The sequence below is a fragment of the Danio rerio genome, chromosome 7 (assembly GCF_052040795.2).
Source record: "Danio rerio strain M-AB ecotype USA chromosome 7, GRCz13ab, whole genome shotgun sequence".
Taxonomy (NCBI): domain Eukaryota; kingdom Metazoa; phylum Chordata; class Actinopteri; order Cypriniformes; family Danionidae; genus Danio; species Danio rerio.
In genome coordinates, this window is record NC_141027.1 from 38,241,077 (window position 1) to 38,366,376 (window position 125,300).

At 37.6% G+C, this 125,300-nt stretch overlaps 2 protein-coding genes and 3 long non-coding RNA genes across 8 annotated transcripts; 2 read left to right on the top strand and 3 right to left on the bottom strand.

Moving 5' to 3' along the window:
- Positions 1–334: 334 nt before the first annotated feature.
- On the bottom strand, positions 335–87,200 carry LOC141375405 (uncharacterized). 2 transcript variants are annotated; one of them, XR_015495972.1, is made up of 4 exons: positions 86,936–87,200; positions 86,680–86,764; positions 2,011–2,161; positions 335–1,935 (listed from the first exon to the last, which is right to left on the bottom strand). It is a non-coding gene; the product is annotated as an uncharacterized LOC141375405 (long non-coding RNA). The 2 variants fall into 2 exon arrangements; XR_015495973.1 differs by lacking the exons at positions 335–1,935; positions 2,011–2,161 and adding an exon at positions 67,614–68,872.
- On the bottom strand, positions 21,790–25,006 carry LOC137496184 (uncharacterized). 2 transcript variants are annotated; one of them, XR_015495970.1, is made up of 7 exons: positions 24,902–25,006; positions 24,672–24,752; positions 23,903–23,986; positions 23,728–23,782; positions 23,561–23,636; positions 23,310–23,486; positions 21,790–22,973 (listed from the first exon to the last, which is right to left on the bottom strand). It is a non-coding gene; the product is annotated as an uncharacterized LOC137496184 (long non-coding RNA). The 2 variants fall into 2 exon arrangements; XR_015495969.1 differs by lacking the exon at positions 24,902–25,006 and having other exon boundaries at positions 24,672–24,828.
- Positions 70,900–73,779, bottom strand: cebpa (CCAAT enhancer binding protein alpha). Its single transcript, NM_131885.2, is given in 1 exon segment — positions 70,900–73,779. A coding segment is annotated over 1 exon segment (867 nt). The 5' UTR covers positions 73,566–73,779; the 3' UTR covers positions 70,900–72,698.
- On the top strand, positions 75,572–81,099 carry cebpg (CCAAT enhancer binding protein gamma). 2 transcript variants are annotated; one of them, XM_087258687.1, is made up of 3 exons: positions 75,572–76,598; positions 76,706–76,939; positions 79,166–81,099. In XM_087258687.1, exons 2-3 carry the CDS (start codon positions 76,823–76,825, stop codon positions 79,538–79,540), a joined length of 492 nt encoding a protein of 163 aa, XP_087114813.1. In that variant the 5' UTR covers positions 75,572–76,598; positions 76,706–76,822; the 3' UTR covers positions 79,541–81,099. The 2 variants fall into 2 exon arrangements, with proteins under 2 accessions (XP_087114813.1, NP_571961.1); NM_131886.2 differs by having other exon boundaries at positions 75,574–75,707.
- LOC137496185 (uncharacterized) lies at positions 87,159–95,460 on the top strand. Its single transcript, XR_015495971.1, has 3 exons — positions 87,159–87,319; positions 90,578–90,695; positions 94,953–95,460. It is a non-coding gene; the product is annotated as an uncharacterized LOC137496185 (long non-coding RNA).
- The last annotated feature ends 29,840 nt before the right edge of the window (positions 95,461–125,300 follow it).

A 125,300-nucleotide genomic window follows, 5' to 3' on the forward strand; every position in this document is an offset into this window, starting at 1 on the left:
CCGGTTGGCATTTCTGTGAGGAGTTTGCATGTTCTCCACGTGTGCTCGTGGGTTTCCTCGGGGTGCTCCGGTTTCCCATACAGTCTAAAGACATGCAGTACAGGTGAACTGGATACATAAAATTGACCGTAGTGTATGGGTGTGTGTGTGTGTGTGTGTGTGAATGTGAGATTGTATGGATGTTTCCTAGTACTGGGTTGCGGCTGGTAGGGCATCTGCTGCATTAAACATTTGCTGGAATAATTGATGGTTCATTCCACTGTGGTGACCCCTGATAAATAAGGAACTAAGCCGAAGGAAAATAAATAAGTGAATGAATGAATATATGAAGTTTAAAATGTTGCCAATAAAGCTGTATTTTTGACTAGTGATAGATAATAGTCCCTTTCACAAAGTGATACCTGTACCAGAAATTTTCTGGAATGACTTTACCGGTAAACTCAACAAAGCTTTGTTCACACAGGCAGGCACGTTCCGGAATTTTTCCAGAACAGGCCATTCACACATTAACGGTAAATTCTGACACCAATAACCAAAATTGACCTCTAAACGATGGTGATTGTAATTGTAAACATAAAAGGGGTTGGGTTTTTGTTGATGGCTTCACTTTTATTTAAAGCTTTAGCATTTATGCACCTGCTTTTGTCCCATCCAAAGGCAAAAACGCGAACCACAGCTAAATGTTTACACATTTGACTACATAACAAATTCTGTGGGTGGATAAGTATTGTGAACAACTTGGATTAAATCATAAAGGAGCACTCTTGCATGCCGAGACGTTGATAATGTGTGTGTGCTGGCGCTCGCCGAACACAGGTAAACAAACAGCTGTGTATCATAAGCATGTTAGCGAAAAAAATATTCAAAGGCTTTTATTTTTGTAAAGCGCAAATGTGAATGCATCTGAATGTTCTGAATTGGCTGGAGTAGATGTCTAACATCAGTGCATTCTAATCGTAAATGCTCCCTTTCCGGCAATGTTCCTTTTGCGTTCACACAGAGCAGCATTCCGGTAAATTACCAGTAATGTTACAACTTCTCTTTTTAAAAAACGGAAACGTATTTACCGGTATTTTCAAAACGGGCCTGTTTACACATGATCCCTTTCCAGGAAAATTGCCGGTATTTTTCCGGATAAGTCTGTATGTGTGAAAGGGGCTAATGACATACAATAAAAAACCTAATATAACGAAAACGACAAAACGAAAAAACAAACAATAATATTTGACACAATCTAAAATTAATCTAATATGTTTTTCCTCCTTAATGTCATAAATTCTATTTAATGTAGTATATGCAGAAAAAAAACAACTTAACATTTATAGGAATATTAATCCAGTTCTTTCACATTTAAAATAAAAATGTTGCCATTTAGAGCATCTTGAATCAAACGACAATTGGTCAAAATAACAAAAAAGATTTAGTTTTTTTAGACATGTTAATAAATCAATGTTCAGAAACAACAAATTACTTTTTTTTTTTATAAATTGACATTTTTTGCCAAAAAAGTTCAAATTTAAAACATGCTCTAATTAATATTTTCATTTGAAACTTATGTTGTCGAAATGTTATCAGACATTTTTAGAAAAAAACAGATATGATCCAAAGGTTAACACTTCACAGCAACCCATACCTAGACAATCAAGTGAAACTAAATTATACAAATTATCCTAAAACAAACTAAAGTAAAAGAAACAGTAACAATTAAATAAAAAGGGGGGAAAGCCTGATGTTGACAGACAGAAAGAAGGGTGGGGACACGTGTCTATAATGTCTCTGTTAAGGACAATAATAGCATAACACACCTCACACATAGCTGGCATTGTTCCTGACACAGAGGACAAAGGAACATTATATTCAGCTGTCTTCTAATTAGAAGTGTAGCTTTCTCTCTCCCTCTCTCCTTTTGACATGTGTTACGTGGCCAGTTAGAGTCTGTAAATCAAATAAAGAATTCAAACCACACAAACACACTAAGAGAGACATTATTTCATATAGGACTGTGCTAACCTTAAGCAGCCAGTGGATGTGTGTCTGTGGGTGTTCAAAATGAATGTTTTGATGTGTCAGTGTTTGAAGACACACAGCGCATTTTGATGGTCTCGCCACACCTGGTTGAAGTGTATATGCTCGTCTGCTGCTCTCAGACGGCTGCAGGTGCCTGTAAGTCACAGAGGGTTTTTCTCAAGTACTGCTGTCTGTCTGTCTGTGTCAGAGGCAGAAGCACCTCGGCTCTCTCTCTCACACATAGATGAGGAGATAAACTCACAATGACGAGCACAACAGCCACACACTCCAGATAAGAAAGCGGTGGAGTCATGCCTCGGTGTTTTTATAGGGTGGGGGGACTGTATGTGTTTACTGCCTGCAGTTATGAACATGCGCCTTTGCACAGATACAGTGTACAATAGGATGTGTGGTTATCTCAGTTCTCAGATTACCCTTCTGCAGAATTACAGATGAGGTGTAACCTAAAAGTCATGACCCCTCGTCATGGATGACTAGTCACCACTGGACTACTGGAAACAGACGAGTAGGAGGCAGCAGAAACACAACAAATCATCAACTTTTGGTCATGATGTCCACATCTCCCAGAATGACTCAAGTGTTAAAAGTGTTAAAAGGATAATTTGCTCAAAAACGAAGTTTCCTCAAATCTTGCCCTGGAGGACCAATGAACTGCAGACTTTAGCTCAAACCTCCCAGTGATTTTCTAATGATTTTGAAGACACTGATTAGCATGCTCTGGTGTGTTTGATAAGAGTTAGAGCTAAACTCTACATCAAAGTTGATCTTGTGGGCCAGGTTTGAGGTTCCCTGCCTTAAGCCGTGCCACCATTTTAGTCACCTGAGACAATTTTAGAAAGGAAAATGTAACCCTTGGTTAAAATGTGTGGTCTTTGATTGTTGTTTTGACAAGTTCACCAACATCTGTTTAATGCCCATTGCAAATTTTCACAATTTTCCATTTATCATATTTGAAGGCGACTTCAGCTACATCCTTATTTTCTTCTTTGTGTTTTATGGAGAGTGGCATCCAACATTAAGGTGCATTACTGCCACAAATGATGAGCATAAAACCAAAAACCAATAGAAGTGCTAAATCTGATGACGCAATCAGTGCGACAACTCGGGTAAATGTCAAAAAGCTTCTTTTTCTGTTTTTTATTATTAAGGCATTACAATGAATGCTACAGAGTGGGGGATGTTGAATGTGTCACAGATGAATGATGTCAAACTACGGATGAGTTTTCTTACATCTCATCTACTTTTTAATCTTTATTAGACCCCCTAGTTTTTCACAATTTTATAATGATTTTTTGCAGTAAAATTTGAGAAGAATTTTGCTATTAAAAATATATATAAATATAAAAAAATTATATTTAAATTATATTTTTAAATGCTTAACGTAATACACCTAAAACAGGGAAGTGTTTTCTCTCATCAATGGCAAAGAAAGAGTTGAGCGAAATCATTTATCGATTTGACGCTCATCATAATAGGCTAGCAGCCATACACGTGAAGCAAAAATAATGTTCTTCAATTCGGTCATGGTTAGAGACCGTCATCCTTGAACCAATCTCCATCATTGTAAGCTGCTTGCTTTTTAGCTTTTTCCACTGCTCCGTTTGTTAGATGTTTGTGCCCACTTTCTTTTGCAGTCTGAAGCATGTCAAATGCACAAAACTCTCAATTCACGATGTTGTATTCATTTAATTTGCGCAACAGGATGCCTAATCTCATCTTTGTATTGACTTTACATGTGAATCCATGTCTGCTTACTTCACAGGCTGCAAAACAATTTTCCCCCACTTTCATGTAATGTAATGATTGTGAGGGCACAGGAGAGATATCATTTTTCGAGAGACACTCAAATACATCACATCTGCAGCGAATGCAACGTCTATGAGTCATGTAATACAATTAATTGCAAACTAAAATAATTGTAATTTTATTATTTGGTTTAGAACTGGATGTTTGATTATGTTATTATTTAAATTTTTTGCAATAATTTTGCATTTAAATTAAGAATTTTGTAGAATCGCAAAAAAACTGTGACTCTTTGTTGAATTTGTGTTAGATTCAGTGATCGCAAAATCGTAAAAAACTAGGGCATCTGCTTTATGCCTGTCAGACAAATGTGTTGTGATATTTTAGGACAACAATTTCAGCAATTTCTGTCTAAGAAATTATTCTTTCTCATAAAAATGCTTCAATCGGTTATTATTATTATTTTTTTGTTTAAACGTGTGCTTTATGTTCTGCTAAATAATCATACTTTACATAATAATAAATACAATTAGTTTTTATTTAAGTGGAAGGTAAATAGGCTTTTAACCTTTGAACGGTATTTGTGTAACTGATCATATTAATGTGAATAGTCGGTCACAGTCCCAACACAAATCGATTAAGTTAACTTAATCATTTTTACTAGTTTAAGTAGATTGAACATAAAACCATTAAATTGTCCCAAGAAAACTTAAGAATTTTGTCATTTCAACTCATTTTATAAAAATCGTTTGAACAAGCAGCAAAAGTCTTTTTTTTTTTGAGTGTAGCAACTGTTGTGCTTGTTGACTTATCCAAATTGTGCATAGTGACAAAATTTATTTGAAATTGTTTAAGATTTAGTTATAGTAATTGAAGTTTTAGGCAAACTTATCCTCTAAAAGCTGCAGAGTAAAATATGGAAAATTAAATCACACAATTAAAAAAAATAGTATTTTTTAAAGGGCACCTGATTTATCCCTTTTTTAAGATTTAATACTAAAATTATGGTTCTTCTGGGAGTGCCAGTTTAGGTTCAGTTTAAAACAGTTCAGATTTTTTTATTATAATGTGTTAAAAAGTGGGGTCATTTTGGGGGCGTGTACACAGCGCGCTGCTTTAGAGGTTTGTTGCTTCACATAAAAATTAGTTTCAACTTAGACGTGCACATTCGGTTATTTAAAATGAAAGTATTCGGATGGTGCTCTGTGGCGCGGCAGGAATATGAACAGTGTCCTGAGTCGTTGCTGGGCACCGCGGACAGCCGCTGGCTTTCGGTACCGTTTTGTGTACCCTCATAGAAACCTATGTTTAGAATTCTAAAATGCATGGAGCTAAGCGGCGCTTCTGGTTTGGGACCTGCTTAAGGCAAATTCATTATTTATAATGGAGAGACGCGCATGTGAGCCAACGCGCTCGCACTTTCCAACTGCACCAAGTTAAGATCACAGGGAGCTTTTGTGACTGCGGGAAATGCAAACAGCTGAAGTTTAAGGAAGACGCAATGAAAAGTACACATGTTTGCAAACCCACCTAAAGTTACAAACAATGGCGCCAATGAGAGCGATCATGTGGTGAATGTTGATCTTATGTTGAGTCCAGTGAGCCTTACATCTATAAATCTATGAGCAAGGGTGTTCCTTTAGTGATATCGCTTTGACTCACACGCTGAAAATGGTGGACGTGAAACAACAAACTGAGAATATGGTGATGTGCCTGTCAATCAATTCAGTAGGCGAGGGGTTCACACTCCTACATCAAGTTGCGGTCGATCTCAAAACTGCTCCAATTGGTCCACCGATTTGATGTTATTAAATTTTTTAAAAAAGGACTGGGTGTGTTTATATCACCTCAATATGACGGCCTATACACTTTACCTACACACGTCTGTCCAAACAGCTTAAAAAAAGTAGTCAAAGTAGTTAAAGTGTGTAGCTTAAATGCTTTTGACCTCTTTGCCCTTCCATAAATTTTACTTACTAATGAGGTTGTATACTAATCAGCTCTCATTTGCTGGCCTCTGTTATGCTATTACATAACAGGAGGTGGGCGCACAATCAAGGGTGCTAAAGACCACAGCCTCTAGTCTAGTGTATGTCATCAGCGCACTTCTTCAGAATTGGGGAAAAAGGTTTACCTGAGGCAGATGATACACTGAGACGGAACACTAGCAGACGTTATTGCAACACATTCTACAAAACCCAGACATCTAATTGGTCAGTGGTTTCCTGATCAATTTAAAAAAAGTTTGCATGCAAGTGTCGTCAAGTCTCACCACAGGCTGCATTTTACTCCTAAATTAAAAAAAAAAAAAACAATTATTAAAAAAACTCAGAAATAATAATTTTACAACTCCCCTAGGGTTAAACAATAAAGCCATCCATTTAATTTTTGGCCAAAGCACTTTTAGCTTAGCTCAGCATAAATCATTGAATCCGATTAGACCATTAGCATCACTTAAAAAGGTCCAAGCAGTTTAATAGTTAATAATTAATAAAGAATAATTTACCTATTTAAAATGATTTCTTCTGTTTTCACATTGTGCACTAAGGCAGATGGAAAAAAGTTGCTATTTTCAGGCACTGCATATTATTATTTTGCTTGTTGCAGCAATGGTACTTTCCTTTAAACCCCATAAGGCAATCCTGATGAAACAAGACTAGACTTTGAGTTAAGACTTTACAACTGCATAAAACTTCATCATGATTTAACATATTAATTCAATTAGAACAAACCTGAATGTACCTGTAGTGTACATTAAATAACTGTTATTCAAAAGTTAACCTTAAATAACCTTAAGTTAACTTTTTACAGTAGAGGACTCAATAAGTTCCAGCAGCCCAAAGCATCCTCAGGGATGCAGCCAACATTATATCTATAGAGACACACATCTCTATGTCTGCTTTAAACCCAGAGCTTATTGCACCCCTCAACATAATCTTACATATTTGCCTGTCTAAACTAAACTACTTACACCGTTGACATATGACCAAATTGGAAAAGTGTTGTATGACAAGAAAGTGGTTTTTGGCAGGCACCGACTGACCTGACAGAAAAGATAGAATGGAGAAGAGAGGAGCCAGAGAAATGGCATACTTGCAAGAAAGAGGAAGAGCAAAAAAGGAGGGATCAAATTCAGTCGTGGGAAAGCCCATCTAAAAAACCTCATCGCTAACTCTGCAAATGCAAAAAAAAAAGCAAAAGTCTCTTTCAGTTTCTCTCATGGTTCTTGCCTAAAAATCACTTACATTTTTTTGGACACAGATACAAATCCTGGAGCTTTTATCGTCTCAGAGCAACCTATTTACAACAGAGAGGAGAAGAGCAGCATCACAGCATTCAGTAATTGCCATCTCCTGCTGAAAGCAGGAGAAGCTAGAGTTTCTTTTCTTTGGACGTTTAATGCACACCTTCCATCCAAACTGCTCTCTTTCGCCGCCTTTCTTCCTTTCTTTTAGCTATCTGCAGTAATTGCTCTCATAGTTTAGTGGACACAAGTTACAGTGTGTAGATGTGTGTGTGTGTGTGTGTGTGTGTGTGTGTGTGTGTGTGTGTGTGTGCGTGTGCGTGTGTGTGTGTGTGTGATGTTTTCGAAAGGGGAGGACAGAGGACGGGTTCTTGTGCAGCTCTGAATCATGTGTGTCTGTGGGGGAGCAGTGTTGTGGGATTTGGTTGACTCTGGCCGATTATGGTTGCTTTGTTTTGGCTGAATAGCAGCATTTTTGGAGGTTAACATGTGATTCCCCACGATAGAAGATTTGCTAGATGCCAGCTATAGAATCTCCATTAGCCATTATAGAAACATCTAAAACACAAACTACTCTAGATTTAAAGGTTAACAGCATCAGCCACACTCACCCATGCTGTATACACACACTCTCTGGGGTGCAGTAAATGGACTAAAAACAGAGCGAATGATGACAGAAGCGTATTCCACATAAACAATGAGAATGATAGCACATGTCAGATTCATGTATTTACATACAATGATGCACACATACACACACATATTTGTGTTACTGGTTTTTTACACATGATATTTCCTGAAGGTTGGAAGATAAATGTTCTAAATGGAGGAGTAATATGACGGTCTAGTGGTGTATTAATACAGCAGTCGTTCATCATGCAGACGGCCTGGTCCTGTCTTGGCTCCATGGGCCTTCACTAACTCATGCTGTTAACAACAGACCTCAAGAGCTCAGTGCACTTAAAGCACACACACACACACGCACACACGCACACACACACACAAACACACACACACACATACACACACACACACACACACACACACACACACACACACACAGGTTAACTAGAACATTGCATCGGTAAATTATAGTTCAAATTTAAAAAAGCATTTAATATTATTGATTCTATAAATATTATATAAAATTGACCTCTTATCTTGTTTAGTATATATTATTTCAATTTGCTATATCCAGTATTTTTTGCAAGCTTTTATCAAGGTAAATACAGACATCTTTACAAGTTTTCTTTACATGTACTTTGTTTTGACTTTTTCAAAGCATTTATTTACTAACAAACAGCAAAATGGAAATTATGGGGTTAGAATATAAATTTCTGCCTATCAAAGATACAATATGGTGATTTTGTTCAATCTAATAATAAAAAAAAATAATAATAATAATAATAAATAAATAAATAATAATAATATTAATTACAACAGTTTTTCGGTTTTAACCAATGGTCCAATGGTAATTTACCTTAATTATGTCTTAAAGAGAGCTCAGGGTGTCTAATGCACCCCCGGATCACCCTTTGTACTCTGTTTCTGCTGCCATCAGGACGTCGTTTTAGAGTTACTATTTGCGGGAGAAATAGAATTTAAAATTCCAGCGCCTGATCCAGCTGAGAGGAAGATCTAAAACATGATGTATTGTATGCTTTGAGTAATATTTTGGTAATGTGTACATGGGACTTGTGTACATGGCCTGTGTTATGGCACTTTTTTCACTTTTTTGCTATAGTAATTGACAGTAAGCAAGAGAACACAAAAAATAAAAGACACACAAGCAGACATTAAAGCAAGTGTTAACTGTGTAATGAAGGTACATTGTACTGTGTAATGAAGGTACATTGTACTCTGTTCTTGGGACAAAGGTTTTTTTTCTGTCATGCCAAGCCAAGTAGTCAGATATTTTTTGGTTTAATTTATTTTTAAAGTATGATATCATGTCACAGTTTCACTGTTTTACCGTATTTTTGGTCCAATAATATAAGCAACATTGTAACTGATAGTTACCTCATACTACCTCCTTGTTTGTTATTGAGACACTGTCACTTTATAATATTTACAAGTTTTTTGCACTCCATACTGTGTTTTACATTATACTGTACTTTTTGCATGAGAAGTTTATTTATAAACTAATTTCGAGAGGATTGCTTGCAGCTGGTCCCGCATTATTCAATTTATGATTCAACAATCAGATGATTCCTGAGCCACTATATATACCCTAAGTTCAAAATAACAGCAATCTTTGTTTTGAAGAATCCCCCCTTCCACCCCTACTCCTCCTCCTTTACTAGATGGGTGGCACGGTGGCCCAGTTGTTACCACTGTTGCCTCAAGTTTCTGCCTTTCACGTTCTCCCCGTGCTTACTTGGGTTTCCCCCGGGGTTCCCTGGTTTCCTTCCACCATCCAAAAACATGCAACCTAAATTTAATTGACTGATCCAAATCGGCACCATAGACATGCTCCTAGTAAGTAGTAATCTCTTTAGTGCAATCACTATCTGTTCATTAACTACTACAGCAGGGGAGTTCTCGAGATCTACCTGAGCTCAAACTCCTCTCTCGCCTTGCGAATGATAGGGAGCCCCGAGCTCGAGGAACTTGTGAGTTCAGGGCTCGCTCCCAGGACAACATGCCAAACAAGCTTTATAATCAATCATCAGCTAAGTGTGAACTCTTGAAGTACTGTTTTGCATCTGCACAACTCTGGTTTGCATTCCTTGCCATGTGCCCTTAAGTGGCACTCACCCATTCAGCGGCGGGAACTGGTGGACGAAACAACATTAATCATAAGGTAAACACAAAACAAAAGTCTCTATCTGGAGCTCCTTCATGAGACTCGACACTTGTAAACACTGACTTCTTCGGGCTCTTGGCTCTCAGTACCACCCACACTCATCATCGATACCAAGCCGACAAATCACAGAACTTGCGCTACACATCATTGCGAAGTGTAGTTAAATTTTTAAGAGGTGCGCATCAGCGTAGGCGTCAGCCATCGCGGTCGCTATGCGACCTCGCGAAGGCTGTGCCTGACCATATGCATGCAATTGACGCAGAAGTATAAATCAGACATTTCGATTCTCAGTATGTCCTGTACATGTGGTTGAATTGACAACAAAAGTTGACTTTGATTTTTTTGACTTTGATAAGCATTGAAAACTTTTTTTAAATCAAACGGAACACAAATTTTTGAACAATAGTATATTTTCTTAATTCAATTGTTTCACACTTTTTGGTAAAACCACGAGGCTTTTTAATGGCATGTTCAATTATGACAAATCATCCCAGGTAGAGTGACATCACCAACAACACTCACCTAAATTAACAAACAATGTCCTTGGCAAAGTGTCCACAACCTTTTATAATAGCTAATATGTTTCCTGCAATTATAATTTCCAATTTCCTGTAAACAAGGAAGAGGACATAATAAAAGGTTTGAATAGCTATCATTTAGCATAAATTAAAGAAACTACAAACAATGGAGATCACCTTTACCACAGTTGGAGGTAACCCTAAAAACATGTCCGTATTGCAGATTGTGGCATGTTTTAGTGGTCGAGTGCCATGGTGTGAGGGCTGAACATCATAGCCGATCACAGTGTTTGTGTGTGTGCAAGCAGGAATGTGAGGGATTTGAGGGGGTGGAGTGTTTAAGAGGAGTGGCATGAGACCCACACACCCTGAGATGAGCCAGCCAACACAGGGTTAGTTGAGGAGAACCAACCAAACTATCAATCACACTTACACGGGCACCAGCAACACCACTGTCACTGAGAAAATACTATGGAAAACCTAGAATACGAGAGGGAACGAGTGTAAGAGAGATGTTCTTTAACATGTGTTTGTGTTTGCTGTGTGTTTGTGGTATTATGAAGGATGGAGGATTATAAGAGTTTTCCTTCTCAACCATCATAAATCAGAAAGAATAAGACATGGCACCACAATGCCAACCAAAAACCTAACCCATAATCTCACACATGCACGCACATAAACACAGACACAAATATACCCATGAGTGCTAACCGATGGAGTGATCAGCCTCACACACGTGAACATTCAAACAGCCACAAACACTCCCACCCATATCCTATTTGTCCCCAAATACACAAACATCCAAGACGTGATCTCACAGCGGTAACCGACTAGCTTCAGAAGGTCTGAGCCTTTTGTCTTCATAATCCTCTAAATCTGCCATGCAGCAGCCAGTCAGACTTGATCTCGGTGTCGGGACTGATTCCAGTTTCAGACATTAACTGGAAACTCTTATGAATCAGCAATATTACCTCAATGAGCAGTCATCGACACAGGAGGACCTGATTGGATGAAGAGCAGGTTGACAACTCTTTGTGTGTTGATGTGTTGTGTGACAACAGTAATAGTTGCTGGGAATTAAGGGTGTGCAGAAAAGTCATCTACTTTATTTGGAAACACCCGGATGTGGACAGGGCTTAAACCAAAAGTGCGTTGGGATTTTTCGTCTCTACTCCTACAGTTTTCAAAATTATTCATAAGCTGTAAAAACAGTGAGATGTTTACAAACCCAACCACTAAAATGAATTAAAAATTAGCATTTATATAATGATACAACAAACAAGTCATTAGTCAATCCAGCCTTCTATACAGCATATACCTACATTCATTTGTAACAAATATGCATAATGCCAGTCTATGGTCTTCAATGGCTGTTCGTGTACAACCCTGTTTTGACCCTCAAAAAATCCACTTCCAGTGGATGGGGTTTAGGCTTTAATTGAGATAGCTGTATAGCTAGACCTGGGAACCTGGGAAGTCTGGGAACTTTGGGCTTTTTAAATGGTCGCCCACTATGTTATTTGTCTGACAGGTTAACCAACCAATCACCTTTCAGTTTGTGGCACGTCATCTTTATGGGCAGAGAAATGTCCTCGAAATAATGACCTGTTAACAAGCGAAATTGGTGCATCAATTATTCACGAATGTCTTGGAAAATTAGCAACAATGGTGTATTAATATTATATAAAACATAGGAAATCATTCATTCTTACATTTCTTTTTCTTCAGTTTAGTCTCTATTTTACCACAATAGAATGAACCACCAACTATTCCAGCATATGTTTTACGCACTGGATCCGCAGTGACCAGCAACCTTCTTACTGTGAGCCACTGTGCTGCCCAAAGTGGATCAGTAGGGCATATATTTTGTTCTGAGATTAATTCCTTATTTTGGTGATGATTAAAAGATCATCATATGTAAGATGACTGAGTTAAAGTTTTCTTTGTTCTTTAAAAGCAAGATTTTGCTGTATTTGTGAGTATCCACAACACACAGTTACTATTTTGAACGATGTATTTCTCTTACCTGTATGACCAAAATGGCAGAATATGTGAAGGTTTTGAGTGCTATTACAAAAAAGAGAGAGCATAAGCATACCTGTGCGTTTGTCAACATCACAGGTTAAATCGTGAGTAATGCGTACTTTTAATAATCTGCCGTTTAAGTCAAAACGAAAAATGCTCATCCTCACAAACCTATCCTCACAATGACAGAGGCGAGTATAGCCAGGCAGCCAGTAAATCACTGATTCATGATTGTTTTAAAAAGTTATCTTCTTATTAATTAGCACTGTTGTCAATATAAACATTGCAGCTTTATTTATCCATTAAAACTTGATTCCAGGTGAGCTGATAAAGATTGCTTCACACTCAGCTCCCGGAAATCCTGTATTTGAAACCCATCAAAGGATGACTGTGGATCTGCTAAAGTGTTTCCAGAAAAGTTTGTCCTATACATCATACATTTTGCCAATGATTAGTGGTTTGTGCCTGGCGGGATGTCCGAGGCTGAAATTATAGTAAATCCAATGCCATCTATAGAGCTGAAATTGTCATTGAATTAGGCCTCTGGTTTCTGACACACACTTTCAGTGTAAGACCAATAAGGTAAATGCCGAGCTAGTGTTTTTCCCATACTGATAAACTTTCGGTGACCTGTCATTGTGAGTTTTTTTTCAATGTATAGGGTTCCTTTTACAGCATTGATGTTGTAATGTAATTAAAATACAATCAGTTAAATAAACTTTGGGATTCATTTAGTTGCTCAAGCGCAAAATGAGGCAAAAACTGTTTACTCGCACGCGCTCATCAGAATCGGCAGGATAGTGCAGAAGCTCCATTGAATATACTAGGGCAAAATAAATGTTCATATTATAAAGACATGGCGGGGAAAATTAAATGTAATGCAGTGCTTCTTGTACAATCTGAGACCCACTTTATTTCGGATATCACTCAGCCAGTGGAGATCGCTGATTTTTAAAGAAAACAGACCTTAAATGCGCCAATTATTATTATTTTTTTGGCATACAGTTGACTGGAAGCGCTTAACCCAGGTTACTGGCAAATTCAAATTCCTATTAGCATGCTTCGGCATTTACCCTATCACAACAACAGACTGGGCCATCTGACCAATCAGAGCAGGCTCTTGGAATGAAAGTTAGTATTATGAGAAAATGACTTGCAAAACACTTTAAAAACAAACTTCACTTTTAAAATAGAATAACTGGAGCACTTCAATGTTACTCTCAGATTTCTGAGACACGCACAATTTGAAATTGAAATTGCATTATGGACATTTTCATTCATAGTTTACACTTAGTTTATTGGCTTTGCAAATTTACCACTGTGCAATATTTTAGAGAGGTTTATTCATTCATTCATTTTCTTTTGCTTAGTCCCTTTGTCCCACAGTGAAATGAACTGCTAACTATTTTGGCTCATATTTTTTGCAGTAGATGCCCTTTCAGCCACAACCCAGTACTGGGAAACAACCATACACCCTCACATTCACACATACATACACTACAGCAAATTTAGCCTACCCAATTCAACTATACTGCATGTCTTTGGACTGTGAGGGAAACAGTATGGGAGTATCCCGGAGGAAAAACAACCTGAACACGAGGAGTACATGCAAACTCCACACAGAAATATCCAGCGGGACTCAAATAGCAATCTTCTTGCTAAGAGGCAACGGTGCTAACCACTAAGCCGGTGTGCCGCTTTAGAATAATAAAATAATAAATTCTACAAAATACTAGTTATTTCTTTTAAAAATCTAGTACTCAAGGGAATTTTTTTTGTCATTTTAAAGCAATTATTCATGCCTTTCCAATAAGTTGTTCGTCTTCAGGCACATCCCTACAGTACATAGTTTTCTATGTGCAAGTGTTTATATGTGTGTGTGTGTGTGTGTTTGTGTGAGTGCGTTTACCGCTGAAAATTCTTCTCATGTCATGTCACTCGTATGACAGACTGGCTGTGAGCCTAGATTGCCCTTTTGAAGAATTATGGTCTATTGCCTGTCTTTTATTTCCATTAACCACCCCCAAAAGCCACGACTGTTTCTTTCTCTTTCTGTCTCTTTGTTTCTGCTCTGGTTTCCGCTTTGGTCTCAGCTGGTTGGTGGTGATAGCATCTCCCAGGCTCTGGACTTCCTCCTAACGCACTCAGAGAGTCTCTGTCTGGACGGTTAGTGGCTGGTGACCAGAGCCTCATCTCAGAACTCCAGACATGCATTCATGAAGTAGGGAAAAAGGATCAACAAGAGGAGGAATGCTGTTAATGTGCTAAAATTCTAAATGCATTATTGAGTAAATCAAATGATTTGTGTGAGTAATGTATTTGATTGGGTGAATATGTTTGTTTTAATAGCTGGGGCAAGGGTGATATGGTCAGCTGCCTCAGATGTTTTCCCTCTCCTCCACTTACAGTACATCTCTTTCAGTTTATCTGTCCACAAGTTTCAGTGTAAGCTCTGTGGCCTTTTACAGAAGCAAGACTGTAAGTCTGGCTTTAGTGGTATGTCAGATTCTGATTCAACAAGTTTCAATCTGATTTATAGACAATTTCGGTTTCCTCTGAGTTAAATAAAGCATACAGTATATGCACTGGAAATTTACATTAAACAGAGTGAATCTTCAATAAGAGTAATAATTCACAATTCTTTTTTTATACTTTAGGTTTGTTATATTAGTTAACTGTATTTAGACTAAAATGGTATGTAATGTTATTTGTTGTTATAAAAACATTTTATATAAAATGTTTAACAAACCAATTTTAATGCAAAATGATACCAACATGACATCTATAACTCTTTTTTGTAGTTAATACAAAACAAACAAACAAACAAACAAAAAAGCACAAAACAGAACTTCACAGAAAGCAAAAAAAAAAGCAAATAAATAAAAAAATAAACAAAGATTGTCAGTACTTTAATTGATAGTAATATTAGTGCATGTGGGTATCTGTATTTGACAGTTAAATAAACATCTTTATTTATTAAAAAAACTATCTAAATGAAAATGGCTAAAACTACAAAAAAATTATTAAAATAAATAAAAAATTGCTTGTAATTTATTTTTTTAAAAATAATACATTTGCCTATGGATATATAAAAAAATTGTGATGTTCTTGTTCTTTTAGCATAAAAAATATGCAACCGCAAGGGAACTAGGAACCACACCAGATTTTAATTTTAAAGTGTTGAGTTTAGTGCAGTGTCACGGTGGCTCTGGTTCTGGTTCAATCACTGGTTCGAGTCCTGACTGGGTCAGCTGGCATTTCGGTGTATAGTATGCATGTTCTTAGTTTCCTCCGGGTGCTCCGGTTTCCACAGTCCAAAGACATGTTCTATAAGTGAACTTAATTGTCTAAATTAATTGACTAAATTGTCCGTAGTGTATGAGGCTAATTGAGTGTGTATGGGCGTTTCCCAATACTGTGTGGCAGCTGCATTTGCTGCATAAAACATATTCTGGAATAGCTGGCGATTCAGTTTGCTGCGGTGAACCTCTGAATTAGAGACTAAGCCGAAGGAAAATGAATGAATGAATAAATGAGTTGCGTGTGCATGTGCATGTACAGTACATACATGTGATTGTGTGTAATAGTTTTGTTGATTTACAAAGACAGAAATTACCTAGTTGTACTCTATTAAGGTGGTTTACGCGGACATGCCTTGTGTCCTCATACTTACAAAAAACTTAAAATCATACTTAACAGGGAACTTTTCACATTCAGATTTTGCCACATTTTCCTGTGAGGGTTTGATTTTGGGGTAAAGCCATGTAATAAGACAATTTAACTGTATAAAATACATTACGCCTAAGGAGTGTCCCCGTAAACCACTAATACCAACATGTGTGTGCACGTGTGTATGTGTGTCCTATTGTACTAGAATGCAGCAGAATTCCTCCGCTTTCTTTCCATGCTTGCTGAGTGGACATTGACCACGACTGCTAAGGATAAACTCCCACTCGACAGCAGAAGGACAAACACATTCTATTTTTCTTGGTTAGATTCAAACACTATGTATTATGCTTCTTGTGTTAATGATTGAAAACATGAGCTCTCTTGGTCCTCTCTGAGGTTGACAAGTTTGTAAAGTGCACACAAAAAGTCACACTTCTATAGGCATGTTCTCCTATAGTCATTCACACATGCATACAGTCCAACAACATATACTGAGCAGATTTGCCTTCAGTAGATAAAACCAAAAACTCCCTCATGTGCATGAGCAAAGATGATGAAATCTACAGCTAAAGAATAAACATTTCTTTATTGCATGTAAATACACATATACGGCATATATGTTGAATATTTAAAACACTTTGGCAGTCATTGCTGTTTTCATATTTTTTTAAATAACTTTTTAGTCAGTCAAACACTTTGACTAAAATATTGACTTATTCACCATGAGATTTAATAACTATTTAATCTAAACTTTAAAATAATAAAAAACAATTTTAATAAATAACTATTTAATATTTTTTTTAATTACTCAAGTTTAGGAGACCTTATGAATAATAATGAATGCACTACATTCTGTTGTGAAAACAACAATAATCTCATTTACAACAATAATCCCATTTAAATTCATGATATTGACAGTCAAAAGTAATGCAAATATAACGACCCAAATAAAATTGTAATTTAAAAAGAGTAAGAATACATCACCCGAACCAGTAAATGTTATTGATTATACAGAGAACAAATTTAATTATGTTTTTTCATTTTTTTTGTGTGAGTGATTATGTAACATACATGTGTGTTAAAACTGAAGATTGTTAGATTGATGTTTTCATGCTTAACACATTTATAAATTGATCAATAAGTGATCTTAACAAATGTATTTCTGTTTCCACAAAATTAATCTGCAAAAAATAGAAACAATTATATAATTATTATTATTATCATCATCATCACCATCATTATTATTATTATCATTATTATTGTTATTATTATTATTATTATTATCATCATTACTATTATTATTATTATAATTATTAATACTATTATTATTATCATCATCATCATCATTATTATTATGATTAATATTATCATCATCATCATTATTATCATCATTATTATTATTATTATTATCATCAGTACTATTATTATTATTGTTATATTCAATAATAATTGACCACTAAAAGATTCTCATTAAATCAGATATCTCATTTAATAATATTAATATTGAAAATTGTTCTTTTAATTTGTATTTCCCAATGTTAACTATATTATATTAACTAAATGACTATATTAATCAATAACTATATTGATTAACTAAATGATGCCTTTCTATATCATCAAAAAATAAGAATTATTCCAAAGGTTGGATTTTATATAATCCTTATTTTTAAGATACAAAAAATTATAGCATCTTAGCTGTGATGGCAGTGACAAAGTAGAGCGTTACTCTGAAAGCTAACCAGGCTCCATGTGAAATCACATTGAAAAATGGACTGCCTCACGAGAGAGTCTCATATTCTGGCCTTTTTATTTAGTTGTGTTCATTCCGGCTCCGCTGAGGGCCTCGCCTGGCTCGCGTCTACAACCTGAGCTGTGCGAAAGTCTACTTGGAGCATAATCGCTATGAGAACAGAGGACTATAAGCCTTAGCCAGCACTGATCAAGCAACTTGGCCGTAGGAGAATTGTCCTCGCAAACAAAGGTTTTAAAGTCTGTTTTGATATTTGCAACTCGGGATTAATGTTTGGACTTTGGACCTCGTTGTTTCAAGCCCCCTTTTTTGGGCTGCTTCTATTGTTATATAAACTAAGTTTGAAACACACAGAAATAAGCAGTGTGTTCTTGGACTGAATAGCGTCTTTATGCACTTATGTAATGACTGGACAGCTTGAACAGGAAAAAGAGGAATCATGGGTTGGGGCTGAATGGTTGAGGAGTCTGATAGCAGTTCAGCTAAAGATGACCTTGTGTGCAGGTGAGGTCAATATGACCCTTAAGGCACACACTGCCTTATCTGTGAACTTTGCACTGCACAGCGTAGCAGCATTTACGGAAAGGAGAAGGAGCAGAAGAAAAGACAAAAACATTGCGAGAACATGCATGAGAGAGTAAGAACGTGATATGAATAATAGTTGCATGCGAAAAGTATTGTCTGCACTAAGCATTGTGATCTTCAGAGTGGCAGCCAATGGTTTGGGTGGTCATAGGAACTTATGTTGAGTTTGTTCATCATTAGCGGTGTTTGCTCTGAAGGCGGTCCAGTATTGGGTATTAAAAGTTTGTTTGAAAGATCCTGGAGCAGTAAGAAAGTGTCTATATGCTGGGTTGAACTCACACAATGGACACTGTGACTCCGGCTCACCTTCACCCAAACACCTGCATGAAAGCATGCCAGCACATCCTAGAGACAGGTAAACACTGAACATGGCCTGCACTGCTAAAAGTGGGGGTTGTCCAGGAAAAAATATCAATGAAAAAAAATAATAAAATTACTTTATAAAATAAAGTTTTAGAAAGAGACATTTTGAAAGAGACATTTTTGAACATTTTAAAATTTTCGTCCAATGACAAATTGTTTCACAAAAATAATTAGAAATCTGAAAAAAAAAAAAAAAAAAAATATATATATATATATATATACAGTATATATGTATATATATATGTATGTATGTATATTCACTATTTCCATAACCATTGTCAAGACTGCTAATAAAAAAATGTTTCTTGAGGAGCAAATCAACATGTAAGAATGATTTCTGATAGATCATGTGACACTGATTCCACCTTTGCCATCACAGAGATTAATTATATTCTAAATCATTTAATAGTAGAAGGGTAACCTTGTAAAATTGTATTTTAATCAAATTGATGGAAATATTATACTTTAAGTATATATACTTTATACATTTATAAAGTAATATATTTTAAACATATATACTTAATACATTTATAAATGATAAATACATTATACTTTATACATATACACTTTATAAATTTATACTGATCTTAAATTTCTGTTTACTTCTAGATACACGCTGCCAGTCATTTTGGCACCACTTTGTCACTAATATAGCACTGTGTATGTGTGTGCTTAATTAAAAATTGTTGTTTTTTTTTTTTAAAAAAAGCCCTCTTAAATGTGGTATATGTACATAGACTTTTAATTTCAGTTAGCCAACTCATAAGTTTCAGGCGAACTGTCATACCATTACAAAACATACACAGAGTTTAAGATCCTGATTTCTTTAAAGATCAGTGATCTTCACTGCCTGACTGAGATACTATATAAAGTGGGTTGCACACCAGACAAAAAGCACTTGTTCTGCACCATGTCTTTGAAATATGGACATTTATTTTACCACAGTAATTTCAATTTTGTAATTTCTGCCCTCGCCTGCTGCTCCTGATGGCGCTTAAATTTTAACAGTCATTCATCTCATTTTATGCTTAAACAACTAAATAAATGATTAAGTCTATTTAACTGATTATATTTTATTTACATTACAACATTGATGCTGTAAGAGGAACCTTATGAAATTGAAAATAGTTTATCAGTGCCATTAGCTGTGCAAATACCAGTTCCTGGTCTAAGAATGTGTCTTGTATAAATGTCCCAGAAACACATCTGTCGGGCACAAGGTGAGACTGAAACTCCTTAATTACACAGGGATTTATTAAGACTGATTAATCAACTAGCCAACTTCATCCCTAGAGTAAAATCACATCCATACATCTAATGGATATCTTTTAAGATTCTGTATGTATGTAACAAATGATCTTAGACATGCTTCCTCAAACTTATTATGTAAAGCGTGTAAGATTACACAAGATTTGTGAAGATTTTCAAGCAATGTATCTCAGAAGAATTACCTCTAATGTCTCAAAAGAGCAGGAAATTCTTAATTAAAATAAAGTTGTTGTTTTTTTCACAGAGATGTGCATAGAAGAACTTTTTACTCAAAATGATTCATAATGCACAGACAAACATGGACAATCACTAGATTATAGCATGTCACTTTTCAGACATTCTACGACCCGACAAATACAGATTTAGCATGTTTAGTCCTCAAAAACAAGCTCCAACAGAAACCAACAGGCGTAACCCACTAATCCAGCAAAGTGTTAGCTTTTAGAGTGGAGATGATTTCAAAAGCATTTTCCGCCATTTTAAAGAACTTTGCAATTGGAGGCTTCCATGACTGTTCTTAAAAGGATAGTTCACCCAAAAAATGTAAATCTCACCCTCAAGTGGTTCCAAATCTTTACCAGTTTCCTTTTTCTGTTGAACAAATAAGATTATTTAAAAAAATGTTAGAAAACTGTAACCAAATAAAACAAATACTATGGACGTAAATGGTTATAATAAATTATTTAGTGTTTAACAGAAGAAAGCAATTCAAGTGAACTATACCTTTAATGAAATTATACATTGGTATACACAAATGTATCCCTTAAATTATTTAAATTGCCTTATGGGAGTTCTGCTCCATTGACTTTTGATGGTAAAAATGCAGTGCTACAGTTTAACAAAGTGACATTTATTGACATTTCATGAGTCTGAAAGAATATATCCTATAATTAATAATATAGACATAGAAATAACTTCATAAAACAACAGAAATAGTACTGGCAGATCATTACCTGTTAATTTTCATGACCAATTTATTGTTTCACTCTGAATAAAATGTCAATAAAACACTTCAAACATTTCAACGTCAAAAATGTATTCTAGTTACTAGTAATCACTTTAATCAATTCTTGTTATAAGCAAGAGCTAGATTTACACCTTTGAAAACAGTTAATATTTACTAAAGACATGCAATTACGATTTTTAAAAGAGTTTCAAGAGTTCACACTTGGATATTGCTTGATATTAATAGCAGATTTGGCAGGCTGTCACAGAAAAAAAAACCTGAGCTTAGGCTCCCGCCTGGTCAATGAGCATGTAAGGGGGTACAAGACAAGGTAGTTCTCGAGAGCTCCCCCTGGTAAAGGAGGAAAAGGGGGAGATGAGGTGGATGGGGGAATTCTTCAAAAAAACAAAGATAAGAGAGTAAGGCTAGACGGGCTATTTACAGTGAGTTTGGAATAATCTGATTGGTTTACTGATGATTACAGATGATGGACCAGCCGCAATCAATCATATCACATGCTCCTCTTAAAATTAGTTTGTGAAATTTCATTTACTTAAATCAATAGTCCTGATTTACTAAGGTCTGCTATATTCATTTTGTTGGTATTTGTAACATTATTAAACATCCAAAAACCATGACATGCAGAAATATTTGATGCAAAAAAGGGCACGCTACAGAAAACAGAGTATGTTAGGAGGAGCAAAAATGATCCACTGGTGTTCACATTTATTTGTAATGCCAGCAGACATTATCCAGACTGATGCAATATCAAACCAAATCATGTTTTTATTTGTGCTGCTCCTGGTATTTTGTGTTGATTATTATGAAAATGAACTGCTGTGTCTGTCTGCACTCTCAGAAAAAAAGGTACAAAATTGTACCTTTTAGGGTACAAATGGCCCGTCACTGGGGTGGTACCCTTAAGGGTACAAATTTGTACCTCTATTTAAAGGTACAAAATTGTACCTTCTACATTTGTACCCTTTAAGGGACAATTTTGTACCCCCACCGAAGGTACAAAAATGTACCTTTTTATATTATATAGCATTTTCAGGGTACTGACCCAGGCATTTTGATCCTTTGGTGACTGCATGCACAAATAAATAAATAAAATATTTTGGTTCGCAGATGTCCATTTTTATTTATTAATATAGAAATATTTCATTACAACTCACAACTGAATGTGTCAAGAAATAAAATTACACAGTAAATATAAAGCAGACATGTAAAACAGTAAAAAGAACAATTTAGAAAACAAATAAAAATTGTTCACTCACTGTACAGTATATAATCTACCCTTAATACAAAGACCACAAGAATACTGTTTAAGATTTATAAACACATTACACAGGCTACATCAAGTACTTCACTTTATAAAGTCCAAAGTATTTGTCTTTAGTCAGAACAATCGGTCATAATAAATAATTTGTCATCAAAATTTTCTCTGAATTTCAGAATGAAGGCAATGTTTCTCTATAAATTGCTTCAACAGTGCAGAAAACCAAATACATCAGTAGCCTCTTCCTCAACACCAGTAGATTACTCCTCATCATCCTAAAGTGGAGTTGTAATTTGTTGTAACACAATATGTGTTTATGCTTTTGATAAACATGACATGTAAAGCACTCATATCTGGAAAATGTTGTTTGATAGTCATTAGGACCACAAGTTATTTAAAAATTTGCTTTATGCATGAATGATAGCAGTGTCTGTGCTGGATTAACTTGATTGTGATTATACCAAGATCATGTAGAGAAACAAAAAACAAGGTTGATCACTCTGGTAACTGGAGTAGATCGAGGCTTGTCACCGTCCACCGTTCATTCAAAACATTCCACTGCAGAAACATCAAGGTGATCTTCTAATAAGATGGATATGTCAAAAATGTATATTCGTCCACATCATTAGGCCGGCCAATCGCAATCCCATCAACTCTGAAGACTGCTGTGACTCGTCTTGTTAACACAGTTGTCCAGTCGGTGGCCTCCTCCTGTACTTGAACTGTTGGATGTGGTGAAGATGGTTCACTGTAAATGACAAAGCAATAATTACATTAATATCAGTCACTCTATCACTGATGAAGAGAAAATCAACATGCATAGAAAGTAAAATAATTAATATTCACTGATTTAAGAAAAAAAAGTATCACAGATTAAAAGACTAATATAAATTTCATTCATTCATTCAATTTCTTTTCGGCTAAGTCCCTTTATTAATCTGGGGTCGCCACAGTGGAATGAACCACCAACTTATCCAGCATGTTTTATGCAGCAGATGCCCTTCCAGCTGCAACCCAGTATTAAGAAACATTCAGACACACTTATTCACACACACATTTATACACTACAGACAAATAAGCTTACCAAATTCAGCTATAGCGCATGTCTTTGGACTTGTGGGGAAACCGGAGCACTTGGAGGAAACCTTCACGAACACTGGAAGAATATGCAAACTCCTCACACAAATGCCAACTGATCCAGCCGAGGCTCGAACCAGCGACCTTCTTGCTGTAAGGTGACAGCACTACCCACTGCATCATCCTAATATAAAGAATATCAAGCATTATAAAATGCATTTATCACAGCATATACTAAACAGAAAACAACATACGCACCGGAGCACAACGAAATGTTGAAGTGTCTCGCTTAACAAGGCTGGCAACATGAGAAGTGCTGCTGTAAAATCAATTCCTGGAACATAAGATGAAACAAATATGAAGGAATCCATACAAAGCTAGAATTGAATAATATTAATCAAGTGGAGAAAGTTTAGAAAGAGTACCTTAAAGTCAGGTCCATAGCATTCTTAAGTTGATCTCTCATCTTTCGATGAAAACCTAGAAAATAATTTTAAACACGTGGGTGTACATTAATTGTTGTTTGTAAGTAAAAACCTACAAATTTAAAATAGTATGTAAGCCATTAAAACCATGGTATAGAAAATGAGACATACTTACATCTTGTAACTGAGCCATGCTTTTATATGACATGCCTTCATTGCTCTGATGCTGTTAGGCTGCATTATGTTGTTCAATCTTGTCCTGAAATACAATTGGAAACTTCATAAACTTCAGGAAAGCAATAAGATAAAGCAATAACTATTTATTTATAGTATTTTATTTATATATAAGTATAACGTTAAACGATAGTAAAGCACCAACAATTCTGGACATGAGAGTTTGTGGACACTCCTCAACATTAATGTAACTTAGACACTGAAACGAAGATATGTACAAGCATATACACGCCACGTTTGTAACTAGCCACGTTTACATAATCAGTCGCTTTGCCGGTGACAAAATTGTGATTTTTCTTCACAAAATGGCGGTGTAACTTATATAACCGTCTAAAATTACATTTCCGCGGTCATCCGTGGCTAGAAAATGGCCTCAAAATATAAAACATTATCGATAATTACAAATTCCAGTATTAATAACAAAAGGTTTTATATCAAGGTATATGAAGACTTTAGTCGCGCGAGCTCCGGGCCACACCGCACATTACTCACGGCCCGATTCCGGTGCACGGTTACGGCAGCGTCGGCTCGCTTCTGCTGCCGCATCTGACCCGAGTAACGATACAGCAGACGGACTCGGGCAGGCGAGAATCTAGCCGCAACTGGCCCAAGTGTATTTTGCTCTTTGGGTTGCGATTATATTCCGCCGTGGCAACACTTATTAATAAAGCAGTAACGTAACGTAACATATCGTAACATAACGTATATACCTTCTATAACGTTATGTCCCTCGGTGACTTCGATATCACGTTGTATTAACTTCTTTAATAAGCTGCAGACATCTTAGCAAACTCCATCATGCAGGCCAACGTAACGTTACACCAGCCAGCCCGGAGCACAAAGCGGGGGAAAGCCGAGACCAGAGAGTCAGACAAAATCAACAGAACACGGCTTCACATGTAAAAATTAGACTGAAAATATATCTTTAATACATTCTTACCTGAAAGTGTGGACTCCAAAATAGACTTTTCTTTGAAAAGCGTGCGAAGTTCTGTGTAAACAGCCAGCATACTCTACCGACCGCCTCAGTAACAAACACTACTATAACGTCTCAACAAGCCAAATTCTTAAAGAGACAGCAACATCACCACCTGTATGAAGATGCTGTCCCTCTGCATGGTTCTTATTCTACATCCCATATATACTATAGGGACTTAAACAGTAAGCAAAGACCAGTATTTACGTTTTTAATGATTAAAATTACATTTAATTATAAATTAAATTATTAACATTTTTGAGAAAAAATGTAATTTAAATACATGAAAAAAAATAATTATTAAAATATTTAATTTAATCAATTTATTTATTTATTATATTTTTAAATTATGTATTTTAGTATTAATGTTTAGTATTAATGCATTTAAATTAGTGTTATATAGTGTCTTGATCTTATCATGAGCTGAGGGTACAATTTTGTTCCTATAGGGAAACAAAATATATAATTGTACCTTTAAAGGTGCCAAATTGGTCCTTTACGGTACAATTTTGTATCCAAATGTGCTATAAAAGGTACAAAAATGTACCTTTCAAACCTAAATCTGGACATTTGTACCTTTATAGCCCATTTGGGTACAAAATTGTACCCTAAGGACCAATATGGGACCTTTAAAGGTACAATTTTATATTTTGTTCCCTCTAGGAACAAAATTGTACCCTCATTGTACCTTTTTTTCTGAGAGTGTGTGTGCTTTCATTTGAACAATAAAGATGCCATTTTCCAATCTGCATTTTTTTCAGATTGTGCTTCACACTGTTTAAAACATTAAATCTCCAGAGTTAATAGCTAGTTGTAGACTTGTGCAGCCTGCCAGACTAACTGTATACTTCATAAATGACAGAAATCTTTCAGCAAAATCTTTCAGCATAAAGCAGGATAAATGAAGTAAGCTATACATAAGCTAAATTTCCCGAAATAACATCACCGTCCGTCCACCTCCATCATCGATAGGCGCTAGTATTCGAGGGCAGGGCCCTGTCTCATGCTTTGTGGGGGGCCTCAGGATTTGTGGTTCGCCACTAAGTAGAAGTTGTCAAACCAAATGATCAAACTTTTAGCTATCAGCCATCTTGCAGCAAAGAGTTCCTATGCTGTAGTTCTCTATCTTAGTGACAGCAGCTTGGCTACCACTATCATGCCCTTTAGTGGCCCTCCTGAAACACAAGACCTCTGACGGCATAATAAGACCCTTCCTTGCCATGTTGCTTGTAAATACAGTCTGCCTCTCAACGGAGTGTCCCAGACAGCGGAAAATAGGAGATCTGAAACAGGAACAGAGTTACACAAGATACACACACACATCCATCATGTAACTCAAATAAATAGATCCAAATTACCAGACACTCTTTGAACGGAGACATTGAGGCTCAGAATGTGGAGCCAGGCACTTCAGATGAAAAACAAACAAGGCGTACTGGTATATCACGATATACATTAGGCTAGTCATTTATGCCTTTTATGTCTTAATGCTCTTACTTTCTCAGTGAGTAATAATTCCGAATTCATTTAACTATAACAGACTTCAGCATTTATAAATTAGCATGATTGTAACTGAATTAGATCATTTCAAAGTCATGCTTAAAACAAGGAAATACAATAGGAATTAATGTGACGATCAAATTATATCTTTATGAAAGACAGTTATATGCAGGAGGGTGATTAGATTGAAGCAGCGGATTTGGGTGACGTTTGAGCCTATCCAGTTTGAAAATGAGCAATCGAAGTTGCATGAAAGTGCAATTTTGATCTTAAATCCATCACCTCACACAAACGCTCACATTCAACGGTTTTGAGATGGTGCTATTGTATATTAGTCATTACATTCAATAATTAAATTATATTAAATAAACAATTATGCTTCTTTTTACACTCAGCTTTTTATTTAATGTAAAGAAAAAATCCTTGTCTGTGACAATGTGACACTGAAGCAGACAAATCTTATCATGGTTAATGATTAATTGGTTAATTGATCGTTCATTTAAATGATGATAGATCATGAAAATTTGTGGAAATTGACATGCCTACTTTCAACGAAATGTAAGTGGCTTCGGATAAAACCGTCTTCCAAAATGCATTAATGTCAATTGAAAACTTTTACCTTTTTGAGCGTTTTATTTACATGACAACAGTGTATTGGGGGTCTGAAAACACTAAATTTCCATAACAGTTTCAAAGTTCTTGGTTTGGCATTAAAGGTTCAAGGCATGTTCATTAAAAGTTTAACAACCAAAACAACAATGAACGACTAACACCCATGCGTGAAGATACAGTTTTCCAGTTGCACGATGAACTACTAGTCTGGTATAATAGTAATAAAAACCAACGTAGTTTATTAGCCGTATTATTTGTGGATCTGTATATGATCATTTACTCACTGTTGTGTACTATACATGAGACATAACATTTTAGTACATCACTCAGGGCTTGACAATAAGGACTGCCTGATGGCCCGGGACCAGCATGTGAGATGCTCGGGACCGTAGACAGGATAGTCAGTGGCTTAATCGGGCCAGTGCTGCCTTGTCACTAAAGTTTAGTTTGGCTGTGACTGTTTGTCAGTTGCTCACAAATAGGGTGCTTTCACACCTAGACGTTTGTTTTGGAAGCTGTCTCGTTTGTCCAGTTAGCATGGTTTGTTTGGCATATGTGAATACCACAATCACGCTTGGATCCACATCAAATCAATTGGCCCGAGATTGCCTGAATGGGGTGGTCTTGGCTCGATTGAAACAAACTCTGGAGCTGATTGATTGTAGTGAAAAAGCAAAATGACCCAACGGGCTGACGAACCAGGATATATCACAGCGTACTATGGTTGTGTAATAGTCATATATATGGCAATTTGAAGAGAGAATGATGAGTGGAATGGGATGTCATCCGATAAACGAATGTTTTATGTTATTTATGAAAGTGAAAGCATGCTGAAATATTACTGAGTGCTGTTTATCCATTAGGAACACTGGTAAATTATCATCTGATGATTTTTTTTTCATATTTTAATCTTATAATATGTTGTATTAGGCATATTGTTTTGTTCATTTCTGCACTGACACCTCGAAAGTAAGATCAACATTAATCTGCTTCATGATCTGACAGCAGTCTCGCTTCATCTGTTATTTCTCCATTTAATTTAAGCCTTGGCTATAATGAATAAAAAAGTATATGTTTGGAGAAAGTATATATTTTAAAGAAATAGCTATTAATTTCTTTTTTTTGGTGGTGCCAGTGAAAATTTTGGCTGGGCAAGTAAAAAACTGAACCAAGAAAAAAATCTCTAGCATTGAACCCTGTCACTGTTGTGTGTGTATGGCATAAGATACAAATACTGGAATTATAGCATAAAAGAAACAGCAATGCTTGATCAAACATGCACCCACTACTGAAATATCATAAATCTTTACATTTGGGGGAGGGGGACAAGAGTAATCTCTTTTCTTTAATTAAATCTGAGATGTATATAAAATACTGTGCCTCTCTATGGCATCAACAGTGTTATGTATACCTGGCATCTTGCCACGTGTGCCTGCAGCAGTAACCAAATAAAGACATTCTTTAGCTCTTGCTCTGAAATATATATTGTATGACAGACACGCATGCACACACACACACACACATACACACATGCAATGTGCAAAAGGTTAGGTAGTATAAAATGACCTGAGTGTCCTGCATCCAGAGGACTCAACCTCCTCTCGCTTGCATATTCATGCAGACGAGTGCGATCCTAAATCATAAACCTGTGGGCGTTATCATATGAGATCATCTCTCATATCTGCTGGTCTGTGGAGAGAAACTGTAAATCATTTCTAACAGAAAGGCTCTGAGGAGTGAGGCAAAAACATCTTTCATATACAGATCTGTGAGAACAAATGTGTGCACACACGCACATCACAAACACAGGTGTGCTTTTATACGAGCACACTTTCAGACCTGTAATTACACAAACTATGTGTATTGTTGGCATCTCACCCTTTTGTCACATCTTTGCATCTTTTCTCGAGCAAATATACATCAATAAATGGCAGCGGTTTTAAGGTCCTGAACCCTGCGGCTTTGGTCAGAAAGCATGTGTTTCTTTGTTTCTTTATTTGTTAATGTTCTCAAAAGATTTGGCTCAACAGTTCCAATTAGCAACAATTACAGTGATATAATCCACATTTTTTCCAAACGTTTGCAAGCAATTTCCTCTCCCTCCACGCTAAACAGGCCTTCTCTCGTATATCGGATATACAGAGGTCTTGTATAACAGGCTCTCTTGATTAAAGGCTATAAGGTTACAGGAATGCATCATGTGGCGCTATGACACAGAACGTGCTAGTGATGTCAGCTCTGGTTCAACCTGAGTGTCCCATCATCCTCCGGGATGTTTTTTTGGCAGGAGTTTGTGCACATGCGAGCAATATAAGTTCATGTAGAGTTTAGAAGATAGGCTAGAACTCCCAGCATACACCTCTCACATCCCACCTTTCTCTAATCAGATTAGTTATTCAAGCATTCCAGCACACACTGGCAAATGTCATTCACACCTACACAAGGAAACGTCATTCATTTATAGGCGCTATCAGAGGCTAAATCACTGGCATTAACACAATAATAGCATCTAATATGTACCCTACAATCTAATCCTAGCAGTGGACAAACGGCTTAAAACACACATACCCCACATTCAGGCCATAGTGATCCTGTCCTCATGTACACCACAAGACTGTTACAGACTCCAGCAGGATTTGGGGTTTTATGTGTTTCAGTGAAAGTACAAAATAATTAAAAAAAATAGCAAATGTTTCTAAATGTCTGTTAAAACTGCAATAGGATGCATTAGAGTTGGCGTGAATATGAAGGTGCAACTGACTTCGGTATAGTGACGTATTTCTGAGTGAAACAGAATACTGAATGTGAAAAAATAGAGGACATGTAAAAGGCCATAAAGCCATAGACGGCCATTCCAAAGGAGAAGAAGCACATTTGACTAAAGATTACAGATTTGTTTTTCCTATAGACTTTCCTATGACTGAATGTTTCAAAGAATGTTCCAGAGAAATAATCAACTATAAGCTGTGTTGTCATGCTAATGATGTCACACATCCTTGATTTCTGGCTTGGTTTTAAAGAAAACAGGGAAACACTAAATACGCTTTAATATGTTGTACATTTTCTTAGACTGCTCAGAGCAGCATTATAATCAAACCTTAAAATATAAATAGTAATTCCCAGTGATGGGTTGCAGCTAGAAGGGCATCCGCTGTGTAAAACATATGCTGGCAATTCATTCCGCTGTGGCGACCCCAGATTACTAAAGGCACTAAGCCGAAAAAAAAAATTAATGAATGATAAAAAAGTGATCACGAGTGGAAGAACAGAAAGTGATTGACTGTGGCACAATATAAGCTCTGTTGCTTTTGTGCCCAGTTGCGCTCATCTCACATCAGCTAATTTATTTTAGAAGTCTAGTTTGCTTTGATGGCTTTCAACCTTATTTTGCTTCATACTACCATGATAATACTTAATATAAACTTAAAATATAATTTACTTATATATAAACAATAATTTAATGTTTATCCATGAACATGATTTCTGTAGGAGTCTTGTAGGATAAGGTAAGGTAAAATATGCATTTGTTTGTTGTAAGTATGTGTCCTCTAGTGATAAAAAAAAAAAAAACAGATTGTGTCTTTTATTGTTTGCCATGTGTATTAACAAAGTTAATCCATTTAGACTTTTTGGAATTTATTCATTAATATTCATGTTGGCTAAACCAATGATTAGTTATTTCTATTTGTTATCATTTAAGTTTTCGCAGTTTTATGATTGTTTATTAAATATTTTTGATTTAGCTGTAAATAATACATGTTTATAATAAAATAATACATAAATGTTTGAAGCATTCTAGTAGATGGCTTTGTGCTGTAGATGAGTATTTTATAATTCAAATAAATGTAACTGTCTTGAAACATAATTAATAAACAGCAGGTTTTCTTTTATAACCACTTACCCCATACGATGTGACAAAATATCCCACTATTAGACTGTCAAATCTTTTTTCCTCGGAACGAAAGCAAAGAAACTGAAATTGTTTTCCTATGCTATGTAGAATCGCTGGGATTCTGGAGCCTATCCCAGCATTTCAAACCAAACTACGACAACGAAAGCAAACGTATGCCAGCATACAGACAACATGCAAACTACACACAGAAAGGCCTCTGTGCTCAGCTGGGACTTGAATCAGGGAACTTTCCTTCAAATTTTTTATTGGCATCAAAGGTCCATGTAGAAATATTACATTTATAGATTTTTTACATTTCAATAAAAGGTTCTTTACAGTGGAAAAAATGTTGTCAAATGTTCTTTGCATTGAAAAAAAAAAAGGTTCTATTGTATGTTCTCTAATTCTACAATGCTGAAAGTGCGCTCACTTTTGTGATTGTTTAAGAACTTCAGATTCAGTTGCCCATGGGAAAAAAGACTAGGAATAATAAATGGCAGAGAACAGTCAGTCCTCTGTGTAAAACATATGCTGGATAAGTTGGTGGTTTGTTCCGCTGTGGCAGACCTTGATGAATAAAGGGAGTAAGTTGAACGAAAATTAATAAATGAATAAAAACATGATTTTGCAACATCAAGCAATAGAACGTCTAAAAAAATGAATAAAAGTGAAAGTGACCTGAAGCCTTGAGCTAAAAACATTCAAATGGCTGCATCCGCTCATACGTGAAGAATAAAGTCAATTAAGAACTGTTCAGTGAAAGGATCTTTGCGGAACCAAAAATGATTCTATGAAATACCTACAAAAACACCATTTGGAATGTTTAGGTTTAAGTGTGTAAATTGAAAAAAAAAATATATATATATAAGGAATGAATCTTATCACCACTTAACTTAACTGATTGTGATGTTGGTTTTCTCCTCTATTTTAGATCAACTTTAGGCAAAATCCAAATGAAAGAACTTTACAAATTCTATAGTATACTATTCTGTAGTAATTATTCGATTGAGAGGTTTTAACAATGAACGAGTTAAATCACCAGCACATAAGGGCTCCGTCTTGCCGAGAGGTCACTGAGGTTTTTTTTAACGTGGCAGGCTTGGCATAAATGGCCATCAAGACAGGCACCAGGTCTATTCAACAGGATCTATCTTTAGCTTTACCACACATCTAATTGGACAGAATAATATCTAAATGGCACCAAAGTGACCGCTGATTGGTCAGCGCTGGTTGTGGAGGCTGTGAGCACTGTAAATAGGGCTGAATGGAGAGGAAGGGAGGGAGAATGGGAGATTGTGTTAGTCAGACCGGCACCAGAGGGCCACAGAGAATGAGCGCAGACACACAATGTTTATACTGTAAATTACACATGGGCAACAGAGAGAGAGAGCGAGAGTGAGAAGGAAAGCGGGAGAGAGAGTGTTGCGGATGCTCTCAGGGGAAAGTGGTCCCCCGTGCTGTGTTATTATTTAGCCATTGCGGTTTTTCTTCCTGCTGAATGTTTCTCTTCTAGCGGTCCATAAAATCACAGAACCCCAAAAGCTCTTCTTTGTGTCTACGGGGGTGATTATATTCATAAACCTTAAAACCAAAAAACCTCAAATTCTTTTTTTCCCTCTCTCTCTCCCTGACACTTTTTCCAGTTATAGCGTGTCTCTCTCACACCATCGCTGCCTATAGTCCTTCATCACTAACACTGAGTCAACATCATCAAGTACCAAGCATCTCCACACATCGAAATCAAGCTTCTCAGGAGCGCACCATGAAAATACACACACATACATCATTACACAAGCTGACAGACCTTGACATGGTAGTCACATCCAAGCAAAATACTCATTTCCAAAAGAACTCAAAGTTTCTTTGACAAATGAAACAATAATTAGAGTATGCAGATCTGCACTATATATAAGCCTGAGTCCCATTATATCTGCAGCTAAATCCAGTGCTATAGAGTTTTTACAGCGTAAAACACAAAGATAGAATAAGCTAAAGAGGCAAAAAGAGAACAGTGTTGTAACTGAGGCAGTTTGTGGACTGATGATGACAGGTTGTGGCTTAAGCATTACAGGAATTTGTGTTTTTTGTGTCAGAGACAGGTTGTCTGAATGCGCAAATATATGAGCATGCTCATGTCCACACATGCATACATGTGTTTTGTGTGTGTGTATGTATGTAAATGACAGGTTGAGGACTGTTGCCGTATCGCCAGACATAGGGTCCTCCTTTAAACAATGGTTGGACACCGAATGCATAAACATCTACAAAGAAAATTGTCAAGATAAGAAGGAAGTGGTGAAGAAGTAGGGAGAGACACAAGACAATTGCATTCAATGTTTTATCACATAAGAAAAAATAAGGATATGTTCACCCTTGTAATTTGGTTGTCCTTTATAAGCAGTATATTTTGTGCTACAACATACTGATCATCTAAAACAATACTGTGTACTGGGCTAAACATGGTTGTTGTGCCAACATATAATGGAATTTGTATGAGTTGAGATTTCATTTACAAAGACAGCATATTTTCAAAAGCTTGTAAAATGTGTAAAAGAGAAAACAATGGCAGAATTTGTTCATCTGTCACACATACACAAACTCTTCTGCAAGGACAGTCATTTTCAATGCCACTATTATACTGTAATGGGCAACATAACAACTATGATAAGAATAAAATAACAGAAATGTTTGAGAATTCTGTCCTTTTAGGGGCACATTTTGTTATATTTTGTTCTGTGTTTGGCTTGTTTAGATGTCTTTTGTCTATGTTGCATTCATATTCCCATTCAAACTGATTATTTGTAAACAAACCAACATCTTTTTTCGCAGATCCACTAGCTTCATGTGATTCAAGGTTGAGAAGGCAGTGTTCACACAGAGCAATCACAACAGATTTCATGTACTGTATAAGATCGAGGACTACACAACAGCAAATCAACAGCACAGGAAATGAACCACAAATTAAGACAAAGAATATGTCCATCCCACTAATGCTAGCAAACTTCTTGTACTGCCCATTATTATAACTTAATAATATGAGGTAATAAAGAATGAAATATGTTAAGTTTATAAAGGAATGTTTTAAGTTCTTTATTATTTATTATTTTTAAAATGGATTATATTTACATAAAATCACAATGGATGCCTATTTTAAATTAGTAAAAAACATTTATACAATTACAGTACATTAACATAACTGCACTTGCACACATGTATTTTTTTTCTTAGGCATAAATGGACTTTTATTAATCAAACATCTGATTCTATCTGGAACACAGTGACATCGAAAAAACAGATTCAGAATGGCAATCATTTTATTAGATCATACTTAAAGGAAACAACCCATTGTGTCTCTGTCATTCTTCAGAAGGTCAGAGTCTGAGCTCTCATGTCATTCACATTCACCTTCTTTATTTTCTTGAAATGCTGGGACCTAATAATAGAAATCATATTCTAAAATAAACCTGGATGGCCAATAAAAATGCAGCAACAGCAGTACTATCAGAAGATCAAAACCAGCTGAGGGTGGAGTAACATGTCACTGACATAGCAGCACTGGCAGCTCATGAGTGACTAACAGGAATGTTGAGAGCGAGAAACATTCTGTACACTAACTCCATGACGTCTTTATGACATCATTTCCTCTTTCCGCCTCCACTGCTGATGAATGAGTATTTGTGAGATGCTAAAGAGAGGTGTGGTGAAGGACAGGTGTATTAGACACATTCTCTTGGCTCTGTATAGTTTCGTCCTCAATTCTTCAATAAGGAGATAAACACATCATGTGCAAACATCTCTGCATTTTGCTTAGTATGTATGAATGCAAAACAGCAGTGGGGATAAAAGAAAAATGGGGGTAAACAGAAAGAATGTCCTGTTCAAATGCAAATGCCAGGGTTCCGCACAATTCATTTATTTAATCAGCAAAAAGAAGTTAACTCAACAAATTTAAGAGGACTGAACATAAAACAATTAAGTTTTCCCTACAAAACTTTAAAAAAGATGTGTTGTTTCAGTTTATTTTAAAGAAGTAGACGAACAAAAAAGCTAAATTCTTTTTGAGAGTTCACTTCTTTTACTTTTCTTCCTTCAGTTTTGTGTTTATACCATAACTCTACTCAGCATATATGAGAGTGCTTCAGCTTGAAGTTTAAATCTCTTTAAAAACATATAAATCTGATGTAGCTGTAAGCGGATGGTGTGACTGAACAGTTATGGATGACCAGCAGGGATTGTGTATCTTTATGAGTATATGACATTGGCAGGATTCAATTTGGACCTATTTATCAACATTCAAAGATATAATCTTAGTCTCCAGAGTTTTGTGGTTATATGGAAAAATAATCATGTTCAAACTTCCCCAGCTGGATCTTTGAGTTAATGACAAAAATCTGTTCACAATACACTCAATAGACGAATCTCATGTAAAGTAGATCTTAGCTTCTTTGAGAGAACCTGCCCTATCTATCTATCTATCTATCTATCTATCTATCTATCTATCTATCTATCTATCTATCTATCTATCTATCTATCTATCTATCTATCTATCTATCTATCTATCTATCTATCTATCTATCTATCTATCTATCTATCTATCTATCTATCTATCTGTCTGTCTGTCTATCTGTCAATCTATCAATCTATCTGTCAATCTATCTATCTATCTATCTATCTATCTATCTATCTATCTATCTATCTATCTATCTATCTATCTATCTGTCTATCTGTCTGTCTGTCTGTCTGTCTATCTGTCAATCTATCTGTCAATCTATCTGTCAATCTATCTATCTATCTATCTATCTATCTATCTATCTATCTATCTATCTATCTATCTATCTGTCTGTCTGTCTGTCTGTCTGTCTGTCTGTCTGTCTGTCTGTCTGTCTGTCTGTCTGTCTGTCTGTCTGTCTGTCCGTCCGTCCGTCCATCTATATATCTATCTGTATCTGTTTCAATATTCTTGTTTATTATCAATCTGTCTGTACTGAATCTGTCTAACTATCAATCTGCATGTCTTACTATCCAGTTGTTTGTCTGTTTGTCTGTCTTAAATTAATTATGTCTGTCTGTCTTGATATATTTATTTCTGTCTGCCTGACTGTCTTATCCATCTATTTGCCTGTCTGTCTGTAAAGTTGTTTGTCTGTCTTTCTATATCTGACTGTCCAAGTATCTATCTATTTATCTGTCTATATAGATTTCCATCTGCCGGTTTAGCCAGTTGTCTGTCTATATAAATATCTTTATGTCTGTCTGTCTGACAGACTTTCTATATTTGTGTCTAAATACCTGTATGTCTGTACTTTAACTGTCTTACTATCAGTCTATGCATCTGTCTAGATTTCCATCTGTTTATCTGTCTTACATTCTGTCTGTTTATCTACTTGATAGGTCATGAATGAACAAACACACACACACACACACACACACACACACACACACAGTGTCATAAAGCACACTAACGACATAGAACTGATGCGTGTGCACTATATCTGTAGAGAAACACAGCTAGGACAGATATGCAGAGCACAGCAACTCGACTCTCAACATCTGGCAGCTATCAAAGCTGGAGGACCAAGAGTGTGAGTGTGTATATATGTGTGAGTGATCAGCAGTGTGTTGTGGGGGCGTTGTTTGAGAATGCGGGGTCTGCAGAGAGCAGTGTGAACTCCAAGTGTGTGAGTTTACTGGCATTCAGAGACGGCCGATAGCATCTCGCTTAGATAACCACAGCGAAACACAGCCCAAAACTAATGTTCATTAATGAAGGTGCATGTGTGTTTGTGTGTGATCCAGAGTGCTGTGCATGATTGTGAGTGTGTAGTGGGATTAATCAAAGACTATATGCTCCAAAGACTGCTCTTCCTACATCAGATTGAGACGAAATGGTTTAATCAACAAAACCATTAGCACTAAGGCTGTTTGAGGTGAGAGGCAAAAACACACACATTAACGCAATAGGGTGTGTGTGTGTGTGTGTGTGTGTGTGTGTGTGTGTGTGTGTGTGTGTGTGTGTGTGTGTGAGAGAGTGGGTGGGTTGGTTTTTATGCATACATCTCAATATTAATCTAAGCTAAGCTCATGTTTGTGTGCCTCCCAAAGTGTGGAATAAGTCGGCACAGAAAGCTAAGGTGTGTCCCCTTATTTTTGTTCCCTCATCTGACCACATATACAAACATACACACATTCACACACAAAAACATTCACTCATCATTATTACCTCCAAACATGAAGCTGGGTGGGTTTTCCTCTGCTGAAATGGTTTAACTCAATCATACTGCTCCAACATCACATATGTATTATTAAACAAATCTATACTGCCCCATTCACACAGTCAGCATGACATGGCATTTAGGTGTTTTAAGACAAAACTGGGCTAGGATGGGTTTTACTGCATACTCTGACTCTTAACTGGGTATTAGGACTTAGCTGGGAATTAAATCTCTGGCAGGATTTAGTCTAGAATCAGTTCCTTAGCCTCTACTAGGTGAGTAATTATGTAATGTCTTGAAAAATATTCAGAAACGAGTTGAGCAGACAGATGAGTGGCTCAAGACCCTTTGAATCACGGATTGCACAGAATAGCCAAACCAACATAACCACAACTTGTCCGGAAGATTGACTTGTTTGTCTGATGTAACTAAACGTGTAATGAGATATACAAAAAGCCATAAAGAGTAACAGTACAGAAGCACAGCAGTTAGTAGCCAAACGCAGATGGTGAAAAATATGGTACACATCAAGATTTTTCTGAAAAATGTAACATTTCATACAGTTTTATCTAAAGTGACTTATATAGATGCATTATGAAGAGACAAAATATCATAAGAAGTGTTATAAAAACAATGTTTCAGACAGACAACTATAGAATAAGGAGATAAAACCAGATCAGCGGACCTTTTTGATGAAGTTATATGATGTATTTAGCATGTAAGCAAACCAGGAGTAGAATTAAAACAGGAAGGATAAAGATTTTTCCTAATTGTTATCCAAAATACTAACTAAAATAAATACACTCTCAAACAAAATTTGTGGAGAGCTAGAAAGAGTGATTAAGATAAGCAAATAAATGTTAGATAAATCCAGCATTATGATCCAAACATGTCATATAATCCTGTTACTTCATACCTCTTCCTGTCATCTCTCTTTATTTGGAGATGGCAGGATTTAGTCTAGATGCTAGTCACCCATGGAGTTTTTTTGCTAAAGGCCAGTTTCGGGCTAAACATAGCAACAGCTTTAATGCAGGAGAGATGAGACTGATTTGTTTGTGGGTAAAATATTGCATGAAAAAAATTCCTCAGAACAAGAAATACGCACTCTCTCTCACACACACATGCGCACACACACATGCATATGCATCCACACACATAAAACATGCACATACACACTTACACATTTAGAGAACAAGCTTTGTTAATGATATCAAGAAGCCTTCTGAGAGAGATAAAACTAGCTCAAAATATGATTTTGATGCATTTCATTGGCTCAAAATATCAGTTTGAATGTTTAAAAAAAATACAATGTAATCAGTATAATATAGTGTAGAAAAAGTAGGAAAATGCATTACCCATTTACCTGTACTGAACTTCCAGATCTACCTTTTGCAAATCAGCAAACTCAGTTTCCTATGACAAAGTCTTGTCACTTAGTAAAACTATAGATCACATACCAAAAAATCTTGTCAGGTATGTTTACAAAAATCATTTGATGACATATTCATTAACTCTATTACAGTTTTTCTCAGTGGCTTTGGTGTTCATGTATTCATGTCAATGAAAGTGTCAGTGTCACCAAGATGACAAGTCCTGGCACCATTGTGTATGAACAAGATCAAATGGCTTAGTCATGTTTTCATTATGACAGTTCACTCTATACATTTTTTTTACAGTTTTTCTCAGTGGCTTTGGTGCGTTTCTCACAACACCAGTGCATTTCTGCACAACAGTTAATGCATTTCTCAAAAAAATTTGTACAAACTGCAAAACCTAGCTGATAACCTGCAAAAGCGCGTCACATGCATGCTCAAAATGGATAGTTCATTCCTCAAAAGAAAGTATTCATGTCAATCAAAGTGTCAGTATCATCAAGATGAAAAGTCCGGACACCATTGTTTATGAACAAGATAGTCAAATGGCTTTGTCATGTTTTCATTATGACAGTTTACTCTGGACATTTTTTCAATGCAAAAAAGTCAGATGTTGGTGACACTTCCTGAAAATGCTCAAGACATCACTTCATACTATTTGCACAGTCATTTGAAAACTACAGCAAAGTTAGACATGACTGCATTTACTGCGGTATCTAAGTACAAGACACTGAATATGTATGTTTCACATTTTTACTGCAGATGCCAGTTGCAATTCTAATTTATTCACAGCATTGTGAAAAAGAATAAACACACCCTTATTTAAAACAAACATCAACTCCCTTTGGGTAGAGTTGTGCACAACTGTAAACAATACTGCAGAACATATTGGAACTGAACCTACAACACACACGTCTGTAAATCATTCTGAAATTGTTCAATTTAGAAGACTTAGTCAGAAAAAAAAAAAAAAAAAAAAAAAAAATATATATATATATATATATATATATATATATATATATATATATATATATATATATATATATATATATTTTATTTTTTTTTTTTATATAATTTTCTAAATTCTAAATCTTCATTTTGGTTTGTAATGACTGACGTAATGAAATGAGGACTGTTAGTTTTATATGAAATGACAATTCATAATTTACAAGTTTAGTTAATTTTGACTGACATGACATAAGCAAATGATAATGTTATAAATAGCAGAGAGTTGTATGAAAGCAATTGATCCATGTCTAAAAGCATTTGCAGTTTGTTGGAAGGAATGAGAAACTGCTACTAGGATGTGCATAAATGACTAATTGTTTTGAGAAATGCATTAACTTTTGTGCAAATATAAATAGTGTTGTGAGAAGTGCACCAAAGCCACTGAGAAAAACTGTAAAAGCCCCTGAACATTCTACCAGAAACATACATTTTCATACATTGCCTCAAAAAGCTTGTCTTACTCAAAAAAAACAATCACACTTAAACTAGCATAAAATCATACAATTAATTGATAGAACGCATCATTGATCGTTGTCAGCTTCTCTTCCATCAAATGATGTCACTTCCTCTGAGTCATAGCCTTAAAGCTGTATTGCACGCATTTTATGTTAAATTTAACGCAAATGTGACAGGACTGACAGAAACACGGGGACAACTGTAAAATGGTATTTATTTGTAGAATTTATTTATTTCCTGTTTTTAATTAATTAATGTAAATGATTACAACCTAAACTTGTTATTTCTGAAGATTTTTTTTATAAATCACAGTTTTTAGCATAACAAAAACTATTAAAGTTGTAGGTTCAATTGGGCAGAGGAAAAGGACAATGACAGGGTTTGTGCATTTGTGAAGTGTTATAAAGAACAAAAATCTGAGAACCAAATGAATGACATATTCCTTTACAGAACAACTCACAGAAATCAACCATCAGACCATTTTAGAATGTTTTGGAGATTAAATACTTTTTATTCACAGTATTTATATTTTTATTTTAAGGGCAGATAATGTACGCTTATGGTAGAATGTCCCATATATTCCTTAATGTAGTTCAGTGATGCTTCATGCCTCTGAATTTTGAGCAGCCATTATTCTTCAAACACGATTCTTCAAAGACCATTATGATTCCTTATTATTATTTACATTGAAACAGTTGTTCGGCTTACTTCTTTTGTAATAAAAGTTCTCTCACAGAACTTTTCAATTATTTGAAATGAAATATTAACAAAACATTCTGTCTTTGCTGTCACTTTGGATCATTTTAAAACATCATTGAAGTATAAAATGAAAAATACTTAAAAATCAAAGCAAGTCAGTATGAAGCACACTATGACCTTTCAACCCTGCAACACTGAGTTGGTCACAACCCAAAGTCTACGTGTTGATAGTATGTCCACATCTGTGGCATGTCAACTGCTGTATTTTTTCTTTTTGTTTTGTTGCTTTCTTTAATATTTATGCCCTTCAGAAGGGTACAAAGTGACTGAACCCAAAACAGCTGAACAGCCGCCACAGGCGCACACACACACACATCACAAATAAAAAAAGACAAAAAATAACACAGAAAAATACACAAAGCAGCTAGGCGTTCTGTGGTCAAGCTGGAGTTATTTGTCTCAAGTCAGGCTTTGAAATATTTCGTGTGTCATTTTATGAACAGTTCTTCAGAGATTAAGTAAACAGCATGGACAGGGAATGTTGCTGTTTCTCTCTCTCCACTTCCTTTTGTTTGATTAGACAAACATAAAAACAGTGGGGTATGTAAACATGCGTTACGCTCAACCAGAGGATGAGTTTACAACACTGGAGAGGTGGGAAATGATGCTGATCAGCTCTTTTTCTGTAGAGATGGAGAGAAAACACACACACACACACTGTCCCTCATATTGCTTTAAAAAAAATGAAACAGGCTAGGGACTGTCTATAGACTGCGGTGACCAGTGTGAAACCACTTTGTGTATGAGATGCATGAGGTTTCACACACAGAATTTGTGGTTCACTTCATGTGAAAGCCACTCAGTATAACATGTGAAGACAGCGAGACGCTCAAACACCTCAGGATTGACCTTTTTGAAAAGAGTGTAATCATTGACTGTAATAGTACACCAGCTTTTCCAGCTACAAAACTAATTTTTCCTGCTAAAAACACAACAACATCAGCTTGATAGAAACTGACACTTGGTATGGAGTGTTGCTTTCCATCAGTAAGGCAGAACAGAAGGATCTCTGTTCAATAAGTGATAAGTTGAGTCTAACAGTATCAAACATTGTTACTTGGGATTGACTTTAATTTTAAACAGACAGAACACAACAGAATAGGAGTGTGATTGTTCTCACAAATACATTTTGCAAAGACATTAAATGATGTTTTCATTTTACTTACTGCATGGTCTGTTAAAATTTTTGATTCTGATTGGCTGGAAAGTGTGCAATGATATTGTTCAATGCACAGGTAGTTCAAGTCACTTTTGCTCACTAATGGAGATAAATGTGCTTTCTTTCAAACATTAGTCAGAACCCCTAGTTTTTCATGATTTTTGTTTTGTGATTTTGTTTGTGGTATTTCACAGAACTTTGTAGACAATTTTGCAGACAATTATATATAAAAATTTTATATATATATATATATGATTTTATTATATATTATATATTATTTACCATATTAGGTAACCTACAATGTTAGGTGTGCAATCTGACACAATGACAATGGCACAAATCATAAAAATATGGCTTTTTTATTTTTGTTTCTTGTCAAGACAAGATCTAAAATGGCAGGGATTAAGCCAAATAAAGGTTTTATAACTCTTATTTTTATTCACAATCCTAGATTTCACTCTCCGGAGCATCTGACATGTACCTCGCTCAAGACATGTGTTAGGGCTTCCCCTACCGTAATACACCTAAAACACAGATTGTCGTAAAACTCATCACTGGCAGGGAAGTGTTTGTTTTCGTTAACGGCAGGAAGAGAGTTAAATGAAAACATTTATTGTTTTCACGCAGATTATAATATCAGCCGTATGTGTAAAGCACAAATAATGTCAATCTCCATTGTAAACTGCTTGCTTTTCTGTCTGTTCCATTGCTCCATTTGATAGATGTTTGCTCACACTTTTTTTGCAGTCTGACGTCAAATGCACGAAACACCCAATTCGTGCCGCAGGATGCCTAATCCAAACTTTGCATTGACTTCACATGTAAATATCTTGCACATCATTCTTGTCTGCTTACTGCACAGGGTGCAAAACATTCTCCCCCACTTCCATGTGATGTCATTTTTCAAGAGACACTCATATATGTCACGTGTGCTGCGAATGCAACATCTATGAGTCATGTAAAACAATTGCAAACTGAATACAATATAATTTGATTATATGGTTTGGAATTGGATGATTTACTAGATTATTGACATTTTTTGCAATTTTTTTAGTTTAAATAAAAAATTTAGCAGGATCTCAAAAATTTTCGACTTTTTGTTTTATTTTACGTTGGATTCAGCGATTGCAGAATCACATAAATCTAGAGATCTGATAAGTAGTAACCATAGTAACTCAGTGAGATTTGGCTTATTTTCATTTTATAAAGTTAGTTATCACTCACTTTCCTTCGACTTAGGGGTCACCACAGCAGAACGAATTACTCTTTACATTTGTTTTCCAGCCACAATCCAGAACTGATAGTATGCTAACTTGAAAACCTCCACTGTCAGTATCTGGCTGCAGAATTGCACATGCAAGCTGAGACACGCAGTGCATGGATTGTTTTTTAAACTAAATTAATTAAAAACAGAAACATACATATTAAAAATAAAAATATTATCCCAAATATGTGTGGAAACTACATAATTGTACTTAAATGTTTGTTTTGTGTATCGATATATTGTTGTTACAATCATATTTTCTTTGATTATAATTCTCAGACAAAACTTTATAGCTAGTTGGGTTTATTCAGCTGAGGAACATAGTTTCTGTGTGTCCTCAGGCCAAATAGTGGTGGAATGTTTTGACATTCAATTTGAGGGTTTGTGTTCTTCAGAAACAATCACAGACACTGAAATGAATAATTTACTGAAAACTGGCCACTAATGTCAGTTCTCTCTGCCATCTCTGATGTAATCAGTGTGATTTTCTTTACATCAGTGTGGTTTCAGAGTGATTGTTTTGGAATGTATTTGCCTACTAGATTACTAGACCGAAAACCTTTCCAAAGTTTAATGGCTTAAAATAGTCACAAAGAGTAAAAAACACTTCAAACAAAGTAACAACAGGTTAAAAGGGTAGAATATGAATTTATAACTACTGTGCATGGTTACAGGTACTGAGACCGTTGTAGATGCTCAGAGTTACTCCCAAATTCATAACATAAGCTGTCAATTATTGCAAATTTGCGTGTTTCAGCAATTTATGTTCACTTTAAGCATTTCAATCATTATACTGTATTAAGGATTTTTGCATGCATTAACAAGTCAACATTAACAGCCCAAACATTTAATAATATTTTTAAAATACTGTGCATCAATAATAGATATCAATCATTGGAAGTATATATTCAAAAGACCAAAACTACTCTGTTACTTCTATAGATCTCTGCCGAACTACAACTATATAAACTAACTTTTTATAATTCTCCCATTTTTTGCGCTGCATCAGAAAAAAAGGTGTCCGCTATAGATAAAACTGTCTGAATAAATGTAAATGCAGCACGTTGAGAGCATAAAGCAAAGTAGAGCCGAATCCCCAATGTCATAAAAGAGCGATTGCATGAGGTCATTAGAAAGCGAGAACTACAGAAAGAGAAAAACAAGTCATAATTCCATATATCCATCATATAAAATGGACATTCCCTAAAATAACACACCTAGCCCCACAGAGGGTTATTTTCAGTATGTTCCTGGTGGCTAACACCCTAGACGAGCCGAACTGAAGCGGACCACCATCGGAGCTGCGTCGCATTCTGTTTTCCCAAAACATTCCAAGCATCGAAAAAGAAACGAGAAGAGGAAAGAAAAGAATAATCAGAAGTACTGTGGTTTGTGTCAGCAAGGATGACCAGAACCTAAAACATCTTGTAAGAATAATAGTCGTAAACTAAAAAAATGGGCATGAAAAAGTGTTGGAATGGCTTTTGTTAGAACACTGTAAATTCCATACCCGGTTCTGAGCCACGGTGGTGAGAGAGCAGAGATGCTATTCCCCTCTCTGTCGTCCTGGGGGTCTGACATGCACTTACACATACGCCAGACTGCAGGGAAAAGCAGAATGCAGATTGTACACGGCTGTGCGGTTGTGGTTAGTGTATGCTTGGACAGGGTAATTCATAATTCCTTCACCTCTCGTTCTCCTTCTATCTTTATCAGTTTTTTGCTTTCACACACACTGGCACGCTCCACAGCACAAACACACACCAACCCCGTGCCAAAGGCAAACTGTGAAACACCAGCACCCGCAAAAACTCTCTGAGCAGGAAAAATCCACATACCAGATTTCAACAGCTTTAAAACAAAGTGAATAAACAAGATGAATGCTACATTTTTAATTCCTCTCTTACACCCCCCTTTCTTATTCCCTCTCGCTCTTTCCTTTAGAGACGGAAAAGGGGAAAAAAAGAGCTGAAACAATTGTGGAGTGGTCCAAAACCTCCCTGGCTTAAAACAATACCATCAATCAAAGTAAGCAGAGAGAACAAACACACAAATTTATTAAGAGGAGCTCTCCAGCGCTTGAACGCTTTAACTCTTTACGCTCGGACACACGCACAGGAAGTTCCTAATTACTTTATCTGCACAGCAGAGGGACAGAGCAGACTTTTGACAGCGGAGGAGATTAGCATGAAGGACTGTGTTTAGTGTTCACCAAAGGCTCTGCTCATATCAGATCTTAGCCCAGGGCTCTTCTTCATCTCAGCTCAATATAATGAGTGTTTCCAGCCAGCAGAAAAGAAAGACTTTGTGCATGCATGTATTAATGTAAAAGGGCCTGCAGCAAGTTTAGCCTCAGGTTGTCTGGCTGTGCTCCAGGACAGAGCATATATAGCAACTTCACATGCTGTATATACATGTGTAAAAATCTGAGAGAAAGAAATACCTTAGACTTTTAAATTTTCTATTTTTTTAAGTGTTTATTTTTTAGTTTGGCATGTACATGTATGCAGCGGTAGGGGTAATGTGTCGTAAGTAACGCACGTTACGTAATAATATAAATTTTCCAAAGTAATGAGTAAAGTAATGCATCACTTTTAAAAATAAGTAATATTATTTAAGTTACTTTTAGAAAAATTTAACTTTTTACTTTGCTTAATTGGTTAAAATGACCTTAGGTTAAATAGTTAGGTATTGCTTAATTAACTAAAATGACCTTAGTTAGGTTAGCTAGTTAGTTAGGTCTTGCTTAATTGGTTAAAAGTACCTTAGTTAGGTTAGTTAGTAAGTTAGGTATTGCTTAATTGGCTAAAATTACCTTAGTTAGGTTAGTTAGTTAGGTCTTGCTTAATTGGCTAAGATTATCTTGGTTAGTTAGTTAGTTAGTTAGTTAGTTAGTTAGTTAGTTAGTTAGGTTTTGCTTAATTGGTTAAAAGTACCTTAGTTAGGTTAGATAGTTAGTTCTTGCTTAATTGGCCAAAATTACCTTAGTTAGGTTGAATCTCAGTGAGAGAGCGTGCTGCAAGGGAACAGACAGTCGGCTCGTCAGGTCTCTTTTCACAGCAGATAAGTCTGTGTACTGTTCTAGTAACTCAATAACTCGGGATATTGGTTTATTTTGAGTCAATGGGGGGGGGGGGGGTATCTGGCATGTTAAAAAGTAGGTAATAAGGTATTTAGCCTACTGAAGACGCAATTGTTTCACGGCGTTCAATTTGGTAAATTGGTTCGACCGTTCACTTACAGTAGAAGATATGGTTAAAACAAACAATTCATTTGCGAATCACAACAGTCAGAAATGGAAACAATGGCAAGCTGGAGACTTACATATTTGCATTGAATTTTTGTTATTTTAAACTTATTGATGAAAAGAAGTGGCATGTCGTTAAGTTTAAATTATGTCTAAGTAAAACTCTGGTTTGACTCTGGTCAAAACTCTGGTCAAGTGAATTGATTTACATCAATTCACTTTCTCCAGGTAAAAATATTAATTTGACTATTATTGCTTTTTATTAATTATTGCTTTTATTGTCGAGGAAATGCATTCACTGTCTACTGTACAAGCGACTACGTACTGTAAGATAGTACGATTTTTTTCTCTTTAAGGAAACGATTTACACATTTGTTAAGGAAGAAACGAGAAGAATAGTATTTAATAAAGCTCAAAGATTTATGTTGATTTGGGCATTGTTTTATCGTCTTACTCTTCATTTAGTTGTTAAACAATTTAAAATGTAAAATCTGTTTTTGCCTTAATATAAATTATTTCGTGTTACTCTTAAGATTTATTGCAATTTTTATCTCAATGGCCAGTGAATTTACTTAAAGAGCCCATGGGTTTTTGAAAATCCCCTTCCATGTAGTGTGTAACACAGCTCTAAGTGAAGTGAAGTATCCAGCTAAGGCTTAAATCTGTAAGAATACAGTGTTTAAAACGGTTGATTCATCTATAAAGAGTCGACTCATAGTGCTTCAAATGAGTCGCCTTGATACCGAGTCATTAGGTGTTTCGCCATGACGTACTAACCAAACCAAGTTATTCACATGCACGCGCAAACCCGGGAGATTTGAAACCTGTTGCCTCGCCCTTTGACACAGAAACCCGGACACACTCACACACACCCACAAACACACACACAAACATGCCGGTCGATTGAAGTCACACTGCAGATGGATATTATCGAGTCTCTACCCAAAGATGAAACCTTAGCATAAGCTCAGCTTTAAGCAGTTGGAAACTACTGGAAACTTCTGGAAACTACATGCTACAAAGAATACTTCATCGGCGTTTGTTAAAGGAAGGATCAGTAAAGAGTAATTTACTGATGGACGTCAGGATGGGTTTCTTCCTCCATTTCTCAAGTGTAAGTACGTGCGGTTAAAGTTGTTGCCTCGTTGACACTAGTCTGCAAATGTATTTAGTTGTGATTTGTTACTTGTAACCGCATGTACTGTATCAGGTTAACTGGCTATATTGTCATATCGCGTGCAAAGCCATGTTAAAAGCGTAACGCATGCTGCTTTGTTTTCGGAGCTCCGTGAAGGAGGAGTAGTGTGTGTGTGCGTGCGTGTGTGTGTGCGTGTGCGCGCACTGTCGTCCGGAGGTATGTGTGTGTTTGTGTGTGTGTGTGCGCGCGCGTTGTCGTCCGGAGGTGTGTGTGTTTTTGTGTGTGTGTGCGTGTAACAGGATTATTTTGGATATATTGATTTCACTATATTTTCCTCCTGTTTACTTAGTTCATATAAAATTGTTTTGTGTTCACAATATTAATGTAAAAAGAGTCTGTAAAGTGACAGTGGTTTCACCTCTTCCCCCCCCCTTGGGTTAACGTCAAGGTGGTATAGTCCAAGCAGCCATACCTGTTGCACTATTGCTTGAGCGGTCTTTTCCACCCTTTCCTTGAACTAAGGAGGTATGCTCTACCTGTTCCAAATTGAACTTGGCTCTGGCCATAATTAACACACACACACAAATGCATATTTAAGTTTCATTTTAATCATTTGTTATATTTACTGATATAAAAACTGTTTGTTATATTGGAGAATGTTATTTTTGTTGACAGTGTACATTTAATGTAATGAGCTGAAGCTGCCGATCTGTCATAATAACATTCTCTGTGCAGGTATGCATTTATGATTTTTATTTTAGACAATGTAATATGTGGATTGTAATTGTGAGAACTAGTTTTCTTTCCCTTTCCTGTCTTCGCGTCCTTCCGCGGCGCCTCTCGCTCGTTTCCTCCATCTTTCATTCGCCTCTCTTTCTTTTCCACCCTTTCCTTGAACTAAGGAGTGTACATTTAATGTAATGAGCTGAAGCTGCCGATCTGTCATAATAACATTCTCTGTGCAGACTCAAAATGGTGTCCTCTCGTCATTCACTACACAACGCAGAGCAAAAGAGAGTACGGTTACACTGGTGACGTGACCCGCGCGATTGTTCAGCGGCTGCCGAACACCCGAGATTGCTGCACGGACCGCGAGACGTCGGATTTGTGCTTCACCGACCGCGAGACATCGGACTTCTCGTGCTTCACGGACCGCGAGGCGTCGGACTTCTCGTGCTCTTTCCGCTTCAACGAGGGGACTCTTGACTAAAGTTGCGGTGATTAGACGACGTCAGACTTTGCTACTTGATCGCGTCGTCGAGGGAACGCACGTTTCAACGTATCCTTATACCAGCTGGACTAAATGTGTTATATGGAGTATAATTAGGTGAATTCTCGAATTTTAAGTGATTGATTTATTGTGTACCAGACTAATTTAAGTTTGCCCTGATTATATAGCTGTGGGCTTATTGAAAGAAAAAAAGTGTATTTCACTATTTTCTTTTATTATTTTATGCATTATAATTAATGATGCACTCTAACAAAGATACTGGCAGTTTGGGTGAATATCATTTGGGGAGGGGCAGAGGGGTTTTGCCCTTCAGTAGTTTGTGTATTCCTGGGGAAATGTTTAACACAGATTCTGATGTAAATAGAGTACAATTTTCTACCCCAGTGTCTCATGATATCCCACCTCTTGAGATGAGTATAGCTGAACCTACTGTGACTTTGTCCAATGAACAAGTGAGACAACTGAGCGCTGATATTAGTCAGTCGATTAAAGCTAGTTTATTCCCTAGCAATCAGCTACCTACATCAAACTCGTGTTTAGACTGTCAAAAGTGCTCACATGTGAATCAATGTGGTACCACAATCATTGATGCTTCAAAGATGAATCTTGTCCTGAAGAGTGGAAAAGAACCACCATACTTTCGTGGTGACAGTGCAGATAAATGTTCGATCTTTGAATGGGAAGATTTAATGAGAGCTTACCTTGAAAAAGGGAATTATTCCAAACAAGAATGCATTGATGAGCTCATAAACAAATTAATGGGCAGAGCGAGGGATGTTATTCAGATTTGGTTGCGCAACAGTGCCTCAGTTTCAAGAACTGTTGAAGTAGATATGGTGTTTCGTATCCTCAAACAGCACTTTAGTGGTGTAATATCCACAGGTCTCCCCCTGGCTGATTTTTACGCCACCAAGCCATTCCACAATGAGGGTCCTTATGATTATTGGATCAGATTGAATAAAGCTGCTGATTTAGCTGAACAGCATCTGAAAAGTGAGGGTAGATGTTTGCAGGATCGGGACATGGAGATCGCTGTAATGTTCATTCGTAATTGTCCTGATAAAGGTCTATCAATGATGTTTTTGAGCAAACCACAGCGTGAATGGACAGCAGTTGAGGTACAGGACCGATTAGATGAATTTGTGAGAGACCGTAAAGTTTATGAGCGTCAGTTCTCACAACAAGCAGCTAGTGCTGTCAATACTGATGTGTATGGCACACCGACTTGTAAGCCTCAAACTGTTAGACCATCAGAAAGTGCGTTCGAACCTGACCATGCAGTATGCGAAAATAACACAATGGACAAAATGTTAAATATGCTAGAGAAAGCGTTGTCATGTAACACACAGTCCAGCAGAGCTACAGGGCATCACAAATACAATGTTAGAAGACCACAAGTGTGCAAAGTATGTCAGAGTAATAACCACAGCACAGTTGCTCACTGCAGACTGCACAGGCTGTGCTTTAGTTGTTACCTACCTGGACATACACGTGATATGTGCGAGATGTCTGCATCACAGCCTGTGCCAAACAGTTCAACTGAAGCTGGTGACGGTCACAGGCAGAAACCCTCTCAGGGAAACTGTTGAGCCTCCATCTGGAGGAGGGCGATGGTAGGCACATAAATTCAACCTCCGTTGATGATGATGATATTGAATCTGTATATGCTTTCGTGTGTGAAAACGCTCCGAAGTCGAGCAAAGTAATTTTGCAAAATACAATGAGAACTGCTCAAAGTGAAAGTTTATTCTACACTAATGTTTTAGTGCAGGATAAAATTGAGTTAAAAGGAATGCTTGATACTGGATCGATGGCGACTACCATCAGTGCAGACACAATACCCATGTTAAAACAGGCTGGCATAATGACTGATGACATGCTGGCGTCTGCGGATATTGTTTTAGTGGGTTGTGGGGGAAAGCAATCCAGTCCATTAGGACTTTGTGATTTGAAATTCGAGGTTTATGGGTACAAGTTTATAGTCCCAGTCTTATTTGTTGAAGGACAGATTGATCCCATTATTTTGGGTACAAATGTGCTTAAACCACTGATCAGACATTTCAAGTCGAATGACGGATTTTGGCGTGTTATGGGTAAACCTGATGCAGCTTGCCAGAGTGACAGTAGTCAGTTTCTTCGCCTTTTGTCTAACCTGGAGAGATGGCGAGGGGAGTCCATCCCAGATAAGGTTGGCACATTGAAGTTAAAGAACGCTGTAACTCTTCAGCCTATGACTGAGCATTTGGTGTGGGGTAGGTTGCCTACGGGCACAGTGTTATCAGCAGGCAGTACGGTACTCATTGAGCCATGTACGTCGCCTTGTGTAAATAAACAGATAATGGTTGGCCGGATAGTTTCTCCTTTGTGGGGTGATGGCTGGTTACCCATAAAGATTATCAACCCCACTTCCACTGAAATAACTTTGCGTAGAAACTCAAAAGTTGCAGATGTCGCCCCCTGCATTGCTTTAGAGGATTTTGACCAGTCAGCTAACTCTTTCACTGTTCAGCAGAATGTGGGAAAAATGCAAAGCAGTAGTTCCTGCTGTAGTCTTACTGCCAGAAGTCTTTGCAGTGACCCCAGGGATGTGAATGAGAAACTGGAAATGCTAGGGCTAAGCTCTATTCCGATTGGTGACTGTGAAGTTTCTGCACAGTGTAAAGAGAAGCTTGTTGATCTGATTGAGACTTATGAGTCTGTCTTTTCAAGACATCACCTGGATTGTGGTGAGGCGCAGGATTTCTGTCATCGCATCAGGTTAACAGATGACCGCCCATTCAGGTTGCCATATCGTAGAATATCACCTGGCCATTATCAGAAATTAAAAGAAACGTTAGACGAGATGGAAGCAAAAGACATAATCCGCAAGTCCTGTAGCGAGTATGCTTCCCCCTTGGTTTTGGTGTGGAAGAAGAATGGCGATCTGCGAATTTGCACAGATTTCAGATGGCTTAACGCCAGAACTGTTAAAGACGCCCATCCTCTTCCACATCAAAGCGATGTCCTTGCTGCATTGGGGGGAAACATGTTTTTTAGCACCATGGATCTGACGGCTGGCTATTACAATATTCCCTTACATGAACTTGACAGAAAGTATACCGCATTCTCATCACCACTGGGATTGCATGAATACAATCGTCTCCCACAAGGGCTATGTAATAGCCCAGCCACCTTTATGCGCATGATGCTGACTATATTCGGTGACCAGAACTTTTTAAGTCTTCTGTGTTATCTTGATGACCTGTTGGTGTTTGCGAAGTCTGAAGAAGAGAGTTTGACACGATTGGAGATGGTATTTCAACGCCTTAAAGTCCATAATTTGAAATTGTCACCCTCTAAATGTCAGTTTTTGAGACGTTCAGTCAAATTTCTGGGTCATGTTATTTCCCAGCATGGAATTTCAAGGGATCCGGATAAAGTGGAGTCCATAGTTAAAGTGACAGAGGCTGATTTGATGGAGTTAGATGGTGTCTCTCCTTCGCCATCTAAAATACGTTCCTTTTTGGGGATGGTAGTCTACTATCAGCACTTCATTGAAAACTGTTCAGTGCTTGCTAAACCTTTATTTTCTCTGATTGGTGGACCAAAAAGGCCTCGAAAATTGAAAGGCAGAAAGAGACCGGTGTTGTACCGCAAACTTGGCCCGGATGATTGGACTGTGGAGTGTAAAAAGGCGTTCGAGGACCTGAAGGCAGCTCTCGTTGAGGAAGTACTTTTAGCTCACCCAGACTTTAACAAACCATTCATACTGTCTGTTGATGCATCTACAGCTGGACTTGGCGCAGTATTGTCCCAAATTCATAACAACAGTGACAAAGCACAGCCAATAGCTTTTGCAAGCAAATCCCTAAATCATGCACAGGCAAAATACCCTGCGCATCGCCTTGAATTTTTTGCGATGAAATGGGCGATTTGTAATAAATTTAGCCATTGGTTACGGGGTCACAGGTTCACTGTGTGGACAGACAACAACCCCCTGAAGTACATACTGACCAAGCCCAGGTTAGATGCCTGTGAGCAGCGCTGGGTAGCGCAATTGGCACCGTTCAACTTTGACATCCAATATATCCCTGGCACTAAAAATGTGGTGGCTGACGCCCTCAGTAGGGAGCCTTTTGTGCAGCCTAAAATATTGCATAGATTAACTAGGGCTCCGTATTCCACACTTCTCAAGCAGGCAGCAAATTTCAAAAATGGTGATGTTCAGAACATGTTTCGGCTTTCAGCTGAGCTTTCAGAGTTGCGGGATGAACATGGTCAGGAGTATGGGGATGCTGTGTTGAAAGCTAGTTGTACTGCAGCAAGTGTCTATGTGCATAGCGAGGAGATTTCTGCTGTTATGCAAAAACATCAGCATTGGGAAGATGCGGGTACGGTGAGAGCCATTTCACATGTGCAATATTTGGAGTCTCTTGCGGCTATGAGCCAGAACCCTGTGCCAGCTTTTAACCATGATGAACTTCTAGCTGAGCAGGCCAACGATGCTGTTGTCAGTCGAGTCAGGTTTTTCATTGACCGTGGTCGTCTTCCTTCAAGACGTGAAAAACTTCATGAGGCACGTGGCACATTGAAGATACTGAAACAGTGGGGTAAACTAACTGTGTGTCTAGGGATTGTTTATCGTGTGTCCAAACACCCAGTGACAAAACAAAAAATGTATCAATATGTTGTTCCTGAATCTCTGCGAATGACAGTGCTGAAAGGTATTCATGATGATGTGGGGCATCAGGGCCAGCAGCGCACATTAGGTTTAGCCAGGCAAAGGTTTTATTGGGAAACCATGGAGAAGGATATAAAGGAATATGTCCATAATTGTAAAAGATGCATTTTGAGCAAGGCTCCTGAGCCAGAGGCTCGGGCACCACTCGTTTCCATCACCACTTCGTCGCCTCTCGAGTTGGTCTGTATAGACTTTTGGTCAGCTGAGGACCAGAACAACAAGTCTATTGATGTTTTGGTCATCACTGACCACTTCACGAAGTTGGCGTGTGCTTATCCCTGTCCTAATCAAACTGCAAAAACAGTTGCGAGGGTTCTTTGGAACAATTTCTTTTGCATTTATGGCTTTCCTGTGAGCATTCATTCTGACCAGGGTGCCAATTTTGAGAGTTTGTTGATTGCGGAGTTGTGTCAGTTGGCTGGTATTGACAAAACGCACACTACACCGTATCACCCAATGGGCAATGGCCAAGTGGAAAGGATGAACCGCACTCTTGGTAACATGATTCGTGCGCTGCCTCCCAGATCTAAAGCCAAATGGCCACAACTGCTAAATACCTTGACATTTGCTTATAACTGCACAGTTCATGAAACAACAGGTTTTTCACCTTTCTTTCTGATGTATGGCCGTACCCCGCGACTACCTGTGGATCTTATGTTTGAAAGTGTACTTCTGAATGAAGAAACCGTTAACATTGACAAGTATGTGCAGTCACTTAGACGGGACCTCTGTGAGGCGATTAAACTTGCACAGTCACATTCAGAAAAGCAGCAACGTAAACAAGCAGACATGTACAACAAGAGGTGTAAGGGACAATCAGTTGACATTGGTCAGAGGGTTTTGTTGGCAAACAAGGGTGAAAGAGGGAAAAAGAAACTTGCGGACCGTTGGGAGAGTACAGTGTATGTTGTGGTTGGCAAAAACTCAATGTTAAACACATACAAACTCAGAAACCCTTCGGGTGTGGTTAAAACTGTGCATCGGAATCTAATTATGCCAGTTGATTTTCTGCCGTTGCCTGATACAGATGCTGTTGAGGAACAGTTATCCAATGTGAGTGATGATGAACTTGATGTCTCCAGCATTGAAAATGTTGCGGAGGATAGAACCACTCAATGGGTAGCTGATCTTTCTACCAGCACTGGAGGCGATGGTTCAGTCAGTCATGAATTAGATGAACGGAGTGTGATGTGTGAGGAGATTGACCAGGCAAGTGATCGTACGCAAGATGAAGGGGATTTCACTGCAATTGCCGCAGACAGGTCTAATGTTGCTGATGTGGACTCTGAGGTTGGGGTTCGATCAGTACATGAGGGCTCTGGTAGTGGGGCTTCTCGTCTTGTACACCCATCAGCTTCGGAACAGACCGAGTCGCTCTTGAACAGACCTAGTCAGAGTGAGGGTTTTCGCACTAGACATGGCAGACTTGTAAAGCCGTTAAATAGGCTTATTCAGACCATGTCCAATCAATTTGTTAAGAACTTATTTGGGTGAAACAACATTAGAAACATGTTTGCTGTGAAAGCATTGAAAAAACGTTTTTTTCTTCTTATTATTTTTTTTTTCTCTCGCTCTTCATTATTGTTTCCTTATGAAGGTTAACATTGAAGTAAAGTCTTCAAAGACTTATGCCGTTAAATGGGTATGTTGGAAATGTCTAATATGTTTGAGTTTCCTTGGGGAAAAAAAAGAAGGAAACAATGTTTAAGCTATTGTGTAGATATATATATATATTTTTTTATTTATGTATTCAATCTTATCTCGAAATGGAGTAATACACGTTTGTGTGTAGGGTATTGAGATAAATAATCATGCAATCTTGGATGTGATCTATTGAAAAGATGTGTATATGGCATGTCTTCCTATGGTTGGGTAAAGGAGTAGCTAACCTTTGTCTTTCCTAGTCCTTCAATGGACAGCAATACTGTTGGTAGACTTTCTTCAGTCTGTAGTTTAATGATCACACTTGATTGCTGGGTAACTTGACTGTAGAGTTGAGTATTTTTGTCTATATTTTTGGATATTTTTCTCTTGATGCTATTTGTTTTATGTTCTGTTGTTTTAATTTTTATTTTCTTTAACTTCTCTCTGAGTATGTGTTACTCTTCTATATAGTGTTTCGGATGTTATGTAAAATTTAGTGAAATCTGGTGGGGTGAGTGTAACAGGATTATTTTGGATATATTGATTTCACTATATTTTCCTCCTGTTTACTTAGTTCATATAAAATTGTTTTGTGTTCACAATATTAATGTAAAAAGAGTCTGTAAAGTGACAGTGGTTTCACCTCTTCCCCCCCCTTGGGTTAACGTCAAGGTGGTATAGTCCAAGCAGCCATACCTGTTGCACTATTGCTTGAGCGGTCTTTTCCACCCTTTCCTTGAACTAAGGAGGTATGCTCTACCTGTTCCAAATTGAACTTGGCTCTGGCCATAATTAACACACACACACAAATGCATATTTAAGTTTCATTTTAATCATTTGTTATATTTACTGATATAAAAACTGTTTGTTATATTGGAGAATGTTATTTTTGTTGACAGTGTACATTTAATGTAATGAGCTGAAGCTGCCGATCTGTCATAATAACATTCTCTGTGCAGGTATGCATTTATGATTTTTATTTTAGACAATGTAATATGTGGATTGTAATTGTGAGAACTAGTTTTCTTTCCCTTTCCTGTCTTCGCGTCCTTCCGCGGCGCCTCTCGCTCGTTTCCTCCATCTTTCATTCGCCTCTCTTTCTTTTCCACCCTTTCCTTGAACTAAGGAGTGTACATTTAATGTAATGAGCTGAAGCTGCCGATCTGTCATAATAACATTCTCTGTGCAGACTCAAAATGGTGTCCTCTCGTCATTCACTACACAACGCAGAGCAAAAGAGAGTACGGTTACATGCGCACGCGCAAGGACGAGGGCAATATATGTGTGTGTGTGTGTGTGTGTGTCTGTGAAAAGAGCAGAGTGAGATAAGCTAGAAGATCTCCTCAACAGTCCATCGTCTGTATTTACATTGACCCATTGGCAGCTAAAATCCACGCCTACACTATCGAGCGTGTATGAACTGTGATTACTTTTATATTGCTGATTAGCTGTTGCGCATTTCACTCTCTCACTGAAGGCAGTCGACCAATCGCAACAGACTGTCATTGGTCCAATCAACGCAGATTAGCTTCGCGCTAAGGAGGGGTTTGGGAACAAATGAATCACTGGACGATTCATAAGGGAGTCGCTGGAATAATTAGGTAAAAATAAATGCAGATTATAAGACCATGAAATTGTTTGTTGACCTTGCATGCATATTAGACTGTTATTGGAGACCCTTACAACCAAGATATGACCCTATTTCATGTATAATATGGGCTCTTTAACTAATAACACAAACTGTAAAAAAAGTAGCAAACACATTACCTTACATGCCTTCATTATTCATAGTTCTCTCTCTCTCTCACACACACACACACACACACACACACACACACACACACACACACACACACACACACACACACACACACACACACACACACACAGTACAAGTAATGTGCTCTGACGGGTATTTCAGATTGACTATAAAATCAAATGGCATTTCAAAACTACTAAAAACATGAGATGTTGTGTGGAATCAAATCTGCTGGTTAGTCCATAATTTTTACTTAATTGAGGTTTATTGGTATTATTGTTTTACTAAATTTATATACAGTTTAATACAATTTTTCAGAATTTATGTTAAACTTGGAATGTCCATTTTAATGCAATATCCCATAATTTGCATAGAAAGTATGTGAATGGATTCATAGCTAGTGACGTGCCAGACTAATGATGGTTGCCAACAGCTATCCTACTGTGACAACTTTTTTTTAAAGAAGATAAAATCTACTGTTATCAGTAATATAAGATTGTTTTTCATTGATTTATTTGTAATATTATATTTTTATTTCCTTTTATTTTGTTCTTCAATTTAATAAACTGATTTTTATTCATTAAAGTTTTGCAAGTCCAGTCTGCTTTTGCAAGTTTTGTAACCATCTTTTCATGTGTGTTTTAGAAAAACACTGTAAACTGGCCAGGAACCAAACAAGCCAATAAACCAGTAAGAGAAATCCTCAGATCCTTTGTCTGTTATTGGCAGTTTACCATGGTTCAAACTGATAGGAAGGACAAAGAAAGGGCCAGTCAATAGTTCATCACCTTTACCATGAAGTAATCATCAGGTCAGAGTGAGCTTAAATAAACAAAAGTTTTAATTTGTTCAAATATATTTAGAAATAATGTATTGTAGTAATAATAACTCATCTTTTTAAAATGGCTTTTTTTAGATTCTTGGTCATTCTAATGTGTTTAAATTTTTGTGATTTTTTTCTATGTTGAATCCTTGTTGTATTTTACTACATGTTCTCTGTTGTAGCACTTTGGGTTTAGAAAAGGGCATTATAAATAACATGTATTATTATTAATAATAATTTAAATTGCAGTAAAATAATGTAAAATAAGTTAAATAATTTTATAATAATACACATAAAATTAAGTATAATATTTTTATTGAAATATCTTATACTGTATATAAAATATTAAAATAATTCAATAAAATGCTATTATCTGGTTCGAGCCCCAATGTCATTTGGGTTTTCTGTGTGGAGTTTGCATGTTCTTCCCCTGTTTGCGTGGGTTTCTTCCGAGTGCTCCGGTTTCCGCCACAGTCCAAAAATAAGCAGTACAAGTGAATTAAATAAGTTAAATTGGCCATAGTGTAAGTGTGTAAATGCTTGAGTGTATGGGTGTTTCCTAGTGTTGGGTTGTGGCGCAAAACCTATGCTGGATAAGTTGGCAGTTCATTCCGCTGTGGCGACCCCAGATTAATAAAGGGATTAAGCTGAAAAAAATATTAAATTAAATATTTCTGTAAAATATATGTGTTTGGTTGATATTTATTTGGTTAATTTTACATACCTTCTTATTAGTCTTTCCATATTGACTGCAACATATTTAACCCACCCTTTTGCTAAATGCTCAACAAAAAAGCATGCTAGAGGTCTTAATCATACAGCCTACCTGGGTGGCTCTAGCAATTTGATTGTATCAAAAAGCAAAAAAGTATTTTAACATCTGGTATGTTCCACTCACATGCATATACACTCTTTTCAAAGCAAGACTGCTCAAATGATTTATCTCGAAGATCTCTTCTTGTTAGTTCCTTTATTTTTTGCGCCAGACAACATTTAGTGTGTGGGTGGGTGCTAGTGTGTGTGTTTTCGATTAACAACAACAACAAAAAGAAAAGAATCATTGAGCGTATTATCACACTATGAAGACCCTGGAGGTTACAGAGGTGAATTGAAAACATCCACGGTTAAGTAAGTATAACAAAGTGCCCACGACTCCAAACTGCAGATAGCAGAGCAAGAGCAGAAAATCCCTGACCGCCTCGCTCTGCCTGTGCTCATAAATGAAAGTGAACCATGTAAGAGCTCTGGGATGCAGTCCTTAACAGCATTCGGCATTCCCCTGTTCAAATTGAGCATGGCTTCCCTCTCTCTCTCCCCCTTTCCCTTCTTCCATGCTGAGTGAAGCATGAGCAGGCGTCCCGCTGCCCCCCTGCTGTGGACGGAGCACAGGGAACGAACTTCTCCAAACATCCACTACCCACGTGCTTCAGCCAGGATCCTGTTCAGATTATCAGTCCATAGTCCAAACCCCCTCAAATCCCACAGGGTAAGTGTACAAAGCTACGTGCAAGCAGGGAATGTGGTCAGGAGCGAAGCTGGCTGGGTTCGTTAAAAACGATTATGTGTGAAAGGGCTCTGACACCTCTGCGTCCCGAAGAGGCGACCCTATGGGTGTACAGGACGGGTGGTGGGCTGCGCTACAGTTTGATTTCTGAAAGTGAGGAGGTTTACCCACAGAGAAAGAAATGCTCTGTGCCTGCCAGGCTCAAAAACAATCTGAGGCTTAAAGAGCTACATGGCTTTGAAATGCTCTCTTGAAATAAGTCGAAATCCGAGCTCTACCCGGCAAAGCTTCTGGATCTGAAGGCAACAGTTGGAAACGACAATGTTGGCGCCATACGTGGAATTGTGTGTAGTTCATGTCAAAATCGTCAACTTGTTTTTCAGTGACGAGTTCACAAGCCACTGTCCAAATTCTACTAAACTCACGTCTAAGCTTGACCATGTACATAAACAGTCTCGTTTGAGGTATGGCTTCAAACCAAAGGCCTGCTCTGAAATACAACAAGTGTTTCTCAGAAGTCCCTGGAGGTGCAATAAAGGCTTCACTTTAAAGGAGGTTTCATGTCTGATCTGGCTGTATAATTTTATAGTGAACCGATATCTCAGGAAAGCATGCTAATGTGAAACGGTTCCCTGAGAGAGCGAGACCAAAGACTCTGGAAATTACCTAAAGTACTTTGTGTCCACTGATGGTCATAAATGTTTATATGAAAACAAAGAAAAGGTCAAAATGGCAATATGTTCTTTTTGTCCTATAACTCAGTGACTTGAACACACTTCTGTGACCGCAATCGTTTATTTACCAACAGTTTCTGCAATTAAGCTCCTAGTGGCTGCTTCTCAATATACACTCTTAAGCGTTGTGTCATCATCAACCACCAAAGTTTAGTTCCAAAACTCAAGACTGCAAGAACTGAAAACACATGAAAGAACCTGGATGTGCTCCAGATATCAAGGATGCATTGATCCAGACTTGAGCAAAGAACTAGAAGTCTTAGGGTGCTTTCACACAAGCACTTTTGGTCCACATGGGTTCGTTTGATGCCAGAGTTTAGTACGTTTGGCTAGTGTGAAAGTGTCTTCTGAATTTGGGTGTGCACCCGTGAATGTACCCGTCTACCCGAGTCCGCCTTAAAGAGGTGGTCTGGGGTACGGTTCGTGCAAGTGGCTCTTTGTATTTCGGTTTTGGTAACAAAAACCTAAAGATTCAGTAAAAACAGAATGACCGTGATATGCAGACATCTCCATTTTAGCACTTTGCTTTCGTGGCCATCACTTAGTAACAGCTGTACAAAAAACCAGATGGTGAACGTAAACGTTAATATGAAAATCTTAATAAAAAGCATAAAAACTTTAAGGATGTTTATTTGCTAAAAATTCATATTAAAATCTGCTGTATTTGTATTGTGAAAAGCAAGGCTTTCGTAAATTTTATATATAATGAAAAGAAAAAAATGAATGTATGAATACTGTACTCTTTAAATAATTTCCCATTAAAAATGCATGAAGGTCATGTGACAATCTGGAAGAAAGCAGCATCTGATTTCTCACAGGACACATTCTCTGTTCTCGCAGTCTCCCAGTTCGTTCTTCTGAGATATTTTGACAAGACTGGTCTCTACAAAAATGCAAGTCCATTCACTGCTTTCAAGTTTCAAAATAAATGCAGCACAGGTGGGCATTAGAGATTTAATCAGAAATCCTACAGTAGCAATCCCAAACCTTTAGACCAGAGATGCCCAACCTTGGGCCCGCAGGCAAAAGTTGGCCCATGGAAATTTGTGATTTAGCCTGTCTATCCATCTGAGAAAAGAGGGAGAATGATGGGGATGTTTTAGAGTTGTAAATTGAAATTTAATACCTTTAACTGGTTAGTTTTTTTGTTAAGCTACAAAAAGGCTAACTGAAATTAAATGTTTCAATTTAAATGCTGCAATTTACTTTAAAATGTACGTACTGTCACCCGACGGATAGAGGACAATGCTAAGAATTTGGTGAGGGAATCAAAGCAAAGGTAGATTCTGCTTGACTAGTGTTTGCCGCATTAAACTTCACCATGTTATAAATGTGATTGTTTATGTTTTAATTGCAAAAAGTTATCATTTTAAAAGGTTATACTGCCTTATTCAATGTGATTTAAAGTAAAGCTTTTATTTAATTTTTAAATATTATGAAATAAATTCAGCCTACAGCTCTCAATGATTTTTGGTTTTTGACCCTTCATATGAAAAAGTTTGGACACCACTGCTGTAAACAGTAGTGTAACCCCCCCTTAGATTCTCTATTTAAAAACATTTTTAAAGTTGTGTGTTATGATTAAGTTGTGCACGTGCATCAACACAACAACATGTTTACCAGGAAAATATAACATCATGTTTTACTTGACATTTTATTTGACTTGACTTCATTAAGAACAATTTAAACTGAAGCTTTTCTTGAAAATTATTCCAAAACCATATGAAACCAACATGTGTTTTTAACTAGATTTTTAAAAAGCTTTCCTTTTGAAAGAACTCTTATGTCATTGACCTGAAAATTAACCAAATCAGGGCCCATTTCTGTGAACACACAGAAGACAGATCCTTCTCCAGAACCAAATGAGGAGGGGAAAAATAAAGATAGCTGCCACTTTAAGCTAGTAAATCTCTAAAAGTCACATTAAGCTACTAAATCTCTTTTGCAAGTGAACTGAAGTCACTCGATTGACCTCATTCAGATGAAATTCTAATTTGTATCTGATTATAACGAGTTTCCCTGAGGGGCAGCTCTGTTTTGAGTCCAAAACAGCAGAATCCACAATGACCGCAAAAATCTCATCAGATCATTTCACTTCGAAAAGACATGTGGAACTCCTCAGCCATCATCCTCAATCTTACAGACCCCCCAGGTACGCTCGCATAAAAACACACAGATAACACACAGACAGAGCGAGGCGAGAGAGAAAGAGAGGGAATCCAAACCACATGTCAATTTAGTGCAACTGTACAGGCTGTGAAAAGGCCTATAATTCATGTACGAGTAACACTGTGGAACCACTCAAATACGCAAATCCTGGGAGGAACAGTGATTCATTTCACATGTCTGTCCAACACTTGACAACATTTTGAGTTCAGTAATAATAAGCTGTTCTGAAAATCTCAAATGCCTTTGTCAGTCACACACATCGAAGGCTGGAGAACTGGCAGCACAGACTCAGTAAACTCACTGTAGCAGCATTTTGGCATCAGAAACGCCACTATAGATGAGAACTTTAACTATCAGAGAAAGCAATCAGCCATTGGAAACTACCCTCATATCCAGACAAGTATGCAACTTCAATGGGCTTTCATCTTTTTATTTTTTTTCCAGCCAACAAACACACAAGCAGAGCGCTCGGTAGGGTTCAAACAATTAACGTTAATGTTAATACAATGGTTATTCCATTTTGTATGGTCTTTAAAGCTCACCAGACAAAACCTACATAGCTGAAATAATTACCACTCAAAACATGCACATGATTGTGCTGGGAGGAAAAGAGTCAAATGTTGTGTTAACTTTTATATATAATATCAGATAAAATGTTTCAAAGTATTAACCAAGGCAGGGGAAAACACACACCAGCAGAAGCACAAGTGCTCTAGTGCGTATCGTTTAATCAGGCCGCAGACACGAACAACAGGGCAGCACATGAAAGTGGTCTCACACAGCCATGGTACAAGTCACAGCCAAGAGAATGCCTCCACTGAAAACCACAAGCTATCGCTGCTGCAGAAATCACTTTACCGTGAAAGGAACAAAAAGCATAGTTACAGAACAAAACAAATCACTCCACACGATCACACTTGTCTGTCAGGTATATGCATGGCAACATTGGCAATTTAGTTCTTTGATATAAGCACAGATTACTTAAAGGGCTGCTTGAGTTTGGAAAAATCTGACATTGAACTATTTTGTTTTTCTGCAATATATAATTGCGATATAAACACAATTCAACCAGACGACTTGAATATCTCTATTTGAAAATAATTAATAATTCTATTTTGATTGGAGGTGCCACAGTGGCTCAGTAGTTAGCACTGTTGCCTTAGCAAGAAGGTCTCTGGTTCAAATCCTAGCTGGGCCAGTTGGCATTTTTGTGTGGAGTTTGCATGTTCTCCATCTCGTGGATTTTCGAAATGGCATCCGCTGAGTAAAACATATGCCGGAATATTTGGAATAGATAAATAAGGGCCTAAGCCGAAGATAATTATTGAATGAATGTTAATTGGGATGACTCTATCGGGAGTCTAACAGTATGTCCTCTCTGAGAAGTCTAATAGTATCAATCACATGTAAAATAATGGTCTGCAGTCTGTTGTTTGAATAATTGGTATTCAACTGGTATTCAACTGGTATTAAAGTTATAAATTGTACAATTTCTTATTCCTGAATGCATTTGAAATCAGAACCACATGCAAATGATAATCCAAACTTAACATATTAAAAGCATATACTGCAGTGTGATTATTGCAAATTATCACATTTTAATGTTGATGCTTAATTGATATTTTGTGCAGCCATAATTATAAACATATTTAATTAAATCAGTTTTAAACACCTGGTCTAAATAGAATGCTGGTTTACTTAGATCAGGGAGGCCCATAACTCCCCCCTGACTTAGATATTATGATGATGTACTGATATTAATTCTTCCATTTTATTTGTTACTAAAACTATATTCAATAAAAAAGAATAACAAATGAAAAGCTTATTTGATCTGTTTTGTATTAAATACTATACTAAAAAGCTTGACTAAAGATCATATTTAAATCAGCCTTAGATGACGGTTATAAGTAATCAAAATGTTAAAACAGAGTAAATGGGCCTACATTAACATCAGCTGTAATACAGTTCAAAGTTTGGAGATCAGTACGATTTTATAAAGAAATGTTATACTGCTCTTTTGCTCTTCTTTTTATTCACCAAAGAATCCTAGGGGAAAAGCTGGATTATGGTTTTCACAAAAAATTCAGCATTGATACAGAATATGACTATTATGCTCTTTTTACTGCAATTTTGCAAAATCTGATTGCAATGTTGGTGAACATAAAAAGGTTATTGCCATTTTTAACTGTCTCTGTCTGCAATTTCAAGTCCATCTGAAGTGCTTCAATATAAAAGAAGGTAAAATGTTCCACCTTTTGATAATCACATTATGGAGACCTGTGAAATCTGAATCTAGATCCAAAAGATGCCTCAATTTCAGCTGCTGTTGAGGCCAGCGCTTTAGACAGACTAAAAGAGCTACATATTTATCAGTGAAAATAACACTGTTCTAACAAGTCTGTGTGCTTAGGGGATGTGTGATGGTCTGACGCAGTTGAGACACCATATGAATAAAGAAGAGAGGGCAGTGGCTGCCAAAATATAATAAGAGAAGTGCACAGGTGGAAAATAAACAACCTATTTTCATTTTGTTATATGAAAGGAAATAAAAGAGAAACAGAGGGAGACTGAATCGCTGTGGCAGGTAAAGGCAGGGGTGCTGAGAGAGGCACAAAGAGAATGCAGTGGTAATGAGCTCTTGATTTAAATAATATGCTGCAGTAATGCAATGCAGCTGAAATTTTCTAGCTCCTTTCTCAAAGTGGCTGTCCAGCAGAGCCGAGCTCAATATTTCCTACTTTTTTATTATTTTACAATAATGTGTTTCAATGATTCTTCAAAAAAAGAGTCAAGAATAAAGCATGTGTTATGGAACAACTAAAATCTACATTATTTCAGACAGTGTGTTAAGCACAAAAAGGTTTTTTTTTAATAAGAAATGTTTAGTGATACTTTAAACTTTATTTGCATTTATTAGGTTAGCACTGCTCTATAAATGAGTATTAATGAATGCAATGTTTTTCAGTATACTGAAATAAACTGACCTGCTCACTAAACTCTACAGTCAAGTGTAAAGCTGAAAATATCTAATATAAACTATAAGGGTTTTTTTAACATGTAAATTGATGGCAAAAAAAAAAAAAAACTTCAGGCAACAAAATTTCCCAGTCCACTTAAAGAAACTAGTCATTGACCTGGCCAATTCAATATTTAGTTTAAATCCAAACCATTATTAAGTTGATTCTTGGATTCATTCTAGAGCATTTATGGGCTGAGGCTGAAGAAATGTAAAATATTATTTATAAAAACATATCATTGAAAATAAACACTAAACTGGGTTTGTTTTACACTTAAATGTGTTTTGACAGCAATTTCCGATCATTTGACCTCCATGGACATTTAAGCAGAAATGAATGCAATGATTGAATAGTGACTAGCAGGATAAATATAATTATTCATGATGGAGATCACTGCAGCTAGGGCTGGTTCATAGTCCAATGAGGTCCCTGGCCATCTGCATGCCAAATTACCTCTTACAGTAATCTTTCCTTGTCCTCAAACTGCCTGTATTATTTAGTTACAGACTTATTTGAAGACAAACACTCAATGTGACATATAAGTTCTACCCAACGGCGCAAAGCAGATCATTGGAAAACCCAGAAAAATTTCTGCCACGCAGAACAGATCACCTTTTTTTTTCTTCTTCTTTTTTTTTTTAGTCCACTAAAAGATACAAGATGTGCAGCACCTGAAACTACGGATACTGGAAGCCTGTGCTGGCATTTCTCCTGTGGTGTTGCTATCAATGTGTGAAGAGTGGGAGAAGAAGGGTTGCATTGACAATCCAACACAATATTTAGCACATTAAACACATTTTATAAGTGGTCAGAAACTTGTAAATAACTCATGAAAGAATAAAGTTAAAACCAAGCACATCATTGTTTTTCTTGTGAAATTCCCAATACGCTTGATGTGTGAAATGACCCTCGTCCTATTGAAAAAACAAAAGTTGGATCAAAGATGGCTGACTTCATAATGGCCACAATGGTCACCACCCATCTGGAAAAGTTTGCCCCCTCATGCATACTAATGTGCCACAAACAGGACGTTATAATCACCAACCATTCCCATTTTATTAACGTGTATCCATATAAACAGCCCACCCTGTATGATATAATATAATATAATGTAATATAATATAATATAATATAATATAATATAATATAATATAATATAATATAATATAATATAAAACAAAATAATATAATATAATATAATATAAAACAAAATAATATAATATAAAACAAAATAATATAATATAATATAATATAATATAATATAATATAATATAATATAATATAATATAATATAATACAATATAATGGAACTTCAAAATCCTCAAAGGGGCAGTTCACACAATATATGTACCAAGATTCTGAGGTCAGGTAAACTTCTTCCAAGACATGGGTAATAGTTTCAATAACTTGCAGTGAAGTGTAGACTAAAAACAAGAGTTGGTAGAGCTCCTGAACAGGGCAAGAAAACAAGCCAAGCATAAATGAGACGGAAAGCAAAACAGCAAATGAGAGCTTGCTGAAAATGTTACTCAATTAACTTAAGAATGCATCGATCCCTGTTTTTCTGCAATCAATCTTCATCTTGACAATTCTAGCTGCAAAGAACTAAAGCATTTACTTCACTCAGAGTGAGCCGGAGAGTGGTGGGAGTGGTTAGATCCTGTGTGATTTTTTTTCGGTGCGGTTTAACTTCTTCTTGGTTGTCTTGGCAACTGTCAAATCCAGGTTCCAGGCTTCTAACGACCATCCCTAAGCAAACAAACAGTGATATACTTCCTTCTGTTGCACTGGACTCAGGGTTTTGTGGGGTATATTTATTATTGGGCCCAAAGTGAAATTTCTGGGCCTGCTGGCAGCTGGTGAAACACTGGACAGGGAGTTTTAAATCATATTGATACTGAGAGGATTTGTATACCAGAAACTCAAACTCAAATGTGAGAAAGAATATGCATATCACACTCCACAATCTGGACTGTGGAGAGTTTGTGGCTTTTGAAGTTTCACTCAAAGGTCTGGTTAAACTTTTGTCAGACGACAAATAAGAATGAGGGTATATATCAAATAACATAGTTAAACACAGAGACTTCCATGCCTACTTACACACACATATTCATTTGCATTGGATTTATTGTATTGTTTGATTTCACTTACTTCCTTAGCAAATAAGATAGCAAATAAGCACACTTGTTGGCTGAATACCAAGCTTTTGGCAAATTGGTTTCAATGTTAGGATTTATCCACATGAGAAAAGTGAATGGTTGGACATCACGTTGGCTGCAGTAAGAGAAACAGTGTTGAATTTTCACAGATTTTGTTTCCAAAAACCCATTTAAGGAAACCGATTGCAACAAAATTAAAAACTAATCCAAATGAGTACTGTGAACTTAATCCATTTGAGTAAATGAAGCAATTTGAGCACAGTAAAACCCAATAAACGAAGAACCAACTAAGTACTGTACAGGGTTCATACACATTTTTACTACTAAAATTCCATGACTTTTCCAGAACTTTCAAGTACATTTTCATGACGTAATGTTTCCTGTAATGTCTACATATGCATGGTAAATAATAAAAACAATGACGTTCAAATTTATTACAGCACATCATAGAACACGCAACAATCTATTTTGTTTACATTTGTTTTTATACCTATTTATTTATTTATTTATTGATTGATAATGTTTCCACAGCACTAACAATGTGAGAGCAAGTTTTTGGACAAGGACAGAAAATAAGTAAAGACAGCTTATCTATATTTAAGTTAGGGCTGCACAATATATCATTTCAGCATTGATATCGCAATGTGTGCATTCGCAATAGTCACATCGCACGATGTGCAATGTTGGGATTATAGTTGAATACAGAATTTATTCATAATGAAGTGAAAGTTTATCATCTGCATGCATTTTTAAAGAGATAGTTCACCCAAAAATGACTTACATTTTCATTGCACCCTTCACTTGTTTCAAACATTTAAGTGTTTTCTTTTTTTTAGGAAGACAAAAAGATAACTCCTATAGTCTTGAAACAAGTAAAGTGGGAGCAAATAGTGAGTACATTTTAATACTTAAGTCTTTAAGGTCTGTGACTGTTTTTTAAAACATCCGTCCACAAGAATTTTTTTGTAACTGTATTAAAGATGGAATAATATACAATGAAGACTATGCTGTGCTGATTACTTAATATCTGTACCTGAATAGTAAATACCTGAAAACATTATTATTTCACTTTTATCTTTAATATATTTTATCTATGCTTGTAATTAATTTGTTATATATTATTCGAGATTCACTCCTCGACAACATCACCAAAATGACTTTTCCAGTCTTTAAACCAATAAGTTAAGGCAACTCAAACCGTTTGAAGAAACTAATTGCAACAAACCATTGAGTTAAAAAATATCTATAGGAGTACAATGAACTTTCTCCATTTAAGTTAAAGTAGTGAGGTATTTAATTAACTGATTACCTTCAACACTGAGTTCAAAACTGTTTTCCAATGAGTAGAACTAACTTTCAGTACATTTTGAGTAGACTCATTTCAAGTTGACTGTTGAGTTTTACAGTGTACACGCATCCATTTTCCTTGATTAACAAAACAAAACTCACCTATCATTTTCATTTCTTTGTTCTTGTAATTTTCTTTATATATTCTCAGACATTCTCGAGGTCTTTGACCAGAGCTAATAACAACACACCCCAGCAAAGGAATCTGCAATACAGGGTGAAAAAAAAGCGAACATGAAACACAGCTGCACAAAACTACACATTATGCTCACATCAGTTCAAGTTAGGTTTGGCTTTTCTCAAACCTGTCAAATGTTGGACAGAGAGAAGACAAAAGGGAACCATTTGAGAATTCTCACAGCTACAGGAAATAAGATGGCAAAGGAAGCATCCAGGTTTCAGCGAGATGCTTTAATGTATTCCATTCAGGGAAGAGAGAGGCCATCAACTCGACCTAACATTATTCCCACACATATCCTGAACTAATCTAGCTTTAGTAGTACCATAGCTTTTTTATGCACTAACAGGATTTTAGAGATTAAATGTACAATTTATGTTTTGATACATCAGGTCAGAGTAAAAATGAAAGCACTATTAAAAAAAAAAAAAAAGTTGCTGTTTTTCTCTATAATTATACAGAAGCTGTGGAGTGAATTGCTTTTTTGTCAAAGATTAAGATCAATTTCTAAACTGCAGTTCTTTGTAAAACCCTCAAAATTTGAGTTTATGCCTTCTGACATTTTGAGAGAGAAAAACTTTTTTTTGTAATACAGTTTTTATTTCCAAAAATAAAAATATACAATTTTTATAACCAGATAGACAAAACACTTTTAGCAGCTATTACCCCGTATATATCCCCCATGCCCCATTATATGCACATCAGGAAGCACACAATAGCTGTAGTTTAGACTAAGCAGGTAAATAAAGTACAATAAATTAGACATTCATATTATCATGAGTGTTGCGTGTCTAAGATTTCTTTGATGTCATATATAGATGTATAGATACAGTCAAAACGTCCAGTTTAGCATGGTTGATCTATGCTGATGACAGTTCTAGGTACAGTATTTCTAATAATAAATGCAACCAGTGCTTAACAGAGAGATCATGAAGGGGTTTCCACTACCAACGTTCTCTGTAGCGTTTACGGACCTTTGTTTTTAAGGGAAATTATTATCACTCAATAATACCAATGCAGGATCTTTGGGGAAACAAATTTTAGTAACTTTAAATAAAATGACCAGCACAGAATCCCAAACTTTTTGCACCTCCAGACATTCCCACATCATATGTAAAAAGGTGTCTGGATGTTGTGGTTCACAGAACTTACAATAAAGATGTGGGGATAAACCTATGATATGTTGTATTGGTAAATATGCTCTGTGAATAGTTTTGAAGTGAATAAACTAGTGATTATGGTTTGTGGAAGCCTGGAATGTATTAACCCACAGAGAGAAACACTTTCAGAAACACGCATACAAAACAAAAGGAATTTATTTCTGATTGTGCATTTATAGTCTTAAAAAAAATTATTTTTTACAATATCATTACCCTTAATCCACAGCCTCAACTGTCTTGAACGCAAAACTTTAAAGCCAAGAGATGGGTATTAGCTTTGTTTTGACAGTTTTTATTTCATTGACTCTCAAAGTATCTCATCAAAGATAAAAGTTTAGCTTTGAAAATGCATTGCCTACATCTTGGATGGTGTGAGGGTGAGTAAATTTGCAGCATTTAAATTTTTTTTTTTTTTAGGGTGAACTATGCATTAATTATTTTGTGTTTTGCATAAAATGTTAAGTTTTAGGAGCAAAATGTCTAACATGTATTTATCCAGACCTTTTCACTGAAATCATAACTAAAAGTAATTTAGTAATTTATTTATATACTGTTAAATTTATGGAAAATGTTATGGAAATGTTAGCACAATTTGACCATTAAATTTTCATCTAATTCATAATGAAAAATATCAGGAAGATTTAAAGGGTGTTGATTTGTAGTTGGCTACCACTGCAAGCTGGAAATGTGCAGGACTTCTCTTTGACTTATGACAGAAGCAGCGCAAGACAAAGCAGATCATTCACAGGTGAAGCTCAATGAGGAAAAAGACCTGGACACAGAACTGAGCTGGCAGACAAGAACGAGTGAGACTGAAAGTGTTGGCCAAAAAACTATGCTTGAACCTGGCTGGGGCAGATTCCTTGTGTGCCATCATTCTATCTGCAACAGAGGTTTGGAAAGGGGGTTGATTTATTGATTCAATCATTCCACAGCTGATAATGTAAAAACATGTCAAATGACAACAATGGAGCAAAACACGTCTCCACAAGTCAGAGGAACTATCTCTCTCTCTCTCCTTCTCCTTGTGTACTCAAAGAGAAATTAACATATCAGCAACACTCAACGCTGTCTCGTTTAAGGATAATTTGATCAATTGAGAGCTTAGGGAAAAGAAATTAAATCAATGAGAGTCATGTTCTCAAGTACTTAAAAGTCTGATATTTTACTGACAATGTGTTCATTGTGAACTTTACTGAAAGTGCTACAACTCATTGTAGATATTTAGCACTGTGAACGACTGACAAGTGATTATTTACCTTAAAGTTTGAAACCCCTGGAGCTGAATGAATTCTGCAAATGCCTTCTTGTATTCAGGTAAAAGACAAATGATGTGAAAGTTATCATTTAACCTGTAAACATTTTTCTTTTACTAGTCTTAATCTAGCTGATTCTGGTTTCCAGCTTACTCAAACATCAGATATATATGTGCAGTTGAACTCAAATGACTTTTGAGCGCCACCTATCGGTGTCGAGAGAATTACAAGAAGCATGGAGTGTGTTGCTGCACACCGGGTCTGATGCTTCATAAAGTCGCACGAATTAGACACTGAGAAACAAAGTATTACTTAGACAATATAGCAACACATGTACACATACACAGAGATGAAGTTACAAATGTTAGTCAAAATGACAAGGCAACGAATGAGACATAAAACAATGTTTAATTCATACTTTTTGGCATATATATTTATATTTATATATAATGTTCATTTAAAATAAACATAATAAACGTTTGTATAACATTTGCCATACGCAGTTTGTAAAAAAGTGCTTCCTTTTTCTTGCTGTGTATTTCTGTCCAAAGGTTCAGTCAGTGATGATCAAAAGGCACTGAAACCATCTCTGCTCGAGTGTTGTACAAAAAAGAGAGAAAGAAATAAACAGTTCGCATGAAATGCACACGCTTACAGAGCAAGACAGGACTTCACTGCAAAACCAGTGAGAAAGCACACGGTGACAGTCCACCGAAATTATTCTGACAGCAACAAACATTGCATAGAAATATGCACCCTTTCACATTTTTATCAATCATATTGCATAAATACAAAGCGTTTACTTTAAAAGCTGTATACTGACAAGCATTTTACAGATCAGTACCCGAATCATGGCAAAATGTTCACAATGTAATGCGCTTCATAGAGTCGCGTTCGGACGACATAGTGCACACAGTCTGAGTTATGAATGACAACTTGCCTACCACAGTAAAAACCAATAAGTTCCAGTCCTATGCTTTGGCATTTTGTCTATTACCGTCCATGGAACAACCCCACCCACCCCTGCTTGATATATAAATTCAACAATATCATACAGTGGGTGTTATGCTGCAACAGGTATGGTAGAAAGCCTGCTATGGCAGAAACTTTTCTGTTTGCCAAAAGGGCAGTTCAGGTTTGTTATGAAAGTTGGTAACTTGAAAAGCATGAAAAGTAGACTGACAGGGTAAAATCATGCCCATTAGCTGCACTGATATGCTTAGCGTAGCTAACACACATTCCTAACAGGACTACACCAGCATGTATTAGTCCTAATGTGTAGATGAGCTTATCGTTTCTTTCTTTGTTTTTGTACAAAAGGCACATGTATACCGCAGCTGCCTGGCTCCTATAGAAACACTTTCAGAACGTGTCAGCGGTTATCCAGCAGACGAAAAAAATCACGCAAAAGTTACTTCAAAAGTCAAGCTCGCTCCGTTAAGCGCAGTTGCCCATGGCTTTGACAAACGAGCCGTCGGGGAGCTGCCTGAAGATGCCCCGTAACGTCTCCAGTTCTCGCGTGAGGTGTTCCACCCTCTTGCGCAGTCTATCGTTATCCGCCGATAACTCGATCACTTTTTGTTGCGTCTCCACATTGCGCATTTTCGCCTTGTCCCGACTCTTGCGCACGGCTATGTTGTTGCGCTCCCTCCTCAGCCTGTACTCGGTGCTGTTCTTGTCGACGTGTTTCTTGGATTTCCCTCGATCGCCAATCTTCATGGAGCCCCCCGGCAGGTGGCTGTGCTGGTGGTGCGGACTAGGTACGGGCGTCGGGGGAGGTGTGGGATGGCCCGGCTGGAGATGCATGGTGGTTTGCGCGCAGTGCGCGATCTGGTGCTGAAGGTAGGACAGATGCGGCGCGTGGTGTTGAGAGTGGTGGTAGGTGGGTGGCATCGAGTCGCCAAGCTCATCTTCCTCCCGAGGCTCTTGTTTGATGGCCACGGGTCTCATTCTTGCTTGGCTGTCGTAGATGGGTTCTAGTTTGGAAGAATCCATGTAGCCGTTCAGGCAGCCATACATCTGCGGGGCCCCCGGCGCGCCATTGGCACCGTGGTGGTAGTCGTAGTCTCCGCTCGCCAGTTTGAGCTTCTCTTGCTTGGAGCTGTTGTGGAATAAGTCAGCCAGGAACTCGTCGTTGAAGGCAGACGGATCAATGTAGGCGCTGATGTCGATGGAGTTCTCGTTCTCGCAGATCTCGCTCAGGTCTCCAGCGGTGTCTTTGTAGATGTAGGGGTTCTGCTGATTCTGTACAAGGCTGGTCATTAGTGGCCGTGGGGCGACCTCGTAGAGGTTTGCTTGCTCCATGGAGTATCTAAAACCCGCCAGACATGGTGAAGAGCTCCGGGAATCCAGCTTGGTCGCAGTACCGGAGAAAGCCGTGCTGGCTGCAAGTTCTCTGGACAGGTGAGTAAGCAACCTGTCGTGACTGTGCACTTGGCGGTAAAGTGGATGCGAGTTTAAAGGCTGAAACGCCACACGGGATCTCCTTTAAGATGACACTTGCAACCTCAGTGTGTGAGCTTCACGTCTGTCAAGTACTTTTCTGAGTGCACTTATATAGTCTTTGGAGTTTGGAGGGCGGTCCTAATGCTTTCCTGAGTGATCTGTGCGCGAGAGCGCAGCGGACGCACTGATAGACCTAGAACTACATAAATGTTATTATTACCGGATGAAAAAAATATATATATATACATATTATCGTTTTATGCTGATTAAAATAGTTATTAAAACAAGGCGTCTTTGTTTTTTTCATATTAACTGTTTCTTAACGTTTTGATGCTCAAATAGGTGCAAGTGGGAAATGTGCAGGACTTTGGACGTTTTGGGGTGTGTGAGTAATTCAAATTGAATTTGCAAGAAATTTGCACTGGGGAAATGATTTTCGTTAGGAGAGAAGAGGTAAGCGCGGACTGAAGGATGAGAGCAATTACAACGACAAACATTTACGGAGAACTGTCGCTCAGCACCTTCTGAATGAAACACAAATTAACGTAGAAGCATCTTTCAATAAACTGGATGTAATGATTTTTTAGGTGTACAATAATGCACAATAGCCTAATGACACATGACATTTTCTGATAAATACATAACATAATTTATTCACACACAAATAAACATTCAAAAGTGAGATTTGGGCATCCCCTTGAAGATTTAAATTAGATTAGATTAAAATGGGTTTGCTGGTCGCTTCAACATAATTGTACTGTTCATAAACGCTAGGGAGAATGTTTGCGCACAACAATGAATACGCCGCCTTTGCCAAAACCAACAGAGCATCACATGTCTCCCCATAGTGCGAGAAAAGCTGAGGAACTTGACAATTGCGCTGAAGTTGGAGCGTGAGGATCGGGCATTAATCAGTGCGTGCGCAGTATGGGAGCTCCCTCTATTGTTACAGCGCGGGCCTGGCACCTAAAGAATGAGACGAGAAACCAACAGACATGCCGCCAGCAATAGATAAGTTATAATTGACCTTTTTCCCTATTGTTTACAATTGTATTACTTAAGCAGGAACTGGACATGTTCATGTTAGAGCCCTGCATGAGCTTAACGAGTTGTTGCATGCCATTAATTAAAGAAATGTAGTACCTGATGGTAAGGTCCATGATTTACTTGCAACAGAATACAAAATAAATAAACAGGGGAAAAGAAATGTGATAAATTAAAGATGGACCTAAAATATTACTCATGAATTGAAGTTGTTTAGCGAGATAGACACAAGCTTCTATGAGAAGGCTATTTTTAGGTTTTCCAGATATAAAATGAAAATGCTATGTAACAAAAAGCTGGAACATTAAAATTATTTTTACTTACCCTTACACGTGGAGTTACTACAAAAAGACACAGTTAAACTACCACAAATGAACAATGATTTGGCTACTCTTAAAGTTTAATGTTAGCAATACTGTCGGTAAAAACTGCAATCAATTGGCAATAAAAAACATGGTTAACTTACCACAATTTTACTATAGGCTAACCATTTTTAGGGGTAATTTAGCCCAGCTCTCCTTTCTATTTTAATAGTTTCTTAATGTACTATAGAATATTAATCTGCATTTATGCATGTAACACAATTCATAATTCATAAATAATGAGTAAATCTTATGTTTTCATTTTCATTGCAAAAAATAAAGCTATATTTTACATTGTTTAGTATTCTTGACAGATCTCAAGCTGTAATGCATAAAAACGCCTCAAACAGAGATGTGCAGCCTGATTGGTTCTCGGACATGTCAATCAAAGAGTGCATTTCGTCATTTTTCCAACCCTCTGGTTTGATTGGCTGCAAGAGTAGATTTCCCTACATGGTCACAAGATTTCGCAATACTCCCAAGCGCCGCTTTACCAAACAATAACACCTCAACCTGTGCTTATTTTTCCGTGAACAAAGAGGACATTATTCTTTATTTACCCGAGCGGAGGACTTATAAGGCACGAACGTTCGAGGTAAGTTGTATGGGGTTATCTTGTGCTATACAGACTGTCGAATTTAGTTTTTATCAATTACACGATGAGAGGATCCGTGCCGCTCACTCGATTGCAAAACAGCTTCAACTCCCGGATCTGGGGCCAGCGAGTGCTTTATAAGCCAATATTAGACATAATCGTGCTCGAATGTGTCTCGTTATTGTTCATTCGCGTAATTTCGGTCAAAAAAACAGCCTGTTTGAGCTTTCAGCTCATTGTTAGAGCCCTGACGTCATGGTTAGGAATGTGCCAGCTAATTAGCCAACCTGCTAACCTGCAGTAGATCTTGCTGGCTTTAGACGCCCGTAGACTTCAAGTAACGTTAACACTCGTGTCTTCGTTATGGGTGCTGTTTAACGCGATCCGTTACAAAATATTTAGTAGATATGCTGCCATTTTGAATGTATTCATGCTGTTGTTAGCGTAAGTCAACGGTATTCCCCTTCATTCCCATAGTTCCGTGTATGATGTAACCACAGTGCCACGATTAAAAACAGCCTAAAACACACTGGCCTGCTTTAAAATGACCACCTTAAAACTTAAGTCTGCCTTACAGTAGCTTCACTGTCCTAATGTTTGTTTAAAATGTTAACTTTAGCTGGGCATAGTTCTGCATGACTACGGAGTTTCCCTACTCCCGTGTACAAAGGAGCGGGTGGGAGCGCGAGCGATGATGCAACCGCGGGCAACACTTGAGCTCGCGCTCGTAGGAGAGAGAAGGAAATTTTGCCACATATGCACATTGACATGGCAGCACGGTCGGATTACAACAACATAATGCTAACGGATGAGCACAAGCACTTCACCAGAGTTTTAGGTGTTGCAGCATTTTGCTGAAATAATGCGTTTTCGCGCCGAGCATCTGTTCAGGTGGGAATTTTGTGGTATTAAATTATGCAGAAGTGTGATGAAGAATGATGCTTATGTGTGCAGAGTACTTTTTCTAACTTCTTTCTCTCCTCCTGTCTGGTTTTTAGGCACACCGCTGCATCCTGTGTTTTTTTCACAATAACAGCTAACAATAACTCCAGTTTCGCGAAGGCTGACAACGAAGGTCAGAGAGGGCGAGCGACGGACATTGGAAGTGGATCCAAATGAGCAAGCAGTTGCAACAGAAAATATCCAGCACAGATCAGAACGGCGTCAGTGTAATACAGAATCAGCCTCATAATAGTGCACTGAACCCAGCAGGAGCTGCAGGTCTACAGCAGGTACATACGTTTACAGTATGATTACTTGTATGACTTTCGAAAGCACGATCAAAACTTTGCAGTGCTTAAAACCATAATAATTGAGCTTATAGTGAACTCACCTAATCAGTTTCCTATAGTCTTAAAAGATGTTTAAATAAAAATAATAGGTTTACAACCCCCACTCTCCTCATAACTTATACTCTCCATAGTTTGCACATTTAAAAATTGCACATATTCATCGCACAACATTGCACCAAGTAATTTTGAATTTAACATACCCTCTGCACATATACAATTGTAATTGTTCATATATATCTGCATACTTCTGATTATTAATAGCAAACTGTACACATATTCATCTATTGTTAATCTCTGTTCAAAACTAATACAACTTGTATAATGTTCATAGTAGCTATATCCATCTGAAAATATTACTCATAGTTTTTCTATAATTGCACTTTATAACTTATACCTATATCATGCACTTGGTGCTATTGCACTGCTGGTTAGACCTAAATGGCATTTTGTTGCCTTGTACTTGTACATGTGTGATGACAATAAAGTTGAATCTAATCTAAATATCAAAACAAGTGTATTGGATATGCCAAGGCCATGACCATTTCTTTAACTTTAGGAGAGATTATTAAAAATTAGGTATAAAGAAATGGTATGTTGAGGGAAAATTTAGGTCTTGTTTGGTAGAAATCATTATGCTCTAAATGCAAATAATATTTGAAATTAGCCCATATTGACTCTTATTTATATGCCTAATATTAAAAAAAAAAAACAATTATTGCAACATTTATATTGAATCTCGTTAAGGATTTACATATGAACACAACAGACATATTTATAATTCAAAACAACAAAATTTGAGGTGAACAGGAGTTTGCTTCCATCATAAACATTTCTATTTTAAATAGGGCTGGGCGAATAATCGAAAAGTAATCGAAAACGACATTTATCGATAAAATTATTTCCTAGGTCAATTATTTTAATTACTTTCCTTACCGTGTGTGGAGTCCCATGCCCCTGCTCTTTTAAGGCTGATTTAAACTTCTGGGTCGAACAAATGGGTATGGGCCAGTGCAGCCTTTGCATGGTCGCATACCCGTGCACCTCTTAAAAAAATGTAACAACACATCGCACATTTGCACTACATTGACAATGATTGGAAGTTGCGCCAGAGATGCCTTGAGGCGGCATATTTTCCATTACAATAAAATGATTATTTACATTAAAATATTTGTTTACAGAAGATTCAAGTAAAATTATTGATGATGAGAAATATTAAAATATTATTTAGAGTTTATTTTGTTTAGAAGAGATACTGCTTATTTTCTTCTTTTTAAAAACAATGAAAATAATTTATTTTGTTTCCAAAAGTGCAAGTTATTTATTTTCTATTTTTTTAAAGGAAGTAGTGACTGTTGGTTGTAGGCAGTGTGTGTTTTAATTTCAGTTGTTCAACGTTGATGTTCAATAAATAATCATAGATAGTAAATAGTGTGTTTCCTTCATTTATTTTAAAATCCAGTAATGCACCCTTCATTCAAAAATATCTGACTTGTAATATGTGAGAATATTTACTGTACAAATCTTGTTAGTGAACTATGAGGGCAAAGAAATAAAATAATCATTCATTAATCGTAATCAAGTTAAAATCAATCAATTAATCAAGATTTTGATTTTATTTTAAATTGCCCAGCTCTGATTTTAAAACAGTATTGGATTAAATATTTTTTCTACCTCACTTTAGATCAGGGGATACCAATCTTTTTAACCCGCGACCCCCAAAATAACAATGCCAGTGACTTGCGACCTCCAATATCCTCTGAGGTGGTGATCAATATAGAAACCTTGTGTGCAACAGAGCGCGCACACACACCAATAGACCCAAGTCTATTCTTTGTTTAATTTATGTATGCAAGTGCTGTAAATGTGCCAGAAAGTTTAACCTGCTGCCATAAAATCAATCTGGTGCATCTGTCTCTTGCTGTCTCTTTAATATAAAGTTATTACTACAAGGGGCACAATCCAAACGATTAAAAAAAGGCTGTAGCTATAAACTACTATTTTCATCTTCAGTAGGTTATTGATTAAAAAAAAATGGTAATTTTAATGGTTTAACAAAATTAATTATATTTTAGAAAATCACCAAGCGACAGGGACAGATATACACACTCTGTGATTACAGCCCTGGAGTATACCATTGCTAACTGTTACGTATCTTAATTTTGACAGGTTCCTCAATTAGTGCCAGTGAATCCCGGCGGTGGGGGTAAGGCCACAGCACCCAGCAAGATGAAGAAGTCTAATATGGATAAAGACAGCGACGAGTACCGTCAGCGGCGAGAACGCAACAACCTAGCTGTAAAGAAGAGTCGTATGCGCAGCAAACAGAAGGCACAGGACACCCAGCAGCGTGTCAATGAGCTGAAAGAGGAGAATGAGAGACTGGAGGCCAAAATCAAATTGCTTAGCAAAGAACTGAGTGTGCTCAAAGACCTGTTTCTAGAGCATGCTCACAACCTTGCAGACAACGTGCAACCACCTGCTTCTGGTGGAGGCCCTGGAGACCTTTGCAACAACAACAGCGGCAGTAACAGCAGCCAGTGAGGGTTCGTTTGCAATGTGAAGGCTCTCGAGGCGAATCAGTTTTCTTAATCGTATTATGCTTTTCCCCTCCTGTTCCTGGAATGTGTACTGTGTCCGCAGTGTTTTCTGTGTTTTCTGTTGGTACATTCAAATTCAGTTTCTTTTTCACTCGTATCTCGTGGAATGTTATGATATATTCGCCATAGCAACCACAGAAAGTCCGACCCATGCTCTTATTTGATGTGCTGGAGATAACGAAAATATCCAGCAACCATAAAGCGACATGTTCATGAAAGCTTGTGCTGACTTGGAGGGCTGTGAAAGCTTCTCAATAGACAATCCGGAGCAAAGCAGTTGAAATACTAATAGGAAATGCATTCCATCACTCCACTCTATTGTCTAAACTGATGAACAGATGCTGCAATCTTTAAATAATATACATTTTTGCTAGGAATTAGGGCTACCAAACATTTAAGTAAGGATGTCACCAGAAGAGTACTTATTTTGTCTTCTTGCTTTCTGCCTGTCAGCTTAAGTTGATTTGAAACTCTTATTTGTTGACCATGTCTTATTTTAGCACATACACTGTTGTATCTATGGTAACAGACTCTAGACAGACAAAACGTATTGCATCAGACTCCAGACAGTGTCTGCATTACCAGTAGTCTTCAAATCCCTACAGTTAAGCCACCAATTCTGACAAGGGTGGAGAAGGAGAGATAGAGAATATTTGCTCTAGCCTGTTTGTTAGGGTGTTGGTAGCCTAATTAACTCAAACATATTTCATAACAGTCTGTGTAAATACCGTTGATGGTGCAGACAAGATTTATTAGGACTAGTACCTAGACTGGTGCTGAACTTCTTCAATCACCTGATGTGCCCTAAATTGATGAAATGATCTAGATACAGTTCTATTCAGAAGTTCCTTATCCAAATAAGCTCTTTATCTGGCTACAAATTTTGTCCATTTGGTTTCCCTGACCAGTCTCTGAGAAGTATGTGTGAATTTACATCTGCAGCTGCAGGTGTTACTTGGAGTTATTTGGAGCAGCCACATGACCCTTGCCCTTATTGATTCTCATAGAGTTGTGTGTTCTTGGAGCCGCTGTAGATAGACTTTTGTACCTCAGGCTATATGTCATAGCCTCACCAGACAGCCTTTAATATCTATATTCCTGTTTAAAATAAAATGAAAACGCCTAGCATAAGAAAAGTCAAGGCAATCGTGTAAGATGTCTGAAGCATCTACTGTATATTTCCATTTTCTATACCTGAAGTTTTAAAACCTGAAAAAAGCATGAAAGGCAATGCATGATTAGCACTATTTAAACAACTAATTAAGAGTTTTGCTCTATAGAGGAATAGTGAATTGGCGACTGCATACTTTTGTAATATATCAGGCTGCGCGAAAAAATAAAACTGTTGTGTAAAAGTTCTTAAAAATGAAACTAGTCAATAATTCATGAATATTTGATTGGCATATTTTGCTTAAGTATGAGGGTTGCTGGGCAACTTGCTTTTTTACATAATGTATACTTGGGTTTCTGTGCATTGTAAATTAAAGTTGAATACAAAAAACATTTCTTGTGTTTGTACTCTCTGTGAGGAAGGGCACAACACCCAGACATTCATTTGAACTTGCCATGATAGGTTTGGTCAAAAACTAAACTCCATCTGATTTCCTTATCACAAATAAAGCTTTACATGACTTCAAATATGCATCACAATCTCTGCATATATAATAAAGAGTACTTCTCTGCCAAAGAGTTTGTAAGTCCCGCAGAGTGCCTCAATATAAAAGTTTACCAAAATACAGTAGTCAACATTTGAAGTGGATCAATTTTGAACTACTATTGAATTTTGAACAAACTATTGAACAACACTCATTCTTGTCATAGGACAATTTAAAAAACCTTTTTGATACACTTCTAATGTTGACTACTACTGTATATATTTAGTTACTGCCATTTTTTATTTTTTGCAAAACCAGCCCAAAACAGCAATTCACAAACTCCTGACAACGACACAAGATACCCACAGCAATGACAACGACACAAGATACCCACTCCAATGAAACCAATGCCAACATTAAGCCTCTAGTCTTGGGCATTCTGTTTCACTATAACACTGCATGTTGAGGTGACAGATCTGTTACGCAATACTGCAGAGCTAAATCAGTCAAGCGCATGGTTAACTATTTAAGAGGAGACTTGAACTGGAGTTGTCTAAAGTCAAGGTCAGGACCAAAATAAAACATTTAAAAATTACCTCAGATTATTGTATGCATTAAATAAAAAAAATCTTTACATGACAACAATTTACAAAAATCTGAATAAAATATGTTTATGAATTGTCAGAGCAATGTGGTCAAAATGACTAAACCACTTTATTGTGCATGCCACTTCTACACTACCTGACAAAAGTCTTATCGTCTATCCAAGTTTTATGAACAACAAATTATAACTTGACTTGTACAGTAGTTGATCATTTGGTATCAGGAGTGGCTTATATGAAATTCAAAGGCCTCTAGATGCGCTTAATTTCCCAAAATATAATATGATCATGCCTTGATTTTTAATTATTGTAAGGTCTGACTTTGCTAACACAAAAGTCTTGCCACTTAACAGAAGTAATGTACAATATAGAATATAAAGTCATGGTGGAGTGGAGAAAGAATTAATATTGTGTATGACTCCCATGAGCTTGGAGGACTGCATCCATACATCTCTGCAATGACTCAAATAACTTATTAATAAAGTCATCTGGAATGGCAAAGAAAGCATTCTTGCAGGACCCCCAGAGTTAATCAAGATTCTTTGGATTCATCTTCAATGCCTCCTCCTTCATCTCACCCCAAACAAGCTCAATAATGTTCATATAATGTTGTTCATATAATGTTGTAATGTTTGTAATGTAATGTGCAGTGCAAATGTCTTGATACCTTAGGCTGTTGATGTTGCCATCACTCATCTCTCGCATGCCCCATACTCAAAGTAACCCCAAATCATGATTTTTTCTTAACCAAATTTGACTGATTTCCGTGACAATCTTGGGTCCATGTGGGTCCCAATAGGTCTTCTGCAGTATTTGTGATGATTGTGATGCAGTTCAACAGATGATTAATCTGAAAAATCGACCTTCTGCAACTTTTTCAAACAATCAACTAGAAGTCAAGTTATTATTTGTTGCTCTCACAACTGATATCAATGACAAGACTTTTGTCAGGTAGTGTATAGTTTGCTAAATTAACTGTTACCTTAATGCACACAGTCCTGTGGTCCATCAATGTTGTTTTGGTTGTAAAACATCTACAAATGCCTACAGGCTGAATATGTACTATGCAAACATGTCTATATAGTCACTATTTCCAAAAAATATGTTTAATGTATTTGAAAAAAGCTTGCACTACGAAACTGGTGTCATGCAAACAAACTCAGGGATGTAAACATTAAATTAGAGAGATCCTAATGTTAACAATGTCATATTTCATGTTGCTTTAAACTTGTCGTAATTTTTTTTACAAGTCATTTAAAAGACATCTGAAGATTTCTGTGGACCAAACAGACCAGACTGACTTTCATTGTGTTGGCAACATTTTCTTTTGCTGTGTTCCACTACAATTTTGTCCCTTTAAATTTATTAGCAACCTGTTTGAAAGAACAGACGGGAAAAAAAATCAATAAATCAATAATAAAAAAATAACTGATAAAAAAGAAGAAATATATTCTAGCTGACAGTGAAAAGGTGTGTCATTCTGTACTTTGACTCTGAACTAATGTAGGTGCGTGCATGTGATTTCGTACCCTGTTCAGAGAGATAAGCTGTATGACGTATATTGGAACAGACACAGTTTCCCAGTAGAAAGGAAGGACGCAGAACACCAAGTACTAGCTCACACCTCTTTTCATTTTTCTATCAATTTGTACCTTTACACACATCTTCTCTCTTGTCTACGTTTCTCTGCAGTCTACAGCAGTGATAGTCATTTTAAAAATCATCTTTACAGCCCATTCAGTAACTCCAGCGGATGTACATATTTTACATTTGCACTGCATTTCTAGACCTTAAAGCCAGTGGGTTACTCTGCAGCCAATGCAATAAAATGGCTTTCAAGATGCTGATGCATTTGGTGACCTGCTTTAAGCGGACAAGGCCGCAGACACTATGTTATTCCAGCTGGCAAATGGCTAGAGACAAGAGATAGCAAAATGCTGATTCAAAAACGTGGTACATTTACATTGCTGAGGTTACTGTAATAATCTGCCACAGCACATTCGTTCTGTAGTTAATATATAACCGACTGACATCAGCATCATCCGACCGGCAGCAAGACATTAAGGTATGAGTGAGTATATTAACTGCTGGACTGGTTCCAATTTGGATATGCTGATAAGGTGGAGAGGCAAGTAGACAAGCTCTCGGGGGCACTGTAACCTCAAGCCAAAACAGCAGATGTCATGCTACAGATGTTGTATTAACATTTCTCAAATTGAATTATGCCGCTCTCACTGGAACACCCTTGTACGTTTAACATCTAACACTATTAGGTAGAAATAAAGTTTAATTTGTTTCCTATGAGATAATGCTTAGACGTGAATACATCTTACATATTAAAGGAACAGTTCGCTCAAAATTGAAAATTCACTCACTATTTGCTTACCTTCTCTTGTTGAACACTAAAGAACATACTTGAAATAAACCTGAAAACTTGCAACCACTGAAATTTATTAAAGGAAAAACTAATAGCATGGAAGTTAGGGGTAACGAATAATTGTTGATTCATGATTCGTACAGATCACAACCCACGGATTCATCCTTTTTTTTTACTTGTAGATTTATCCTAAATTTGCATCGATCGCAGAGAGATCGCCTCTCATGTCATTGAAATCACATGTGTGAAAGTATTTAGGCTTACCTGTAAAATATAATGATGTTGGAAGAAGTTGTGGAAGTTTTTTTGGGATGTGGTGGGTTTTTTAGGTTATCAAAGGTGTTTTCTGTCACTACTTGTTTAGCCTGCATTAATGTATTCAGTCTAAGATGCACGATTAATCACTAAAAGATCAAGATCTCAACAACCTATACAACATCAATAATAAATGATGGTGATTTGCATGTTTCTTAATCCTTCGATTTTCTGCATTCAAATCTGTGTTTGAAAAAATGCAAAAATCAAGGAGATCAAGAGATTCAGTCTTTAGTTTTGCAAACAGTCGAATAACATAAAAGTGCTGGGATAACAATTTATATAAAACCACTGATGTTTATGGTAAAGATTAAAATTACCGTCATAAGAATTTACCTTGATGCTCAAAAATGAAAGTTATAGGCAGTAATTACATTATTTAAGAAATAGGTTGCAACAACCAGCCGGCAAAAATATGCTACTGAATAATTCTTCAAAAATGATACATTTAGAAACAAAACATGAAGAAGATTTTATGAGGGAATAACTGAATCATTTATTAAAAATGCGACTAAAAATAAATATGGGTTGTAAAAATTCTAATGTTAGATTTCTACATTTAGCATCATCAGCAACAATAGTATTAACAGTGAATTTTTTACAGTACTGAATATTTAACTATTTATTTTTATTCAGCTGATTATTTCTTCATTTTATTTTTGATAAAATTACAGGTTTTAAGTTCTGTTTGTTTTCCCAGAGATGGGTTGCGGCTGGAAGGGCATCCGCTGCATAAAAACGTACTGGATAAGTTGGCGGTTCAATACACTGTGGCGACCCCAGATTAATAAAGAGACTAAGTCGAAAAGAAAATGAATGAACGAATGAGTTCTGTTTGTCAAAACCAAATGTTTCTAGCAGTGCTGCTTTGGTAATAAATGAAAAGCAAATGACATTTGTCTCAGGCTGATAAAAAACCCTAATGTGATCCGAACCATGAGATTTGTGATCCGTCACACCACTAATGGACGTCAATGATTACAGGTTTTCAGCTTTATTTAAAATATCTTCTTTTGAGTTCATCAGAAGAAAAACTCAAGCAGGTTTGTGAAGTGTGAGTAAATGATGATTTAAACTTCAGTTTTAAGTGAACTATCCCTTTAAGGCACAGGTGTCAGGTGCTCCAGGAGTTTGACAGCCCTGCTTTAAGGTGACCAAAATTTCTGAATTGGAAAGCAGAGACATTTTCTAGTTCTGCAGTGAAAATGCAATTTAAAACATGCTGGTTAGTATTAAAATAAAAAATAGTTTAAGCGGGGGGGTGAGTGGGTTGAGCGCGCCTACTGAAGGGCGGGACGGAGGGTGTGTCGCGTCGCGGGGGCACTTTTGATCATTTTGGAAGGGCACTTTATATCCAAGACTAAAAAGGGCATGTGCACTGCACAGGTTGAGCCCTATGTGTGCACGTGCCTGATTAAGATTATGTGAAACTGATCATAACTGTTCTCTGAAACATACTAAATAACAAATACGAAATAATGCTAATTTGGGGGCGAAGCAGAGGCGCAGTAGGTAGTGCTGTTGCCTCACAGCAAAAAGGTCGCTGGGTCGCTGTTTCGAGCCTCGGCTCAGTTGGCGTTTTTGTGTGGAGTTTGCATGTTCTCCCTGCATTTGCGTGGGTTTCCTCCGGGTGCTCCGGTTTTCCCCCACAGTCCAAAGACATGCGGAACAGGTGAATTAGGTAGGCTAAATTGTCCGTAGTGTATGAGTGTGTGTGTGAATGTGTGTGTGTGTGGATGTTTCCCAGAGATGGGTTGTGGCTGGAAGGGCATCCGCTGCGTAAAACATATGCTAGTTAAGTTGGTGGTTCATTCTGCTGTGGCGACCCCGAATTAATAAACAAACTAAGCCAAAAAAAAAAATTTTCACCATTTACTTGCGCTTTACTTGTTTTTTGTTAATGGTGTGTAAATGATGAGGGAGTGAACTACCCCTTTTAGGTTTAACTGGAAATTATTGGCCGAAATCCAGACAGGTATTTTTACGTCTTTGAAGGCACTTTGAGAAAGATGACACAATTCGTTGATATGAGTTAACATTTTAATCTCATCATGGAAAGCCCTTTTATTAAAAATGTATATATGGACACCTTCCTGCCAGTCTCTGCCCAGCAGTCTTCAAAGGAGCTCTGACCACTGATTTCTTTTTGAAAGTTTATTACTTTCTTTAACGTGAATAATCAATATGTGACTACCTTCAAACGATGTCTCTTCAGGTAAATGATGATAATAATGCTCTGCTCTTGTCCAGGTTCGTGTCTTCATGGCTTACAGCGTCCCCTGGTGGTAAAAATATATATAAACTTAAGACTGCTCTAGTAACCAAAGCAACATTTAGGTTTTTACGCTGATTTGAACTATAGGTAAAATGGGAGCATAGCACCAAAAACTGGGGACTTATAAATAACGTTACTGATGTTGATGATACGTTTTTCATACGCATATAACAACCCCCTTACAGCCATATGCGATAAGTTAACACGTTTTGCGTGTCTTTCAACAGCAACAGTAGCTTAACTTTTCTTTTTACTAGCGAGGTGGTAACACAAATATTATTATTTTTTCGCTGGCTTTCAAGGTTTTCAAGTTAAAACTGTAGAGTTGACGCTTAAGGTTCGCTCACTGTAAGCAACCGTCACATATCCGGTGTCGGTTATTTTGAATCTGAATAAATGATTCAGATGTGAATGATTCCTTTGGGTCAGCTCTTCACGACTCGGTTTGTGATTCAATCTAAACGATTCCAACAGCTCGAGCAGTTTTTGGTGCGACTTTCGGAGAAGATAACTGAAGTGTTGCTGAAGGAAGTAGAAACCACCATTCCGTTCAAGCCAAGTATGTTTGCCAGTGATGAAAAGCTGTGATAATTACCATATTTACCTATAGATAATCTGGAGTATCATTTAAATATGTGTATTGTTTATATGGCTAATACATGGTTTAAGCACAATTTAATCATGATTTTAAAACACTGACCATAGTTTAACCATAACATTTGCAATAAAACCGGTTATATAAATGGTAATACGTAGTCTATGCCATTTACCCAAGAGAAAGACCTTGTACCCATCCATGTTATGATTAAATTCACTGTGAGAGAAACAATTTGAAGCGTATTTAACTATAAATTACACTCTGATAAACGACAAAAAAGTTACATAAAGTTTTTGTTGTTGTTGTTCGTGACATTGTACACCTTGCATCTGATTCATCTTTAACCACATTCGTGTACACATTAACACACATAGTTTGCACTTTGAAGTAGGCTTTATGAATTTTCACTAAACAACAGCTTATCTTTGGTAAAAATGTTGTTAATTGGTTTTTGTTAGGTTAGTTCATCCTCATTTCATGAATGCCGGCCAGATATTTAAAATAGACATTCATCAACTAGCCCAGCTGAACTGAGCTGAACTGAACAGAATCATGAGGAACTTGGCTCTAATCCACTTCACTCAACAAAGCTAAGATTAAGTAATGTTTATTCATTCTCATGGACTGTTTGCATCCATCATACAGACTGGGATAGATGAACTTTAAGTTAGCCATCAACCGTTGAAACACGTGCCATGTGCTTTCAAGTACAGTACACACAATTCCTAGAAGGGTTAATGAAAAATAAGTGGGTGTTTTAACGTCACAAGTCAGAAATTTATGGCTCTTTTTTTTCTAGGGTATTTTTCCCCTCTGAACAGTGTTGATTTCTTGAACTATGAATGAGTGCATCTCTTAATCCCATTAAAAGAGTGCAGATGATCGTGTAAAAGGGAGGCAGAGAACAAACAGGGCTAAAGCTGCACTGATCTGATTCATGTAGAGGAGTGGAATTCAGTGGGTTTACTTGAGGAATTTCAGCTATGCTGAGTTTGTTTACTCTGTTGCGTCTCTCTCCATCTCTTGTTTTAATATGCTCATTAATATCAGCCACCACATCCTCCTCCCAGCAGGCTTGACTTTATCTGACGCTCTGGACTGACACTGTTATCTCGCAGTTTACTGCTTTACAGCATTCATCCTTCATTATACAATTCATTTATCCATCAGTCTCATTACATCACATTCATATTTAAATACTGTAACCCAAAATAGATTTGATTACATATAGCAATCAGAAACTTTTTTGTTGTAATTGAGGGTGTTTAGTAAGAACAGTGAGGGTTTATTTTATTATTATTTTTATATAGCATTTCAAAATAATGTGTCATTTATTTGTTGTCCTTGGTGAACATATTTAATATTTTTGGTGTTGAGTATTCTAGTATTGAATGCTCAAGAAAAAAAACAGCAGACTTCCTTCATGTTTGATAACATTAGTTACTTATGCAGGTTTTCTTCCCACCAGGTTATATATGAATTTTTTAAGCTTTAAATAAATAGATTTAAATATAAGTAAATGTTCGATTCTTGATGACTTTTATTTATTTAATCAGTTAAATTATTAAATGCATTAAAATCCACATATAATTGATTTTTCCCTCAGTTATTTGTCAAATTTATTAATTGGAAACCTTGTGAGTGTTGGATGATTTATTGGCTATTTGTATGAAAAAGTTCATTGGGTGGTTCAGGCTGGTCAACAAAAGGTCATTGGCTGTTGGCCCCTGTCGGACGATATTATTGGCTGTTAGCCCGCGTGGGAGAAGGTCATTGGCTGGCCATGATGTTTTGGTTGCCAGGTGTCTCTGGCAGAATCCTCCCTTGATAAACAAGCGTATCAGATTCTTCTTCAATCTTCTGCACATCGCAGAACTGTGCTCAAACTTGACTTAACACTTAAAGCACCTCATCAATGCTCAGGAAACCTCATTGGTCGGTTCTGTTCCTTAAGCCTAATATTAAGCCAGGGATTCCATTGATTTACTCGCATTGTTAGTACAAAGCACATGTTTTGCTTTGACAGCCGTTAATGGCCTCATATGTCATAATAATTGTCTGGGCCGCAGTTAAAATCGACTTTGGTATTCATAAATAAATGACAGTGATTTCTGCATGCTATAGTTGCAATGGAAGGAGACAACTCAAGAGTAGTTATGATTGTAGTACTGATTTTCCTCAGCAGAGCGGGATGAAATACATTTTTCCCACAAACTGCAAATATTGACATTATGTTTCACATCATGTTGCACGTTTCCTAACAGATGGATGGTTGAAATCATCCAAAACCTCCACATAAAAATGAGCGATGAACCTTTTGTAAAATCACCCTCCTTTTCCTTGCTGAGCACGCCAAGATACGTTTGTTTAAAGTAAACCTCCTCGAAGATCTTGGCGAGAAACGTCCTGCAGCAGCACATCTGGAAAACATGCCCTATAGAGGGAGATTTTATTGTTTGTCTTTTAAGAACCAAAGCCCCCTAATGGTTTTCATAATTTAGCATAAAGTAAAGGATATTAGTTTCAATAATCTCTTATTCATACAATCTCCCCATAAAATACAGAACTGCAGAGATGTCAGCTGTGACTGAGTTCAGCACATGCGCCAAGAACATTCAGCCTCATTACGACAGGTCAGATAAGGCAAAAGAGAGAGAGAAACGTTTGTGCTTTTTCACTTTTCCAGATTTTATGTCATCACACGCGATGCAAAGTTCAGATACGCCATGCAGCTTTCCATATTTCCTGAGGGTGTGTGTGCATGTGTGTGACGGAGCTAAACTTTGTGAATGTGTGTGTGAGTTCAAATATATTCACTAGTCTGCATGTTTTTTTCCCATGGAATTCCTGCATTTTGTTTTACAGAGTGACCGCTCTGCATTAGACAGGTATAAATGTAAACAGCCCTTGCATCAAGAAATTCTTCATAGCATGCTGACGACATGCAAAGGTGCACACACAGTCCCTCTACTCATACATAATCATCTGTCAATAACACACTCTCTCTCTCTCATGCACACATTCATTAATGTGAGGATGAATATGCACATACATGCACACATCACTGGGCCTCTCCCCCTACTGTTTCACTGCCAACAATGTGCAATTTGTGCAGCCACAGCAAAAAATCTGGGGATGGATTGATGAATCTGATGTACGTTGCTTTCTTTTTCCTTTGCTTTTTATTTCATTCTCTGTCTTCTCTTTATCTCCCTGCAGATTTTGACGATACTTGAATACTTGAAAGAAGACAGCGATAGAGTTGGAAATGGTAAAGGGGACTACAGTATATCCAAAATTAAAAGAACCATGGGATTGGCATTTCACATCTGCTCAGGCAAGATTGGCTTTTCTCCCACAAATATCATGTGTGTGTTTTTAAAGTGGCTATGTGGAAGTGCTGCAGTACAGTGTCTTGTGGTGAGAGATCTAAACCACCAGTTATTAAATAAAAAAGCTGCTTCAAGCAGGATATAATCTATGAATGAGGATGTTTGTTTTTGAGTTTTATAGTCCATGATTAATGCACAATATACTGTTAAATTTACATAACAAACTGCTGCAGTGGATGTCAGATGTTCATCCTAAAAATACATATAACTGCCTATTCAACTCAATTCAATTCATCTTTATTTGTTTAGGGCTTTTACAATGTAGATAGAATGTAGACATAGAAGATTATAGTAAATTAAAACAGTGTCAGTTCAGTTTTCAGTGTTGAAGTTCAGTTTAGTTCAGTTCAGTGTGGTTTAATATTCAATGCTGAAAGTTCAAACACTGAAGAACAAATCCATCAATGCGCAGTTTCACGTGTCCCGAACCAAGCAAGCCAGTTGCCTATTTCCTTAAACAATACTATAAAAGCTACTTTTAGTCTAGTTCTGTAAAACTTGATGTTAAACAATAGTCTGCGTCGGCGCCAGTGGTGTAGTGCGTTAGTGCGTTGACACATGCACTCCAGTGCTCGCGGCGACCCAGGTTTGATTCCGCTTCGTGGTCCTTTGCCAATCCTTCCCCTCTCTCTGCTCCCCATGCTTTCCTGTCAATTCTCTCTACTGTACCATCAAAAAGGTGAAAACCCTGAAAAAATTATTAGAAAAAAAACAATAGTCTGCATAATCTGATGCTTTTTAAATAAGCAGTTTATTGAACTTTAGAACAAATATATATATATATATATATATATAAAAAATACAAAATATAGACATAAATAATATAAAAATAGTATAAATGATATTATAACAGACATAAAATACATGCAAATATCCATTGATACTCAATGTGTAAATGAAATGGTATTTAAATGCATAATATTATTATAAAAGCTTTTTAGTTTTAACTGCAAGGCCATAATGAAATATGATTTAATGATGATTATATGTTGGCAAAATACATATACACATATATTTTATTTTCGTATATACAGTACATATATCTTCAAAAAAAATCTAACAAACTCCAATTTAGACAGTACATATGGTCATACATAAAACAGCAAATCACATTTAGGTTTACACTAAAGTAATGCAGCAAACATTAATCTGTTAAAAGCAACAAATTATATAAATTTAAGATCAAAGTTAACCATATAATTTCTCCAGGATAACTGAAAATTAAAACACACACATGTCTTATTTATTTTGAAAGCAAAAATCTTGTATAGCAGCATTCGTACCAAATCTGATTACAATCACCTGTTTCAAATCACAACATTATTTACCAATTTATATGATACTAACCCTGAATTTCTCCAGTCCCAACTTTTTTTTTTGGAGTGTGTTGCAGGTCTGAATGACAGGAAAGGATGTATATTTACAAATGAAATAAGGTCGACTAAACAAAACATGAAATATTTTGTGTTTTATTGTCTGCAATGAAATACAAGTTAAAGTAAATTTGGAAATCACTACTTTTTCATTTGCATTTTCCAAACTTTTTCTTATTTGAGGCTGTAATAGCGGCCTAGGTTTTTATGGAAGTGGTCTCTGACTAAATAACCTCTCAGACAATTAGGAGACATGGTTTTAACTTTAATAATTCAAAATCAGATTAACTTTTTTATATTAGGTCTCTTGAATCGAGGATCTGGAAGCCTATTATTTAGGACACCAATACCAGAGGGAAAAGCGAGCTATATTTCTCCAGAGCAAGATAAAGAGAGAGAAATTAAAGAGTCATATTTCACTTTACAAAGTTCTTTTTGTGTGTGATGCTGGCTCCTTTATCAGTGCCACAAACACTCTACTAGCCAATAATGTGAAGCACAAGATGCATGAATGTACTATAGAATATCAATAATACTGTGACTTGACTTTGTGTTTATGTGTTAAAATTAAACACTTTCTATTGCATGAACACAATACTTTTACTTACTACTTTTGATTGACGTTTGTCATCAGATGTTGTTCCATCGACAGAAGATTTAAGTTGCATTGACAACATAAAGTCTCCTTTATGGTCCATCAGAGAATACTGAGGAGAGGCCATAAAAAGTGAGTTTAAGAAAAGTAAAAGCATTTTAAAGGAGTAATGACTTACAATGTACAAAACTTAAATTGAGTCTAAGATTCAACTGGATTCATCTGAAATTGACAGAAAAGTTAATAATCAGGCTTATGTGTCCGTGCCAGTAGGTGTCAGTATAAAGTCCAGGAACACTTAAAATAGCTGGTGCACTGAAAAATGCTCCACTAGTACTACTCCATCAAAATACTGCATGTCTCTCTCTTTATTTTTATGTTAGGCTTCAGAAAGCAATTGAACCACTTATAGTGATAGTTTAGTATGCAACCAAATTGTTGTAAAAATAAAAATTTCACAAGTAATTACCAAGAAATGTAAATTTTGACAAAGCCTAAAATAGTATTTTCTTATGAAACATATTCTTTAATGGCGGTTCATTCCGCTGTGGCGACTCCAGATTAATAAAGGGACTAAGCCGACAAGAAAATGAATGAATAAATATTCTTTAATTAGTCAAGTATTTACATTTCATAATCTCATGCATTTTGTTACTCTTCAGAATACCATATTAATCTCATTATATCTGTTACATATGGCCATATGCCATTAATTGTGTTTATTGACAACATAAAGTTTTCTTTAGGGTCCATCTGAAAACACTGAGGAGAGGCCAATATTAGTATATTAGACTGATTGTTTCTTTGAGTGACTGCTTTATGTTTTCATATATAAGTAAAACATGAGAAGGCTATATATATATATATAGTGTAAATTAAATTAAAATTAAATGTGTAAAGAAAATTAAAAGAAATTAAATTTATTAAATGTATACCTATTTAGACCTATTAAAATAATAAGTAATAATGCTATTATATTTAAAAAAAAATATTATACTTTTTTTCTATTTGTTTGAAAGATGTCAAATCATAAATATTCAAAACTATAGTTATTATTTTGGATTTTTCTGATACTTCACAAATTATTCAACACAGGCATGTAAATATGCCTGATCATATTGGTTTTTAAGAATGACCATTTTGTGGGGGCTTCTATAAATCATGTTAAATGTATAACAGTTATTTTTTAAGAGTAGTTTAAAAGTATTAAACCTATTTCATTTTTGTTTTGGTGCTTACAAATGTATGTTTGTCTTTGACCCATATGTTGTGTACTACTGTGTTTCTGACATTCATGGCAAGAAATGGTAAGAGTGGGATGCTGCTGGCAGTATATACTCTCTGGAATATTATCACATACTACAGAAAATTTATAATAACTAGTATTTATGCTAATATATTATAAGGCAGATATAGTATGAGCACTTTGCTCAATTATGAAATAATTGTAGCTTATTTGATGTAGGAGGAAACCATCATAGAAGGCATTACAAACAATGACTTAGACCTAGTTTTTGGATGGATTTTGACTGGGGGCTGTAGTTTGCATTAAAGCAGTATGTGTTTGTTAGAATACAATCAGGGAGAGAGATAGTCAGACTTCTCTTTTCATTACTGTGCTAAATGTATTACGTACCTTTGGGTAATGGGCTTCTAATCCTTAACCCCCATTCCAAGGCTCAATCAAAGTTTCCTTTGGCTGCACTCTGTATGCACACCCCCAATGGATGCGCACACATTTAAGCACACATTAACATTGATAATCCTACCATCTCATCATGACTACTTATTCATTTTTTCCAGAACAATACCACTCCCAGAACAGAAAAACCCAGTGGCAGAAATCAACCAAATATCCAGCCACACTAGTCTCACACACACACATAAGCGAACACATTAAAAATAAAATATATTCCTGCACATCGAGCTCACTGCCTCACACACAACATGCATGATGTTCTCCCACACCCTGTGGTTGTGCACATGCGAGTATAATTAGAGATGTACTCTGGAGATTTGAACGTTCCAGAGATAGCAAGATTTACTGTTTGAAGACTATTCGGCCAAATCAGGGTTCTTAACCCCCCTAAGAGAGAGAGAGAGAAAGAGAGAGAGAGAAAGAGAGAGAGAGAGAGAGGATCTAGTGATGTAGGGGGCGGGAGACTTTGGCCATATTGTCCAAAATCACATCAATACTTGACGTTCTCTTCTCTTTTGTGTGTGCATGTCCGCAGGACGGACCGATCTGGAACCTTGCTAACCCCGGCGAACGTCCAAGTGTCTGTAAGCAATCACTGCTGACTTGATTGACATGCCAGAGCAAAACAATTCATGCTGATTGTCAAAGTGAATTACAATATGAAGCTGGGGTGGGTATGGGGTGAGAAAGAACATGAGCGAGGGAGAGGCATATACTTTGAGTCGGAGTTCAGCTGCTGTCTCTAATCATTAAAACATGCATGTTTTAATGATTTATATTAGCTCATAATGAGCTCTGATCTGGTGCTGTGTGTTATCTCTCAACTTTGAATGTGTACATCTCTTTCCAGTGATTTACGCCACGAATTTATTCTAAAGCACGCATGGACACGTTCACTTACACTCTGGCGCTCTTCCATATAGCCAGCTGCTGATATGGTCCTCTTCGCCTGCATTGTGCTGAGGTTGTTTAAGGTTTTGTGCTTGCTGTGTTAGTTTAGCAGTAAATAAACTTTCTCCGAGGCCTGTGTTTCAAGAGCTTCATCCCAGTAATACACACATTCAATCTGTTTTCACAAAGTTTCCTTCTAAACTTGAATATCCGTTCACATGAGCATCATACTTCAGTTAAATTAAGCAGGTCAAAAGTCATTCGTGAATTGAATAACCAGACATACCATATATGTATTTCAGCCCTGTTTTTAGTGTGCAAATTTATTACGACAAATAATCTGTAACACTTTAAGCTACTGTCTTATATCCTGAACATTATGAGAATATTGGCTGTTTATTACAACTTATAAAATATTATCTTATTTTACAACAATATTCCTACCCAATATTTAAACTTAACTACTACCTTACTAACTATTAATAAGCAGCTTTATTGAGTAAAAGTTTTATTTGTTTGCTAATAAAGACAAATTGGACCTTAAAATACACACTGACTGTCTAAAAAAGTTGGGTCTCAATTATTTTTTCCCTTAAATTAAGTATGCACTAATATGGAATCTTGGCCAATATCCAACAAACTTTATATTTAGAAACTGATCACTGATATTTAGGTGAAGGTTATAAATAAAAAGCCAGATTAGTGATTATAAAAACAAAACACAAACAGATACATTGGAAAAGCAATTTTATTTTTAGACTTAGCCTAACCCTAACCCAAGCTCCATAACAAGGAAGTGTGTATATCTTTTCACAGTGTAATACTTCCTCTTGTCCTCCTCTAGCAGAAACTCTTTTAAAGTGCATTCAACAAACTATGTCATATTGAAGGTAAATCAAAACCAATCCAACCGATCAAAACCAGATCTGAACCAACCAGATGTAGTAATCTATAAGTAATCAGCTGATCATTTATTTTTTAATTAATTAAATACATACTGAATGGTGATGAAGTTTGCACATTTTAACATGCCTTTAATTCTGATTGATGAAGCTAAGAGTTTTCCCTCAGATGGGTTGCTGCTGGAAGGGCATTCGCCCTGCGTAAAACATATGCTGGAAAAGTTGGCGGTTCATTCAGCTGTGGCGACCTCAGATTAATAAAGGGACTAAGAAAAGCAAAGACAATGAATGAAAGAAAGCTAAGAAGAATTAAAGGAAGCCAATCATGTCATAGTAGCTCTATTTTAAAAAACAAAATTATCTTCCAATCATAATCACATATCAATTAAAGTGTCATATCAATTGTGTTTTTTTTTATTATCTTCTGTTTATCGTAACAGCTCTAAGCGAATGAAAACATCCAGCTGAGGTTTAAAACTGAAAGTGCAGCTTATATAAAACTATTGTTTTGAAAAAAAGAGTAGACTCAGCATGGTTTGGATGTTTAGCCATTTTGTTGTGAGATTTGAAGTTGCCCCACCACCTTGTTGCATTTGCAGACCTGGGAAAACTTGATCCCCACCCTAGCGGATTGCAGGGGATGGGATTGTATCCTGATGTGAAGATAAGTGATCACTGATCACTGTGAGTTGCCTAGAGATGAGACTGTGAAGAATAAATGGTTAAAGTTCATTTTCACAACAATACCACAACCTTGTGCTGTGTTCCTGTCATTTTACTGATGATTTCTACAGTAACCTGTCCCACAATGTGAGATTCGATAACTATTTGTTATTAACCCTTTGATGCACTACATGCGTCTAAAGTGACCCGTCTAAGTTTATTATTTCTATATCTATTTTATAGCTTGTGCATCAAAAAGTTAAAGGATCAGAAAAAAAGACTTTGTCATTCCTCAACAAGGACTTTGCCAGTAGACAGTTACTGTGGACCACAACCTGTAGGTGTGATCAAAATGGTTGCCTCCATGTTTTCTGTAGCTTGGAAAATTGCATCTTAAACCAAGTGGAAAACACAATTATATAAATTTACAATTTATAAAAAAATGTATCACTTTCTGGCCATCGGATATTAGGCATGGACATATATACTGCGATCATGATTTTTGAAAGCCTTAAATCGCTTTGTAAACGTTTATTATTACCATTTCATGAGTCTCCCCATTGAGTTGAATAGAGCGCTTGGACCCGGAAGCCGCTTCGCGTGACGTCACACTTAACAAGCGGACTGAGCTTGTGCTTTCTTGGCATCTGTTGTTACTAGGCTACCATCAGCTGTTCTTATACACCATACATTTTCTCTTTGAGTCATGCTGACCAGAACACATATCCAACAAGCTCACACACCAAGGTCATAATTGAGTGGTTCATGTTTTTTCCCCAGTCAAGTGTTTGTAGTGTTTTGGTATCTGACTGAAAAAGGTGATTCCACAGTATGGATACCTGCAGCTGGCTAATGAACTCTCTCTCTCTCTCTCTCTCTCTCTCTCTTTTTTTTTTTCTGTCTCACTCGGCTTCTCTTGCGCACATCTAGTCTCTCTGCTTTTGCTTCACTTTTGTCCAGTCTGGCGCCTCATACATTTCAACTTTTTTATTTCACCAGAGTCTATGGCTTCTCTTGCACAATTAGTGCTGCTTTCTCGCATGCTTTGGTTTATATCAGTTTTAAAAATTCAATACTCATCATGCACATTCCTCTCTCGACTCACATATGTTCTTGCACTGCAACATATAGGCAGACTGCATGTAACATTATGTCACAATAAACATATTTAACAGTCAGCTAAGTTTGAGTCTAAAGTGAAGGTACGCATTCCTGGAAGAATTGAAGAATTTGAAACGAAAGCAGCAAAAATGTATCCACTGTCATCATTACCATTAATCAGCAACAAAAGACTAAATTAAAGCTATATGGCTTAAAAAATTAAATAAATAAATTGTTATAAATTTATATATTATATATATTATATATTATAAATATAATATACTGTAAAAGTGGACTCTACAGTTATGTAATTTTTGCTGGTTGATGATATTTTTAAATGGTATTTAAGTGTTGCAAAAGAGGAATTTTTTTTAATGAAAAACCATAACCACAGAATGGTGATGCAAACTGAACCGACAGTTTTGTGAATCGTTCCACCCCTAGTGAAGGGGAATCGGGACTTCTTGACTTTTTAAAGTAATCTCTTACTTATTCTACTAAAGTGTGTGTGTGATACATCACTTGAAAGCTCTGTCACGCTGTGAAGCATTTTGCTTTTTAATCCTTTGTGCTTTGACTTGCAGTTGCTGTTATTGTATGCATTTATTAAACTGTTTATTTTTGTTTATACTCTGGCCCATGTTGTTTACACTGCTGCAATCAGTGCATTGGTACAGCATCTTGATTGGCTATTTTCTGGAAGGTTAGCAACCTCTGATTTTTCATTTTTTTATTGCTTTTCACATCATGGCCAGTCCTGTCAATCTGTCAGTGTAAACTCTCACACGTTGCAATATCTGTTGTCAATTTTTGCAACCTCACTTCACAAGCATTCTAAAGGCAGATATGGGACAATGGGGATAGCTGTAACATGGAGTGAGTTGTAAGGTTGTCAATAGATATTATGTGCAGAGATTAAATCTTTATCACACGTGAGCACCACCCTCCTGAGATGACAGTTGTTGAAGGGCTCAGTGTACCAATATAAAGTATTTTTAAGACAAGAAACAGGCTGTTTTGAAATATAAAATCTGCATGTTATAATGTCTATTATAATATAAATTACACACGATAATGAACTTTTTAGAGCGCTGCGACACAATTAAAATTGATTATCAATGCGTCTTTTATTTTAATACAGATTATGTTTTTTTTCTCACTGTCTGACTTTTAAATGAAATGTAATGACCCACAAGGACTTTTTGACAGATTTTCCACTCAAGTTGAATTGTTTGAACTTGTGCGTTGTATACAATTAAGATGAATTTCACATGATCATGACAAACTTGCCACATTTTCCACTTCAGCTGCTCTGAAGGCCTTTCAGTTTAGTTGAAGCAAAAGTGATTCCATACACTAGGTTTAAGGTTGATGGTGAGAGTCAGATTTTGCACTGCCATAATGCATCTGTTTTTGTACACGTCACACACTGACTGTCCAGTACACTTGTTTTGTTTTCCTTTATCCCCACGTCATTAATTTACATTCAGAAATAAAAGTGCTGATTAACAAATTGTTGTAAGGCGTTCCAATTCACTCGACTCACGATTCAATACAATTCACTATACCAGGGGTCACTTACATAGTGTCACATGAGTTGCCCGTGGGCCTGTTCTAAAAAAAAAGCTCACAATGGCATCATTTAATGTTTTTTGTATCTATCCTTTTTGAATCACACTTGCAATGGTGTAAAACTGAAAATTACATTAAGTTATACTGTATTTTTAAAAAAAATTAAAATCTATTTCAGACAAATGAAGTGTTGCATATTGAAATTTTTCTGTTTCCTGTTACATCATTGTTGACAACAGTGAGAAGTCATTAGCATGATCAGTGTCTTGACTCTTCACATAGATGTATATCATTAATTATTATCAATAACAAAAAAATTGAGTGTATTTGTTATTTGAGAAGTGTGTATCAAACTGGTAGCCCTTCACATTAATCGGTACCCAAGAAGTAGCTCTCAGTTTCAAAAAGCTTGGTAACCCCTGCACTATACTGATCTCACAATATGAATTTTTCACTATTTAAGCAAAAACTGAGAACAAATTTGTTCAAATTAATTCTAATTGCTTTCCATTGTTGTCAACTTTGAGATTTTTAGTACATGTCAAGTTTAATAATACGATTGACCTGGAAAAAAGCGGAATTGATGTCTACTTTTCTGTGCACTCTCTAACATCTGTGGAGCAATCTCCGCTTGATTGCAATATCATCTCGGCCTGTTTTTAAACTGTAAATTTTGTTAAATTAACGACAGTAACATGAAGTTGTACATCATGTTGCCCTTATGACAGTTAAGGCCAGCCATTTGGGATTCCTCTGCTTTGAATGTAGATGTAGCTTTTTTAATATCAACATCCACACTTGTCGTCACTTTTAACTATTTGTTACAGCTTATTTACCGCTATTTCGAATGTTAAGTGAGTCACAGTGAACAGAACATGTATCACGATTCATTTAACACACCGTATTATTTAAATAGTTTTTTTAAATGGCTCACATGAATCATTACATCCCTACTGAGAAGTTATGATAAAAGTCACTACGCCATAATATTTTGATCTGTGTAGTGGTACATCTAGCTGGACCAGAGTTTGAGTCCTTCTCATGGTCCTTTTCCTATCCCACTCCCCTCCAAGCTTTCCTGTCATATCTCTACTGTCCTATCTGCAAAGCATGAAAAAGACGCCAAACTGAATGCACTGTTGAGTGGACACAAGCCAGTAGCAGTGGTTTTCTTTGACTCTTTAAGCCCCATTATCCCTGAAGCAGAATCTCTGAGAGCAGGAAGCAAGTGAAGCCATTCATGACAAGGAATTGTTCAAGCTGGTTAATTTACGTTAATGTCTTGGCCTTTAAATTTACCTGACGTAACCACAGCTAATATTTGTGGTTTTTCGTTCTACCATCAGCCTACAATGTACAGAGGACATGTTCTTATCATTATGGAGCCAGATACTCAAGGAGACCTATCGCCACCTCAATGAACCAATGCCTCATTGTATGATTGATGTTTTATGGGGTAGAGTAGGGCTGAACAATATATCGTTGAGTATCGATATCGCAATGTGTGTGTCTGCAATAGCCACATCACAGGATTAGATTATTTATTGAAGATTTAAAGATACAGATATTATTAAATATTATTATTTTTAATGAATTATACAATGATGACCATGTTATTCTACATTCTACTGTTAATTTCTGTACTTGAATACTGTAAGACTCCCCAGAAAACCATAAAGCACCGTTTATTTATTTATTTTTGCTTGTAATTGATTATATTTTATACAAATGCAATGCATGGAAAAAGACTTAATCATTTCAGTTGATCTAAATTCATGACATTTTTTCCAAATAGAGCTTTTTAAATCATCTGGTGACATTACATTCATATTGCAATATATATCTCGGCAAAACAAAATATCACAATGTCAGAATATTGTGCAGCCGTCGTAAAGAGGTTCTCAAGGTTATCAGGCCGGTGGTCATAATGTAATAGCTTATTGGTATATAGCGGAAATAAAGCTTTCTGTCATTTTGAATCATTGTATTTGAAAGTTTTGCACAGACCATTTGTTTTGGCCTGAGCATAAGGACCCGAGTTGAGTTTGTGCATATGTGCTGTGTGTAAACACTACATTGTGGTCATGTGGCCCTTTATTTATCTGCAGAGTGGTCATTGTGGCTTAAGGAAAATAAACTTGTCTCCAGCAGAGGATATTCCCCTTGTATCTTGTAAAAGGCCATTTGTGTTGAAGGCACTTTCAGTTGTCACGGATACTGTTTTTAGTTCATCCCCCTGAGTTTGATTCCACATAGAGGTGATGTGATCAGCAGCATAATGACACCCAGCTGACACACACACATACACACACACACACACACACACACACAAACATGAACACAAAGCCGCAGCTGGAAGAGATCTGACACAGCCTGTGAGGAAATAGAGGAGTGGGTTTTGCCAGACTGAACTGACCAAACGAGGGCAAGAGAATAATGTGTGACCTCAGTGAAATCTGTGCAGACGTGCAGCCAAACAGACAGACAGACGTAAAGAGTGAAAGGTTGAGGATTCAAGGGTCTGTAATTGATAAAGATAACAGCTGTGAGAGAAAGCAGCCGTGTCTCATGTCTGGACGATGGGACGTTGTCTGTGCCTTTCTCACATAAAAAAACAAGTTATTTGATGGCTATTGAAGGAACAGTAATCTAAGTATGTTTGAACAACATGGTTGGGTCACTGAACTGCTGGATAAACACTTTCTTGAACTGTAAATGCAATGCTTTTTTAACCATACAATCATCCAGTAAAAGAGGAATGCTTTGAAAATGAAAAACATGTCTCTATGGCACTAGTCTCTATCTGTTTAGCACATACTTCCCCGGGCAGAATCCAACAAGAACAAGGCATATCAACTGCATTATGTCATCCAGTCGCAAATCAAGTCATGTCATTTATATTTAAATTCCAGCAGGCCGCAGTCAGCTGCCAAATGTCAGCGAAATGATCGCCGAGTGACAGACCTCAGTGTGATGATTTTCTTACTGTGGTGTGTGGTGTGAGGCCCAGAGGATCCTTGTGCGGCTTTAAGCGCTGTCAGAAATTCACATTACATGACCAAGCGAGCTGCTGTATTTCAGTACAAGTAGTTCTTGCATTGAACAGAACTTTTCGCAACCCGTTGTGGTTTGCCTAATGTGAAGTTAATTCATTGTTTGTTTTTGTAGAAGTTGCGCAAAAGTTATGCAGGTGCATTCAGTCATTCTTGTTTATCCTCTCATACCCTTTTCATGCAATTTTGATTGTGCTTAATAACCCTAGTTTTTATTTAAAATGTATATTGTTTACATAATAATCCATTTTTTCAATGCATGCTTGTATTTAAGTTGATTCAAGGTGTTGGTTCAAGACAGACTGACAAAAAATAAGATTTTAAACATACATGTTGATAGGGACACTTCACCTAAAAATATTTTGGTTTTGTATGTGCATATTTCTTTACTACTATGGAAGTTAATGGCTACCGTCAATTGGTTACGAACATTATTCAAAACTCAAAACTTTTCTTTGTGTTGAGTTAACTGTAAGTTTTGACTTAAGGAACTGATTTTGACAGTTATTATTACATTGTTGTTTTGTTTGTACATGTAAACACTCTCAGAATAGAGCTTTTGTTAGTTTGTTTGTTTTGGATAAATCTGCACTTTGTTTTCTTTTCAAATGAACAGCACACCACTGTAATGACTGCATACCAGATGCACATGAAGGCCGAATTAACATCACAAATGTTGACAATTCTATGAAAATACACTATTTTGATCAATATGAATGATCCTGTAATGATAGGTCAGGTGGCAACAGAGATGGAGTTCACACATGCAGCTTTATTATAGGAGAATGGTCAGCAGGCAGGGATCAAAGCAGGAACAAAACATTAATAGCAAAGCCAATCCAAAATAGTAATTCAAGAGACAGGCAAAGGTCAGGGCAGGCAGAAAACTATCACGATCCAAAAAAACAATCCAAGAATCAAAAGCCAAACAGAGCAAAACATGGGAACAAGGAAATGTAACAAGGAACATTCATTCATTTTCTTGTCGGCTTAGTCCCTTTATTAATCCGGGGTCGCCACAGCGGAATGAACCGTCAACTTATCCAGCACGTTTTTACGCAGCGGATGCCCTTCCAGCCACAACCCATCTCTGGGAAACATCCACACACACTTATTCACACACACATTCTTTGGACTGTGGGGGAAACCGGAGCACCGGGAGGAAACCCACGCAAATGCAGGGAGAACATGCAAACTCCAAACAGAAATGCCAACTGAGCCAAGGATCGACCCAGCGACCTTCTTGCTGTGAGGCGACAGCACTACCTACTGCGCCACCTAACAGGGAACAATACTGAGCAAAGAATGAGTGTGTATGTGGTGCTTAAATAGTCTAAGTAATCAGTGAAGATGATCTGCGGCTGTGTCTGTGAAAACAAGAGGTGATCTATAACTGGTGTGTGAGTGTTGGGCATGATAGGATTTGTAATTCTGTAAAAGTGGCAAATGTGTAGTTCTTTAGCGATCTGCAAACGCTAGATCGCTGGTGATCATAACAGATCCATGCACTTTACATTGGTCCCACTTTATATCACTTTTCCTTAACTAATAGGTACTTACAGTATATTAAATTATAAATGCAGTGTTCTAAATGTGTGGTGTTGAGGTGTGATACGATAGGGTTAGGGACAGGTTTGGTGGTATGGGTTGGTTTAAGGCCGGGTTACGGTGTAAAGGATGGATCAACAGTTTAATTACAAATGTTATTACAGAAATTAATTATCAGTGTATTTACATACATGTATTTAATCTAGCATAAGTACAATATAAAAACATGTATGCACAATAAGTACATTGTTACTAATAATTATTTTAAGTGCAAGTACATATTAGTTAAGACCATAGATAAAGTGGACCTTTATGTTTATTACTTTAAAATGAGTATGAATATATTGTTTTCCCAGTGATGGGTTGCGGCTGGAAGGCCATGTGCTGCGTAAAACATATGCTGGATAAGTTGGCGGTTTATTCCGCTAATTATCTAAATAATTATATAATTTTAGTAAATAATTAATTTTTTCATTAAAAAGTTAACAATTTTGTGAGTTTCTATTGAACATAAGTGGATAATTATGAAGCATTTTACACAACATGTTTTACATGTTTATTTGATTTGTATCGAGTTTGTTAATTTTTGTGAATTTGTTGAACTTTTATTTTTTCCCCTCAGCTTCTGATTCATCACTGCCAACTACTCTGGCCTATGTTTTATGCAGCAAATGCCCCACAACCAGCCACAGCCCAGCACTAGAAAAAAATTGTAGAACTTATATTTGTTATTTATTTGTCATTTGATAATTCATTATTTGAATTATCATTGAAAGAGCATTGAAATAGTATTACATGCAATGTAGAACACATAAGTGGTGAATGAGATATTATCCAGAGACTATTTGGAGACAGGTTACCCATGTACTGTACAATTAATCTGGATGACCATATGAGGTATATTTAAAAAATCTGATTAATACTCCCCACACATCTTGTCTCTTATCTCTGCAGAACTTAAAATATGGGACACCAATTCCTCTTCTTGTGCCCTGGTAAAACGGACAGCTGCTGCCAGGGTCCAAGCCATGAAATGCATGTGCATTATCTATGTGTCTCTTGACTTTAAGTTCACTTATACACTCACTTAGACAGCCACCAAACACAAATATACTCCTGTCAAGCTGTCTACTCAGGAGAGATAAGAAACTCTCTGAGGTCCAAGAGAATAATTAAGCTGAACATACAATGAGAACATACCTCATGTCAATGCTCAAGCGTGTTTTAGTTAAATCATGACCATGTGTAAGATGAACATTTTTACTCCACATAATCCTGGCACACAATTACTAACACACCATGATAAAAAGAAAAGCTCTATTCACTTCTGTTGCGTATCACATATCGCTATTATAAACATACACCGACCTCACTGATTTTTCAGTATGTTTGGACTGAGTTACCATAAGCTGATTTCATAGCTTCATGGAATCACCAAAATAATGACTTAATGGTTCAAATAAATACTGTAAGATTTCAGTTACATCATAAACTTTGTTTTCGGAAGCTGCACAGATGCAGCTTATAGTAACTAGTTCTTGATCTCAAGAGACCTGCAGGACAATAATTACAGCAACGACCTCCCTAGAGCAATTTGTTTTTTTTATTACTGACAGAATAGCTATTGTGGTTACAGTCACCTTAATTGGGCAGATATAGATCTGAAATAAATTAGACCATTTGAAAATTTTTTCATGGTTATTTGGGTATTATTAAAACAATGTTTGTTTTATTATGTAAACTACTGGTGATAATTCTTTTTAAATAAATAAATACAAATATTTATTTGCATAAAATTACAAAAAGATTTGTATATTCATATTTAGACAAAAAATAGCATTGTTTAACTTACGGAGAGGGCGACATGGTGGTTCAGTGGTTAGCACTGTCACCTCACAGCAAGAAGGTTGCTGGTTCGCGTCCCAGATGGGTCAATTGGTGTTTGCATGATGTTCTCCTCATGATGGCGTAGGTTTCCTCCGGTTGCTCCGGTTTCCCCCACAGTCCAATGACATGCGGTATAGGTAAATTAAATAAACTAAATTGGCCGTTATGAATGTGTATGGGTGTTTCCCAGCAATGGGTTGCGGCTGGAAGGGCATTCGTTTGCATAAAACATATGCTGGATAAGTTGGCTGTCCATTCCACTGTGGCGACCTCTGATGAATAAAGCTGAAGGAAAATAAATGAATGACTGAACTTAAGGAGAGTTCAGAAATCAATATCTCTGGAATGACCCTTATTTCCAATTATCCAAATGACAATATTGTTATTTTAAATTAAGAAGAAATGTTATCAGACATTTACAGAAAAAAAACTTATATAAATTTTGGTACACAATAAAGTGGTCTTTTTCTGTATATATATAGCTGTATATATGTCTTTTTTAAGTCAGAAATAAATAAACAACATTAAAACATATTAAATGGAAATGAAGTGGTTTGAAATGAGCTAATATTTTTTTTCAGCTGAACTGTGAACTTTAGTCTTTTATATTTTATCCAGTGATTCTTGTCCTGAATATGCCTGACAAGATTTTTCACTATAAAAACTGTTGTTTTACTAAATTAAATCTTCTGTAAATCTTGGTATGAAAAAAAATATGAAAGTTATTATTTTTTCCTCATGGTTTTCATTAAAATTATATTTAAATAAAATGTAAAGTTTCAATGCTTGGAACTTTGTATTTTAGTGAATTTCTGTGTGTTTTACAATTTTATAGTAGATTAAAAGTGTAGAATTTTTTCTAGTGTTTGTATGAAGAATCCTCTCGATTGAGAAAATAAAACTTTTCAGAACATTTCAGAACCTGATATATACAAAAAGGGTAGAAATTAAATAAATCTGAATATTTGATTACAAGATGTTGACTCTTTCATCACTGACAAACTGGACAGCCAAAACGCCTGTACTACCCCTTTAGAGTCCCCTTAACCTCTATACCCCGATGTCACACAATCATCCTCGACTTACTTGAGGAAATCTCTAAGCCAACTGGACGACCTCATCCTGCACCCCCCACCCCCATGCCCCCAATAGGCCTGTTGTGAGTGCTGATTGGGTAATCGGGGTTTTTGTGTGTCTGACAGAGTTCACACATTATCAGGAGAGTCTATGGAGAATTCTCGTTATTAAATGTCATAGTTACCAAGAAAAAAAGCCTTCTTAGAAGTGCTGAATCAGGGCTGTTGAGACTGAAGCAACTGAAAGACAAAGTCATGCGAGACAACAGAGATCGAGGTTTGGGATATAGAAAAAAATATTTTTAAAAACAGTCAACATGGAAAAGCGGATGATTTGAATCTTAATCACTTAATTTACTTACAGTAGATCACTTAAATCTTAAATGACATTTTTAAATTTATTTAGCTTTTTTGACAAAAATTTCAGGTTTGAAATAATATGAGTAGTAAATAATGACAGAATTCATAAATCCATTAGATTGAGTAATTAATTAGCAGATAGTGCTTGCTGTGATGTTTAAAGTCAGAGCTACTGATGTTTAGAGGATTCAATTGGGCAACAATTAGATCATCTGGCATCTGTAGATCAGCTGATTAGGATTTTTAAAGTTGTCATAGAATGAAAATCTAGATACGGCATACTGAATGATAAGTGTTTAGTGCATTTAAATAACACACCATGAGCCTTAAACACCATGGTTTTCTTGTTCTCATGTAAATCCCATGAGTTTAATTAAAATTATGGTGGAAATCTGGCTAATTGAAACAAAACACCGTGACCGGTGTTTGTTTTAGACTTAATCTTTTGACTAACATGTGCTTTGGCAGCAAGGGATGAGATTACATTTTTATAGTTTTTATAGGATGCGCTTGCGGAATGCTTTAATTTTCAAATATCACACATGCATTTCACTGAGCTGGGGCATTCAGACACCTAACCTGAAAGGCTTAATCTTTCAAGGCCATGTAAAAGACCAAAACATATTCCCCCGGTTTCACAAACAAGGTTTAAGGCTATCAAGATTAAATTGCATGTTTGAGCTGTCTCAACTCAAAATAACTTGCGGGGAGATGTCTTAAAATACGTTAGTATCATATTTTTTTGTCTCCAGGTGCACACCAGTAATATATTTTTCTATGGTCATTTTATAAATGTGGCTTAAATAGCCTAAATTATCTAAGGCCTAGTCCTGGCTTGATCTAAGCGCTGTTTGGGAAACTGGGCCATAATGATTAAAGTATGTAGTATGTAGCAAATGAATCTACAATAAGAAAGCAACATGTTAAAATACACGTATTCTTGTGCCTGTTGTTGGTGTCCCGAGGGGAAATCCTCTTGCCGACAACAGTTCATCAAACTGGGTTCAGCTCAGTCTGAAGCACCGTTGAAAGCTTCCATCATCCAGGTACAGTTTCTGGAGGAGTTGATGAACTCACAGAGCTGGGTGCACCTCTGAAAGGATCTAGTGAACTCAGACACAGCAGTGGACGAATCTACGCTGTTTTTTAGATTTCCTAAAGCACACAAAAATACAGCTATTCTCTATATAAAATCCATGTTAGCCATTAGCAACGAAGCTAATCACCGGGCAGACAGAAATACAGACAGCATGACAAAAATCTGCACAAACAAAGACAGAAGCATAACACAAATTCGTGTCTACTGTGAAGTGAATTTGACATGCGAATGAGGCGAGTAAATCAAAAATGATCATGCGTCTATTCACGCGTGAATAGAGAGATTCATTCGCACGTGCCACATTTGGGATAAACACAGCATTAGAGTGACAGAAGTCCTTTTTTCCGTTTGACAGCCATTTAAACATATCAGGTTCCCCTTCGGGGGGAACTTCAGCACTATAAGTGGATTTGATTTGTAAAATCCACGCATAGGGAGGTTCGGTTCAGAAGCTACTCGTCTGAAAGAGTATTGAACGGGCCAATTAAGAATGAATTGGCAGCGCAAGCCTGCGCAGGTGAGCGGCATAAGCAATCAACTGAGTATATAAGCTCACCTGGCGCCAGCAGACGCTATCCTTTTCGCTTCAGAGACTTTCTGATCGAGTCGATGAGGGTTCCTCCTGCTGTGACCAGCGATTCTGAGCGAACGAGAGCATTCTCCCGGTCCAGAGTGTGTACACGCAGTGGCAGACGGTCGAGCTGGGTTTCTCCCTTGCCTGGCGTTCTTTGGGTCCGGTCCTCCAGAGCGGTGCGTATAAAGTTGCAAACTTCACAGAAAGAGCAACACAGTCGTGCAGCACGTCCTTATCAGGACGGCGCTCCGACTGTGCGTTTCTGGATGCGGTGGTTTCCTGTCCTCGGATGATGGGCGCGGGCACTGCGTTACATGTCTGGGGGTCCAGCATGTTAATGCGCTGCTCGCGGGCAGTTCATGTCGTCATTGCGATGCCATGACTGTTGCGCAAGATCGCGGTTAGCCTTTGCAAAAGGGTGAACCACCCCAGTTGTCCCCTGCTCTGCAGCGGGCACTCGGGCAGATCTGAGGGTTTCAGCGAGAGATAATCCGTCGCCCACGGGCCCGCGGACCTCCCGCTCCTCTAAGCGCTCCATCCAAGCTTCGGGCGGGGGAAGCGATCCGTCTAACAGATGGTAGCCCTTACGCCCGATGACACCGGAGACCAGATGTCCACCGCGGCATCGGAGGGTGGGCTTTCATTGTCCGATGATGATCCAGACCCGCTCGCCCCCTTCGGGCTGGTGAGCGCTGTCACTACGGATCCTGAAACGGACATGTTAGCCGTGCTTTCCCGGGCTGCTTCGGCCGTGGGTTGGAGATGGTTTATCCCCCAGCTCCGCGGCCGGACCGACTAGAGGGGCGTTCCCTTCTTCCCGGAGGTGCACAGTAGGCTCACGCGGTCTTGTAAAGCACTTTTTTCTGCTCGTGCTGCGTGTTCCTCCACCCTAACCACTCTTGACGGTGAAACAGCCAGGGGGTATGTGGCGATTCCTCAGGTTGAGTGCGCGATGGCGGTAAATCCGCGCGGCGCCTCTTCTTGGCGGGATCCGCCTCGTCTCCCATCCAAAGCCTGTAAGTTATCTACCTCCCTCGGAGCTAGAGCTTACATAGCTGCGGGCCAGGCTGCTTCAGCCTTGCATGCGATAGCCACCTACTAGCGCTACCAAGCGCAGGCGCTGGCCGAGCTGCACGAGGGTGGGTCCAACCCAGGCTTACGAGCTTCGCACCGCCGCCGACTTAGCTCTTCGGACTACTGAGTCCGCTGCGTGTGCGTTGGGAAGGACGATGTCCACATTAGTGGTCCAGGAGCGCCACCCCTGGCTGATATGCGCAAAGTCGACAAAGTCCGCTTTCTTGACTTCCCCATATCCCCAGCCAGGTTCGGCGACACTGTCTGTGAATTCACCCAGGAATTCAAGGCGGTGAGAGAGCAGTTGGTGGGTGATGTCTTATCGGCGGTCCGTAGCCCGCTCCGCCCGCCGTGCCATTCATACCTGCTCCTCGCCGAAGGCGCCCGCCTACGAGAGCTGCTCCGCCCCCGCACACGCCTCAGGCGAAGCGAGCGCGTCGGGCACCTCGGAAGCAGGCAGCCCCCCTGCCCAGAACGCCGCTAAGTCCGGCAACGGACCGCGAAGCGCCCCTGGGACAGGCCATCTGGAGAAGAGGGAACTTGCTCTTTCCCCGCTGGAGGGCGGGGCCCCATTTCCAACGGCACTTTTTACTGCCATGAAAACATTATGAAAGGGCACTTTTCACTTCCCCAGATGTGACAGCCCGAAATCTGCCAGTCTGGGACGCTATGCTTTCTAGCTTGCAGATTCGGTGCGTTTCGCCAGTGGCTCACGAGCGCTGGGAGGACGGTCTCCTTTCTCCCACCCCTCGAGCCTCCCCTCCGGAGCTCGGGTTTGGAGTGAGAGCAAATATCTCACCTCCAGCTTTTCCGTGGGACCCGCGAGCTTCCCGGATCAGCACACCCACTCCGCGCTGCCCCACTGCTGGTACGTCAGCGATTGTAGCGATGAGTCCATTAGCGAGAGCTCTGCCTGCCTGGTTAGCGCGGGCCAGCTCTTCGCGGTGGCTCATACGCACAATCAGACTCGGCTATGCGATTCAGTTCGCGAAACGGCCCCCCAAGTCACGGGTGTGTATTCACCAGGGTCAGCCCCCTGTCCGCCCCTGTCTTGCGAGAGGAGATTGCTGTCCTCCTGGCGAAGGATGCAATCGAGCCGCTCCCTCCAGCCGAGATGGAGAGCGGGTTTTACAGCCCACGCTTCATCGTGCCCAAAAGAGCGGTGGGTCACGGCCAATCCTAGATCTGCGCGTTTTGAACCGCTGCCTGCACAAGCTGCCGTTCAGAATGCTCACGCAGAAGCGCATCCTCCGGTGCGTTCGTCCTCTGGGTTGGTCTGCAGCATTAGACCTGATGGACGCGTATTTCCATGTCTCCACTCTTCCTCGCCACCGACAGTTTCTGCGGTTTGCGTTTGAAGGTCGAGCTTGGCAATACAAAGCCCTCCCCTTCGGGCTCTCTCTGTCTCCGCGGGTCCTCACCAAGCCCGCGGAGGGTGCCTCAGCGCCCCTTCGGCTCGCGGGCATCTGCATACTCAATTTCTTTACGACTGGCTGATTTTTGCCCTCTCTCAGAGCAGTTGATTATGCACAGAGACAAAGTGCTCTGGCACTTCCACCTGTGGGGGTTTCAGGTCAACCGAGAAAAGAGCAAACTCGCCCCCGTGCAGAGGATCTCTTCTCTCGGGCTGGAGCTGGACTCGGTCACCATGGCAGCGCGCCTCTCCGGAGAGCGCGCTCAGCTGATGCTGTACTGTCTGAGAGAGCTCGACAGTAAAATAGTGGTCCCACTGAAACTATTTCAGAGGCTCCTGGGGCATATGGCATCCGCAGCCGCTTCATGCCGCTCGGATTATTCTATATGAGACCACTTCAGCACTGGCTTCACGATCGAGTCCCCAGACGCGCATGGCACGCGCGCGCACACCGAGTCTCTGTTACTGCGCTGTGTCGCCGCGCCCTCAGCCCTTGGAGCGACCCCTCGTTCCTACAGACCTGGGTGTCTCTAGAACAGGCGTCCAGTCTTGTTGTCGTTTCAGCAGACACTTCCAACACGGGCTGGGGGGCTGTGCGTTGCGGGCATGCGGCTGCGGACCTGTGGAAAGGTACCCAGTTGCATTGGCATATCGCCTGGAGCTGTTGGCAGTGTTCCTCGCTCTCCACCGTTTTTTTCCGGTGCTGGAGCGGCAACACGTGCTGGTCAGGACGGACAGTACGGCGGCGGTGGCGTATATCAGCCGTATAGGGGGTATGCGCTCTCGCCGCATGTCTCAGCTCGCCCGCCGTCTGCTCCTCTGGAGTCATCCGCGGCTGAAATCGCTGCACACCATTCATATTAAGGCAAGCTCAACCGTGCAGCCGATGCGCTCTCACGGCAGCCTTGCGTCCTGGAGAATGGAGACTCCACCCCGAGTCTGTTCAGCTGATATGGGCGCGATTCGGGGAAGCCCAGATCGATCTGTTGCTTCCCCCGAGATCGCTCATTGCTAGTTGTTCTTTCCCTGACCGAGTGCTCTCGGCACGGATGCACTGGCTTACAGCTGGCCTCGGTGCACGCGCAAATACGCGTTTCCCCCAGTGAGCCTGCTCGCGCAGTTACTGTGCAAGGTCAGGAAGAGGACGAGGAACAGGTTGCTGGTTGCGCCCCTCTGGCTCAACCGGACCTGGATGTCAGAGCTCTCCCTCGCGATAGCCCTCCCCTGGCAGTCCCTTCGAGAGAGCACCTACTCTCTCAGGGACAGGGCACCACCTGGCACCCTCGCCGATCTTTGAAGAGATTGTAGACGCGAGGAAGACTTAGGTAACCTCCGATTGCGGTGGCTAATACCGTCACTCGGGCTAGAGCCCCCTCCCCGAGCGCGCCTATGCCCTGACGTGGAGTCTATTCACTGAATGGTGTGTCTCTCGCTGAGAAGACCCCCGTAATTTGCCAGATCAGCGTTGTGCTTTCTTTACGCCGAGAGAAGCTGGAGAGCAGGCTGTCGCCCTCCACACTCAAGGTTACGTGGCTGCCATCTCCGCTCTCATAACGCGGTGGCTGGCAGCACCGTGGGAACGCATAACCTCATCATCCGGTTCCTCAGGGGCGTTAAGCGAATTAATCCACCCCGCCCCCTCTCATGCCCTCTTAAGATCCCTTCGATCCTCGACTCAGTATTTTCTGTCCCTGAAGACAGCTCTGCTGGTCGCGTTGATATCGATTAGAGGGTCGGGGACCCGGAGGCATTTTTCGGTCAGTGACTCGTGCCTGTAATTGGGCTGGCTTCTCTCACGTATGAGACCCCGCCCGCGATATGTGCCCAAGGTTCCTACCACTCCGTTTTAATACGAGGTAGTGAGCCTGCAAGCGCTGCCCTCGGAGGAGGCAGACCCAGCCCTTCTTTATTGTCCAGTTCGCGTTTTGCGTATTATCCGGACCGCACTCAGAGTTTAGATCATCTGAGCAGCTCTTCATCTGTTATAACGGTCGGCAGCAGGGAAGTGCCGTACCGAAATAAGTTCCCACTAGATTGTGGATGCCTTTCTTTCACTATCAGAGCCGAGATGAGCCGCGTCCCCCGAGAGCGCGTGCGCACTCCACTCGGAGTTTCGCATCCTCTCGAGCGCGCGCACGCGGCGCCCCTCTAACAGACTTCTGTAGAGCTGCGGGCTGGGTGACACCCAACACATTTGCAAGGTTTTACAATCTGCGAGTGGAGCCGGTTTCCTCAAGGGTATTAGGTAACCCTTGGTGATTGAGGAAACAATTCGGTAGGGTGTTGAAACACGCTTGCTGCGCCATTTTCCCTAACACGGAGATACGTGCGCCTTTTTATCTGTCAGTAAAGTTCCCCGTCAGGTGAGCCCTGCAGATTCCTCCGTGGCCCCCAGCACTGACTCAGCGGAGGAGTCACTTGCTGGCCCACTACGTTGTAGGTCTGCCCGCTGGTCAGCCCGCGTTTTGGGTAAAGGTGCCTGCTATGCGTGATCCCCACTAGGCGATCCCATATGCTTATTCCGCCACGGTTAAGTCCCCCCCCTGGGCGGACCCGTGTCTTCCCTCCCCGCTAACCACTCTTTTGCTATGCGTACTCCCCCTTTTTAGGGCTAGTCCATATGTAAATTCTGCCATCTATCCCCCCTCGGGTAACGGATGGCCTCCGCAGCGTCCTCCCTATCGGGATTGCACGCTTCCCAACGTACTGTCGTATTTCCTAGAATTATCTAGATGCTCACGACTTCCCAAAAAATATATCTAAATCCGTAAAACTTCTGTTGAAGTAGGATAAATTAGGGCCAGGGACACGTTGGAGGACCGCGCCCCCCATGATGCGGGTGCGTCACGCTTGCTTGACTATCTCCTCATCGGGGGTGTTGGTAAGGTGCAGTCATTATGGCGCTTTCAATGGGCTCCCAATGCGTGGATTTTACAAATCAAATCCACTTATAGTGCTGAAGTTCCCCCCGAAGGGGAACGTTCGAGGTTACTAAAGTAACCCTTCGTTCCCCGAGGAGGGGAACGGAAGCACTATACTCCGTCGCCATAATGACTGTCCCTTAGCTGTTGAAAGTCTCTTCAGCTTAAATAGGATAGCGTCTGCTGGCGCCAGGTGAGCTTATATACTCAGTTGATTGCTTATGCCGCTCACCTGCGCAGGCTTGCGCTGCCAATTCATTCTTAATTGGCCCGTTCAATACTCTTTCAGACGAGTAGCTTCTGAACCGAACCTCCCTATGCGTGGATTTTACAAATCAAATCCACTTATAGTGCTTCCGTTCCCCTCCTCGGGGAACGAAGGGTTACTTTAGTAACCTCGAACGATCTTGAATGCCAAATAAATAGTTAAATCATTACCCAAAATATCAACTCTTTCAGACAAAATGATACACTCAAAAATTATTTTTTTACTTGTTCAAACTACTTAATTAAAATGAGATGAAGCAACACAATTTTTGAGATTTCATTGGGACAACTTAATTTTTTATGTTTAATCCACATAAATTTGTTAAAAGTGTTAAGTTAACTTAATCAATTTGTATTGGGACAACATAAATACATTGTGTGGAACCCTGCATTTTTTACAGTGTACAACAACAGTATAATTTAATGCTGATAAAAATTCCATGCCCTTTGAGCTGGTGATTGAAGGCAGTATTTATATTTGAAAGCAATGAGTTTTCAACAAGTATTGCATTATAAAAGTTTTTTTATTTTTTTGCCATTTGCATAGTGACATGCAAAAACCTTGAATTTGCTGTATTTGTCAATGATGAAATCCTAGAGAGAGAATGCTCTGATAATGATCCCAATGAAATTGATAAACCAAACTTAAAAGCCTACAAAAATTCATCAAAAGATCATTTAGTAGATCAATTCAGACAGTAGAGCAAAAAGTCAAAACAACAAAAGAGCAAGGATATGAGGATGATGTCTAGTGGAATATACATGGCAAAGTTTTTTTTTTTTTTTGGTAATAAACAAAAAACTGGATTAATTCAAACCATAGCTAATTCACACCTAGTTAATTTCAAACCAAATATATATTGTACACACAAATATTTAATGTTATTATACATTTCATGCAGACTCAGAAATATTTGGAGGGCCAGACAGGGCAAAATTGGCAGGCCTCCAACTGATCTTTGTTCCAAAAAGAAGAAATCAGCTATTGAGTATCCTTAAACTGATTCCTATGACCTTGAAAATGGCTTCTTAGATTCACTATTTAACATGTCTTCATTAAAGAACAAAAGCTTTGCCGTGGCATCAACATGATAAAGAAAATGTAATCATTTCAATGTCTAAAACTATTTAGTAAAAGGATAAGGTGAAGCAAAGGAGAGGGAATATAATGGAGATAAAAGAGTGACAAAACATCAATACCCAATTCCAACTCCTGGAGGACCGCCTTCCTGTACTTTAGCACCAACAATTCCAAGTTAGTGATCCAGAAGAAGAATTTTAATAACAGTTTAAATGTACTACTGTTGCTTTAAAAGTCTATAGTGAACAAATCATATTGATAGCATTTTACATACATTTTTTTCTTTATCTTTCTTTGTGCTTGGCACATCTGAATTGCAAAAGAGCCCCTGAAAGATTCTTCAAAAACTCTTTCCTTGACATCAATGGAAATTATAGGCACATGAAAGAATTATAGCATAAGGATAAATGAGAGACTGTACACTAAAGAACTCAATTATAGTAAGCTTTACCCATTTTACCTAGTTTAGTCAAACTGCTGCTCAACATTAAATACTGTCTGACACACAAACACACTGAGACATGCCCAGAGAATACACTAGTCAGAGTCCCAAACAGTCTGACCTTTAACCACAATGAAGCAGATATAAGAGGGAGAAGAAATTCTAACAACATCTAAGCTGTGATAGTCTGGAAAAAAGAGAGCCAGGAGAGTAGACAATATGACAGATGGAATAATTAGACAGCTTGGGTTTGGTCTGGTATGTCTGATTGCAGAGCCAGACCAATGGTCAGTTATGGGACACAGAGTGCCTGCCACAGCAAGACACTTGCACAGAGTGGGTAGAGTGGCCAACAGCTCTTTAGGGACAATATTGTCTAGGCCACCGACGTACTTAAATGAGGAAAAAGGTCAGCATCAATGCTCAAAGCATGCTGTGCAAGCACGACTCGCACACGCCTTTATTACCCAACTGAGCAAAGGAGAATAGGACAGTGTATATGAAAGAGAGAAAACATTTCTCACATTGCTCTTTTGCAATGCTGCTGTTTGGAATGAAGTGCATGTTTGATTTTTGGATTGTCAGCCCAAATGCTTAGGCTGGCATGATGCAGATGCATGCACACACCACGGCTAAAATGTACTTGAACAAAGGTTACACAGCTCAAACTTGTGAAGAAGTGAAAAGAAAAAAAAAAAATAATGTTCTTGCAGTTCATTTCAGAACATTGTTGACCTTGTTGTAAAATATTGAAAGATTTTGTTATGCAAAAAGACATGAACATGGTTAATATTGCCGGTAATTATTTTTGTTTATGTTTCCTTCAATTATTCAGTTCCTCCAGGATTTTACAGTACTTTTTTTCAAATTTTTCAAAAATTTCTGATTTTGCTGCAGCTTAAAATGTGCGACAATATTTGTACAGTGTTTAATAACACCATTATGGGAATAAATAGGAAAGTGAGTAAACACTGCATTAACATAAAAAGTAATGCAACTAATCAGTAGATTTCTTCTGCTATTTGAGCAAATGAAAATACAAAAATGGCATGGAGTCTATAAAACCCCTGTTAGTGTCTCTTAGTATCTTGATACAAACTTGCAACGTTGCTCAATTGGATTTGGGTATTTGGAGGACAGGGCAACATCATAAACTCTCAGGTTCTTCAAACTATACCTGAGCAGCATTTCCAGCATAATAGGGTCTATTATCATATTGAAAGAGGCAACTTCCACATGCAACAGCATTGAAATTTTCTATCTCAGGGGTCCTCAACCTTTTCACTCCAGGGCCCATCTCCTCCTCTGATAAATTTGGCAGGACCTACCTGACATTTTGCTCTTACACTGTACATCCAGTGAAAGGAAAAGTTATTTTAAACATTTATTTAATGACCAAAAACAAAAATAAAACACAGGCTCATTCTGAAAATGTAGCCCTATATGTTTCTGGAGATCGTGAATTATGTAGGCAAAAGTACGTATGGCTTCATTTTTAAAACAAATGCTATGGGGCGGTATGATGCCGTTCCTTTTTGCGCTTACCAGCTGACGCTTACTTCCGTATGAACAGCTTTCCCGTCGTTACCAGTTTGTCCCGTTAGCTCGCCATGTACATCGGCGGACTTGAGAAGCAGAGAGAAGTTGACCACGACGACAGGGTACTAGTCTGGTTAGGAATGGTTCCAGATAGCAGGTAAGACAAAAACAGAATCCAAAAAAATAAAATAAACGAGTAAATAACTAGTAAATAAGTAAATAACAAGTAAATAAGGGCGAGCATGTGGTAAAAATCTGAAAATGTGGTAAAAATCAGACGAGGGCTTTTCTTTTTCTACATTGCTTTTCAAAACTTTTGGTTGGAAGTAAGTGGGCTGGTCAATTGGTGCTTTTTAAAACACTATTGGTTGGGTTTAGGGGAGGAGAAGGGGGGATTAGTCAATCGGTCAATCAGTCAGTTGACAGCGGCCTCTGGTGGATTTTTTTGAGAACAGCAGGCATGAATGGCATTAGCAAGAGAGAGAAATTTGAGATCTCAAAAAGCATACACAGCATCTTCTGGTGGATTTGCCACAAACTGCACAAAAAATGATCTCCAGAAATGTTTATAGCGGTATGTTTTCAGAATGAGCCAGGGTTAAAAAAAAAAACATGTTTTGCCTTTTACTATTCTTTTATTCTTAAACTGCATGTTATAAAAAAATAACATATTTAAAATGAAGCTAGACTTTGCAACTAGAAAGAAAACAAAACGTACAATACATTAAACACATTCTAAACTTGTTTAAGACAGCACAAATAATTTGTAAATCAACAAGATTCAGTTTGTCACATAAAAGTCGCAGGTGCAAGACAGAAGAAATCAAAAACAGAACATAAGAAAGGCTATTCTTACATAATTCAATAATAACAAATTAATAAAGAAATCAAACTGTTATTGAATAATATTTGAATTCATTTTAAGCCATATTGTGACACATTGGCTGCAGGATCACTGAGGCACGCTCATCGGTGCGTGGTTCAAAAGTTATTCAAATCGCTGGTTTGCAACAGTGTTTATGGCATCTAACATGTTTAAAATTTGATAATTGATCACATGATTGGATGGGCCCAGGGTTTCTTAGCAGAACATTGACGTTATTTGGGGCTATTACTAAACCAACTTCACTGTGGTGGAGGATAACATCTAGAACACACATACATAAGTAAAAATGACAACAAATACAAACTCTAGAAACTTTAAAATCAACTTTTTCCTCACAGCCTTTCTTTTCACTCTCATATCTACTATTTCGTCAGATTAGAAGAGGTATTAGATATTGCAGCATTCTTGCAATTCCTTGCTCTCATCTACTATAAGCTTTATGCTGTGGAATATATTCCATGCTTCAGTCTTTCATGTTCTTGTGAACTCTTCTGTACTATTAATCCATGACACAGGCTAGAAGAAAAACTGTGATACCCAATCGACTACAAACTCTCCTCAGTGTTACATAATAAAAACATAAATCTCCACTGTCAGTGTAGCGCTGGAATGCAAAGGTGGGAAGGCAAAGTAAAAATAGCAGAGGAAGATAAAAAAAAGTCAAGGGAGGAATAGTAAAACAGGATTAAATGTGAATGAGGAATCAAAAAATAATTGGAGAGGGCAGTAAAAAAATGTCAAGAAGTGAGAAAGGGAGTCATCGAGAGATGAAAACATTTCAGATCTCCTACAGAAGACAGAACAAATGTTAATGGGTTTGTGCTTCCAAGAGATGACTAAACACAGACAGTGGGCTATAATCCAAACAAGCCCTTTCCCCTGCTCTGCGCCATCTCTCTTAAAAAGCACGCAAAGTCAAAGGGGGCTGCATGTGCCACAGGAAACCCTAGAACCTAAACAAACCCTGTCACTCTATGCATTGCATGCCATTTACACCCACAGTAAGTGCATGATATGTAGATCTTTTCTTTTTCTCTTTATGGTCAACCCCTTGGATTTAGAGTCTGAGGCAGTGTTAGGGTCAGTTTGGGGCAGAGTTAACCCTTGTGTCAGGCTTAGAGATGGAGACAGTAGTAGGATTAAGATTAGGGAGGAGTCTGAGGTTATGCTAGGGTTAAAGATAAAGGATTAAGAAGGAGGAATTTAAAGTTGCATTAGCAGCAATACACTGTGTTGCATCAGCATTAACTGTAAACTTAGTTTTAAAGTTCTGGATGGATTTGACAGAAAATAAAAGATAATACCACCTCTGTGACTCTTATTATTGTTTATCAAAAAAATTTACAATCTGTCATGAGCAACTCTGCAGCACAGGACAGTCATAAAAAACACCTACACACTTGGTCTTGGTAACACTGCCAAGGCTGATTTTTTTATTTTATTTTTATGATTTATTTTTTTGGCATGCATGAACAGTTTTAGTCTGTCTAGTTTTATAATACTAACCGGAAAATAATATTTATTTTCACCATTGTATCGCTTAGAAGATTAGTTCACTTAAAAATTGTAATTATGTCATTAATTACTCCCCCTCATGTCATCACAATCCCATGAGACCTCCGTTCATCTTTGAAACACAAATGAAGATATTTTAGATGAAATCTGAGAGTTTCCTGATCTCGACAGCAACAGTCCTGAGACATTTAAAGTCAAGAAAAGGAACCAAAAACATTGAAACATTCCTTGGGATTCATTGGAATCATACAAAACTCCAAGAACACTTTTGTCTGCCAAAAGAAAAGCTGTAAAAATGACTTTGTATGCATCCATTTAATTATGCATGTGTAAAACAAGAAGAAAGACCATGTAACCGTTAGTGCTTTTAGTACCAGCAGACTAGCACAGAAACTCCATTGAAAATACTGGGGTAAAATAAATTGTCATATTTTAAAGACATGGCAGGTAAACAGGAACTTAATGAACTGCGTCTTGTCCAGTCTGAGACCCACTTCACATGGCAATTTTATAATGAAAAGACAGTTCACTAGAAGCCCTGAGGCTTGCTGGCTGAAAATTAAAAGTCTGTGTGCGTATAGACCATTGATGGCACACTGATAAATCTATAGAGTGAACACTGTTCTGAAGCCAAAATGGGGTCTAATTCACAGCAAAGTGTACCTAATAAAATGACTAGTTTTCGGGAAAAAAAAAAAAAAAAAAAAAAATATATATATATATATATATATATATATATATATATATATATATATATATATATATATATATATATATATATATATATATATATATATATAAATCTTTCAGTCTGTTTTTGCAGTCTTTTTTAAAATTGTTTAGGGTAAAATGCAATACTCTTTTTACCAGAGATGTCCAAATGAGGGCCTGCGGGCCAAATTTGGCCCATGGTAACCTTTATTTTGGCCCGCCATCCCATCAGAGAAGAGATTTAGAATAAAGAGATCATAATTTCCAATTTAACTTAACATTTTGTTTGTTTGTTTAATTGTTGAGCCACAGAAAAGTCAACTGAAATGAAAATTTTCAATTAAATGTTGTAAATGTAAATGTAAATTTACTGTTACTCAAAGATAGAAGACAATACACAAGACATCAATGAGCAAATCAGGGCAAAGGCAGGTTCAGCTTGACTCGTGTATTTAGCATTGAACAACATTGTGGTATAAATGTGTTTGCTTATGTTTTTAATGTTAGAAGTTTATTATAAAATGTAAAAAAAAAAAATAGAATTATTAATATGTTTAAAATATTTTTTCTACTTATTTTTCAAAATGAATAAATAAGGGAATTACCATGGCAGCTTTAATTTTATAGTTTGGTATATTTACCTCCGGCCCACCCCCCTCAATCAAGTTTGGTTTTTGGCCCCTCATAAGAAAAAGTTTGGGCACCCCTGCTCTTAACAATACTCTCAATAATCTCCTTTTGTGATTCAAGGGAGAAAGAAAGTCTAATAAATCAGGAAAGCGATGACAAAATATTCATATTTAAATAAACAAATGTTTTTACAACCTATATACTGTAGCATGACTTAAAAACGGCAATGTGTTTGGGTGTGATATGGTAGATTTTGTTTGGCATCCTGAAAGATCTGTCCATCTCTTCCCCAGCCTGCTGTATTTTAGCTATCATGCAAGCATCCCTGAAAACTCTCTTGTACCCCCTTTGTCAGGGTTTCCATAGCAAGGGTCCTGAATTGAGCAAACTTGATTCTGAATTATTTTCCGCCAGAGCCTCGTTTAGGATAATTCAACACAGAAATCGAGGCATTTTGAGGATTCCCTCAGTCTGAACTCACCAACAAGATTTAAATTGGACATCTTTTTTCACTTTCACACTGAATTGCACACACGGTTGCATAAAAACAAACCGCAGCCATCTTGTTTGGATGATTTAGAATCGTATTTAATGCCTAACTGGAAGGTGTTTAAATATGAGATACTCTAATATTGTGCAATTCTGAGGACAGCGCAGCATTCCCAAACTTCCAAACATCTCATAATTTAAGAGGGCTAACTACTTCAGGGTGAATCCTTAACGCAGCGGAATATAGTCTAGAACAGACTGCAGCCATAAACTCTCATCTTTTTTGCTCTACACATACTGTGGAGCTACTGGAGTTCTTAGCACCATCACTTAGTCAAACGTTATCAAGAGTTGTTCACTTTGGGGCTTTCCTCTGACTTAAATAATTGTCCTATTCAGCTAAAAAGAGATTTTAAAATGACTAACAGCCACTCAGACCGAGCCATTCAACCATGTTTTGACAGAGGCATTCTCATCCTGTATCTTCTAAAGATTTGAGATGACAGGAAGCTGAATTCACGCTGCAGCGCTGCTGTCATAACTGCTGATTGCTTATAATTTAGGACTTGCTATTCTAACAAAGGGAGTTATTTTATAAAAAATAAAAAAACACCTCTGAGAGTTCCCACAGAGCATCCTGGGTTTAAGTGTCTTTTTTGATGGCACTGGTGATAGTGTTCTTGCCACTTAGCTTAACATTTACACAATCCAGACAGAAATAACCAGCAACGGATGAAGAATGGCAGTGGTTAAGTGAGCATTGAATGGGAGGGTGGGCATAAATTAGCATGTGAACACTTTTTTTGTGACCCAGTACTATCAGCTGCTTTCTGTATTGGATCTGATGTTTAACAGCTACAGTTTATTCAGTGAAATGCCCAATGATTAATTATGTTTCAGTCTACGAATCACTTCAAACGTTGATAAATGTTTGAATAGTGCCTCGGCCTGTATTTAATTCTTGCTTAGTAGATTGCACCATCAGGGTTTACTATATCGTTTAAAAAAATTGACTTTGGAAAGCTGCTTGAAATTGGTATTTACTCTTTGAATGAATACTACAGGCCACATGATACTGGAAACAGTGCTTCAAAGAGTTATTTTAATACTGATATAATTATATAATTATTACTGATAATAATTATTAATTATTATCTAGGATAATAGCTGTTGTATTGTTTTTTTTTTGTAAAAATAGTATTGAAAGATTTTCTGCTAAAAATTAAGACAGCAGATTTTGTATGCAGATTAATTATTATGTAGCAATAAAGGTATTTCTGTGTGAATGCATTGGTAACACTTTTAAATCATGATCCATTAGTGAATGTTAGTTAACGTATTTAAAACATGAACAAACTAATACCAATACATTTATTACAGCTTTGTTTTTAATTGTTCATCTTTGTTAATGTTAGTTAATTTTATTTATAGTTCATGTAATCTCGTGGTAACCCGGTTACTATTGTAGGTGGGGTCAAGGATTCAAATGCAGAAATAAAATGGGTATTTATTTAACATAGGCTTATTCTGAAAACGTAGCCCAATATACGTTTCTGGAGATTGCGAATTATGTAGCCAGGGCTCCATATGCATTTCATCTTCAAAATGAACAATATAGGACAGTATGATGCCGTTCCTTTTTTTGCTCACCAGCTGACTGTTTACCTACATATGGATGGCTTTCCCGCTGTTACCAGTTTGCCCAGTTGGCTCGCCATGTACATCAGCAGTCTTGAGTTTCTAAGACACGACCAAGTGTCAGAGTTGACCACGACAGCAGGGTTCAAGTCTGGTGAAGAATGATTCCAGAAAGCGAATAAGACAAAAAACAGAAGACAAAAAATAAAATAAACAAGTAAATAGCAGGGGGCTTTCCTTTCCTTTTTTGGATTGCTTTTCAAAACACTGCGGTTGGGTTTAGGGAAGTGGGTGGGCGGGTCAGTCGGTGCTTTTGAAAACACTATTGGTCTGGTTTAGGGAAGGGTGAGGGGATCGGTTAGTTGGTCAGTCAGTTAATCAGTCAGTTGACAGCGGCCTCTGGCCGAGCAGGCACGAATGGCACTTGTAAGAGACGTTTGAGATCTGAAAAAGTGTACACAGCGGCCTCTGGTGGATTTGTGAAAAAACTGCAAAAAACGTACCTACTGGGATTTTTTGATATTTTGCTTTCTCCAGAAATGTCAGAGGGGGAAAAACCAGAGGGGGAAAACATCAACAAAACAAATAAACAAACAAACTTAAGTGGGTAGGCCGGCAGGGATCAGGGCTGGTCGAGACAGGACAAGACTAGACTGGAAAAACACATAGGATGAACTGCCACAGGACAGAAAACATGAGGAGACTATAAGAAAAGAATTACCAAACAAACAAACAAACAAACAGGTGAACCTAATAAATTACTATGGGTTAACAAGGAGGGTGGGGCTAGACAATAGACCGTAGAGCACGACACAAAGACAACACAAGCCAGGTGCTCACATAAAATGGGACTAGAACACAAAGCCAATTAGAAAACTCAATGAGAAAAAATGATTGCGTGTTCACATGAAACACAACACTACAGCATGTAAACAATGTGCTAAACACCTCACCAACAGAAGACTGAATGTAACACACGAACACGTGATAAATGAAAACATTTCCCGTTCACTCACACATGCAACGTGCATATTTCATCTCAGCGCCAACCGAAACCAAATAAACCATGCAAGAATTGACGAGACCGAAGTGGCAGAATCCTGACAAACTCACAGTGCATTAACTAATTGTAATAATGCATAAGTTAAAATTTAACTATGATTTAAAAAAGCTTCACAAGATTATTCATATTTGGTTAATTTTAGTAAATACATTAAATTTTAGTGTTACCAATGACTTTAATTTGACATTTAAATGTGACAGTTTTTTGTGTTTTTTTTTTTTTTTTTTTTTTTGGTTTGACTTAAACGATTTAGGTTAGCAATGTTTATTTCTTCTATTATTTATTTTTTATTTTTAAGTGACACTTTTTAATGTAATGCATGCTAGCTGAATCACTGTATGAATGCATATTGAATGTATATTCACAACCCACAAACACACACAAAAGAGAAACATTGTGACCTCAAGTGTTTGAGCACTGGAGTATGTTCTAGAGGACAGTGACTATAGCGTGGACGAGGCATGAGATGGATGCAGCACAGATCCCT

What these genes read in the sequence shown, in the direction of transcription:
- cebpg (XM_087258687.1), top strand. Translation starts at nt 76,823, where the DNA reads ATGAGCAAGCAGTTGCAACAGAAAATATCCAGCACAGATCAGAACGGC. An exon ending in GAGCTGCAGGTCTACAGCAG is followed by an intron (nt 76,940 to 79,165) that starts GTACATACGTTT and finishes TAATTTTGACAG; the next exon opens with GTTCCTCAATTAGTGCCAGT.